The 144,179-nt window shown below is 41.3% G+C and overlaps 1 protein-coding gene, 1 long non-coding RNA gene and 1 other non-coding gene across 4 annotated transcripts; all 3 read right to left on the bottom strand.

Moving 5' to 3' along the window:
- Positions 1-50,735: 50,735 nt before the first annotated feature.
- Positions 50,736-50,839, bottom strand: LOC120367274 (small nucleolar RNA U13). The gene has a single exon (XR_005581690.1). It is a non-coding gene; the product is annotated as a small nucleolar RNA U13 (small nucleolar RNA).
- Positions 50,840-65,126: 14,287 nt separating this feature from the next.
- On the bottom strand, positions 65,127-141,202 carry PPP4R2 (protein phosphatase 4 regulatory subunit 2). Of its 2 annotated transcripts, XM_003939452.4 has the most exons (9): positions 141,079-141,202; positions 139,997-140,078; positions 89,405-89,575; positions 75,438-75,531; positions 73,813-73,850; positions 70,592-70,666; positions 70,192-70,335; positions 69,232-69,521; positions 65,127-68,975 (listed from the first exon to the last, which is right to left on the bottom strand). In XM_003939452.4, exons 1-9 carry the CDS (start codon positions 141,110-141,112, stop codon positions 68,650-68,652), a joined length of 1,254 nt encoding a protein of 417 aa, XP_003939501.1. In that variant the 5' UTR covers positions 141,113-141,202; the 3' UTR covers positions 65,127-68,649. The 2 variants fall into 2 exon arrangements, with proteins under 2 accessions (XP_003939501.1, XP_074260657.1); XM_074404556.1 differs by lacking the exon at positions 89,405-89,575 and having other exon boundaries at positions 141,079-141,200.
- LOC141585392 (uncharacterized) lies at positions 87,542-89,395 on the bottom strand. The gene is made up of 2 exons (XR_012518826.1): positions 88,386-89,395; positions 87,542-87,677 (listed from the first exon to the last, which is right to left on the bottom strand). It is a non-coding gene; the product is annotated as an uncharacterized LOC141585392 (long non-coding RNA).
- Positions 141,203-144,179: the final 2,977 nt, after the last annotated feature.

The following is a 144,179-nucleotide window of genomic DNA, read 5'->3' as shown; positions in this document are numbered from 1 at the left end:
AGATCAATAGACCCTGTGGCTTGTGATGTCGCCTTCCCCCACTGCAGGTTCAGTGGGATGGGGACAGAACTGGGTCTGCCACCCAGGGGTCTCAGGCTTTTTCTTCCCCTTCATCTACAAAAAGAATAAAAGCACAGGGATTCCGAGTTGCACAAGGATACTCAGCCACGGGCAGGCAGCTGCATGTGACAGGCCGTGGAAGGGTGCTCTAGTTGGAGACAGAAGTCTACCTGATACAGAGCTACTCAAAGTGTGGTCCCCAGACTGGCAGCACCAGCATCACATGGAAGCCTCTTACAAATGCAGAGTCTCAGGCCCCGCCCCAGACCTACTGAGTTGGAATCTGCCTTTTTTTTTTTTTTAATTGCATTTTGGGTTTTGGGGTACATGTGATGAACATGCAAGATTGTTGCATAGGTACACACATGGCAGTGTGGTTTTCTGCCTTCCGTCCCCTCACCTGTATCTGTCATTTCTCCCCATGCTATCTCTTCCCACCTCCCCACCCCCCGCCCCTCCCCCATTTCCCCCCAACGGACCCCAGTGTGTAGTGCTCCCCTCCCTGTGTCCATGTGTTCTCATTGTTCAACACCCGCCTATGAGCGAGAATATATGGTGTTTGATTTTCTGCTCTTGTGTCAGTTTGCTGAGAATGATGGTTTCCAGGTTCATCCATGTCCCTACAAGAACAAAGCAGGAGGTATCACACTACCAGACTTCAAACTATACTACAAGGCTACAGTAATCAAAACAGCATGGTACTGGTACCAAAACAGAGATATAGACCAATGGAACAGAACAGAGGCCTCAGAGGAAATACAACATACCCACAACCATCTGATCTTCGACAAACCTGACAAAAACAAGCAATGGGGAAAGGACTCCCTGTTTAATAAATGGTGTTGGGAAAACTGGCTAGCCATGTGCAGAAAGCAGAAACAGGACCCCTTCCTGACACCTTACACCAAAATTAACTCCAGATGGATTAAAGACTTAAACATCAGACCTAACACCATAAAAACCTTAGAAGAAAATCTAGGCAAAACCATTCAGGACATAGGTGTAGGCAAGGACTTCATGACCAAAACGCCAAAAGCAATGGCAACAAAAGCCAAAATAGACAAATGGGACCTAATCAAACTCCACAGCTTCTGCACGGCAAAAGAAACAGTCAGTAGAGTGAATCGGCAACCAACAGAATGGGAAAAAATTTTTGCAGTCTACCCATCTGACAAGGGGCTGATATCCAGAATTTACAAAGGAATCTGCCTTTTAACAAGATTCTCCAGGGGATTCAGAAGCACAGTGAAGTTTGAGAAATATTATGCTAGAGATCTACCAAACAGAAAAGGTATAAGCAGAAACAAGTTCTGTAGTTAGGAAATCGCTATTGATCTGGTTTGGAAGGTGCCCTTGATTAAAATAACCGGAAAGCTAAGTTTCTAACTAGCTGGCTTAACACAGTAAAACAGACAAAACCCTTGAGCGGGACGTTAGCAACATGTTGGTGTGCGCGTGGTGATGATCACTGTGGAGCAGGTATTAAAATTCTAATTCACTGATTCGATGGGCTGTGGCAAGGCCCAGGAACCTGTATGGGTGGATCAGCTCCCCAGGTGATTCTGAGGCAGAGAGTCCCAAAACACACTATAATAAACACCACACAGTTTATCAATTACAGTATGAAATCAAAGGGAAATGATGCTTATGTTAGAAGTGCTGCTCACAATCACTGGAGGGAGAGACCTGAGGACTACCAAGGTGAAGCTGGGCGAGAAGTAAACCTTGTATTCTCCTAAATATATTACATGTATGCACACATACACACACACACACACACACACACACACACACACACACACGTGTTGGTTGTACAGCAAGGGGCCAGGAACATGTGATTCCCAGACGGTGGTGGGGTGTTTATAAGCGACTTACTTGGAATAGACCTATTTCTAATGAGAACAGGAGGGTGTCTGAACCACAGCTGGCACAGTTAATTGGTGGGAATGTTTTGGGCTCTGTGGTTCATGAGCTGGGGAGTTCTGTTTAGTCTAAGACAAATGACAACACTTATTCCATTGTAGATTCCATCTAAAGGTAAGTAATCAATTCGACATTAACTCCTAGTGGTCCAGGAGAGGCAGGTTCTCATAAAGATTGACATAACTTCTATTTAGGGTTGGCCAAGATTTCAGAAAGCCTCTTGTTCTCACTGGCCTCTGGGCCATGGCACACCTGCACCAGAATTCCCTGGACGACTTGTTAATAATGTGCTTTCCTAGACCCCATTGTCAGGATGACTGCAGCACTTCCAGGAGCAGGACCCTGGAATTTATGGTTTTTAGAAAGCCCCCTCCCTGAATTTCTATCCAGTGCCCAGTTAGCCATGCCGAAAACCACCTCTGCCCCTGGGGCTGGCCTTGGGGAAAGGAAGCAGAAGCATCAGTTTGAGGGGACTTTGTGCCAAACGTGAGCCAATCCCCCTCCACCACTGTGTCTTTTCTTTGGTAGCTACTTAAAATGTAGCATGTTACATAATCCCATGTCTCCAGCCTAACCCCAGAGCATGGCTCCAAACCAGCTCCAAATCTCGTGGAAGGAGCTGATGTTTGTGCACATCTGTTTGGGATTATGCAGTGTTTAGTATGAAAGGAAAAGAGATAAAATTGACATAGGCATTATCACATTCCCTTCCTAAATTCTGTCCTAGAAAGGAAACACAAACATCTGTTTAAAAACATTAAAAATCAGTGTATGTAGCCTGCTTTCATTTGTGTTAAAAGAATAGTTCTATATACATACCTCTATCTGCTGTCATTTACATAAAATCCCTTCTAAATTATACAACAAACAAGAGCCCTGGGATAAGAGAGGGCTTTTTACCATACTTTCTTTTATACTTCTAAAGTTTCAAACTATGAGATTGAATTGCTGATCTAAATCATTAAATTCACTCCTACTTTTGTTTTCAAGAAAGGATTGCATTAAACTTGCCAAGTTTGCAGTTGACCTGCCACATCTGCCCATTCTTAGTCCAGTGGGGCCCTGTGACTCCGCAGGATCAGGCCAACACTCCCATTTGTCTCCTCTGCTGGTTCCAAAGGCTGGGCTGGTTCACAGGGTGTGATCTCCCCACTGGCACGGGGATGAAACACTTCCATCCCAAGCACACCTCTAACCCTATTCGCTATTCACCAGCTTAAAATGCACAGGATTTCGTTTTTCTAAACAATGCCACAATTATGGCCAAATAAGTAATCTGCATAGTAAGAAGAGGGTCTGACTGGAACATAGCAAGCTGCCCACTTAACACCACTTACATCCAGACGCTAGCCGGCAGCCACCAAGTAAATCCCGAAAGCCTCCAGCAGAACGAACAGAGAGAACTCTTGAGGTCCCAAGAGGAGGTCTCGAATGGGAACCAAATAAAAAACTCCTGGGTGTGTCACTGCTGAATTCCTCTTCCAGGTGAAACTGCTTACCTACCTCCATTACAAAAAAATTTAAAAAAAGAATGTATCGTTTTGAGCAGATTCTCAAAAGGCTTTCTGACCCCTGGACGTTCAAGTGTATGGCTTTGGAGCAGTTTCTCCATGCGTGGTCCTGCAGCTTCCCATGCAGAACCACGTGGAGCACTTTTCTCAAATGCGTATCCCTATGCCTACAAGGAAGAGGAAGCTGATCCTTGCCCTGCATCTGGAGGCCTAGGAATCTACCTGTACAATAAGCCATTCTCCTGCTCACTTCATCAACGATTGAAAGTCCTTTTGAAGAAGCATTCAGAAGCTACAATGTGAACTCAGTGAGTAGCGTGTAAGTTGCCAGAATCAAAATGAGATGACTGAAGTTAAGAAAACTCTGACAAACATAATCAGGGCAGGCCATGGAGAGAAGGTTCGCACGCTTGTATGTCTGATAACGAAAAAGATTCCTCGAAAACCACAACCTTGCACAAAGGCCATAACAACCTTATACAAAAAATACTTTGCGAGAACATCTGCCTGTTTACCCTCAGATTGATGTCACCCTTGCTATTGATCACTGAAGGCAAGAATAATGATTTCAAAGCACTGATGTAATCCTCATTTTTTTCTTTAAAAACCTTAGTCTTCCTTTACCTCTCTGAATACACACATTGTCTACCAGGCACAGCATTCTCATTGCAATGCTCTATTCCCAAATACACATCTTTTCCTTTAGAGAGCCTCTCTCTGTCTGTTATTTAGGTTGACAGCAGTATATATCCTTTTTTGAAAACTCGTGGGGATGGGGAATGAAACAAAAACTCTCCGAAAAAGAAAGAAATAACGTGCTCTGTGTTTGAACTTCCCTTGGAATTGCTTTTCCCTTAAAAATCAGTGTGTTACAGTCAAATGCAGATTATGCCACAATTCTAATAGCTTTTCCAATGCCATCTTTAAGTGGCTGGGTGTGTAACTTTTAAATCCATCTTCAAAAACTCATGCCTGACTTCTATTTAAAGATTAAAAGAAAGTCTCACTTGTTTATTGGTCATTCACTTCATTACCAGGTATAACAGTTTACATTCTTAATATGATTAATGACATAAACTTAATATTAACTCATGCTCAACGTGATACCATATAGATAGCCTTATACAGGAAACTTCAAACATGTTACACTATGTTTACAGCCTTCTGGGACTTAATTCTATCCTCTCTCTTGATGGAAAACTTCCTCATCTGATCCAGAGAGTTTTCTCCCCACGTTTTCTTATTGTGAGTCAAGATCTGTCCATGTAAAATCCTTTTTATGTTGGTATTTTAATTGAACACTAAAAAATAATAGTTCATGGAATACAAGATTTAGTGTAGCACATAAAAAAAATAAAATGACAATAATAAAAAAAAATCTAGCTCACTCACATAAATTAAGGCAAAGCCCTAAAAATTCAACCCTGTGAAGATCATATATTCTGCAGTTGATTTTCCATTTTCACCCTCAAAATGCAATAAATTACAAAGTATTAGCATGTAGCATTGCAACATGGGTATGGATCAGACACATAATTCTCCCTTAAAACATCGAAGCCATTTCTTAGATTTGTCTTTCCAAATCTTTATTAACTCCACCAAAAGAGCTTATTGAAGGCCTACCTTCACTTTGACCTCAGGGGCTTTCGGCCAGTTAAAAACAACAAAAACAAAACAAATTAGAACTCTGATATTCACATACATATGGGGGAAAATCAATAGTTTTAATTTTCACATTGAGGCCCACAATTTTCAACTGATAGCCTCAGCGGGCTTTAATGGACACAAACAATTTACTTTTACTGTTTTAATTGTTTTTAGTCAATCACTTTTTATTGCCCCTCTACATCTGACTAAACAAATTAATCGAGCTATATTCATAAATGATGACTTGGTAAAACGGCCAGTTATGTGTATTTTACTATTTGAGTCTCAATTACAGGCAGCATTAGGAACGAGCTGGCCCAAAAGGTAACATTGGTCGTTAAAGCAGAAAGCAGAACAAGTCGGGAGGAAAATGACCAAGCCGTGGCCCTCTGTGGATTAGGGCATCTGAGGGCAGCTCCCAGCAGTTCCCCTTCTCCTATCTGAATACAAACGGCCCTCAAGTTGTTTCCTACGGAGAAGTGGAGGGTCCTGGGTTTCGGCGATGGCAGAGGCCTTGGAAGCCGGAGGGCAGGGCAGAGCTCTTTGTGTCTAGTTAATTGGAAGACTATTACAGCCAGACCAGCCTGTAGTCAGACATGCAGACTGTTGTGTACACAATTCACTTTCTTTGCAATCATATAAACCCTGTTCACTTTCCAAAAGCCTATGATATCCCGGAGCTGCAAGCTCTCACCTCTTAATAGGTCATTTGGGGATGCTTTACAAACATCAGGAAAACCCCCTTCTCACCAAAAAAGCTTAAACACAATTTTTCCTAGCTTAAAAATAATGTTCCTAAGAGTTGATCTGTAAGAGCCTTGCCAAAGATAAATATGCCAACACAATGTTACATTTTAACTCCTAGAATCTGTGTTGATCATATGATCCAGCCCTGGGCTTGATTTGAATCATTAGTGAAAGTTAATCAATTCCAGTTGTCATCACGGTTTATAGGACACATTTTCCAGACCTGCCACCAAAGTGCTTTTTAACTTTGAAAAGTCGTGGTGGTTTCTTGGTATCTCACTAGAGAGAAGCTATATCATGTGAGTTTGACTTTTGCAAATTCAGTTACATGCACTGACCAAAAAAATAAGTAGGGGAGAGTGAAAAGGGAACTAATTCAAATAGTGCAAGTGATTGTGCCAGCCATCCACTTGAACACGTGTCCCGGAGACAGCACGAGATTGAAAATATGGTTCAGGTGTCCCTAGTGCAGCTCTAAGCTCTGAACCAACTCACGTCTGCTGCTCAGCTGAAGAAACTACAGTGAGTTCTAATTCATGAGAAGTTAACTGTGTTGGACTGACTAAGAAACAGATCCTTGGTTTCCAAAAGCAGTATCTTCCTAAGAGAATTTCAAGGATAATTTGGCTCCCCTAATTGTGCTCCCAAACACCATCTTTTGCACTAACTCCTCTGGGCATCCCAATCTGAAAGTTCTGTACCTAAAACCAAAATCCAGGAAGACTCCTCCCAAGCTTGATTTATTTACATGTTCCGGTAGGCAAACCCTCAAAATCCATGACTTGACCCAAAGGGCAAATAATTATTCCTTTTAATTGTGATAAATCACTCTAGAGTAGGCAAATATTTGATTCTCAATTAATTCCCCCAGCACTCCCAGCAGTTACGGTGCAGCTGCTCCACAACTCCCCTCACTTCCCCATTCGGACTGAGTGTGGGTCTGATTCAAGGGACAGGTGGGTGACAGTGACTTATTGGGGACACGCTGTGCTCTGAGAGTATATGGCAAAAGCAAAAATTATGAGGAAATTAATATGCAGCTCTGAATTGGCACTCAGATGTAGCAGATAAATCAGAGGCCATAGTCTGATTTGGCTAAATTGCTGAACAAGATAAAATGCTGACTACAGCTAGCATGCATCTCTAGTGCCTAAAGAAGCAGTGATTTCTTTGAAAATTCAGTTATCTGTTGCAACCTCCTCTCTAAAGACAGGGGTTCTTTTTTTTTTTTTTTAAAGACGGACTCTCACTCTGTCTCCCAGGCTGGAGTGCAATGGCGTTATTTTGGGCGCAGTGACGCTATCTTGGCTCACTGCAATCTCCACCTCCTGTGTTCAAGGGATTCTCCTACTTCAGTCTCCTGAGTAGCTGGGATTATAGGCGCGCACCACCAAGCCCAGCTAATTTTTTTTAATTTTTAGTAGAGACCGGGTTTTGCCATGTCAGCCTGGATGATCTCAAACTCGTGACCACAGGTGATCTGCCCACTTTGGCCTCCCAAAGTGCTGGGATTACAGGTGTGAGCCACTGTGCCCAGTCAAGACTGGGGCTCTATAGAATAGCAGAGAATTAGAGCATTTTTCCAGGTTCCACTCCTTACTAGCTATGAGACTGTATTCAAGTTACATAAATTCTTTGTGCCTGTTTCCTCATCTTTAAAGTGGAAATAGGCATAATACCTCCTACTCCTTAGGCTGGTTACTAGACTCTAATAAGTTCATACACATATTTGTTACATGAATGAATAAATGTTAGTTGCTATTATTACTACTCATAACAATATCATCTTCCTTACTATGAAAGTTTAAAAATATACAGAATAAAACAATAATGTAAGAAATGAATGCACGGCAAAATTTCCTCCCACTACATTCCCTTTCCACAGCCACAGACACTCAGTCATTGTGTATTAGGAGGCTGTACCTCAATTCTCTCTTCTGCCTTCTTTCTTTTTAAGCGATGGGGTCTCACTATGCTGTCCAGGCTCAAGTGATTCTCCTGCTTCAGCCTCCCAAGTAGCTGAGACTATAGGCATGTACCACCACGCCTACCTCTCTTCTGTCTTCTTTCTATGCAGTTGGCTGAAGAGCTGTAAAATCCAAGTCTTGAATACTGGGGAGATTAAATACAGTAAAGTCTAGTAAATCTTCTTTGGTCCAGGTTCAGATGACCTAAGAGAGCTAGGGAATTCCACGTGTACCAGTCTAGCTTACTAGACTCCTCTGCATGAGGGCTCGAGGTCTGTGGTGGTCATCCTAACAGAAAGTCCAGGGGTTACTTGCATCTTACTCAACCACATTACATAGTAAAAATGAAAACGTAAATCTGGATCACAATTACTGCCAGGTCATTGAAGTAGAGCTAGATGGGATGTCTTGCTCCAAGTCTAGGCTTAAGGAACCCCAGCAAGAGACCCATTGTGAAGAAAACTCAAGCTACATCATGCTGACTATGCATCTGACAGGAGAAGATGGAGGTCGCAACTCAGTGCTATTCAATCCAACACATTTTGCTGAATTGCCTCCCCTGGACACTAGGACTGCAGTAACTAACTGGGGGACGTGGTCTTAGCCCCCATGAGACTTATAACCCACAAACGGATTACCTTTTTACCTAATGATGGGATACAAAACTATACCATCCAGACTCTTTGCTTATAAGCAAGAGAGATGGACTCTAAGAAAGAAAAGCGGACTTCACTAGAACTAGGACACCGTGGTAGTTTATAAAGATAGCCCTAATTTCTCACCCCTCCCAATCTCCACACCCTTTGCCATGTAACTTTGCAGTACCCACCCACCATGGCTGGGCTGAGTTGTTCCTCCATGGACACTAGGCTTACCTGTGTCACTTGTTTTGGCCACTGGGATATTAGCAGGCATGACATGAGCGGGGGCTAAAAAATGGACTTGGGGTTAGCAAGGTGGCATAGACTCAGTTTTCCTACTCCTCACCTCTAAATACAACCAAATACCCTGGAAATAATTCAACAGATGATGACAAAAGGTGAAGAGAGAAACTGACCTGCCTAGGGACCTCAGGACGTGAAGAATGAAACCACAGTAAATTTCCTGAGTTTTCATTCTATCTCCCATATATCCCAGACTGGGTACCAGAGAGCCTGCAACCCAGAACCACCAACAGGCATAGACCAAAACAAAAAGAGAAAAGTTAATAAAGAAACAGAAAAGTCCCACTCTGGCCAAAGTTCCCATCAGGGATTTCAAAAGGAGATCCATTCCCAGTGAGACTGGCAGCCTGATATACTCTCAGCATCAGCATCAGCTCCAGAAAACAACCCATCCTAATCTACCCACAGCATCAGCAACAAAGAAACGCGGGCAAGGGAATCACCCCCCATCCCACACCCCACCCCAGGCTGCACAGCAGACCCAGCATCTCCCAGCCCTCCGCCCAAAAGGTAACCCAGATAGGGCATTCCCAGCCCTCCACTCAGTAGCAAAAGGTAAACGTGCCCAGGGCCTCCTGATTCCCCACCCAGCAGCAGGGAACCACAGACCTTGTAGCTCTTAGCTTTCTACCCAGCTACATAGAAGGTGGCCTTTGTGGGCACATTTTTTCCCCCAGGAGCACCAACAGAGATAGAGTGAGAAGCTCAACTGTACCAGGTGGCAAAAGAAAAGGCCAGGAGAAACATTCCCTGTCCTCCAGGTCTAACTTAGCAACACCAGATAGTATAGGAAAGCACTTTTGCCCTCTCCTATTCTCAAATTATACTCCACATTCCTGGGCAGCACTAGGAAGGACCCAGCAGAGGCTCAAGGGAGCCAGGAAGACAAAGCAAAGCCAAATAACATTGCAGGAACTTAAAAAACTGAATTGTCAATGGAACACAAGCCTATTAAGGTAGGCCAGAACCTACACAATATACCTAAGCAGGGAGTTTTCCTGCTAAAATAAAGATAATTTAAATAGGATCAAGAACCAGGAAAATCTCAGCTTTAATAAGAAAAGACAATCAACTGGGACCAATACTGAGATGAGTCAGATATTGTAACTGTCTGACAAAAATTTTAAAGCAGCTGTCATAAAATTGCTTCAATGGGTAATTATGAATTCCCTTGAACTACTTAAATTATATAAAACTTCAACAAATCAATAAAACATTTTAAAAATAAAAATTATAGAACTAAAAAATACAGTAACTGAAATTAAAAATTCAACAGATAGGCTCAAGAGTAGAGTGGAAATGACATAATATGGAATCAGAAAATTTGAAGGCAGATCAATAGAATTTGCTCAATCTGAACAAAAAAAAAAGGAATTAACTGAAAAAAAAATGAACAGGGTCTCAGAGACCTATAACAAATACTTGTATCTTTGGGGTTATGAGGAAAAGGAGAAAGAATGTGAAGCTCAAAAAAATATGTGAAGAAATAATAAGCAAAACTTCCTAAATTTGCTAAAATACCTTCCCAAATTTGATTTAAAACCTCTAGATTTAAGAAGCTTGTGGAATCCCAAGTAAGACAGATCCAAAGAAACCCATGTTTCCAGAAGTAAGTAAACTCCTGAAAACTAAAGACAAAGAAAAACCTTAAAAGCAACCAGAGAGAAATGATGCATTATTATAAGAGAACATCAAATTAACAGATTTCTCATATGAAAACGCAGAGACCAGAAGGAAAAGGCACAATATTTTTCAAGTGCTGAAAGAAAATAACTGTCAGCTATGTGCCGGATCTGGTAAATCATTGTTCAAAAATAAAGGGGAAATAAAAACATTTCCAGGTGAAAAAAAAAACTATGAGAATTTCTCACTGGTAGACCTATCCTTAAAGAATGGCTAAAGGAGTCTCTTCAAGCACAATGAGAATGAGAAAAGAGAAGGATTAGAATTTCATAAAGAAAAGAAGATGCTATAAACTGAATATTTGTCGCCTCAAAATTCACATATTGAAATCCTAATCCACAATGTGGTGGTATTAGGAAGCGGAAGACTTTGAGAGGTACTTAGGTCATGAGGACGGAGACCTCATGAATGGAATTTATGCAGATAGATATATAGATAGATAGACAGACAGATAGATGGATGGAGGGAGAGATAGATAGATAGGTAGGTAGGTAGGTAGGTAGATAGATAGATAGATAGATAGATAGATAGATAGATAGATAGAGTCCAGGGAGATTCCTTACCCTTTCTACTATTTGAGGACACAGGAAAAAGACAGCCATCTATGAACCAGGAAGTGAGCCATCACCAGACAGTGTCCCTGTCAGCACCTTGATCTTAGACATTCCAGACTCCAGAACTGCAAATAAATTTCTGTTGTTTATAAGCCACCCAGTTTATGCCACTTTGTTATGGCAATCCAAACACCCTAAGACAGACTACATGAAATAGATAAAAAATAAGAATTAAAATTATAGACTATTGGCTGGATGTGGTGGCTCATGCCTTTAATCCCAACACTTTGGGAGGCCAAGGTGGGTAGATCACAAGGTCAGGAGTTCAAGATTAGCCTGGCCAACCTGGTGAAACTCTATCTCTACTAAATCAAAATACAAAAAGCAGTTGGCAAGGTGATGTGCACCTGTAATCCCAGCTATTTGGGATACTGAGGCAGAAGAATCACTCGAACCCAGGAGATGAAGGTTGCAATAAACTGAGATGGCACCACTGCACTCCAGTCTGGGTAACAGAGCGAGACTCCATATAAAAAAAAATAGACTATTCTTACCTTCCTGAGTTTTAAAAATCATATTTTATGGTTGAAGTAAAAGGTATAACATCAATCAACCTGGCACTTAATGTATGTAGAGGAAATACTTGAGACAATTGTATTTAAAAAGTATGAGGTTATAGAGACCTACATAGAAGTAAGACTTCAGTGCTTCATAGGATGTGATAAAACACTGATAAAAGTAGGCTGTGAAAAAGTATGCGCATATATTGTAACATCTAGAGCAACCATGAAAAAATATATGAATATTATATAAAAAAATAAATATACTCAATATAAGCATAAATAAAATAATCCCTAAAAAACGTTCAAGTAATCCATAGGAAAGCAAGAAAAGAGAAACAGAGAAATGAGAAACAGGAACAAACAAAAAATTAAAATATGTAGCCTGAAGCCTAACATATTGATAGTTATAAATGTCAGTGATCTACACGTACCAATTAAAAAACAGGGATTGACAGAGTGGATAAAGATATATAGTCCAACAGTACAGACACATGCTGTACAGGTTTGTAGCTTAGGAGCAATGGGCTACCCCATCTAGCATGGGTGTGTAGGAAGATATACCATTGAGGTTTGTGTAAGTACACTCCGTGATGTTCCCACAACAATAAAATTGTGTAACAACACATTTCACAGAACATATCCCTGCTGTTAAGCGATGCATGACAGGCATGACTGTATTAAAACTTAACACGTGATAACTAAATTAAAAACACAAAACCATTCACTATCACACCAAAGAAAATGAAATGCCTAGATACAAGTGTAATAGCATACATACAGGATCTGTGTGCTGAAAGTCACAAAACTCTTAGTAAAGAAATCAAATAAGACCTAAATACATGGAGAGTTACATGCCATGTTCATGAATTGACAGACTCAACGTATGAAAAATACCAACTGTCCCCAAACTGATCTATAAGTTTAATGCCATTCCTATCAAAGCGTCCAAACAAGGTTTTCTGTAGACATAGACAAACTTATTCTGAAATTTACATAGATGGCATAAGCCCTACAACAGCCAAAGCAATCTTGAAAAAAATGAATGAAGCAGGAGGATTCACTCTACCTGGTATGAAGGCTTATTGTATAGCTACATAAAACAATGTGGTATTGGTGGAGGGAGATATACAGAGAACAACGGAACAGAGTAAAGAATTCAGAAATAGACCTACACAAATGTGGCCAACTGAAGGAACGGAGGAAGAATGACCCCCAACAAATGGTGCCGGAGCACACGGACATCTGTAGGCTAAAAATAAACTTTGACTAAATTTTACACATTATATGAAAAGCAACTCACAATGGGTCCTGGACATAAATGTAAAATGCAAAACTGGAAAACATTCAAAACACACATAGGAGAAAATCTTTGGGATCGAAGGCTAGGCAAAGACTTCTTAGACTTAACACTGAAAGTATAATCCATAAAAGGAAAAATTGGTAAACAGGACACCATCAAAATTAAAAACATCTCTTCTGAAGACCCTGTTTAGAGGATGGAGAGACAACTCATAGACTAGGAGTCAATACATCTGACAAAAGATATACAGAACATTTAAAGAACTCTCAAAACTCAACAGTGTAAAAGCAAACAATCCAATACAAAAATAGGCAAAAATATGAACATTGTTTCATGAAGAAAGTACATAGATGGCACATAATGACATCAAAATTTTTGTCCCCCATTTGGATTTTTAAATTTTATTTTTATTTTTATTTTTATTTTTAAAGATGGGGTTTCACCATGTTGGTCAGGCTGGTCTTGAATTCCCTACCTCAGGTGATCTGCCTGCCTTGGCCTCCAAAGTGCTTGGATTACAGGCGTGAGCCACCACACCTGGCCCTGGATTTTTTTAATTTAAAAAGACATTAAAATATTTTCAACTTCACCAGCCATTAAGAAAAATGCAAATTGAAACTGAAATGAGATAATACTGCACACCTATCATAATGGCTAAATTTTTTTTTAAAATAGTGGCAACCAAATGCTGGCAAGGATAGAGAAACTAGACTATTCATACATTGCTAGTGGGAATGCGGAATGGCTCAGCCACTCTGAATTTGACAGTTTTTTTTAATAAGAAGCAAACATGCAGCTGCTATACAATCCAGTAATTGTACTCTTAGGCATTTATCCCAGAGTACAATTTATATTTACACAAAAACCTATACCCAACAAGAAAACACCTGTTCATAGCAGCTTTATTTGTAACAGCTAAAAACAAGAAATAATCCAGATATTATTCAATTGGTGAATTGTTAAACAAACTACAGGACATCCACACCATGGAATATGACTCAGCAAGAAAGAGGAACAAACTACAAATGCACTTAGCAACTTGGATGATCATCCAGAGAATGATACTGTAAACAAAAGCCAATCTCAAAAGGTTATATACTGTTTGATTTTATTTATATAACATTCTTGAAAAAAATTATAAAATTAGGCCAGGCATGGTAGCTCACACCTGTAATCCCAGCACTTTGGGAGGCCGAGGTGGGCAGATCACCTGAGGTCAGGAGGGCGATGCCAGCCTGGCAACGTGGCAAACTCCATCTTGAAAAATGCAAAAATTAGTAGGGCATGGTTGTGCATGCCTATAATCCCAGCTACTTGGGAGGCTGAGGCACAATAATCACTTGAACCTGAAAGGCAGAGGTTGCAGTAAGCCAAAATGGCAGCACTGGACTCCAGCCTGGAAGACACAGTGAGACTCCTGTCAAAAAAAAAAAAAATTATAAAATTAAATACACACTCAAACATTCTTGAAATAAAATTATAGAATTAAGTACACATTCATATACTCGCACACACATACATAAATGTGTACAAGTTAGCTGGGAAGACCTGAATAAGATCATTGTACCAATGTCAATAACCTGGTTGTGACATTGTACTATAGTTTTGCAAGCTATCATCATTGAGGGAAATTGGATAAAGGATATATGGGATCTCACTATATTTCTTACAACTTCATGTGAATCTGTAATCATCTCAAATAAGTTTTTTTAGAAAAGGGAAAAAACAGAATTTCATTTTTTGTTTAAATGGGTTTGTGTATCAGAGCCTTGTCTTTTTTGCCTCTGCCATTGCCATGAAAACATGCCTGGATTAGTCTGCTTGGCGGATAAAAAATATGTGGACCATAGCCCATCATCCCAGGTGCCCCAGCTGAGGCCACCTTAGATCTATCAACAGCCAACCCATCCCCAGTATTATGGAAGCCCATGCAAAATCAGCAGAGCCAAGCACCAGCTGATCCCTGACACACAAGCAACTAATATTTACTGCTGAATGCCATGAAGGTTTTGTGACTGTTTGTTATACACCATTATCATCGCAATAGATAACTGATACAACAGCCCAGTCTCAGAAAATACACAGCCAAGTTACCTCCATGGATGCTGAATGTAGCCAGGCCAGCATCACTGGGGTTTCCATATAGGGATACAGCAGCTCCCACCATTATTTGTACTTGAGTCTTGTGGCTCAAGTGCAAAAAATTCAAAATCTCAAGGACTGTCTGCTTGGCTTAGCTCAGATTCTGTCCTCAATGCATATGGGACCCCTTAAGGAAAACTGGAATACAATAAAAGAAGGGATAATAGCCCCTAGCCAGGCAAAAATGAAAGACGTCCTCTGCCAAGAACAACAGATAGTATTTACTTGTGCCAGAGCGATGGATTTGCTTCTAAAATAGATTTTAGAATTCACAATTGCCATTTTAAAAATCATTTTAGGGGAGAACAGCTTTGGGAAAGTAAATCACACTGAGAGTCAGTGCAACAAAATAATTAATAATAAATATTTTGACCCTAAAAGTAGATTGTGTGGGTTTGAACTCAGCTTGTTTGCAAAATTACAAACTTCTTGAGTTGAGCAATTGACTAACTTGAAAAATGACATTAGAGAACTTTTTAATATCTGTGACCACATTTAAAACTCCAAAAGTCCTGAAATGCAGAAACCTGTATATGTGGGATTAACCCAGTATATCACTCATGTTAGCACAACAGAATTGTTTAAGGGCAGGCTCAATTTGTATCATGACTCTGTGTAACCTTGGATAAATCACTTAACCTTTCTGTGCCTCAGCGAACTCAAATATAAAATGGAGATAATAATTGTACCTATCTCACAGGGTGCAGACTTAGTTATTCTATGTGTAAAGCATTTAGAACAATGTCTGAAGCATAACAATTTCCAGTACATGCTGCCTATTATTAATTCTTTAATCCTTTGCTTACATAAAGAAGATCTTTGCTTTATCATTCCTCCTGGTGGAAGAAGACAGAATTTATAACATTTGACCTGTGAGTTTTAACAACAGGAAAGGCCATATGTCAAATTTCATCCCTTGGCAGTTAGGAGGGAATAACTAAGGAGCATCATAAATCCCTAAATCCTGATTTTAACGGCTACAGCAACTGATCCTTTGATACCCAACATCCCATTTCACGATTGTAAATGTCCAATTCCTTTCAAGATTTCAAAAGGATGCTTTATGGCCATTCCTCCATTGATCACATGGCTTACTGACACACCACAGCTGAGCCAACCAAGTCTTTCAGTGTGTACAGAGCAGCTCTCCTCTCTGTTTGTGGGTATTGGATTAATAGTCAATGGTTGCCATGGCTGGGTGATCATCTCACATTGGGCCACACAGGATTAGATCAAGGGGAGCCTCCTGATAGACTGGGCTAAATAAGTAATTTTTCATCTCTGAAGACCTAAGTTCAAACCTCACTGATGCCAAAAGAGAAAACAGGTTTTATGGCCTCAGTCTGTCCCACAATTTGTCAAAACCCAGCAGAAATGAAATTTTTCTTGAAGGCCATTAATCAAAGAACACAAAGTCATTATAGCCAAGGATTGATGGGATACAGGGAATCTAAGAGGCTACAGTGGGTATCGTCAGCCTAATTAGAAATGGCTTCTTTTTATTAAGAACTTCTCCAGGACACAGGCTCAGAAGTAGATAAAGGTACAGACAATAATACTACCAGTCCCCATCCCCTCTTCCCAACCCCTGGCAGATAGTCACCTATTTTCTGCCTCTTGAGAGTTGCCTATTCTGGACATTTCACATAAACGGAAGTAGACAATATAGAGTCTTCTGTGCCTAGCTTCTTTCACTTAGCATGTTCTTAAAATACATTCATGTCATAGCATGTACCATTCCTTTTTATGACTACATAATATTTCAATGTATAGATACAGCATTCCTTTTTATGACCACATTCCTTTTTATCACTACATAATATTCCAATGTGTAGATATAGCACATTTTACTTATCTGCTCATTGGTTGACAGACATACATTTTGTTTCTACATTTTGGCTACTATGAATAGTGCTGCATGCTTTATTTTTTGTTTCTACATTTTAGCTAATATGAACAATGCTGCATAAAAGTTTTCATACACAAGCATGAAAACTCATGCACAAGCTTTTGTGTGCATGAATGTTTTGAATTCTCTTCAGTACATATATCTAGAAGTGCAATTGCAGGATCATATATATCTCTGGGCTTAACTTTTTGAGAAACTGACAGTTTTCCAGTGTGTAACATTTTACATTCCCAACAGCAGAGTATGAAAGTTCCAATTTCTCTGCATCTTCACCAACACTCGTAACTGTCTTTCTTTTTTATTACAGTCATCCTTATGAAGTGGTAGCTTATAATGGTTTTGATTCATTAAATATATTTTTGTGTGCTTATTGGCCATATTATATATATATATATATATATATATATATATATATATATACACACACACACACACACACACATATATAATCTTTACAGAAATATCTATTCAAATCTTTTGTACATTTTTAAACTGGGTTATTTGTCTTCTATTGTTGAGTTGTAAGATTTCTTTATATTTTCCAGATACTAGTTTCTTATCAGATATATGATTTGAAAATATTTCCTTCCATTTTATGAATTGTCTTTTCACTTTCTTGATGGTATCCTTTGAACCAACATTTTTTAAAAATGAAGTTCAATTTATCTAATTTTTCTTTTGGTGTTTGTACTTTTGGTTGGGGATTCTTTTTAAGTGGCAAAGCCATAAAGAAGACAGGAAATTTTGAATCACTCACAAATTCTATTAAGGCTGCCTAATTGATTTTATGAATAGTCACAAACCCTTCAACCCGCAGTCTGGGGTGTGTATATCTTTTAGTTGGCCCACAAAGTGGCTTTGTTTTAATGAAGCTGAGGTAGAAGGTGGGACTTGACTCCAGAGGCAGGCTCAGACACAAAAGAACCAAACTGAAGACTAAACCAGAGATGGGGGTGGAAGCAGCTTCCCATAAGACACACCTACCAGTGGGCTATGTCAGTTTAATATTGCCATGGCAACACCCAGATGCCACCACCCTTTTCCATGGCAACAACCCACAACCTGGAAATTAGCACACTTTTCCTAGAATTTTTTTGCATAATCTACCTCTTACTTTGCATATAATTAAAAGTAGGTATAAACATGTCTATAAAACTGCCTCTGAGCTGCTACTCTGGGCACACTGCCTGCAGGGTAGCGCAGCTCCACAAGCAGCAGCACCTCTGCTGCTGTGCACTTCCACTTCAGTAAAAGTCGCTGTTTAACACCACTGGCTCAACCCTGAATTCTTTCCTGGGCAAGCCAAGAACCCTCCTAGGCTAAGCCTCAGTTCTGGGGCTTGCCTATCCTGCATCAGAACCAAGGTTTAAAAATCTGGAATTTCAACCTCTACAGAAATATTTGAAGAACTGGCCGTATAAGGCCATCTATTCCCATGCTCTTACAGGAACCAAGCAATGGCTATGGCTTTAGCTGGGCCCTAGATAGTATTTACTATTCCCATTATCATCAGCAGCTGCCTCAGAGCTTCAGAGGCCCAGTTCCTCTCTCTTTATCTTTACAATGTCTTCTCCTTGTAGTAAATTGAATGTATTACTTATAACCTACATACTCCCAATAAAATACATGGGAATATTTTATTTTGGTAGGCAGACCATTAAAGAGATTAACACGAAAGGAAGAGAAACAGCCCTCTTCGTCTTTACTCTGGTATTTCCCACTGGAGCAGTACTCTCTGCCTCCCCTTCCCGGCCTACCCTAGGCAGGTGCAGATGAAGTTTTTGAGGATGGCTAGAAGGAGAAGGCAGAGCTGGGCCACTGCCCTGCCTCAACATTTATATTAAATCTGAGAGTCTTATTTTTAAAATGGAAACATCAGCTCCCTAGGTATTCTATTAGTCAGCATTCTCTTGGTTACAGATGGCAAAAACCTTGCTCAAAGCAGCTCAGGAGAAAGGGGGAATTTACTGGCTCACATTCCCAAATCAGGGGGTCAGTAGTGGTGGGTATGGGCCCAGGATTGACTAAAGCCATGAAATGGAGCTCTCTCAACTTCCCACCCATCTCTTGTCTTTGCATTTCTCTGTGCACCTCTGTAGTCTCTCTTCCCACAGAACTGTCTGTCAAATGCCAGAGGTCACAGAGGCCTGACATACAACAACTCTCAGACTCTCATCCCTATATCCTTGGCCAGAGAAAACAGGGGCTTTTTCTTCCCAGTCCAATTTGAGAAAGTCCATGGAAAAACTCTGATTGAACCAGTTTGCGTGACCAATCACGTTCACTTATGAACCAATCACAGCAGCCAGGGAATGGGATATTCTGATTGGCTCACCTGGGTAAGAGACTAACCCTTCCAACCATGACTCTGGTCCGAGAGTTATGGTCCTGTTATTCAGATCAACTGGCCAGGCCAGGTGCAGTAGCTTACACCTGTAATCCCAGCTCTTCAGGAGGCCAAAGCAGGTGGATCACTTGAGGTCAGGAGTTCCAACTGCCTGGTCAACATGAAGAAACCCCATCTCTACTAAAAACACAAAAATTAGTGGTGCACACCTGTAACCCCAGCTACTCAGGAGTCTAAGACATGAGAATCACTTGAACCCAGAGGGTGGAGGTTGCAGTGAGCTGAGATAGCACCATTGCACTCCTGCAGTCCAGCCTGGGTGACAGAGCCAGACTGTGTCCCCAACCAAAAAAAAAGAGCTAAAGTCTGGCAGGAGGAGGAGAGGAAGAGACCAGCATGAGCTGATCACCGAAAGTGTGTAGACATCCCTGTGATTTGTTTCTTAATATATAAGAAATATTAGGAATGAATTTTTTAAATGATGGTCAAAGAAAGAATGTGTATCTGGCATATGCATTTTTTCAAATAGCATGCCATTTGCTTTTTAATGTTTCTATGGTTTTGTAGGGTATTCTTTTCCCTACTTTGCAAACAAGAAAATTAAGTCCAAGGCAGATTAGGTAACTTATCCAAAGTTCCCAAATGGACAAGTGGCTTTGCTCCCACTCAGGATAATGCTAAATTTGTGCCACCATTTCATGCTGTTTTGTTTTGTTTTCCCCCTGGGAAGACAAAGGTTTAGAAACAGCAGAAGAATTCATCAAGGCCTCTGCTAAGCCCCTCCACCCAGACGCTCGACCCTTCATGTAGAGGAGATCTCTATAGACCTGGAGAGCAAACAGTTATCTTGCTAGTCAGCTCTGACTAATTTAAATTGGCCTGAAACAATAAAGAAAGAAGATGCATGAAGTTGCCTCTGGGTTGAAAGATTTTTTTAAAAAGATGCTGTGATAAATTGACAATGTCTGCATGGGCAGAGGAGAGATAATTTAATTTTACCCCCAAATTACTAGTCTAGAGAGAATCACCCTGATTATTTTGACCTCTAGATGATTTTTTATTTTCTATCACCATCCAACTTTCCTTTCAAGATACTTTGGAATAACATTACTTTCTTTCTTAGCATCCTTCTTCCTGAACCCCCGAGTTGCTGAAATGCTGCCATGGTTAAAACATCATTTATTAATATCCCCTGTTACTATACTTTGCTCTTCAGTCTCAGGGCCTCATGGCCACTCTGTTTCTCTTATCCAGGCTGGGGTCTTACATTATTCTGTGCACATCCAGCTCCTGCATAGCTCAAAGCATGGATCTGCAGCCTGCAGCCTCTTTCTTATTTATCAAGGCTTTCCAGGAAGAGCAGGGTCTTCACCACCTTCACCAGCACAGCTTTCTCATAACCCATGCAATATATATAATCATACATAAGTAATGCATATATAAAGAGATTCTTTTGCCATTGAAAAATGCACAACTGTGCAGATGCTAGATGCACACACACACACACACACAAACACACACGGCATGATTCTCTCTTCTTAAACCCTACAAAGAAGTGATATAAACTCCAACTTTTTTTAGGATATATATGTTTATGGAGAGAAAGATTCCAAATTTATACATTCTACTCCAGCCCATCAGTGAGAAATGGTGGGATAACACATAGCCACAGTCATTAAACAAAGCAAGTAGTGGATCTACAAGTCCCCGTATGGAAAAGTCTCCACCATAGGTCATTAAGCAAGCAAAGCAAATCAGCCTGTGGAATACTGTCAAAACGTAACAAGGGTGTTCAAAGATAATGGGCAATCACAGATACCAATATCCACCAACAGGGAGCAAAGCAAAGATGTATGAAGTGTCTCATTTCTGATAAGACAGTAATACGTTAGCGTGAACCTTACAAATAAATCTGAAGGCCGGGTGTGGTGGCTCACACCTGTTATCCCAGCACTTTGGGATGCCAAGGCAAGTGGATGAGTTTGAGCTCAAGAGTTCAAGACCAGCTTGAGTAACATAGTGAAACCCTGTCTCTACAAACAAAATAAATAATAATAATTATTTAATGATTAGCTGGGCATGGTGGTGCACACCTATAGTCCCAGCTACTCAGGAGACTGGGGTTGGAGGATTCTTGAGCCCAGGAAGCAGAGGTTGCAATGAGCCAAGATTGCACCTGCGTGACAGAGTAAGATCCTGTCTCAAAAAAATAAATAAATAAAAATGTGAAAGACTATACACCACCATAAAAAGTCATAATCCATGGGAAGTGAGATCAAGAGAGGCGTTTACTTTTGAGGTTATACATTTCTATAATGATTGAATTTTTATTAACAGAAATGGGTTAAGATATTTTAAAATCTACTTTGTAGAAATATAGGTGTCATTTAGATTTAAAATTCCATCTGAGGCCTCCCTCAGAAAGAAAGGAGGGAAGAGGGGAAAGAAGAGAGGAAAAGAGGGAAGAAGGGGAAGGGAGAGAGGGAGGAAAAAGAGACGGACTAAACTCAGTTCCTCCTTCCGTGTAGAATCGTAGCCACTTTGAGCTCTAGGCTCATTTTCAACTACCTGCATAAACCAAAACTATCGAAGGCTAACTTTTTAAAGTTGGAGATGAAATGCGGCAATGTCCTAAAATATAAATGGCCCTTTATCCAGATGCAGCCTCTCTCCCTAAGTGCCTTGGGGGAATTGAATGCCTCCTCCAACCTCTCCTTCCCACCTCTCTGAGCTTTCTGAGCTCCACCCGTGTGTGTCACAATATACTTTCCAGGGTCCTGGTGGTGGCCTGGCAGAGCTCACAGGGCTTCAGTATTTCCATTCCTGGGGATGACAGTGAATTCTCTCCCCACACCTCTGATATTGCCAACTGTTCCATCTTGAAAGAGATACTCAGACTATTTGGTCCAACCATCATGGCTCCATGAAAATGGGCTTCTTTGACATCTTTTCTCTCCAGATTACTTCTCATCTGATCGCTCCTCATGTCACTGGATCCCTTCAGCCCTTGGACGACAGTCAGGCCTCACCTTGAGCCACTCAGTGAGCCATCCCATGCAACCTCCCCATGGCCATTTCTCACATTTTCAGACATGGTAGGAAGTCGTTCTTCCATCAAGCGGACTATTCATTCCCCTCCAGAAATTAACTCTCCGCTCCTCTCATCCAGGTCCCCGCTGTGTTATTGCTGTGACATGCTCCATCCTTCCAGTTGAGGGGACTTTTCATGGTTTTCCTAGAAACCTTGGTTTGCTATCGTGTATGCCTTGATTAAAAATGTGCTGTCGGGTGAAACATACTATTCAGGGGAGGGTTATTTGTTCATTAGTAAAACAAATCAGGTCAAATGTTTCTCATAAAGATTTTGCACATCTGCAATTCTGAAATGGCTTACATTTAGCTTCTTAAGTGATTTTTTTAAATAAAGAATAAAGACAAAAGGAAATCTACTTTTTTTTAGGCAAGTACTAGAAGTGGTGACGACAGGGACCTTATTTGTTCCTGTATCAATAATTTTTCTCACAATCATGCATCAAAGAAATTATTATTTTTAAACTATGATAATTTTGATGTCAATGGCTTTTGTTTGAATTTAAAAGTAGGAGCAGCTGGGTGTAGTCGCTCATGTCTGTAATCCTAACACTTTGGGAGGCTGAGACGGGCAGATCACTTGAGGTCAGGAGTTCAAGAGCAGCCTGGACAACATGTTGAAACCCCTTCCTGACTAAAAATACAAACATTTGCTAGGTATGACTCCGAGATTGAGGCATAAGAATTGCTTGAACCCAGGAGGCAGAAGTTGCAGTGAGATGAGATAGCACCACTGCACTCCAGCCTGGGTGACAGAGCAGGACTCTGTCTCCAAAAAAAAAAAAAAGTAGGGGCTACCAAGGTGAGAAAGGTCATTTGACCCATCCTATTATTTGGGAAGGCTTTTTTCTTTGGACCATCCACACAATAATTCATAAAATTCAGATGCTTTTTGGATAAAAGTTCTTCAAACACAGGGTTTACTCCATTTATACAATACCTCTTAACCTGTTCCTAAAATTATATGGGCAAGTTGCTTACCTCTCTATGGGCCCTGGATGAGAGCAGGGGCCTCCTGGTTTTATTTGCTGTAGCTCTCTTAGCATGGTGCCTGGCAGGTAGGAGCGGCTCAGTAAATGTGTGTTGCCTTAGTGAACTGCCATGTGTTATGTTCTATTTTTATTATTTTGTTATTTCTTATTTTTAGAGACAGAGTCTCACTCTGTCACCCAGGCTGGAGTGTTGCGATGCAATCACGGCTCACAGCAAACTCGACTTCCTGGGCTCAAATGATTCTCCTGCCTCAGCCTCCTGAGTAGCTAGGACTACAGGGGTGTGCTACCATACCTAGCTCATTTTTTCCGTTTTTGTAGACACAGGGTTCCACTGTGTTGCCAAGGCTGGTCTTGAACCCCTGGGCTCAAGTGATCCTCCCTCCTTAACCTCCCAAAGTACTGGGATTACAGGTATGAGCCACCTCACCCAGCCATATCTTTGTTCTTGATTGGTCTTCAATCAGGCCATGGCTCCCCAGCCTTAAAGAACTGGAGGGGACAGACTGTGTCTCACTTATCTTTTCACTCCTAGAAATTGGCACAGAAGCCCTTAACACTTTAAAATTTTTTTCAGCTTTCAGCTATATGCTAGGCATTGTGGAAGATACAAAGAGAAGAAAGATAGGATTACTGCCTGTGATAACTTGCCTTTTATTTATAGCAACAGTGATAAAAATTACTAAAGTGTGAATGTTTAATATGGAACTGTGTTCATGCCATACATACATTACATACATTACTTCATTTCATTCTCCCAGCAGCCCCTTGTTAGAGGGTTTCTTCCCCCACCCCTCCCCACCACAATTGTACAATCAAGGAGACTGCAGCTCTGAGCAATTAAGGAATTTGCCTTGATTGTAACTTGCTCACAGCTAGAGACTGGAAGAGCAAGGATGCCCACCCGGAAGAATCAGGAATATTGAGCAAGACCAGGCAGTGTGTGGTTTCATGCCCAGGATAATGTGAGGCCAAGGACACACCATAATCACACAGCAGTGAGGGCCACTGTTTCTACAAAACTGCTGGGGTTGCAAGTGACAGAGATGAAAATCCAACTCAATGTGGCTTTAAGAAGAGAGAAAGGAAATTCACTGGCTCAGTGCATGGAAAAGCCCAGGCATTTGAATATGGCTGGATCCCAGATGCTCAAACTATGTCAGGAAGGCTCATCTCTAAGCCTGGGTCCTGCTTTCCTCTGGGTTCCTTGCCAGGCAGGCGTCTGCTCTGATGATGGCACAGATGTCACCAGCTCCAAGAGCACATCTTGCAGCTTGGCATCCCCGGCCAAAAAAGAAGGCATCGTTCCCAGGAACTCCAGCAAAGTCCTGAGCCTAACTCTTATCCCTAAGCAGACTACTGTGTGTCTGACTGGCCTGGGTCATTTTCCCACCCCACTCGGTGAGAATGAAGTTGTGGATCAATCTTCCCAGGCAGACACGGACCTCAAGAAGAAAGGATTAACTCCAAGGCACCGGCCAGCAACAGGCGAAGACAGCAGGCTTCAACTCTAGCCACCATATTTGTTTAGCTTCTTTCCCAGCCTGATCCAATAAAATAACATTTTAAAATTAAATATTAAGCTAGTAAAAAAAAATTGTTATAAATTAAATAGTTAAAAACTAAATTATTTCCATTTAAAATACATAAAGAATAAAAGGGAAAATTTTAAATAAATACATGAATGAAATGATTTTTTGAAACTATGAGCAGCTTTATGGTAGTGTGGCTGTGAGCTGCAGACTAGAAAGGGAGAGAAAATTACTTGTCAATTTTTCTTTGTCCACAAAAATAAAGGCAGAGGTCTCAGGGAACACCAGCAAATGCTACAGAGGCACTTCTTATTCCAATGGCTGGGAAGTGGTGAATTAATCAAGAATCTGTCCAGATGAGGTACAAAAACAAACAAACAAAAAATGTATACATAATATTTTTGAAAATAAACACTTTATTGTAGAATGATTTTAGATTTACAGAAAAGTTTCAGTGATAGGACAGAGAGTCTCCTTAAACCCCTCACTTGGTTTCCCCTAATTTTCTTTTTTTTTTTAACTTGAAACAGGATCTCACTCTGTCGTCCAGGCTGGAGTACAGTGGTGCGGTCATAGCTCACCGCATCTTCAACCTCCTGGGCTCAGATGATCCTCCTACCTCAGCCTTCTGAGTAACTGGGACTACAGGTACACACCACCATGCCAGGTTAATTTTTTGGGATCTTCCTACAGAGATGGGATTTCGTCATGTTGCCCAGGGTGGTCTCCAACTCTTGAGCTTAAGTGAGCCACTCACCCCTGCCTACCAAAGTGCCAGGATTGCAAGTGTGAGCCACTGCACCAGGCCAGTTTCCCCTGTTATTAACATCTTATCATGATGGTCAAAACAAAACTGACATTGGTACATTTCACCAATTTTTTTTTCATTCGCATCATTTTTTGGTTCCAGGACCCAATTTAGGCTGCCACATTGCATTTGGTCTGTCATGTCCCCAGTCTCCCATGTACTCTGAAAGTTTCTCAGACTTCCTTCATTTTTTATGACCCTGACAATCTTAACAAGTGCTGGCCCGGTATCCTGCAGAATAACTCCCACAGTGGGTTTGACAGATGCTCTTCTCATCTCATACTGAGATTACACACATAACATTTTGTTTTAACTTCAAACATACAGATGATCATCACTAGCCAATATTTTGATTAATGATGAATAACTTTGAAGATGGGTCCCCTAATTAGAAATGCACATCTTCCCTGCATAAACCAGAGCCATAGGTACCATCTATGAATTCTGGATCAAAAATCATAATTTTTAAACTATGATAATTTTGATGCCAATGGCTTTTGGTTGAAAAACAGGCCAGGCGCGATGGCTTACGCCTGTAATCCCAGCACTTTGGGAGGCCGAGGCAGGTGGATCACAAGGTCAAAAGATTGAGACCATCCTGGTCAACATGCTGAAACCCCGTCTCTACTAAAAATACAAAAAAAAATCAGCCGGGCATGGTGGCGCTTGCCTGTAATCCCAGCTACTCAGGAGGCTGAGGCAGGAGAATTGCCTGAACCCAGGAGGCGGAGGTTGCAGTGAGCCGAGATCACGCCATTGCACTCCAGCCTGAGTAACAAGAGCGAAACTCCGTCTCAAAAAAAAAAAGAAAAACAAAAACAAAAACAAAAACTTGACTCCCACCTAGCTTCCTTCCCGATTAGCTGCTGATGTTGAGACCTTCTCTGAAGAGGCTGTATCAATTAGGAATGCTTTAGGTTGTAATTAAGAATGGCTCAAGCAATGCAGATATTTAATAATTTTATGTATCAAATAGTCTCTCTCTTTTTTTTTTTTTTTTTTTTTGAGAGAAAGTCTTGCTCTGTTACCCAGGCTGGAGCACAGTGGCGTGATCTCAGCTCACTGCAACCTCTGCCTCCCAGGTTCAAACAATTCTCCTGCCCCAACCTCCCAAGTAGCTGAGATTACAGGCATACACCATGATGCCTGGCTAATTTTTTTCTATTTTTAGTAGAGACAGGATTTCACCAGGATGGTCTTGAACTCCTGACCCCAAGTGATCTGCCCTCCTCAGCCTCCCAAAGTGTTGGGATTATAGGCATGAGCCACTACAGCAGTCCCAAGAAACATCTTTGGGGGAGTTAAGAAGTGAGAAGAGGAAAGAAGGAGCCCCTCTAGACTGCGTTATCAGGCCAGCTACCACTGCAGGCACCTGGAGCTTAACCCTGCTGGGCAGCTCTGGGAAGCAGTACAGAGTACACCCAGAGCCTTCCCACCAAGGGCAAGGTGCTGGGGGGCTTATCCACTAGGTCCTCCCAGTGGCTTTTGAGTCCAAAAGCCCTCAGGCAAAGAGATCCCAGTGCTGGTCGTTGCAATCAGGCCTGTGTGCACCGCAACACGAGGCAGAGAGGATGTGGTCTGGGGCTGGACAGTGTCCACTGTAATCTCTTTACCTGGATAGTCTGTTCCATCCAGCACTCAGCACTTCTTTCTCCCCAGGCTCCTGAATTATTCGGGCCCCTCTCAGCTTACTCCATATCCCTGATCAGCAGGTAGTGCTGTTAGGACAGCGTAAATCTCACTTCTTACTTATATTTCTCACAGAGCCTAGCACAGTGCTTTGATGGGTAGAAGCTATCTCAGTCGGCCCCTGCCTAGCTTACTTCCCCAATTAGCTGCTGATGTAGAGACCCTCAGTAAAGCCCCTACCTGAGGCCCCTCACTCACCCAGGGCACAGGCACCCCCTACACTTTCCTGTGGCTGATGTGTTGCTCCCCTTGCATGTCCTGCATTTGCGCTTAAACCTGCTTATGTCAGCTGTGATATAATTTAGAATAAATCAAGTAAATTAAGAGCATTGAATAATAAATGAATTAAATTGAACATCATGTCATCTAATTAGACACAAGTGCAAACATGGTCATTTTTAAGAAAACTAAGATAAATGCTTTGGAAAGATAATTTGCTAACGAAATTTGCGGTTGAATTAGACATGGGCATGACAATTGTAAAATATTGAAAAGTTTTGGTAAAATGTAGAAGAATTCTGCATTCGGATGGCTTTGAAATGCTTTTTTTTTTTCTCCTTTGGCAGACACTGTTGACTGGGCAACTCCACACGTTTTTCCCACCTTTGTCTTCCTGATCTGCTTCTGCTACAGAGGCTGGAAAGCTAAGTGCATGACTTCCCTGCTGTCTCAGGAGCCGGATATGTCTATGACCCATTTCTGACTAAACAGTAGCTAAAAATCTGATGGGGAAGGGGGCAGTTCTGAGAAAAATTACCTTCCTAATACAGTGGACAGACATACTTCAGCTTTTTCCTGCCTTGAATACAGATGTAATACCCAGAGATGCAGCAACCATTTTGTCATCATGAGGCTGCAAGCCAACACTGAAGACTAATAGAATGGAAAGCAAGACAGTGGTGGGGTCTTTTGTGGAATCCCAGAGCCAGACATCCTTGATGTTGGAATGCCTCCCTTTAGACTACTTGATGCCTCGGCCGGGCACAGTGGCTCACACCTGAAGTGTTCCTAATTCCCATAAAGAGATTTCTTGAGGCCATGTGCAGTGGCTCACGCCTGTAATCCCAACACTTTGGGAGGCTGAGGGCAGATCACTTGGAGTCAGGTGTTCAAGACTATTCTGGCCAACAAGGCAAAACTCCATCTCTACTAAAACTACAAAAATTAGCTTGGTGTTGTGGAGGGCACCTGTAATCCCAGCTATGTGGGAGACTGAGGCAGGAGAATCACTGGATACCAGAAGGCAGACGTTGCAGTGAGCTAAGATCGTGCCTCTGCACTCCAGCCTGCATGACAGGGGAAGATTCCACCTAAAAAAAAAAAAAAAAAAAAAAAAATCTTCTTGGGATTACCCCCCAAATAAGCTATTTAGAGGCAAGTCTGCATCATAGGATCTATTGATGGAAAATACTAAATTAAGACAAAGGATATTAACAAGAGTCACATTGATTGAGGCTTTAAATATGGGCCTGGTGTTGTGCCGGGAGGCTCACATGCACTATCTCACTCGCCTTCACAACAATTCCACAAGGGAGCAGCTATGTTATTACCGTCAGATAAAACTTGAAGTTGGCTGCGCCCAGTGGCTCATGTCTGTAATCCCAGCATTTTGAGAGGACGAGGCAGATGGATCACCTGAGCTCAGGAGTTTGAGACCAGCCTGGGCAACATAGCATAAACCTGTCTCTACAAAAAAGTACAAAAAGTAGCCAAAAGTAGGTGGCATATGCCTGTGGTCCCAGCTACTCGGAAGGCTGAAACGGGAGGATCACTTGAACCTGGGAAGGAGAGGTTATAATGAGCCACGATCACGCCACTGCACTTCACCCTGGGTAACAGAGCAAGACCGTCTCAAAGAAAAAAAAAATTGAGGGTCAGAGAGGTTACATAATGTGTTCAACTACACACAGCTAAAAACTGGCAGACATCATAGATGAATGGATAAACAAATTGTTCATACACACACACACACACACACACACACACACGAATATTATTAAAGTCATAAAAAGGAATGAACTCCTGATACATGCTACAAAATGAATGAACCTCAACAACATCATGTTAAGCAAAAAACACAAAAGGCCACATATTGCATAATTACATTTATATGAAATGTCCAGACAGATGAATCAATGGAAACAGAACTGAAATAGGCAGTTGCCAGGGGCTGGGGGAGGACGGGAATGGGGAGAACCCGCCTGATGGATGAGTTCTCTTTGGGGTGACGGAAATGTTTTGGAACAGAGTAGAGATGGTTCTTATAAACCATTGTGAGTGCACTAAACGCCACTGAATTGTTCACGTTAGAACAGTTAAGTGTATGATATGTGAACTTCCTGCTCAATAATTTTTTTTTTTTTTTTTTTTTTTGGCAGAGCTGGGCGTTTAAGCCCAGTGACTCTAACAAGAAACTCTGATGTCGGTGACCCTCAAAGTGCAATCCTGGACAAGCGGCACAGCATCACCTGGGAAGCTGCTAGAAATTCTCATTCTTAGGCCTCACCTCCAATCTACAGAATCAGAAATTCTGGAGGTGGGGCTCAGCCATGAGTGTTTCCACAGACCCTCCAGGCGACTCAGAGGAGCTGAAGCGGGAGGAGCACTGCCCAGAAATCAACACCAGGCTTATCTTCCGTCACACTCAGCCAATCTCAACCCATACGGTTCACATGAAAATGAAGTATTTGTGGGTTCCTTGAAATTAGGACTTCAAAGGCTCGTGAGGGTGTGAGTTTGTATAGGTTGAACTCATCACACGCACCCAAGTTTAGCAGCCAAGGTGGGATCAGAATGCCATTTCTTTCAAAGTGTGTGGACGCCCCCCAAAGCACAGTGCAGAGAGCTGGGCTGCACCACGCTGGCAGAAGAGAGGCCTGGGCATCCATCTTCACCCGACTGTCAGGGGCCTGGGTGGGGCGGGGCGCCTGTTCACCAGACCAGCTGAGCCCAAACCGGCAAATGTTTCCCCACGATAAAACAGGAGGAGATTCAGGGACTGTGCCAAAAATAAATCTCCTAAACATCCCCAGACTCCTCTGTCTTCCAAATCTGTCCCTTTCCCAGTACCCAGTGAATTTGCTAACAAAAGCAGTTAGGTAGAGAATTGAAATTATGTTCATTTTTAAATTATGTTCATTTTTTACACTGGGTTTAGAGCTTTAGTTCCAATGACAGGGGCAAAACTCTTGAAAGTAGCAGTTCATTTTACAAACAAATTCCAGTGAAACAGCCAAAATACCCCAACCTAATGCACAGGCTTCCCTTTTCAGTGTTCCATGGAGGATTACTTCCTGAAGATATTCCTAGGAATGGCTGAGAAAAGGGTGTAGTGGACAATTGGACTGGAGAAATGGTGTTTCCTCTACCCACCTTTTGGAGAGTCACAGTGCACATTCACATATTAAAGGCTCTGAGGTCCTGCAGGACAAAACCCTGCTTCCACGTGTCCAACTCGGGCTGTCCCAGACTCCAAAGTTATTTAAGAGGCGGCAGAGCCCAGCAGTTAAATGCAAGCTCTGGAACCAGCATCTGGGTTCATATCCTGACTCAGCCTCTGGCTGTGTAACCACAGGGAAGTTAGTCACTCTCTCTGTGCTTCAGTTTCCTCATTAATAGAGGAAGATGAAAACTGACCAAGTTCAAAGAGACCTTATGAGGACCAGCTGAGTTAACACAGATACAGCAAACAAAAGGCTCACACCACTCAGCACATATTCAATCCATGTTAGATATGTGTTATATTTTTTTAAATTACTTAATCAGGGTGGGGTACGGTGCCTCACACTTGTAATCTCAGCACTTTGGGAGGCCGAGGCAGGCAGATCACTTGAGGTCAGGTGTTCAAGACCAGCCTGGTCAACATGGCAAACCCCATTTCTACTAAAAATACAAAAATTAGTTGGGTGTGGTACATGTAATCCCAGCTATTTGGGAAGCTGAGGCAGGAAAATTGCTTAAACCCAGGAGGCAGAGGTTGCAGTGAGCTGAGATCACACAACTGCACTCCAGCCTGGGCCACAGAGCGAGACTCTGTCTCCAAAAATAAAATAAAATAGGCCAGGCATGGTGGCTCACATTTGTAATCCCAGCACTTTGGGAGGCCAAGGCAGGCGGATCACCTGAGGTCAGGAGTTCAAGACCAGCCGGGGCAGCATGGTGAAACCCCATCTCTACTAAAAATACAAAACAAAATAGCTGGGCATAGTGGCAGGGCCTGTAATCCCAGCTACTCAGGAGGCTGAGGAAGAAGAATTGCTTGAACCCAGGAGGCAGAGGTTGCAGTGAGCCAAGATGGTGTCATTGCACTCCAGTCTGGGTCACAGAGCAGGACCCTGTCTCAAAAAAAATAATTAATTGATTAAATAAACAGGAGAAAAGACATGATAGTGATTTTTCCCAATTCTGCCACCTAAGAAAAATGAGTACTGCTGAGTAGGATCTTATGAGATTCACCAGTGTCTTCACATGTATTCAAAACATACTTATTGAACTTTTATTATGTGCTAGGCATCATCCTAGGACTGAGATCATGGTAGGGAACAAAGCAAATGATGCCCCTGCTTACATGGAACCATCAGATAATTGACTTTGGGCTCTGTATTAGCCAGAGAGAGACAGGCGGTTGTTATGTGAATATTCATTATTAAATGCCTATTATGCACTGGTCTTGCGTTAGCACTTTATGTGTATTATCTTATTGAGTCTTCACAATAAACCTAAGCATGGAGATAGGCATGACTATCTCCACCTAATAGATATGAATTGAGACTCGGAAAGTTAAAGCCTTTTGTCCAAAGTCACCCAGCTGGTGGAGAGCAGTGCTGGACCAGGATTGACTTTAGATAGTTTGACTCTAAAGCCCACATTCAACCACACCACAGCCTTCAAGAAAAAGAAGATACGGAAACGTCTTGCCTTCACTTCTTTCCTTTTTCTGCCTTAGTGTCCTGATTCAAAACAATGATATAAGAGGGATATTTGGCTGGACACTGTGCTTATGCCTGTAATCCCAACAATTTGGAAGGCCAAGGCGGGAGGAATACCTGAGGTCAGGAGTTCAAGATCAGCCTGGCCAACATGGTAAAACCCCATCTCTACTAAAAACAAAAAATTATCTGGCTGTGGTGGAGTGCTCCTGTAATCCAAGCTACTTGAGAGGCTGAGGCAAGAGAATCACTTGAGCCCAGGAGGCAGAGGTTGCAGTGAGCCGAGATTGCACCACGCCACTCCAGCCTGGGTGACAGAGTGAGACTCTGTCTAAAAAAAAAAAAAGACATAATAGGGATAATTTAACATCCTCCAGATTATTTACATTCTTGCAATAATCATGCCTTACCAGAAAAAAATATTTTTTTTTCCTCAGAGGAGGGATAAATGCTAGTTATTAAAATGCAAGCCAAGCCAGGTGCAGCGGCTCATGCCTGTAATCCCAGCACTTTGTCGGGTGGGTCACTTGAGGTCAGGAGTTCAGGACCAGCCTGGCCAACATGGTGAAACCAAACGCTACTATAATTACAAACATTAGCCAGGCATGGTGGTAGACACCTGTAATCCCAGCTACTCGGGAGGCTGGAGTGGGAGGATCACTTGAGCTTGGGGAGGCAGAGGCTGCAGTGAGCCGAGATCGTACTATTGCACTCCTGCCTGGGCGACAGAGTGAGACTCCATATCACACACACACACAAATGCAGGCTGGGCATCTAGAAAGGTATTCATGTCATTCATTCAGCAAAACTCTGGGCTGCTGTTCGGCAGTACACACAGCAGATAAAGAGGAGGGAGGCTGGCACCGTCCCTGCGTTCTTGGAACTGAGAATCAGGCAGGGGAGAAGGTCATTTTGTCTCATTAGGGTTAGGAACCTCCCGGAGAGACTGGGAGAGCCTGGCCTGGGGGAGTCAGAGCAGCCTTCACTTCTTAAGACTCACTCTAAAGAAGTGAAGACCGAGCTGATAAAAGAAGGAGAGGCAGCAAAGGGAAAGTAGGCTGCCAGGGAAGAGGATTCGCAGTGGAGAAAGGCCTGTGCAAAGGTTGTGAGACTGCCAGGGCTGAGGCCAGAGGAAGGGAGAGACGGCCTGTGGGTGCCGACAGAGCGAGAGCAGCTCAGGTTGGCAAGGCAGGCACAGGTCAGACAACGGGAAGCCTCATAAGCATGTCTTGTATGGTCCACGAGGCTTCATCCTTAGAACCATGGGCCCCACTGAAGAGTCACGAGCAAGAGAATGAATCTCTTAGAATCACCCAAATGCCACCTCCCAGAATGATAACTGTACGCGCCTTGCTGTCTGTCCTCTGCAAGTTGGGTCCAGGCACTCACATTCACGAGCATCGCGCTATTGTCTTTTCAAACACAGACCCGCACAACACAGTCTTTTTTGTTTTCCCAGGCTGCTTTTTCCCCTTAGCCGTACACGGTGGACATCACTTGAGGTCAATGCATGTGGCTCTGTGTCATTATTTTCATAGCTGCTTATCGTTCCACGACATTAAGAGATCGAAATTTGGCTCTCCAGCCTCTGTCAATGGACACCGAGGCTGTCTTGTTCTCCCTCCCCTGGTGGACGCCACAGCAGTCCCAACCTCACACATTCACCACTGCGATTTTCCTTCAACCTCAACATGCCTGAATTCCCTTTTCCTCAACAACGTGGTCATCCCAAGGCCTGGGCTGCCCTTGATCTGAAGGTTTGGCGTCTGAGTGCCAGTGGGGCTAAACAAGACGTATGGCTTTATTTGGCAGGGGTGAAGATGGCAGTTTCTACCCTGGTCCAAAGCAGATGGAGGGACCCGGAGAGAGATTAGAATAAAGAGGGAATTGGCAGCTGGGTTTTCCTTTGGGAGAGAGGGAGGCCAGCAAGGATGAATTAAATGTTTAAAAAAAAAAAAAAAAAAAAAAAAAGGTGAAGTGAGCTGGAATCCAGCCATGGGCTCGTCTTGTATCTGACAGCAGCACATATGTCCAAGGAAGCTGGACTCTGTCGCGTACACTTTTCAGGGGAGCCCACGGTGGAGTGGAGAGGGGCACAGAGTTCGTGAGGCCCAGCACATCTCACCCATGCTCATCCGCCATGCTCCAGCCTCAGCAGCTCTTACCCTGCCTTGCCCAGCCTGCTCCACCTCAGGTGGGGATAGGGCCCTCCATGTGGAATGCTCTTTCCACATCTTCCCATGGATGGAGACTTCTCTTTTCAGATCTCATTCATCTGTCTCATCTCTGTGACGCCTTCACCAAACATTCTATTTAAAGTAGTCCTTCTGGCCAGGCATGGTGGCTCATGCCTGTAATCCCAACACTTTGAGAAGCTGAGGCAGGCAGATCATTTGAGGTTGGACGTTCAAGACCAACCTGGCCAACATGCTGAAACCCTGTTTCTACAAAAAAATACAGAAATTAGCCGGATGTAGTGGAGGGTGCCTATAATCCTAGCTACTTGGGAAGCTGAGATGCAAGATTTGGTTGAACCCTCAAGGCGGAGGTTGCAGTGAGCCAAGATGGCTCCACTATACTCCAGCCTCGGAGACAGAGCGAGACTACATCTCAAAAAAAAAAAAAAAAAAAGCAGTCCTTCTTCCGGGCAGCACCCCCACACTGTCTGTCAAATCTCCCTCTTTACTCTCCCAACAGTATCCATCAAAAGCACCCTGGTTTTTTTTGTTTGTCTCTGTCACCAGGCTAGAGTACAGTGAAGCAATCTCAGCTCACTGCAATCTCCACCTCCCAGGTTCAAGCAATTCCCCTGTCTCAGCCTCCTGAGTAGCTGGGACTACAGGTGCATACCACCAAGATAGGCTTATTGTTTGTATTTTAGTACAGATGGGGTTTCACCATGGTGGCCAGGATGCTCTCGATCTCCTGACCTCATGATCTGCCCACCTCAGCCTCCTAAATTGCTGGGATTACAGGTGTTAGCCACTGTGCCCAGCCAAACACATCTTGGTTTTTACTTTACCTGCTCTGAGTCCACTATCCGTTCCTAGAATGAAGGCTCTGTGAGGACTGGGGTCTTGTCTTTCTTATTCCTTACTCCCCATTGCCTAACACACTGCCTGGAACAAGGAGCCCAGAGTCTATGTCCAATGAATGAAGGAATGAAAGAGTGGAGTCAAAGAGACTTGGATTCCCAGTCCAGCTCTGCCATTATATGACCTTGGGTAAATATTTAATGACTTTAAGCTAGCTCCTTATTTTTAAAATGAGCATGATCAAAGCTCCCACCTCACTAAAGGTCATGAAGATTAAGGAAGATGACGCCTGTCCTACCCCAATCCCAGTGCCAGCCGCAGGAAGTGTTCTGTGCAGAATCACAGGGAACGGAGGTCTTTCCCGAGGAAACCTGGCTCTTTCGTGAACCAGTGCCACATTCGGGTCTTCCTTGGGCTTCCAAATCCATAGTTCTACCCGGAACAGATACGGCACAGGTCTCTTTATGGCCACTGTATACAGTTGAAGATAATTAACAAAGAGGTTCTGGGGACCAAAGTATTATTAATTGTCACTTCTTTACAACCCTGCTCAAAGATCAGTTTTTAACAATTAACATGGCCTCTGAGGCAGGTTCTGACTTATTCATTAAGGCAGGAAACACACCTCTCTCCATCGTCCGCTTAGAGCGTTAAATGCCGATGATTACAGTTACCTAGGGCCACACCCATGCAGGAGCTAACCAGCAGGATTAATTTTTTACAGAATTTAACCTTTGCGTTGTTGGATGTGCCTATCCTTGAATTCTCAAACTCCCAGCAAGAAACCTTTTGATTTCTTTCATTAGCTGCTGCACATGCAGAGAGGACAACTCCTCCACCGGGTTGGTAGCAAACAGGCTTTCCTCTTCCAAACAGCCAGGAGCCAGTCGTTCTCAAAGCGTCGTGCCCCCTCTGCTGGACATTGCCTAAACTGCAACGCCGGTATCCACATCACCCCGCTCCTGAGTGCCTGCTGCTAAGAACAATGGGGACTCACGACGACCGCATGAAAGATAATCCCTTACCACATGCGACTTTTATTAAGTTATACATGGGAAGTGGGCGTGCAGACTCTTAAGATAGTGGGAATTAAGGCTTTTGCCAAAATGAGGCCACACCTCGAAATCCTTTGCTGTGGATTTCAAAGCAAACCGGCACCTCGAGGGGAAGGGGCGGTGGGGGAGTGTTTGGGCTTGTTTACGCTGCGCAAGAAAGGGCTTCCTGTTGCTAAGAAGGCCGGATCTGAAGCTCCCAGAGCCTCTGCGGGCTGCCAGCATTTCTTACGCAACCCCCTTTGATGACCTTGGCGCAAATTAATGAAACTGCGCAGAGGTGATTTCCCTGGAAATCCACCGGGCTGAGAATGGAGGGAGGTCGAGGCTTGCGGCAGAAAGCTGGGGCTGGGCTGCCGCCAAGCAAGCCTTGGACAGAGGGCTGCAGAGGCTGGTCCTCGCTCACTCGAATACAGGGGTGGGACGGTGGGCCACTGAGGCTGAAAATGAACTGGCGAGACCCCATCAAGCCCGTGCCTTTCAACCGCACCTTTAGTTGTAGACACTTCCTACTAGAAACAGTGTCTTCCCTTCATTCTTCATAGAAGTGGATTTTCTGCTGCTCAATTTGAAAAGTCCCCAACTTTCCTTCTTGTTCTCTTCTGAACAGGTAACTCTTTCCAACTCCCCTCCCTGCTTCCCTGTGGAAATTACCCCTTGTTCACCCTAAATGGCCAAAACCCAAGACACAAGGCTGAAGCCCGTCCACAGGAGGACAGGTGAGAGGTGGGTGGTATTTCACACCGCGGAGCGGGCTCACAGTGGCAAAGAATGTCAGCCTCGACCCCGGCCCTGGAGGGATGGCCGTGTATACTAAGACGAAAACACACAAAAAAGTTGTACCGTTCCATTCCAGACACCCTGTAAGTGGGCAGCAAGGTTTGTAATTTATCTTTATGAACAAGAGGACACACCCCAAATAGTCAGTATTTGCTACTTCAAGGGAGCCAGGATGTTTGAGGGGACGGGAGACTGGCATTTCCTTTCTGCACCTGGGTGTCATCAGTCTGGTCAGAAGAGGACTCAGCTCTTGCCAGGTGGCTCCCAGATGTGCCTCGGTGAAGCCCTTCCCTCCCTCCACCTTGATTTCCCCATTGAGCTGTGTTGGCAGCTTTAACTAGAACGTGGCTCGTGGCTCGTAGCATATTTTAGCATTCACACATCAGTCTTAGTTGCCCTAGGTTTTGAACTTTGTAAGGCACAGACCTGTCTTTGTAGCTTACATATCTAGGCCAGCCTAGCATAAAATACGTGCTCAATGTGCTCAATAAATTCTTTCAAACTCTCTGGACTGAGAAGAAACATTTAGTAAATGTTTCCTAACAACTGGGAGAAATGAATGACTTACAAGCACACCACAAATGGAACTCCAACGGAATTAAAGAACTACACAGAGAGAACCAAATATTCAGTGCATCGCTATAGTTCTTAAGTTTCAGCAGGCAGCAGCATCACAGGAAGGGCCTGTTAGTTTGACTGAGGAGGTCTGTGGTGGGATCTGAGGTTTGCTCTTCCCAGTAGCTTCCCAGGTGATGCTCATGTTCCTGGGCCAGGGACCCTGAGCTGAGAACCACTGTCCTATGGTCTTAGGGCAAATGACTCCATTTCAAGCAAAGAAAGAAATTACAAACAGAAAAGTGAGATTGGACAGACGGTTCCAGGACTTGGTTGTCCATCAAAATTAGGCCCACCCAGCGTGTTGAAATGTAGATTCCAAGGAGGTCACCCTCCAAAGCTGAGGGTGGAGGCCAGGAGTCTGCGTTTTTAAAACAAATTCCCCCAAATGAGTCTAAGGCACAGCCAGGTTTGGGAACTGCTGATTCGCCTACACATATTTCAAACTTCAGAGAATGGAAACCACCAGCAGAACGGAATATAGAGAAAAACAAGGGTGGATTTGCAAGCAATAGAGAAGGCCGACCGGCTCACTCCTTCACTTCCATCCGACTCTGCTCAAATGTCACCCTCCGAGAGGCCTTCCCAGTCGCCTCATATCTGATTGCAGCCTGGCCACTTGTCTTCCGTCTCCTGCTAGCATGAAGATGACAGGAGGCAGAGAACTTGATCTCTCTGGCTCTTTGCTAACCCTTGGGTGCCTGGACCATACCAAGCCTCAAGATCGATTTGGGGAATGACAGAACGACCTATAATATCAGTAGTTTGGGGTTCACTGAGACTCGTTTTATGGCTTGGTAATGGTCTGGTTTTATAACTGTTTCCTGAATATCGATGAGGATGTGTCTTTGCTAACTGTTGAGTACAGAATCCATAAATGTCCCTTCAGTCCAGTTTATGGCTGATGTTATTGAAACTTTCTATGTTCCTACTACATTTTTGCCTACTTGTTTGTGGCAAAATCGCCCACTGTGACAGTAGACATTGTGTGCCTTATAGCAGACAAATGTGTGACAATCAGGCACATTACATGTATTATCTCTCTTGATTATCATAGTAATCATTCCAGTTGCTATCATTATGCAGTAAATGACCCCAAATTTCATGGCCAAATGAATCCCAACATTTTCTTATGCTCACAGATTCTATGGGTCGGGAAGTCTTGTCCAGCAGAGCAGGGACAGCTCATCTCTGTTCCACAGTGCCTGGGAGTTCAGCCTGGCAATGCCATGGCTAGGGCAACTGAGGGCTAGGGACCAGGATCGCCTACAGGTGTCTTTATTCACAGGTGTGATGTTGATGCTGGTTGTCAGCTGGGAACTGCAGTGGGGCTGTCACTCCCTGAGGTCTCTCGACACATGTTGGCTTGGGCTTCCTCATAACGTGGCAGCTGGGGTCCAGGAGTGGGCATCCCAGGAGAAAGCACATGGCCTTTTTATGATCTAGCCTCAGAAGTCACTCAGCATCACTCTGCCATACCACAACCAAGGCCACATGCAAGAGGAGGGGACATGGACCCCACCTCTTTATGACAGGGCTGTTAAGGTCACATTATATGAAGGACATGTAGGAGGGGGGATAGTACTGCAGCCATCATTGGGAAATACAATCTGCCCCAGCAGCCCCCTGAAATTGATTTTATTTTTCTCAATTTTAAATTTTTGAGAACTAAGACTCAGAAAAGTTAAGCAACTTGTCCAAGACCACTTGGCTAGTTAGTGGCAAGGGGAAGACTTAATGGTAGTTCTGTCTGACTCTAAATCACATGACTGATTGATTTATTGATAATCTATGTATGTGTGTGTGTGTGTGTGTGTGTGTGTGTGTGTATATATATATATATATATATATATATATATATAAAATTCATTTACACTCAAGCTTTTTTTTTTTTTTTTTTTCTTTTTGAGACGGAGTTTCGCTCTTATTACCCAGGCTGGAGTGCAATGGCACAATCTCGGCTCACCGCAACCTCCGCCTCCTGGGTTCAGGCGATTCTCCTGCCTCAGCCTCCTGAGTAGCTGGGACTACAGGCACGCACAACCATGCCCAGCTAATGTTTTGTATTTTTAGTAGAGACGGGATTTCACCATGTTGACCAGGATGGTCTCGATCTCTTGACCTCGTGATCCACCCGCCTCAGCCTCCCAAAGTGTTGGATTACAGGCGTGAGCCACCATGCCCAGGCCCTCAAGCTTATTTTTAAAAATAATTTAAGGGCCAGGCGCGGTGGCTCACACCTGTAATCCCAACACTTTGGGAGGCCGAGGCGGGTGGATCATGAGGTCAAGAGATGGAGACCATCCTGGTCAAGGTGGTGAAACCCCGTCTCTACTAAAAATACAAAAAATTAGCTGGGCATGGTGGTGCGTGCCTGTAATCCCAGCTACTTAGGAGGCTGAGGCAGGAGAATCGCCTGAACCCAGGAGGTGGAGGTTGCGGTGAGCCGAGATCGCACCATTGCACTCCAGCCTGGGTAACAAGAGCGAAACATCTTAAAAAAAAAAAAAAAAAAAAAATTTAAAGTGGCTAAATGCAAAAATCATGAAGTTTCATATTTGAAAGTAATTTCCATAACTTATTCATCCACTACTAGTATTTTGGGGTTCTCAGTAAGGTACATTCTTATGTTACGTTTCCCAAGCATGAGGCTGGTTTTTATTTCTGCTTAATGCAATTATGAAAAAGAAGATGAACTAACAAGCGAGAATAATCAACTTTCCAGGACCTGGGGCTCCCCCTTATTGGACAGACAGCCCTGCGAGGACACACAGCTCCCCTCTGCTGCCTGCCCAGTCGAAAGAGCTTCTCTCAGACTTTGGGCATGGAGACGACCCAGGAAGGCCAGATGAGTCCGCCTTTCTCCTTCTCTTCCCCTCCACCAGAAGAGCAGAAATAATTACCCTTCCCCTTTCCCACGTCACAGGAACACGTCAACCACGTGAGACCCACGTCACTGGAGTCCAAGCACAGAGCGTTTTCAAGACTTTCCTGAATTGCTGGATCGAAAAGTGAATGGGACCCTAGAGACCTTGGGCTATTGTGGGCATCAGAATCCTGGGAACCCTTCCTTAAGATACAAATTCCCGGTACCCCCAGCCACAGCTTCAGAATCCCCAGGCTAGGGCCCGGCACATGTTAAAAGCTCCCCACATGAGTCTGTTGACCACCCTGGATGTAAACCAATGCTTCAGTCTGACGCCCATTATGCAGCTGGTAAACTGAGACCCACCGGTGTAAATGACCCCCACTAACTGACCCAGAAGGTCAGGGCCAGGCTGGGACCCAACCCAAGCAGCCTTCAAAGATTTCCTTAAAGTACATTTTCTCTGCTCCAACATCGTGTCCCATGAGCCTGTTGGTTTATCAGGCTGAGCTGTTTAAAATAAATGAATGGCAACAACAGATTTCCAGACCAGAGTCACAAAGGCCCCCAGACCTTGGTGCAGGACAAGCTGTTCCAATCACACACGTTGCCTATGTTCATCCTCGCTACAGGCCAAGAGGCAAAGTTACAGTCATGCCCATTTCACAGATTGGGACACAGAGACCTTGAGAAGACATCTGTTTTAGCTGGGCTCAAATAGAATGAAGTCATCACATCACTGCTGCCTCCGGTTCCCTAATAGGTAAGCCCACCTCCCAGGCACCGGTGTAAGCCCTTTATAAAACCTGAGGTGCTTGGGTGAGATCTATGTCGCACTAAAGAGACTCTTATTATTCCTATTTAACTGATGAGCCACGGACGCGAACATATATTGAGCCCTATTATGCAGCAGGTGTTTTGTCAGGTGCGATTCATTCTTCGCAGCATTTAATCATTTCAACAGAAGGCCCACTGCTCTACCCATTTTAGAGATCAAGAAACTAAGGTTTGGAGAACTAAGTAATTTGACTAAATTCGCACAGCTGCTAAATGGCCCAGGCGCCCGTGCTTTGATGCTCTCGTCAAAGTATATGAACAGGATGGCCACAGTGGCTCACACCTGTGATCCCAGCACTTTGGGAGGCTGAGGTGGGCAGATCACTTGAGGCCAGAAGTTTCAGACCAGTTTGGCCAACATGGTAAAACCCCATCTCTAGTAAAATGTAAAAAAAAAATAATAATAATTAGCTGGGAGTGGTGATACATGCCTGTAATCCCAGCTACCTGAGAGGCTAAGGCACGAGAATCAGTTGAACCCGAGAGGCAGAGGTTACCATGAACCAAGATCACAGGCTCCAGCCTGGGTGACAGAGTCAGAAAAGAAAAAAAGAAAAAAAAAAAAAAGTATATGGACAATGTACTGCTTTCATCTAGAGGATGTAAGCTCCCTGTGGGAAACACATTCCGTATGTAACTTATGTACTAATATATGACTTATAAATTACTTATAACAAGTAACATATAACAAGTAACTTATATACTAATACAACCATTTTCCCTCAATGCCAGGCACTGCACAGTGGCAGGCACGCTGCAGGCCTTCCAATAACCCAGTTCAATGCAATTAAATCCAACTCCACATGACAAAGACTGAAACGTTCGGCCTCTCCTGGAAACAAATAGTACCTGTGTCCACACATCGTAGCTCCGCCCGGCACCCAGCAGGGACTCAGAAGACAGCCTGAATGCGAATATGGCTTCTGAGAGGAGCTGTTTCCTCATGAGCTTCCTCGCAGAGGCTCTACAAAGAGGCCTTTTTTATTCGCAGCTGCGCAGCAAGCCCCGGGCAGGCCTTTGGGGAAAGCTGAGCAGAAAGCAGGCAGGTGGTTGTGCAACGGTGGAGGTGGGGGCTTCTCCCCCTAAATCACCCTCCAGCACTACCGGTTCCCTCTCCGGAGCCAGCAACCCAGGGGCATCCAGCAGCCCCTCACTCCTGCCAAGCTAGGCAGGAAGCATGGCCTCTGCTTACTCCCAGTCCAGTCCCCCGAAGGGACTTGGTCTAAACCAGCGAGGTGTTTTCCACCGAAACCCTTCAGTCAGCTATTGTCTTTCCGGCTTTACCTTTGGAAAGGTTTTGTTTTGCTTCTTGGGGAGCCCCACGCTGGTCCTGAGATAGTGAGTGCAACGTGGCATTTCCCAGGGTGTACTCTGCAGCTGGGAGCTGCAGGTTTCAGGTCTCTGCTCCCACACGTGGAGCTGGGTAAGCTCACTGAGTGTTGTCAACTCTCTGGTCGTCAGTTTTGAAAGAGGCAAATGACTCCAGCTCTGTCACCCAACGTGAAGTGCAGTGGCATGATCATGACTCACTGCAGCCTCCACCTCCTGGACCCAAATGATCCTTCCACCTTGGCCTCCTGGGTAGCTAGGACCACAGGACTACAGGCTTGCACTACCATATCCACTTAATTAAAAACAAAAATTAGCCGGGCGCGGTGGCTCAAGCCTGTAATCCCAGCACTTTGGGAGGCCGAGGCGGGTGGATCACAAGGTCGAGAGATCGAGACCATCCTGGTCAACATGGTGAAACCCCGTCTCTACTAAAAACACAAAAAATTAGCTGGGCATGGTGGCACGTGCCTGTAATCCCAGCTACTCAGGAGGCTGAGGCAGGAGAATTGCCTGAACCCAGGAGGCGGAGGTTGCGGTGAGCCGAGATTGCGCCATTGCACTCCAGCCTGGGTAACAAGAGCGAAACTCCTTCTCAAAAAAAAAAAAAAAAAAAAAATTGTAGAGATGGGGGTCTCTTGCTGTGTTGCCCAGGCTGGTCTTAAGCTCCTGACGTCAAGCAATCCTCCCTCTTCGACCTGCCAAAGTGCTGGGATTACAGTCGTGAGCCAGCACACCTGGCCTCAAAGACATTTTCTTCCATGTTTTTCATTTTATGATAATATTCTGGGATGTGTCCAATTCACCTAGAAAATGGCTCCCAAAAAAAAACTGTTAATAGCTCATGTATTGTCTATTTTGTGAAGAAAGTAAGCGTGAATATCGCTCCTGGTATAAACCTTTGGAAACATAAGTTTCATGATCCTACAGGCCCTTTAAATTATAATCCTGTGTTCAAGGCCTGTCTTCTCCAAAAGCAGATGGAGGTTGGCCATGACTTGCAATCATCATTGAAATCATGAACCTAAATCTTAAACACTCTCCACACTCCTTATGCCCCTTCCAAACGTCCTGCAAGAGATCTCAGCTCCTACTTCAGGAAGAAGGGAGGGAAGGAGGAACAACCGAGAGAGGGAGAGAGTGATGTGGGGAATGGGAGAAAGAAGCACTTTAGGTCACTTCGAAAGCGGGGCCGGGTGTGGTGGCTCATGCCTGTAATCCAAGCACTTCGGGAGGCCAAGGTCGGCAGATCACCTGAGATCAGGAGTTTGAGTCCGGCCTGGCCAACATAGTGAAACCCTGTTTCTACTAAAAATACAAAAATTAGCTGGGCATAGTGGCAGTCGCCTATAATCTCAGCTACTTGGGAGACTGAGGCAAGAGAATCACTTGAACCCAGGAGACAGAGGTTGCGGTGAGCTGAGCTTGCACTGTTACACTCCAACCTGGGTGACAAGAGTGAAATTGCATCTCAAAAATAAATAAATAAAAATAAATTTAAAAAGCAGGTAGCATGCTTACTTCAGCAGCACCACTAAAATTGGAACATTATAGACACCTGTGTTTAAAAATAAATTTAAAAAAAAAAAAAAAGCAAGTAACATATACTCATTGAACCAGGATTCCCGCTTCTAGGAACTTATCTTACATTCACACTTGTCCACTTGTGAAACGATACATATACAATATTAAAAGACTCTTTGTATTAGCAAAAATAAAAATTGACAAGAACCTAAAATTTCACCTGGGGATAAATTAAATATGGATTAAATGTATACTATAAGGAGTTACACGGGTACAATGGAATACACTGCAGCTATAAGAAAGAATAAAGAGTGTCTGTATTAACTCTTGGGTAATCGTCTTCAAAACACACTGTTAGAAGTAACGGAGAAAAAAGGGGTCCAGATGCAGCGGCTCACACCTGTAATCTCAGCACTTTGGGAGGCCAAGGCGAGACCAGCCTGGCCAACCTGGTGAAACCCCGTCTCTACTGAAAATACAAAACTTAGCAGAGCATGATGATGCATGCCTATAATCCCAGCTATTCGAGAGGCAAGAGAATCTCTTGAACCTGGGAGGTGGAGGTTGCAATGAACCGAGATCATGCCACTCCACTCCAGCCTGAGTCGTAGAGTGAGACTCCGTCTCAAAAAAATAAATGAATAAAAAGACACAGCTCAGAACAATTCTAATGGATGCTTCCCTGTGTAAACAAGAATGAGATAAGATGGATGTCCAGGTATTTGATTACATTTGCATACAGTGTATCTAGAAGGACCTGTATCAGCTGGAAACACTGGACACCCTCACAGAGGGGAACAGCGTGGCCAAGGGATGGGATCTTTTTGGTGTCTTTAACATTTTGAATCATGCGATTGCATTGGCCTTTCAGGATAAATATTAAGGTCAATTTTTTAAATTGAGTGGGCGAAAGAAATCTAGGATCATTCTGTGTCTGGGATTGGCCAGTATTTTCCCAAGGGAACAGAGAGTATCTATTTAGGCTTTTCAGGCTAGTAAAAGCTCAGTCACCACCAACCTCAGCAATGTCTTCAAAATTCAAAAGCAGCCACGGACAGTAAGTAAAGGAGTGGGTGTGGCCATGTGCCCTCAAAACTTTATTGAGGATGCTGAAAACTTTAATTTCATTTAAGTTTCATGTGTCATGAAGCATTCTTTACTTCAGTTTTCCTCCAGTTGTTTAAAAACGTAAACCCATTCTTAGCTTACAGGGCTGTAATTGGCCAACTCCGGCTCTGTGGTGATGGCTTCTTCATTTCCGCAGTGATCTCACTGTAGCTCAGGGGTGTGTCCAGCTCGGGGCACCCCTGTTAAGAGGAATGTTAACCTGCAAACTGGGATGCCATTGGTCTGGTGCCAGGACAGGAGGAATGTTGAAACACTTGGGCCCGTAGATCCTAAGGAAAGAAAATTTGGGATTAGGGGGCAAGAGCAAAGTGGAATGAAAGCTGCCATCGAGTAGGTGACGGTCTCAGATACAGCGTGGCCAGGTAGGACAAGGCAGCTTTGAGGCTCACCCAGAGGAGAAATACTGACCATGCCTAGAGTTTCTGTGGAGAAGGAAGCCCTGGAACAGCGCCTGAGCTGCACTTAGGGCACCAGTGGATCAGTGGCTGGGATGCCCTCGGTGTCCCCACCCCATCCCTGTTCTCACTACCTCAGGGCACACTCACCCTCCACAGCCAGAACCTGCAATTTTTTTTTTTTTTTTTTTTTTTTTTTTTTTTTTGAGATACTCTCACTCTGTCACCCAGGCTGGAGTACAGTGGCTCAATCTTGGCTCACTACAACCTCCACTTCCCAGGTTCAAGAGATTCTCCTGCTTCAGCCTCCCAAGTACCTGGGATGACAGGCACCCACCACCACTATTTTTAGGAAAGACAGGGTTTCACCATGCTGGCCAGGCTGGTCTTGAACTCCTGACTTCAGGTGATATGTCCGCCTCAGCCTCCCAAAGTGCTCAGATAAAAAAAAAAAAAAAAAAAAAAAAAATAGTGGCCGGGCGCGGTGGCTCAAGCCTGTAATCCCAGCACTTTGGGAGGCCGAGGCGGGTGGATCACAAGGTCAAGAGATCGAGACCATCCTGGTCAACATGGTGAAACCCCGTCTCTACTAAAAATACAAAAAAAAGTAGCTGGGCATGGTGGCGCGTGCCTGTAATCCCAGCTACTCAGGAGGCTGAGGCAGGAGAATTGCCTGAACCCAGGAGGCGGAGGTTGCGGTGAGCTGAGATCGCGCCATTGCACTCCAGCCTGGGTAACAAGAGCGAAACTCCGTCTCAAAAAAAAAAAAAAAAAAAAAAAAAAAAAACTATATAGGCTCGCAATCAAGCGCATAATAATTATTTTTTCTTTTCTTTGCATTTGTGAGTGAAAATTCGTCTTTCAATCCTGACTCCTTGATGCCACCTGAAAGAAGATTTAACCTCATCTCATTCCGATTCCCTCCATGATTTCCAGGGATTTCCCATCTCTCTGCATTGAGTCCAGTGATTCAGATGGTTTCCCTCATCCTCCTCCTCCCTCCCTGGGGTTCCTCGGGGTCTCCGTCCAGACTGCCACATCCACTTTCTCTTCTCTCAGTCCCTTCCGAGCCGGTGATCACCTGTTGTGTGTGTTTCCACGTCTTCCCTTGGACCCCGATGCAATCTTGTGCTTACAAGTTTAGAACTTTACTCCCTCTGTTTTATGTTTTATGTATGCATAAAAGTTAAAATTAGCTGGGTGCGTCTGTAGTCCTAGGTACTTGGGAGGCTGAGTCTGTAGTCCCAGGTAGAGGCTGAGGCAGGAGGACTGCTTGAGCCCAGGAGTTCATGACTAGCTAAACAACACAGACTCTGCCTCAATTTCAAAAATAAAAACAAAAACAAAAACCTGTAATCCTGGCACGTTGTGAGGCCAAGGTGGGTGGATCATTTGAGGTCAGGAGTTCGAGACCAGCCTGACCAACATGGCGAAACCCCATCTCTACTAAAAATGGCCAGGCAAGGTGAAACTGCACCACTGCATTCCAGCCTGGGCAACAGAGAGCAATCCTGTATTAAAAATAATAATAATAATAATTCTGTAAATAGTTTATTTTAATGTAGCCATAATTTAACCACTTCTTTCACTGATAGCTTCTCTCTTCTCTTCTTCTCCATTGCTCTTAATTTCTATCTATTGCCATCTCAGGACATTGTTTGATTTTCTCCCCAGTGCATTTTGCTTTCTGAAAGTATCTTGTTTGTTCAATTCCTTGCGTGTGGATTTTCTGTCTCCCTTCCTCTAAAATGTAAGCTCCCTGAAGACAGGGACGCTGCGTGGTTCACACCTGCCTAGACGAATACAAGTGAAGGCATTGCAGAACGTGCCTTCTTCAAACATGAGCAATAACGGCTTCCGGCACCAGAAAATTGAAATTCTTTTTTGCCTTCTCTTTAATGCTCTGCCTCCATTTCTAAGCTGGGTTTCTTCTGGATCTCGGTTCCGATTCTCACACACCTGAGTGTGCCTTACCCTGCTTCCCTTGCTGATCTCATTGTTCGTCCTTCAAAATGTTTTTGGCACATTTCATGGTAAGGCTCTGAGACGGCGCTCCAAAATGTGTCTACATATCTTCTGTTGTGGTTACTTTGAAGTTTGTTGAATTATATTGTTTTGACAGAGCTGTCACATCTCAAAACGTGTTGCTGACTAAAAACATATGCAAGACCTTTTTTCATTCTTTTTTTCTTTCTTCCCTTTTTGTTTTAAAGAAAAACTCTACCGTCATCTTGCAACTAAATGTATGGCCACAAGAGGGCACCATGAGGCCACACTTCTGCTCTATGCAAAGCGGGTGGAACTTTGAGAAACCTAGTGGGAACAGTGCAAAACTTGAGACCTTTATTCTTAATCTTTTTCTTCATTCCAAAGTCTACCGCCCAGTGGTAACACACCCTTTGGGGAGCAGGCTGAGAAAACCAAATACTGGTACAACATTAACAAATAATAATAAATAATAAGCTGTGAATGTCTTCCAGTTGGTAGAAACTGTAAAAGCACATTTACTCGGATATACTTTGTTCTAAGTTATTTTTATCAAGGTTGAGTAAAAGTGTATGCATCCACAGGATTGCGATGCAAACCCCGGCTGTGTATGCAAGTGTCTGTGTTCTGCTATCATGCTCCATGTTCAGCACAGTGCAATATGAGAGTCCCTAGTCACACGTGCGTATATTTAAATTTTAAATTAAGTTAATTAAAATTAAATAAAATTGGGCTGGGCGGGGTGGCTCACGCCTGTAATCCCAGCACTTTCGGAGGCTGAAGAGGGTGGATCACCTGAGGTCAGGAATTCAAGACCAGCCTGATTAACATGGTAAAACCCCATCTCTACTAAATACAAAAAATTAGCCACGTTTGGTGGCGGATGCCTGTAAGCCCAGCTACTTGGAAAGCTGAGGCAGGAGGATCGCTGGAACCCAGGAAGCAGATGCTGCAATGAGCCAAGATTGTGCCATTGCACTCCCAGTTTCAAGCGAGTCTCTTGCCTCAGCCTCCCAAGTAGCTGGGACTACAGGCATGTGCCACCACACCCAGATAATTTTTGTATTTTAAATAGAGATGGGGTTTCACCAGGTTGCCCAGGAACTCCTGGCCTCAAGTGATCTGGCCTCCTAAACTGCTGGGATTACAGCCGTGAGCCACCATGCCCAGCCTCTCCATCAGTTTTATCAATGACAACCTCAAAGAGAAATTTTGACCTTCAGTAATATCGTAAATGAGATGGTTTGATGGATTTGGAAGAAGTGGGGAGAGGAGAATACAAAAAGCCTTTCAAGTCCAGGCACAGTGGCTGACGCCTATAATCCCAGCACTTTGGGAGGCCGAGGCAGGTGGATCACCTGAGGTCAGGAGTTAAGAGACCAGCCTGGCCAAGATGTTGAAAACTCATCTCTACTAAAAATACAAAAAAATTAGCCAGGCATGGTGGCAGCTGCCTGTAATCTCAGCTACTTGGGAGGCTGAGGCAGGAAAATTGCTTGAACCTGGGAGGCAGAGGTTGCAGTGAACCAAGATTGCACCATTACACTCCAGCCTGGGCAAAAGAATGAGACTCTGTCTCAAAAAAAGGAAAAAAGAAAAGAAAGAAAAGAAAAAGGCTTTAAATATGCACATATTGACAGTTTTCACATAAAAGGGGATGAAAAACAGAAAGTTAAATAAATAAATACGTTGCACATAAACTTTGTAAATTGCCTGAGACTTTGGCATCAGAGAATCCTACTCAACTGTTAACTGGCTGTGTGTCATTAGAGAGATTAATTTCCCTCTCTGAGCTATCATCTTGTTTATCTCTACAATGGAGATAATAACAGTCCCTACTTCTGGGAATGTGAGGATGAGGAAATTAAATCTTTTTTTTTTTTTTTTTCAGACAGAGTTTCACTCTGTCACCCAGGCTGGAGTGCATTGGTGCCATCTCGGCTCACTGCAGCCTCTGCCTCCTGGGTTCAAACGATTCTCTTGCTTTTGCTGCCCGAGAAGCTGGAATTACAGGTGCCTGCCACCACGCCTAGATAAATTTTGTATTTTTAGTAGAGACAGGGTTTCACCATGTTGGCCAGGCTGGTCTCAAACTCCTGACCTTAAGTGATCCGCCTGCCTCGGCCTTCCAAAGTGCTGGGATTACAGGCATGAGCCACTGTGGCAGGCCAGGAAATTAAATCTAAATAACGTGGTGCGTAAAATGCCAAAATGCCTACACTAATGACCATTTATTTCACATATCCTGGCTGTATGACTTAAGAAATGCTACTCTCTGGTGTCAATTTTAAAAGAAATGTCTCTATGTTATTAAGGATTATAAATTGGGTCTCCTCTGAAGTTCTTCAAGAGATGTGAGAAAAGCTTTCAATCGCTTTTAACTCTAATCAATTGATAAAAATGATTGTAACACCTCCATCATTGCCATTTGCTCTAGACAGTGCTGCCATAGGACCTGCTTTTAGACTTTGTTGACATCAATGTCAGAGCAATAGCTGAAATAAAAGCATCTTCAAAATACTTCACAAAGCATCTCAATGACATGGGTTGCACGGAACAGCCAAGCCTGCTTGGAGTCCCATGTCTGGGCAAGGAGAGGGTGGAAGAGGGAAACTCAAGCCCCACTGACTGCTTTCAAATAGCCTTTCTCCATAAAGAATACAGGAGTTTCCAAAAGATAACAGATACCTCAAGCATTCACTGAAAGAATCACATCCACAAATTATAATTTCAGGTCTGTATCAACCACAAGAGTCTGTGTCCAACAGGTGTAAAAGGCTTTTTGGCAAGTTTATCACTTTACATACCAGTTTACTTTTGGACACCTTTTTCATTCTATTTTTCTTTTTTCACATCAATTGGGGAATGTGCCAACATCGTAACGAAGTCTGAGGGAGGCACATCTCACACATAGGCGTGAAAACCCAATCATCACTCTTATGAACTACAAAAGTATCCTGGATTTTATTAATGGGCACATTTCTGGGTTTTGTTTTGCCAAGCTTCATCCTTTCATCCTCAGGCTGGTCTCCTCAGAGACAGAAAGCAGCTGTTCACTTCAAGACCAGAGTCTGAGTTCGATGTAGGAAGAAGAGGTCAGGGAAGGGAAAAATGTTAAGGGGCCAAGGACACAGAACTTTCTCCCAGCAAGAAAATACCACTCCGGACTTCCGCTTTCATCTTGCTGGCCAGGACTGTGTCACAGGGCTATTCCTAGGAAGCTGGGTGGCCAGCAGGTCACCTTTCCACCCTTTATAGAAAAGATAGGCAATGGCCGGGTGCGGTGACTCATGCCTGTGATCCCAGCACTTAAGGAGGCTGAAGCAGGCAGATTACTGGAGGCCAAGAGTTCGAGAGCAGCCCAACCAACATGATGAAATTCTGTCTCTACCAAAAATACAAAAATTAGCCAGGCATGGCGGTGCATGTCTGTAACCCCAGCTACTCAGGAGGCTAGGGCGAGAGAATCACTTGAGCCCAGGAGGTGGAGGTTGCATGAATGGAGATCATGCCACTGCACTCCAGCCTGGGCAACAGAGAGAGACCCTGTCTCAAAAAATAAAAATAAAAAAGGAGGAAAAGTGAAGAGTGACAAATAATGGCTTTGGGATATCAATCAATGGTCTATCAAGGGACCCAGCCAAGAGTTTTCAGTGTTTTCTTTTACCAATTAAAGACACTAAAACACCACCACCAACTATCACCTACTACCCCTATCATAATAGAAAGAGTATTTTAACACTGCCAAGGCCAGGCACAGACGCCTATAATCGCAGTACTTCAGGAGGCTGAGGCAGGCGTATCTCTTGAGGACAGGCATTCAAGACCAGCCTGGCCAACAGAGCAAAACCCCATCTCTACTAAAAATTTTTAAAAATATATTAGCCAAACGTGGTGGTGAGCGTCCACCATCCCAGCTACTCAGGAGGCTGAGGTAGGAGGATCACTTGAACCTGGGAGGTGAAGGATGCAGTGAGCCAAGATCACGCTGCCACACACCCCAGCCTGGCCAACAGAAGGACCTTGTCTCAAAAAAACAAAAAACAAAAAACAACGAAAAAAACAACAAAAGAGGAAAGGCAATCTCAGAATAATATCTGCCTACACACTGCACCATCAGTTTCGTTTTCTGCAAAATTTCCCCCATTGCTCTTAGTTTCTGAGATGTTTTCAGTGAAATGTCAGTCCTGGGCATGGTGCTGACAGACGGTGGCCCTACATTCGCAGTGAGACGCGCAAACCACACCACCGACGGGCCTATGGCTTTCGGAGACGGAACCTGGAAGAACAGTGTTCTCGGATTTGTTCATACAAATGACCATGGAAGTTAACTCTTATTACAAACGTAACATGAGTTTTCATATATAGAGATGTACATTCTTGGACCAAACTAATGCCCCTATTTCTGTTCCAGATCATGATGAATATTCCATTAACCCAGCAGGGATCTGAGAGTCCAACTCCTGAATGAGAAATGCCTTCAGAAAGGACACATGAGGGGCAGCTGTCAGCCACAGAAAGGCCCTCACAAAGGCAGCAGCAGGTTGGGCAGGTCTTGACAGAAAGTGCAGGCAGCTGGCCCTCCCAGGACGGGATCCGCTGACTCCACTCAAGGTATCTGGTTCATGTAAAGTCCGATGGTTCTGCCTTCACGGGGTCTCAGCTAACTACACAACCGTGGTGAGATGGCAGCTTCAAGGGGGTGTGCTGTCATTTCTCGTCAGCGAGTAGGTCACGTGGCTAGGGAGTATGAATCTTTCCTTCTCTCCAAAGAAGATTTTTGTACCTCTCTCTCTCTCTCTCTCACATACACACACACACACACACACACACACACACACACACACAAATCCCATTTAAAGACAACGCAAATGTTAACTGGAAAAGCAGATTTGAAATCTGTCGCTAATGGTATTATAGATTATTTTCCCCACTGAGAAAATTCTAGGCATTTCAGTTATTGGCAGTAGCCCTTTAAGACTGTTTTTCTGCTAATTTTCCCTCAACCTCTTCAGTTGCATTCCAAATTTTCAAAAGTAGGACCAAGCTAGTTATGAGTGACTGTAAATTTGGAGGGCGGAAGTACACATTAAAATAACCACTACTGGCTGGGCGCGGTGGCTCACACCTGTAATCCCAGCACTTTAGGGGGCCGAGGCAGGCGGATCATGAGGTCAGGAGATCAAAACTATCCTGGCCAACATGGTGAAACCCTGTCTCTACTAAAAATACAAAAAAATTAGCTGGGCATGGTGGTGCATGCCTGTAATCCCAGCTACTCAGAAGGCTGAGACAGGAGAATTGCTTGAACCCAGGAGTCGGAGGTTGCAGTGAGCCAAGATCGGGCCACTTCACTCCAGCCTGGCAACAGAGTGAGACTCCATCTCAAAAGGCATACATTTATACATACATAACCACTACTTAGGTCACCAGGTGCAGTGGTTCGTGCCTGTAATCCCAGCACTTTGGGAGGATCCCTTAAGCCCAGGAGTTCGCGACTAGCCAGGCCAAACCTTGTCTCAACTAAAAATACAAAAAATTAGCCAGGTGTGGTGGTACATGCCTGTAGTCCCAGCTACTTGGGAGGCTGAGGTAGGAGGATGGCTTGAGCCCAGGAGTGGGAGGTTGCAGTGAGCTCAGATCATATCACTAGGCAGCAGAGACACCATCTCAAAAAATAAAAATAAAAAATAAAAAAAGAACAAAGGCCAGTAAACGTTTTCATCAAGGCACAAATAGTAAATATTTCAAGCTCCATTCGCTACGTGACAGCTCTACTGCAGTCTTAGCAAGAAGGAGCCACAGACCATACATGAAGAAATGGGTGTGGCTGCGTCCAGTAAGACTTCGTTATGGATACTGACATTTCAATTTCAGGTAATTTTACACAAGTCACAAAACGCTATTTTTCTTTTTGTTTCTTCCAATCATTAAAATATAAAAACTATTCTTACTTCACAGGCCGTAAGAAAACAGGTAGTGGTCCCATGTGCTGTATAGTTTGCTGATAATCCCTGAATCAGAAGATAAACTAGATAAAGCACTCAGAAACAAATTTAACAAGAAACATTCAAACCTCCATAAGGACATTTAAAAGCTTCTGAAGTCACAAAGCTTAATAGAAAGATATCCCATGTTTTTAGTTAGAAAGATTCAACATCAAGAAGATGCAAATTCTTCCACAATCAATTTTAAAATGTATTACGAGGCTGGGCACTGTGCCTCATGCCTGTAATCCCAGCACTCTGAAAGGCTAAGGCAGGTGGATCACCTGAGGTCAGGAGTTTGAGACCAGCCTGGCCAACATGGTGAATCCCCATCTCTACTAAAAATACAAAAAATGTGCCAGGTGTGCTGGCAGGTGCCTGTAATCCCAGCTACTCGGGAGGTTGAGGCAGAATTGCTGGAACCCTGGAGGTGGAGGTTGCAGTGAGCTAGGATCGAACCACTGCATCCCAGCATGAGTGGCAGAGCGACTCTGTCTCAAATAAATAAATAAATAAAATGCATTATGATCCAAATTAAAGATTATGATCCAAATTAAAGATTATTTTTTTTCTGGAATCACACAGCTGACTCTAAAGTCGATATGAAAAGATAAGCAAGATTAGGTCTGGAAAACTCAGAAAAAGAAGAACAAAAAGGAAGTAACTGTACTAGAATGTAAAACACCATACCCATCAGCAACTAGCCAGTGTGGCATCAGCACACAAGTGGACAGAGAGAACACATCCAGAAATATTAATACACCCAAATGAACCCAGGACTTACTGTATGATGAAGGCAGTATACCAAATCAGGGTACTAAAGGCGAAGTTTTTAATAAATGGTGTTGAGCCATAAAGACAAACAGATCCAAACCTCATACGCATCAGGAAACAAAGCACTCCAAGGAAATCAAATATTAAATGTAAGAAATAAAACCATATAACTTGAAATGGGGGAAGCCAGGCGGTCCACAGTGGCCCATGCCTGCAATCCCAGCACTTTGGGAGGCTTGAGGTGGGAGAATCACTTGAGCTCCAGAGGTCAAGGCTACAGTGAGCTGTGATCACATCATTGCCCTCCAGGCTGGGTGACAGAATAAGATCCTATCTCAAAGTAAAATAAAATAGGGAAAGACATTGTACAAATAATTTAAAATCCAGAACTGTTAAAAAAAAAAAAACTCATGAATTCAAATGCATAACAATAATTTGCTTATAATTTTTTTTGTTATGCAAAGATCAAAAGAAAAAGATGAACTGGAAAAACATGATTGTAACACATCACAAAGATTAATTTCCATAATCTATAAAAGAAATTCTAAAGAAAATTCTAAAGTGTTCTAGAAATTCTAAAGGAAAAGACCAACAACCCAATGTGGAAAATGGGCAAAGGACATGAACTGAGAGGTCACAGAAAAATACTAATAGCCCTTCAACCTGCGGAAAGACCCGCACTGTTGGTGAGGCATGGGAACAGGCACCCCCATACACAGCTGGTTAGAGAACAGAACAGCATAAACCCTGAGGAAGCGGAATTTGATGGGAACTACCCAAATTACTGAAGCAGTTACCCTTGACAGGACGCACTTCTGGGAATCCCAACTGGAAACAAGTGGAGTGTACATCCACTCTAGAGACTACAGGAAAGAAAGAACAACAGTGGTCTCTACATAGAGTATGGTGTGAGCCACAGGATATATTAAGTGAAGAAAGGCCCAGCACAATGGCTCAGGCCTGTAATCCCAGCACTATGGGAGGCCGAGGTGAGTGGATCACCTGAGGTCAGGAGTTCAAGACCAGCCTGGCCAACATGGTGAAACCCTGTCTCTACTAAAAATAAAAACATTTAAAAATTTAAAAAAAAAAAAAATGAGCCAGGCTTGGTGGTGCACACCTGTAATCCCAGCTACTTGGGAGGCTGAGGCGCAGAATCACTTGAACCAAGGAGGCAGAGGTTGCAGTGAGCTGAGATGGCTCCACTGCACTCTAGCTTAGGTGACAGAGTGAGACAATGTCTCAAAAAAAAAAAAAAAAAAAAGTGAAAAAAGCAAGCTGTATGCTGCTTTTGTGTAAGAAAGAGAAGACGACAGATAGAGAGTCTATCTATAGGACAGGATACAGATAGAAGACAGAGATATAGAGAGAGATACAGTAGGTAGATAGAGATATAGATAGAAGATAGATTAGATAGATAGATAAGATAGATGATGGATAGACAGATAGATAGGTATTTTCTTTTTACTGCATGTTTTTGAGACCAGGGTTTCTGCTGTGTCTCCCAGGCTGGAGTGCAGTGGCTATTCGCAGGCAAGATTGTCGCATATCACAGCTTCCAACTCCTGGGCTCCAGCAACCCTCCCACCTCAGCTTCTTAAGTAGCTGGGACTACAGGTGCATGCCACCATGCCCAGCTAGTTTTTATTTTTTGTAGAGATGGGGGTCTTGCTATATTTCCCATGCTGGCCCTCAAGTGATCCTCTGCCCCAGCCTCCCAAAGTGCTAGGATTATAGGTATGAGCCACCAAACTCAGCTCTAAGATTATGTTTTAATTCTTTTTTTGAGACAGGGTCTTGCTCAGTCACCCAGTGGCACGATCACGGCTCACTGCAACCTCAATTTCCTGGGATCAAGAGGTCCTCCCACCTTAGCCTCCCAAAGTGCTGGAATACAGGCATGAGCTACAGCACCCAGCCACTATATATTTTAATTTGCTTGTATTTGCATCAGGAAGCACTAAAAGGAAAAGCAAGAAACTAATAAAAATGGTTACCTACAGATTGGGAGTGAGGGGGATAAGAACAAGGGTGAGAAGGAGAATTTTGTGTCATTTTAACCATTTAAAATTCTCTTATTTTAATGACATCACTTATTTAACAAACTTTAATTGAGCAATGCCCCAGGCATTCATGAATACTCGGGTGGGGATGAGGAGAGGAGGCAGCTAGAGAATATGACAGTAGGCCAGGCACCATGGCTCACCCCTATAATCCCAGCACTTTGGAAGGCGGAGGTGGGTGGATCATCTGAGGTCAGGAGTTTGAAACCAGCCTGGCCAACATGGTGAAACCTTGTCTCTACTGAAAATACAAAAACAAGTTAGCCGGGCATGGTGGTGAGTACCTGTAACCCCAACTACTCAGGAGGCTGAGGCAGGACAATTGCTGGAGCCCGGAGGCAGAGGTGGCATGAGCAGAGATCTCGCCATTGCACTCCAGCCTGGGTGACAAAGCAAGACTCCATGTCCAAAAATAAAATAAAATAAATGTGACTATATGCTCATAAACATGTACACTTGTACATATTAAAAATATATCTCTGAATATCTGCTTTGGTGCAATGGAAAATAATTCAGTTACATGATTAAGAAGCCAAATCTAGTTAGTAATGGAAAGTGCATCAGTATGAGAGAGATCCCATTGGAGAATCAAGTGTGTTCTCAGAGATGGCAGTGATTGCCTTCAAGAGAACTGAGCCCCTCTGGGGGACAACCACTACACTCAACATAAAATGTCATTTCAGAGACACCTTGTTTGAAATAGAGCTACCCTCCCCCACACTCCTTCCTCTCTTGCTTTATTTAGGATCATTGCTGTTATCACCATCTTACATATATTTTTACTTACCCTGTTTGTCTGTCTTCACTAACTACCCCAGGTCCAGACTTGTAAGTAGTCCCTTAATAAATATCTGTGGATGAACAAATGAGCAGATTGCTGCCTGGATTGCTTGATGGCTGTTTCTGAGATGTTTGACTCCAGACACTGGTTTTATTGTCTCAGAAATCTCAACCCGTGTCTCCATCCCTGTGGCTGTTACCATTGCAAGGACGTAGGCAAAGTTGGTCATCGCTGTCGATCCAATCGAGGGTATGTGCGTTGCTGGCATAGGTACATATTGAAATTAACCACCACTGAAAATGTCTTTAGAAGGACTATGTTGACTCCACAGTGAGATAAAAAGTTAGCAAGTCCTTCCAAAAGTCAAGGAAACAGAGTAGCAAGGAGTAACTTTGACATTAGGAGAGCATGTATTTGTCATTGTGGGGATGACAGAAATTCTGCATTTTCTTGCCAAGCCAAAACCAAGAGCTTTGCAGAGCTTAGGAAAGGAAAATACCCACAAAATCCTCAGAAGAAATGAAAATGTCAAGCCAGGAGAGACTGTTATGAGCAGTCCATGCATTGTGCAGGCATGTGTCCTGTTTCAGTGGGTGGCTTATTTCCTTACTTTACATAAAATAATGCTGCATGTTACCATCTTAGATGGCTGGGAATATAGCGTGGTTTGCCTGCCATATAAGGTTCCGTTCTCACCTCCAACCACATTCTTAGGTGCAAGGATGTCTATTTCACATTGCCTAACAATTCAATAATGAATACTTGTAGTTTAATGACTTGTTCAGCTGTTTTTCTCTTTTGAGAGGGTGCTGATTTTAAATGCCTCCATCTCAAACTGCTTGAACCGAGCCAATAATAGTCACAAGTCAAAATACTATGAGATCACTTGGAGGGAGACTGGTTAAATACATTATGATTCATCTATACAAAACACTATGAAGCTGTTAAGGTGACTAGGGCAGCTTCCTAGATACTAATTTGGAGCATCACAAAACTCTAGTAAATAGGGAAGAACAAAAAAGACCAGGTGCATCTACCTCAATGGGTTCAGTGTGCACTCACTATGAAAAGGGGTATAACATAGGCCAGGCACAGTGGTTTCCCAAAATCCCAATACTTTGGGAAGCCAAGGCAGGCGGAAAGTCAGTAGTTTAAGGCCAGCCTGACCAATGTGGTGCAACCCCAACTCTCCTAAAAATACAAAAATTAGCTAACTGTGGAGGCAGACACCTATAATCCCAGCTACTCAGGAGGCTGAGCCAGAAGAATCACTTGGACCCGAGAGGCGGAGTTTGCAGTGAGCAGAGATTGCGCCACTGCACTCCATCCTGGCAACAGAGCGAGACTCAGTCTAAAAAAAATTAAAAAGGCTGAGCGCAGTGGCTCATGCCTGTAATCTCAGCACTTTGGGAGGCCGAGGTGGGTGGATCACCTGAGATCAGAAGTTGGAGACTAGCCTGATCAACATGGGAGAAACCCCGTGCTAAAAATACAAAATTAGCCAGGCATGATGGCACATGCCTGTAACCCCAGCTACTCAGGATGCTGAGGTAAGAGAATTGCTTGAACCCGGGAGGTGGAGATTGTGGTGAGCCAATATTGTGTCACTGCACTCCAGCCTGGGAAACAGAAGTGAAACTCCATCTCAAAAAAAGAAAAAGGAAGGCCGGGCACGGTGGCTCAAGCCTGTAATCCCAGCACTTTGGGAGGCCGAGGCGGGTGGATCACGAGGTCGAGAGATCGAGACCATCCTGGTCAACATGGTGAAACCCCGTCTCTACTCAAAATACAAAAAAACTAGCTGGGCGTGGTGGCGCGTGCCTGTAATCCCAGCTACTCAGGAGGCTGAGGCAGGAGAATTGCCTGAACCCAGGAGGCGGAGATTGCGGTGAGCCGAGATCGCGCCATTGCACTCCAGCCTGGGTAACAAGGGTGAACCTCCGTCTCAAAAAAAAAAAAAAAAAAAAAAGAAAAGAAAAAGAAAAGGGGAGTAGTGGAGAAAGGGGGAGTGATGACCGCCATGTGCTTGCCAGGGTAGGTATCTAGTTATCTCTGGAAAGACATAGGACTTTTTTTTTTTTTTTAAAAAAGAAGGAGTCTCGCTCTGTCACCCAGGCTGGAGGATACAGAACATTTCTGCAAAATACTTTTTTCTTTTCTTTTTTTTTTTTCTGAGACAGGGTCTCACTCTGTCACCCAGGCTGAAGTGCAGTGGCATGATCTCAGCTCACTGCAATCTCTGCCTCCTAGGTTCAAGCGATTCTTTTTCCTCAGCCTCCCAAGTAGCTGGGATTACAGGTGCACACCACTGTGCCCAGCTCATTTTTTTGTATTTTTAGTGTTTCACCATGTTGGCTAGGCTGGTCTTGAACTTGTCCTCAAATGATCCATGCACCTTGGCCTCCCAAAGTCCTGGGATTACAGGCATGAGCCACTGTGCCCAGCCTGCAAAATGCTGCTTTTTGAACTCATTTGTAGATAGGGCTTACTATCTACCAGTTAGTAATTGAAAGTGAATACTTTTTTTTTTTTTTCTAGTAGTTAATGGTTAATCTTTTTCTAATGGTTAATCCTCTTAACAGCCCTATGAGGTCCTGGCCTCATACCCCTTATTCTAGAGATGCAAGGACACCACACAGCCAGAAGATGGCAAAGCTGGGATTAAAATTGAGGAATCTGGCTCTTTATCTTGCTGCACTCTGCCCCACTGATAAGACTGGCCTGGGGCAGAGGGGAGAGGGGTATAACCAAGAAATCTGGAAGCCAAGGGTAGGAGGACAGAAATTCAGTATATACTATTTTGTTCTACTTGAATTTTTGCCAGGTGCAAACATCATCTATATTTTAAAATAATTTTAAAATTTATTTTTTAAAATAGATAATGCATTTAAAATGTCTCACTGGAAACACATGGGCAATCCATTTAGAAGGATCAGGTGAAGCCAAAAGCCTGAGTTTGCTGTGAATAACGAGCAAGCTTTTTTGATGTTCTTCATATGGGCAAGTGGAAGTGGCTCCGAGAATCTTCAGCTACCAGGAATGGCTTCCTCTCTGCTGCCCCCTACTCAGGGTCACCCTCCCCCTAATTCTACGAGTCCTCCAAGACTAGCCAGCACCTAAGCATAATGGATAACAACCATTGGGCTTTGGAGTCAGAACAACTGATTCTCATTCTGACCCTCCACTTTCAGAGTCCCTGGGCAAGCTGCCTTTCTTCACCTCAAATAATCTCATCCATAAAATGGGCATAATATTAAGCACCTTACAGTGTTGATAGTATGGTTAAATTAGGTAATACATGATATGTGCTAGGGGTAATGTCATGCATAAAAGTGTTCAATTAGTGCTTGCTATTATTATTCTAGCATTGACCAGGATTGAAGCCTCAACTTGGATTCCAATAAAACTGTTGTCTTTCCCAGGGACAGCCAGTATCTTCCCCTCCTCCCTTCATTCTTCTCCTTTCTCCCTTAAAAGAAACACCAGGTGCTGGACCAGGTCTAGTTTATACCAAGTCATTTAATGTTCCAACAATCCTACCAGGTAGATTTAATTATACCCATTTTCCAGATGAGAAAACTAAGGCTCAAAGAAATATTGTAACTTACACAAGATGCCTCAGTTGGGGATCATGAAGTTGTGACTTAATCCTTAATACTGCAACTCCCATGCCACTCTCCTCTGCCCATTACACCACGCTGCGGGATGGTCCTGCTCACTTCAAGTCAAGCCTCAGCTTGAGAAGCCTTTCCAGACTTCGATAGCTGCACTAATACGGCTCTCCTGTGCAGCTAGGCAAGTCACACATCAATTTTAGTTAAAATCTTGCATTGCTTATTTTCTTCAGGGTGACTGAATTCCTCAAACATAAAATTGGGCTGGGTGTGGTGGCTCACACCTGTAATCCCAGCACTTTGGGAGGCCGAGGTGGGTGGATCACAAGGTCAGGAGTTCAAGACCAGCCTGACCAACATGGAGAAAAAAATACTAAAAATAAAAAAATTTGCTGGGTGTGGTGACGCAGACCTGTAATCCCAGCTACTTAGGAGGCTGAGGCAGGAGAATCACTTGAACCCAGGAAGCGGAGGTTGCAGTGAGCTGAGATCGCACCACTGCACTCCAGCCTGGGCAACACAGTGAGACTCTGTCTCAAAAAAAAAAAAAAAAGAAATTGGACTAAATCTACTGTTTTTATCCCCCCCGAATACAAAACAACTCATAAAAGCTGCTACCTAACAAGAGACATGCTTTTCTGCATCTGTTTGTGGTGTGCACCTCTTACTTCCCTTTGTTGGGATAAGTGAAATTTGATAGCTATCGTTTCATGAAAGTCCAGCTGAATACTTAAACACATTGATTGAATTCTTTCTGTGCTCTGTTGTTTTTAAGAGGAAACTTATGAAACATACTGGAAAATTTTCCCTACCTCCTATATCTGGATATACTTTTTTTTTTTTTTGAACCTAGTTTTAGCTGATATCTGGATAGACTTCTAATATTCAATACAAAACCATCATAATGACCACAAGACGCTGCAAATTCTATTGCATTTGAATCACCAAATATTGATATACATTTAGTAATTTGTGCTAAATCCCTGACTTCAAAAGAACTGACATATTTGGCAAGCTGCTGGATCCTAACACACTTCCACCTGCAGTCTTTACTTGCACTGCCAGAGCTGTGGGGCAGGCATTTTTGACAAACCCACAATGAAAACTGACCCACGTATTTCAATAGAAATGTTACAATTGCTACGTTTAACCACAGTACGACACTCACATTAAGGACTAAACAGCTTACTGTATAATAGCCTGAAAGTTAGCCACATTTTAAATAATTCATATGAGAAACTCTATACTGAATTCCAACCTGTTTTCAGGTTTAAAGTGGGAAATTGCATGCCTTCCTAAGTCCACATGGGAATTAAGTCACCAACTAAGCTTACCCTTCCATTCTGCAGCATTGCATGCAATGCAAACAAAAACAGTACGATCCAAAATGAAGACAGAATACTAAACCCCGTATTTCTCTCTCAAATTCTAAGCGATTACAGGCTACATCAAAAGCCTCACAACTCACTGCAAAAACTACTAAATATCAAGTTCCATTATACTTCTCTAAAGCAGGACTTGGGTGATGTAATGATACAATGTCCCCCTTGTGGCAGCACCCGTCCACTTCACGTGTGTTGTGTGATGTGGGTGTGTTGTACTTTCTATACATAAGAGGTAGCTGGTCTCATTAACGGAAATCCCTTGTTAGGATACTCACTTTCTGGTAATACTGTCTAACTGCCCACTGATTTCATGGCAAGGGAATGTAACTAATGTACTGTTAACAATCCCACAAATCTAGTAGCAAAGAAAAGTTTCAGGGGTGACCTTAGCATCCTTGAAGTGGGCAAAGTAAACACAGGATCAGTAAAACATAGAATCCAAACTGGGCTGTGGACCAACCAACTGCTTTCAGTTTTGTTATCACTTGTCAAGCACGGGACTAGCCTGTGAGGTTACAAAGATGAGTGAAACAGTGGACTTGGCAGACTAGTATACAGGGAATTCCTCGGATTTTTAAAGTATTTATTACTTTTAGTTAAGGGAAGAAAAACTCTGAAAATGTACAAATAAAACCTAAAGACCACAAACTCTACTGCTAAATTTTAAACTAAAAACATTCTGAATAATAAAAGGGAATTGTACTCTTCATTTTAGATAGAGTTCACACAGTTTACTCCTCGCCAGTGGAAAAATCAGTCTTCCCATTATTAGCCGTTAACTATGTACTAGCTATACTATTTAGCAAATAAAATTTAGTGGGTAAGAGATCAAACATAAATGAGAAGCTGAAAACTAAAAAATACGGTTAACTACTCTTGAGTGCAGAGCCACAGACCTTACCCTCTGCTGTAGCTACGGTGCAATACGCCTAAGACGGTTGAGCATGGTGCTCACGCCTGTAATCCCATCACTGCGGGAGACTGAGGCAGACAGATCACCTGAGGGCAGTTCAAGACCAGCCTGGCCAACATGGTGAAACCCCATCTCTACTGGGGGAAAAAAAAAAAACAAAAACAACCCCCCCCACACACACACACAAATGAGCCAGGCATGGTGGTGCACGCCGGCATTTCTAGGTACTTTGGAGGCTGAGGCAGCAGAATTGTTTGAACCCAGGAGGCGGAGGTTCCAGTGAGGCAAGACCAAGATCGTGCCACTGCACTCCAGCCTGGGCAACAGGGCAAGTTTTTTTCTTTTTTTTTTTTTTTTTTTTTTTTTTTGAGACGGAGTTTCGCTCTTGTTACCCAGGCTGGAGTGCAATGGCGCGATCTCGGCTCACCGCAACCTCCGCCTCCTGGGTTCAGGAAACTCTCCTGCCTCAGCCTCCTGAGTAGCTGGGATTATAGGCACGCGCCACCATGCCCAGCTAATTTTTTTGTATTTTTAGTAGAGACGGGGTTTCACCACGTTGACCAGGTTGGTCTCGATCTCTCGACCTTGTGATCCACCCGCCTCGGCCTCCCAAAGTGCTGGGATTACAGGTTTGAGCCACCGCGCCCGGCCTCAGAGCAAGTTTTCATCTCAAAAAAACAAAAACGAAAACAAAACAAAAACAATGCATAGGAAAGGAGAACCCAGAGTTGAAAACAGAACCCTCCTCTCCAGGTTATTCTACACTTCTCGCCATGTAGTTGCCTGAAGATGGTTTTTGTTTCTTTTTTTTTTGAGACGGAGTTTTTCGCTCGTTACCCAGTCTGGAGTGCAATGGCGCGACCTCCACTCACTGCAACCTCCGCCTCCTGGGTTCAGGAAATTCTCCTGCCTCAGCCTCCTGAGTAGCTAGGATTACAGGCACGCGCCACCATGCCCCGCTAATTTTTTTGTATTTTTAGTAGAGACGGGGTTTCACCATGTTAACCAGGATGATTCCCATCTCTTGACCTGGTGATCCACCCGCCTCGGCCTCCCAAAGTGCTGGGATTACAGGCGTGAGCCACCGCGCCCGGCCTGGAATTTATTAAAAAAAAAAAAAAAAAAAAATTTTTTTTGTCTTGCTCTGTCACTCAGACTGGAGTGCCATGGTGCGATCTTTGCAACCGCTGCCTCCCAAGTTCAAACGATTCTCCTGCCTGTCTCCCAAGTAACTGGGATTGCAGGTGCCCGCCACCACACCCAGCTGGCTTTTGTGTTTTTAGTAGAGACAGTGTTTCACCATGCTGGCCAGGCTGGTCTCAAATTTCTGGCCTCAAGAGATCTACCCATCTCAGCCTCCCAAAGTGCTGGGATTACAGGTGTGAGCCACCACACCCAGTCTTTAAAATGCTTCTTAACACAAATATTGTAAATATATACAAGTAAGCTAATATACCAATGGAGAAACTTTTAGGTCTGTATTCTGTTGACAATCAGCATGACTTGCCTGGCAAAAAACTGTCAAGTCAAATGCGCCTTCTGTTTGAACACCCTGTCACCACATAAGAAACAGGGCCATAACAAAGTCATGCATTACATGCATTACGTTTCCTCAGTTGAGGATCTGAGGTGTATGGTGGTGTGGGGTGCTGTGGGGTGGGAGAGTGGGGGTGGCAGCAGGATAAATACACCATTATGGCACATGAAATAATTACACACATAAAAATATTCTAATTTATATTTTATTGCATTATGAAAATACATTTATTTGGCAAAGTAATCTAGGCTCCAAGTTGAAATAAAAGAAAATTCTGAAGAGAGTGTACTGATTTGTAAAATGTGAAATAGATCTATTCTAACCAATACATACTAGCATTCTTATTAGGCCAAAACCCAATAAACCTAATTTTTATAATTCCGTATGAAATTACAAGGTGTTTTGCATTCATCCATTTTATGATTAGCACAAATCTTGAGAGAACTGCCCCTCACTTTATCAAAATCAATGTTAAATTCCTGTTCAGAAGACAATTTGAAACACTACCGAATATTTTTATTTCCTTTGGTTTTATAAGTTGCATTTTCATCCTTACGTTACAATTTTTTCATAATCAAACACTGTAGCAGCTTTAGATTCTGCCCATGTACCCTTTAAGTAAACTAGTATACTACATTTACATTATTTGAAAAATTGCTGATTTTACAAATGCAAAAATGCATAAATACATGCCTATCTACACCTGCAAAAACAAAATACTCTGAGTCTCAATGCTTTTAACAGGCCACACCTCCTGACCGAGGATTTCTGGGATGCCTTTCCAAGCCACAGGGCTTGACTGGCTATTCCACTGCTTCAAAACACATTTCTGAAAGGTGTAGTTACAATAAACCCTAAGCAGATTAAATTTAACTAATAATCAACATTTAAAATATGACATTTTCGCTACTTCTGTTCTACATTTTTCAGAACTGAAAATACATATTTTTCAAAAATGTACAAAGATTTCACTTTTTAAAAGGGAAAAGTGCTAAAAACATAATACACATATATATATACACACACACACACACACACACACATATATATATATAATTTTTTTCTCGCTTTCCTCAGCATCTTCAAATTCTTTTTACATGATGGGTTATAGTCTGGAGAACAGGTAAGCAATCTGCTCAAGGTCAAAAACAAAATATCTTTAATCACTGAGGTCTCGATTCTTCACTCAGATCTTTCAATAGGACTTTGCTTGATGTTTGTTAAGAAATATGCCTAAAATCAGCCTTTCAAAAATTCATATATGAATCAGTTACTATTAGAACTGACATTTTTATTAAGCAAAGTCTGTTAAGTGCACCTATGCATACTTGTGGAAATTTACTTCCAAATGGCCGTCAGTATCTAAAACCAGCTTAACAAGGATTTCCCAATTTAACTACAGAAGTATTCCACCTACCCTAAAGAAGATATTCCATGAGCATTCTACAATTATCTGTATAAACAGCAACAAGTTTGATCTATGATCAACATGGGTATCTAATAAATATTAAAACTATTAAACTACAGATTAAAATGCAGATCTCTCATAGAGTTAATTGATGTCACTTTGGTACATTCACCATTATTGTACTTTATTTAATAAAGAAATACATTTGCTCTTGCAAATATAGCAATTGCAAGTTTACAAATAAAACCACAGACCTCAAAGTCGTAATGCTAAATCTTCAACTTATAACCAACAAAAGTACATCAATCTGTTTACAAATGGTCCATGGCACTACAATTAAAATAAAAAATATCAAAGGTCACAGGATCTTAGGTAGGTTTACTGACAATTTCATAAATATTCTAAAGAAACTTTCAAAATTTCTAAACTTAAATTTGTTTCATTTTAACATTTTTGAAAATGTTTTTTTAAATTTACAATGTTTAATTTTTTCCCCCTCTTGGGTACAGTAAATCCATGTTAAGATTTTATTCCAACTATTCGACATAGTCATAAATATATCTAGCTGCTGTGAATCTGACAGTCAAGTCAGTCAGTAGTATATTATCCTACAAACATAAATAGATCCAAATCGTCTTCGTATTTATAGTCATGACAATTTAAGTAGTCAAAACACAAAACTCGTGGTTGCCCCCCAAATCACCCAAAAGCATATGATACAGTGTCAGAAACTGTTTGCATCACTTTTAGAAGCTCATCTGTGTAGTTCAGGTATCTGAAACTAAAAAAAAAGGGATTCTTTCATATTTTGATAAAAATGTACTCAAATATTTCATAACATTAATATTTATTGCTTTATATGAATACTGTATTGAAAGCCCAAGCATTCAGTTTACACACAGAAATTATACAATTATATACCGCTTCACAAAGGCAGTGAACACATTACATTCTACAAAATCTACTTTACAGAAATTTAAAAACCCTAAATATCAAAAGGTACAGCTGAAGAAACAGGTATAAATTTGGCAGCCAGTAATTTTGACAGGGAAGTTGCAGCTTGCATGACTTTAAATATGTAAATTTGAAAATATTGAATTTAGAGTAATCATTGTGCTTTGTGTTGATCTGAAAAATATAACACTGGCTGTCGAAGAAGCATGTTCAAAAATATTTAATTCACTTCAAAATGTCATACAAATTATGGTGGTCTCTATGCACCCCTAAAGCTTCAGTCATTCAGCTCAGGTACATAACTAAAGTAATATATTAATTCTTCCAGTACAGTGGTGTTTCATACCATTGACATTTGCATACTCTAGAATAATTTAGAAAGACGTGTAATATTCACAATGTTCCGAAAAGCAAGCAAAAGGTCAAGGAACCTGCTTGGTTCTTCTGAGATGGTCTCATATCAGCTTCATAAGCATTCATTCTACAAAATAGTAAGCTAACATTTGAACACAATTTCCAAGATAAAGCATATTTTCTCATAAATAATGAAGTCTTTTTCTCAGGCACCTCACAAGTATACAAAAGAATTTGAGTTTGAACAGATCTCTTGGAATGTGTTTAGCCTGGTATTTCAACAGACTTAAGATTTCCAGGGTTTCATAAGGGCCAGATTTTATTTCAATTACTCAGAAGAGAAAGAAAATGTCTTCTTCAAGAGGTGAACTCAATCATTACCAATAGAAAAAGTATCCACTGTATTCATCTCTTATAGAAACAGAAAAATATAACATTTCCCCCCTTAGAATTATATATATATATATATATTTATGTATATATGACTTAAAGTTCCATTGTACATAGCCAAATAATAAAATCTGGAAACCAGGTTGAAACCCTATAATTCACATGTTAATATGTTGAAACTATGACCAAAATATGAAAACTGCTATAGCTATCAGAGACAAGAAGCTTCTTGCATATGCATAAACTAAATGTGATACTCTCAAAAAACTTTTCAAAATTATAATTATTACCTTCCAGTTTAAAAACTTTAATTCCAAATTAAAAAAAAAAAAAAATCTATACACAAACCACTGATTTGCCCATACCAAAGAAAGAAAAAGAGGAAAAAAAAAAAAAAAAAGTCAGCGGTAAGGTAAGCAGGACCCAGAGGAGCTGATATTCACAGTTCTTACATATACAACTCTTTCAGGAATTATCCATAAAGTACTTTATTTTACAACCTGCTTCTCTTGTAAAACTAAAGGTCCACTTTATTACATAAAAGTTTTATACAGTGTTAAAACCAGAACTGTATGTAAAATACTGCATCTAAATGTTTCTAAATAGTTAGTCTTGTTCCATTGGTTCATCGGTGACTTCTGTGGCTTCATCATAATTTCCCATGGATGATTCTGAAAGAATCTCTCCAGTTTTACTGGAATTGAATCCTACTAATTCTTCTGTTTCAAGGCAGTCAGAAGAACCACTACTTACAGGGCCTTCGTTTTCACTACCTCCAGAATGCAGTAAATCTTTCTCAGCTTGAGACACTTCAGATTCCTCCATTTGATTATTTTCCTCAGAAGTCTCTTCACTCACAGTTAAGGCATCATCAGATTCTTTTTCTTGATTTTTTCTTTCTGGGATCATTTCTCTTGATGTCATAAAAGACTCTAAAAATAAGCAAATGTTGTTGTAGTTAAATTTTATTTTCAAAATACCTCCACAGTTAAGTTTCATGAATTCTGATATTCTATAGTTCAAATCATATCCCCTGAAATTCAGCAGCAACTACATACAGGTGGGAGAAAAGCCCAACATCAGCATTATAAGGAGTTCCGTTATGTAAAATTCTTTCACGAAAAAAAATGAAGTACAAGAATTTGAGGATCTCCTTACTCCACCCTTTTACAGATGGTCTCTAAATACCTTCTTCTTCCTCTTCCTCCTCTTCTTCATCCTCTTCTGTACAGTGCTGCCGGGTACAATGACTTTCTTTGTCTTTATCCTGAGATGAAGATGATGCTTCTGTTTCTTCTACCACAACTGAAGAAGTTTCACTGGAAGTCGTCTGACTGGCTGTTTCTCTGACTTCACCTTCTTTGTCAAACCTGAGTCTTTTTACCTCATGCTCCTCAGCTTCCACAGCATCTTCATCTGGATGTTTATTTTTCATAGGGCTCACTGAGGAAACTTCTGATTCAGATGTCGAAGAGTCACTGTAAATTTTTTTTTATAGTGTCATTAATAAAATTATTTTCCCCATCTTCTACATCCCCATTTTTAGGGTCAGTGTTTTAAAATGCATTTTAGTGTCAAAGTTAAATTATAACAACGGAGCAAAGAAAAACAAGAGACTAATTTCAAGGCAACCTAAACTGTTTGATGAATAATTCTCAGTAGGATTTAGAAAAGCTTTATGACTTTTCTGTGCAATTCTCCAGTAAATTTAATATTCTCCTAAAATAAAACCATGAGTATTCCATACAGAAATACTAAGTTCTCTCCCTCATTTAGTCTTCCTTCCCTTAGTGTGATATAGAAAATTTGAAGATATAAATAAAAGGTCTCCTTTTATGAACTACAATGAGAAACTATTCACAAAACCAACTTATTTATAAAGATCTTTTCTCTTTTCAAGTAACTTTCAGAAATAACAAATGAAATGTATCAAGACTACTTTACTTTTAGACCCTAAAGTCTCCCCAAATTAGCAGTTTTAAGTCTTGTCTATGTCCACCTTCAACATTTGCTACAGATGCAAAGAGAAGCCTTGCTCCTATAAACCACATGAAAACCTTTTTCTGTCACTCAGAACTTATAAACAGTTAAGTGATAAGTACTGATTGTTAATAATAAAAAGTTTTTAAATATAAAACATATACAAACCTGTGATTTTTCTCTTCATTTTGCTGCAAATTTGCCTCCTTGCTGTCTGTGCTCTCAGGCAACCCATTTGTTGTCATGGGGGCTGACAAAGAAACCTTTGGTCGATTAAGTGGCCTGGGTGTTCCAGGCCCATTTATATTAGACCTATAATAAGATAAACAAACATCATTTCCTATTTTTATAAAAAGTCATCCCTCCTACAGTATGTTTATGTGAATATATCACCTAAGTAATTGCCTCAACTTGTGTTTTCAGGCTCATGGCTTATCAAATTAACTAATTCTATGTAGTTTATCTTACAGTGTCCACAAAATGCCCAATTTTTAAAAAGTACACTAAGCATGCTACTCAAAATCAGGACAACACAAACTCCATAGGTACTAAAAATCAATAATCTCACCTCTCAGTATAGCTTGGTGAATTTCCAGGAAACATAACACCATTCATTCGATTTAAGCTATTGGAATTGTTTTTCCTACAAGAAAAGAAAATATATTTATGGATGACTTAATTTTTTTTATTTTTTGAGATGGAGTCTGGCTCTCTCACCCAAGTTGGAGTGCAGTGGCGCAATCTTGGTTTACTGCAACCTACACCTCCCAAGTAGCTGGGATTACAGATGTGCGCCACCATGCCAAGCTATTTTTTGTATTTTTAGTAGAGACGGGGTTTTGCCATGTTGGCCAGGCTGGTTTTGAACTCATGACCTCAAGTGATCTGCTCACCTTGACCTACCAAAGTGCTAGGATTACAGGCATGAGCCACCACACCCAGCCCTTTGTGTGTGTGTGTGTGTATGTGTGTGTGTGTGTGTGTGTGTGTGTGTGTGTGTGAGAGAGAAAGAGAGAGAGGGAGAGAGAGAGAGAGGGAGAGGGGGGGAGAGAGAGAGAGAGAGAGAGAGAGAGCGCGCGCGAGAGCATGGATCCATGATTCCACCAATGCTCCCCTTTGAGATCTTACATGTGGATGTTATTTGAAGCAACGGGAGTGTGACGACTAATCCTGGTATAACACCAGGAGCTTTAAAACCTGAAAATGTGGGGTTGCTCCTCTTGGCCCTGTAGTTTGCTACTGTTGCAAAGTTTGGGAACATTCATGGTGAGGCAAAGTAAACTACCAAACTCAAAATACTTCCCCAGTGCCTTTTTAACTGTTGTTTTTTTTTTTCCTCCTCAAAGACTGAGATCTCAGACACAATGGCAGGTAGAGCAGTGGAGCCATCCATGCACTGATCTAGAAACATTCTCACAGCGTAACAGGTTGTCACCTGTGCTTTCTTGGCAACTAGCTTGACTTGACCAAGTAGCTTGCATTCAGGGAATTCAAATTCTCCAAACAGAAATGTGAATATTAATTCTTCAACCCATGGTCTTGAGCTGATCCAACTTACGGCTGATCCTGCATTGTAGCTGATCATCAGATCAGTACTCTCACCATGTGAAAGTTTTCCAATAGATGCCATCATTGCCTTTAATTGTCTCTGAACCTGGAGGCTGCTGGTTCCAATCTTAACACTAGATCCGGCCACAATGCCTATCAAAAGGCCACAGCAGTGGCAGAGAACTAATGACTTCTCAAGGGCAATAAAATTAGGCATATCTTTAAAACTGCTAGCATAAGGAGTACCCATTTCCTTGTTCTCGTTCGCAATCACAATTAGACCTCTTGCTCACACCAACACTTAGTAATGCCTTGTGTTAAACCCATCAAATATAAAACACAAGAATACTAAACTTGGGGTCACAGGGTGGAAATGAGATTTATTTGCTGGGTCTAGAACAGACTTGGCTGCTTTTTTAATGTCCTTAACATCCCCAATGCTGGGTGTGGGTTCCAATACATCCAGTGAATACTGTCTGCTTTTCCTGGACAGCTCAAATCTTCCTCGAAGGTCCAGGAGGCCGTTAGTGTCCACTGCATCATCTGGAGAGCTGCTGGTCTGCAAGTCCTTTCTTAGATGAGACATTGTGGGAGATTGATTCCCATTTAATTCTTTAATTTTGTTAAGAATCGTGGGTCTAAAAGATCTTTTTTAAGATCTGTCACAGACCCAAACAAAAAGACTTTGTGAGAATTAGCATAAGCATACAATTTAAGAATCCGTTATTAGTCACTATGTCTTGATGCACTTCTTTACCATTTTTCCAAAATACCTCACATTAATTAGCAAAACAAAACATACTTTGGTTCATAAAGGCAAGAAATTTTTACATATTTTAATAGTTTTTCTGTCAAGAAACATAGTATGGAATTATTTTAGTCTCAAAAATAACAACATAAGTATATTCTTGAGAACATTCTAAAAACAAATTCACTGGCTGGGTGTGGTGGTTCACACCTGTAATGTCAGCATTTTGGGAGGCCAAGGTGGGAGGATCACTTAAGCCCCCTGGCAATTTAACGTTGCAGTAAGTATGCTATGATCACTCATCACTGCACTCCAGCCTGGGTAACAGAGTAGTCTATGAAAGCGAGCCAGATTAACCTTAAACCAATGGTTCTCAGCAGGGACAACCTCCCCTCCCTGTACTTCACATCCCCAGAGAACATCTGGCAATGTCTAAAGACATTTGTCAAGAGGGGAACACTACTGGTATAAATGGGTAGGGGTCTAGGACACTGCAAAATCTCTTATAATTCCCAGGACACCCACTCACAATAGAATTATCTGGTACAAAATGTCCATGGTTCCAAGGTTGAGAAACTGTGCCCGAAATTTTAATTCTTACTTTGATATACATAAATCTTGACAACTACAAACACTTTTCCATCATAAAGAGAAAAGCCATCAAGCAGTTATTCCAAACATGGGAATTATGCCCTTGAGATACCATGGAAAGACATCTAGGATGGCGTTTCAGGGAAATGAGTGCCATGACAGTATGCAAAATCCAACAATATTTAAATTACAGTAAATGATTAATCTCTTTTTATTTTTAATTTTTTAAATTAAAAAAAATTTTTTAAGACGGGGTTTCACCGTGTCGGTCAGGCTGGTCTTGAACTCCCGACCTCAGGTGATCCGGCCGCCTTGGCCTCCAAAGTGCTTGGATTACAGGCATGAGCCACCGCGCCCTACCGATGACTAACCTCGTTAATCCACATCTCTTTACTGGAAAAAACATTCAGATAATGTTATCAGTAATAGTCTACTTTGGAGACCGAATGGTAGGTTCACAAGTATCTTATCACACTTAATTACATATAAAACAAATCCGGTATATTTTAAGAACAACATATTGGAAGCAATAAAATAATTTTTTTTTCTTTTTTTTTTGAGATGGAGTTTCACTCTTGTTACCCAGGCTGGAGTGCAATGGCACGATCTTGGCTCACCACAACCTCCGCCTCCTGGGTTCAAGCAATTCTCCTGCCTCAGCCTCCTGAGTAACTGGGATTACAGGCACACATCACCATGCCCAGCTAATTTTTTGTATTTTTAGTAGAGACGGGGTTTCACCATGTTGACCAGGATGGTCTCGATCTCTTGACCTTGTGATCCACCCGCCTCGGCCTCTCAAAGTGCTGGGATTACAGGCTTGAGCCACCGCGCCCAGCCGCAATAAAATAATTTAAAACAGTAATTAAATAATATACCAGAAATAGAAAAAATATACTTACTCTGAAGAAGGATAAACGCAGCTAACAACCATCACATTCTGCAGTAACAAAAATCAGTGATTTAGTATGAGGAAAAGTATTACAATATAAAGTTTAATCATTTGTTTTTAACTTGTTTCTAAAACCATGGTGGTGAGTTAAATTCCATTGATTCTAATTTTGCTAATAATGAAAAATAAATGGTTAAAAATGAAAACTGGTAAAACAACAAAAACTAAAACAAACGACCAAAGCAGTGTCCTACTCAGCTACTGACTTTTTTTCCCTAGACTTTTTTACCCTAATCTAGTTATTCTAGACCCGTGACATCATATACTATATGCAGTAGTGGAATTAAGCTCTCTTATTTCAGATGGAATCATCCAAAGATGTCGAGAGACTGAAGTACTTAGGACACACGTAACTGATTTTCATTACAAAGCAACACCCAATCCACAGCTTGTTGTGTTGCATCATACATCCCATGCAAAGTGACTCAAACCTTTTTTGTAATATATTCAATCTTCCTGGTAAAAATAACTTTACTAATAACAGTCAGTGTTCACTAAAAATTGATTATAAGCCATAGTGTTTTACATTTAATCCCCCTCACAGCCCTATTATTGACCACATTTTACTGAGAAGAAAACTAACCGGCCCAAGGTTACACAACTGTGAAGCACGGTAACCCCGATTTAAAGGCAGGGCACCTGGTATGACTACTGCAACATATTGCTTCTTTACCCAAAGATCTCCGAAATCTAATTATTAAAACTCCTGGAGCTGAAAAAATAAGTACTGATGAACCATCTTAGTTTCCTGGCCTTTGGGGATATTATTCAATTGAGTGTACAGAGGATCAACAAAACATATTAACACAGTAATGCCTCAAGAACTACTGCAAATCACTATGTAATGGTTTACGATTCCGGTTTCCAGGGTAAAATAAAGTGAATTTGAATCAGATCCTTAAAATGAACACTGGAGTGTTCGAGGACCAATCATCAACTGAAAACTGGAACCCATTAGCCCAATCTTGGTTTTCACAGGGCTCCTTCATCTTTCACTCAAGTCAATTTCTTTTCACTCTCTTAAATACCTTGAATCTTTGTTCTTCACACTATTTCTTTTATTCAGAATACCCTTCCTCTTATTCTAACATTCACTCAACTCCCTCCACACACACAAACACTAATGTTTATCCCTCAATCTCACCTGCATCTTTCTACTCAATACCTCATTTACATGCTTTGTATCAGTAAGTTTCCAAAGTTATGTACCTCTGAACTCCAGAATTGAGAAAATGAATTCCATGCATAAGTAAGCTTATAAAACACTCTGTAAAGTTAAAATAGCAATTATAACTTCTTAGAACCCTTAATAAGTTGATGTACACTATGATTTTCCAAGAAATTATAAGCTGCTTTTCCCAAACTTCAATGATCAACATGCAAACTCTCCCCTACCCACTCCTATTAAATCTCTCCGTAAAACATAAAATGCAATTTGGAAAACAACTTGGGAAACTCAAGGTAGGCTGGAAAACATATTTCAAGAACAGGTACCTGAAACAGATCTTACTCAATGATCTTTTCTAAAATAAAAGTTGTTAAACCACAGCATAATTCCGATAATAAAATAAGTACCTTTTCTACTCCTCTGAGAAATTTGTCTGTTCCTGTATAGTTTCTCCTTGGATCTGTTAACAATTCACATAGTCGCTGAATAGTAAAAGGGATACTGCAAAAGAATGTAATTTTACAGTATGAAGTCACTGATTATCAAGCGAATTAGGAACATTATTTCTTTTGCTAGGTAAATCTGTGTCTAGTCACTCATGTGTTAAGCTACAGAAGAAAATGCTGTAATAGGGAAATGGATGAGTCACTTAAAGTAGACAAGAAAATAAGCGTATCTTTCTATTTAACAAAAAAACGAACTCTCCCTTCCTTGATTCAAAAAGCAATGAAGTCTGGTGTGTGGGGGGGGGGGGTGGGGGCAGGGGGATTGGTTAATGGGTAAGAAAATAGAGTGAATAAGATCTAGTATTTGAAAAGACAACAGGTTGACTACACCAATAATTTATTGTACACTTTAAAATAAGAGTGTAAGTGGACTGCCTGTAACAGAAAGCATAAATGCCTGAGGGAATAGATAACCCAATTACCCTGATGTGATTATTATGAATTGTATACCTATATCAAAAGCATCTCATGTACCCCATAAATATATAAACCTACTATTTACCCACATAAATTCTTGTTTTTTACAAAAAGCAATCTAGAAAGAACACCCAAAATTAAGAAAGCTTAAAAACTGAGGAAAAAAATTTTATATAATATTCTAAATCCTGATAATTTGATTACATTTACAAAAGAGGTAATAAAAATAATCAAGTTGGGGTTTATTTAACATAGAAACTTTTTCTCAAGTATTCTTCTGCACCCAAAGGTTTCTTTAAAATGTTCAAACAAAACTACAAATAAAGTATTTTAAATATGGTTCTGCACCATTATTACAATTTCATATACAACCTACATGTTTAATCCAACTTAAAATACACACAGCAATAATGATTTTAACTTTACCAAATACTTTCACTATACTTCAGTTTTCACTAGATCATAGTAAATACAAAATTAATATAGCCTGGAACTAAAATCATTTTATAACTATTTTTTAAAGTTTTGAGCTCATGTAGCTATTAGCATTCGTAAGAATTACAAACCAGAAAGAGAACAGCAGAATTATGAGTATGAGGTACGCTAAACGCAGCTAAAAAGTACAAACATAAAATCTTCAGACTCCAGTGTCTGCCATACCAATCTATCTATTCTCTTTAATGAAAAGAATTACAAAGCCTCAAATTAATACTCAACATTCAAAAAGTTCTTCTTTTTTTTTTTTTTAGACAGAGTCTCGTACTGTCGCCCAGGCTGGAGTGCAATGGCGTGATCTCAGCTCACTGCAATCTCCGCCTCCTGGGTTCAAGCAATTCTACTGCCTCAGCCTCCTGAGTAGCTGGGATTACAGGCGTGCGCCATCACACTCAGCTAATTTTTTTGTATTTTTAGTAGAGACAGGGTTTCACCGTGTTGGCCAGGATGGTCACAATCTCCTGACCTCGTGATCCTCCCGCCTTGGCCCCCCCGAAGCGCTGGGATTACAGGCATGAGCCACTGTGCCTGGACAGTTCTTTCATTTTTTTTACAGGCAGTTTTACACAGTATTTTCTTCCCCCACAACGTACAGCAGCTAGTGAGTTATAATGCCAGGACTTAAACCCAATCTCTCTAATTCAAATTCCATGTCCTTTCCACTGTACCACACGTACTTTACAAAACTGTAGTTGTTTATTTTCTAACTGGATAAACTACATTTGGTTCTCATATTCATTCCATCAATATTATTCTTATGTTCAAAGTATAAGATGTCCAAAAAATTCTGAAAATGCTTAAAATACATGTTATTCATATGAAAACAAATGTTTTTAGATAAATTTTAGAGTCCAAGAATCAATCTTTTGTCTCAAATCTAAAGTCTCATCCAAACCTAAAAGTGAGAAAACTCTTCTGCCAAAAGACAAGGCACTGAATAAAAGATTAAATGTTTGCCTGATATCCCAAACGTTCAGAAGCAACTAGAAATTCCTCTGGGCTTCTGAGGAAGAATACTCTTTCTTGCTTTAGAAAATCTACTCAGAAAGGCCGAGTGCAGTGGCTCAAGCCTGTAATCCCAGCACTTTGGGAGGCCGAGGCAGGTGGATCACGAGGTCAAGAGATGGAGACCATCCTGGTCAACATGGTGAAACCCCGTCTCTACTAAAAATGCAAAAATTAGCTGGGCATGGTGGCGCGTGTCTATAATCCCAGCTACTCAGGAGGCTGAGGCAGGAGAACTGCCTGAACCCAGGAGGCGGAGGTTGCGGTGAGCCGAGATCGCGCCATTGCACTCCAGCCTGGGTAACAAGAGTGAAACTCCGTCTCAAAAGAAAAAAAAAAATCTACTCAAGAGTGAATTACAGCATCAAAACGAAGAATCCTTTTAAATGGGGAAGTATAAAGCGCACCAACAGCATTACTAATTATGAAACAAGCTTACACATCTTGTTTCATTCCTATAAAGACAATATATAATTAGAAATCTATAGCTAACACGCAAAACTCCACTTTTAGTTTAAGCATTTTCCAAGTTGCATGTAAAACAAACAGTATCAATTTCTCACTTGTCAATCAAAATTTTCTCATCCTTGACTGAAGGTTTTTTTTTTTTTCTTCGGAGATGGAGTTTCACTCGTTACCCAGACTGGAGTGTAATGACGCTATCTCGGCTCACCGCAACCTCCGCCTCCTGGGTTCAGGCAATTCTCCTGCCTCAGCCTCCTGAGTAGCTGGAATTATAGACACGCGCCACCATGCCCAGCTAATTTTTGCATTTTTAGTAGAGACGGGGTTTCACCATGTTGACCAGGATGGTCTTGATCTCTTGACCTCGTGATTCACCTGCCTCGGCCTCCCAAAGTGCTGGGATTACAGGCTTGAGCCACCGTGCCCGGCCGACTGAAGGTTTCTTAAGGGCAGGAGCTCTTCACATACATTATGTTCAACATATAATTATTTGTGTATGTGTACATATATATACACACATATACATGAAATCCAGTATCATCGTGGATTTCAGAATATTAGTGGTACAACTCACCTTAGCTCCTCTTCTAGTTCACTGCTCCTCAAACCTTACACACACACCATACCTATTTCCCCATTAATCACCCCACAGTGATACTATCATTAGAAGTTTATTATTCAAAACATATAAAATAGCACCAACAGTCTGAGTATTCAAAAAGAGTATGGGTATTCAAACAGTACTTAACTGAAATATACTGTGTAGTATATTATATAAAATACACTATGTTTTCTCACTAAGCACAATTAGTTTTAACAGATGAGCATTTTTTTTTCCTTCCCAGAGACAGGGTCTTGCTATGTTGCCCAGGCTGGAGTGCAGTGGCTATTCACAGGCACGATCCCACTACTGATCAGCATGGGAGTTTTGAACTGCTCCGTTTCCAACCTGGGCCGGTTCACCCCTCCTTAGGCAACCTGGTGGTCCCCCACTGCCGGGAGGTCACCATATTGATGCTGAACTTAGTGCGGACACCCAATCGGCACGCAGTACTGCCCAGAACTCCTGGACTCAAGATCCTCCAGCCTCAGCCTCCCAAATAGCTGGGACTACAAACATGCACCACTGTGCCCGGCCAGATGAGCAGTTTAAAACTTCTTGTTTAACATTTACACTGAGTATCTTGGCTTTCTTTAGAAACTTAAGTTAAACTGTAGCCAATTACTAATATTTTTTCTGTTGGTTTAATACTAATACTGCTGCTTTGGGAGGGGAGTATGTGTTTACACAACAATGCCAGCCACAACAGCCTATGATAAAATGAGTTTAAGTTCTTAAACAATTTCAGAAGCTTTTTTCCAAAAGATCCTTATTTCAAAACACAAAAGCGTTTAAAAGCCATTTTACCGAGTATCCAATAGATGGCACTAAAATGTCACACAACACTCCCTTTTCTCATACCACAGGCTAAAACACAATCAAACACTTCCTACAAATCAATGTATCCACTGTAAATATTAGTATGATAACTGACTGTAACAACAGCATTGAAAGGTCTTTTTCATATAGATTGTACTTTTAAACTTATTCCATAAATATAAGAGCCTATTATAAATTAGAAATACTAACCTTGCTCAACAGCACAGTTGACATGAAAATAATTACAATTACAGTAATAAATGCTAACAAAATTGTTTAAAAAGTACTATGGAGATAGAATAAACTGTATGCCGGGCTTAGTAAGCACGATGCTGGAAAAACTTAATTTGAAGTAGACCTCTAAAAGGAGGCAAAGAATAAACCAGGTAAGCCAGTATAGAATGAATATATTTGGTACAAGTATAAGAAAACTGTTCTCTGGCCAGGCATGGTGGCTCATACTTGTAATCCCAGCACTTTGGGAGGCCAAGGCAGGCAGATCACCTGAAATCAAAAGTTCAAGACCAGCCTGACCAACAGAGCAAAATCCTGTCTCTACTATAAATACAAAAACTTAGCTGGGCATGGTGGTGGGCGCCTGTAATCCCAGCTACTCAGGAGGCTGAGGCAAGAAAATCACTTGAATCCGGGAGGGAGAGGCTGCAGTCAGCCGAGATCGTGTTATTGCACTCCAGCCTGGGCAGCAAGAGTGAAACTCTGTCTCAAAAACAAAACAAAACAAAACAAAAAGCTCTGCTCTGACAGTCGTCATCCATTAGACATAGCATACAAAATAGTTTATTCTAACTCCTGAAAATATTAAGGCTTTTCCCACACATACTAAGAAAAGCAAATATAAGAAGAGGAGTGTTAAACGTAACATACATGCCACTCATTCTCAATAAAAAGTCTCAACTGAAGTCCTTCAATCTGGTAGGGAGTGGTGACAAGATGCTCCTTAGTAAAGGTGTACTACAAAACAAACTTTGGGCCAGGTGCAGTGGCTCATGCCTGTAATCCCACCACTTTGGGAGGCTGAGGCAGGCGGATCACCTGAGGTCAGGAGTTCGAGACCAGCCTGGCCAACATGGTGAAAATCCATCTCTACTAAAAATACAAAAATTAGCCAGGCATGGTAGCAGGTATCTGTAACCATCTATACCAAAAAAAAAAAAAAAACAAAAAAAAAAACACACACATAAAACAAAACAAACCATCTTGTAGAAAAATATTTGGGGTTACTTAAAATACATCTGGCCAAAAATCAGCCAGGCGTGGTGGTGCACACCTGTTATCCCAGCTACTTGGGAGGCTGAGGCAGGAGAACTGCTTGAACCTGGAGGTGGCAGTTGCAGTGAGCCAAGATCAGGCTCTGCACTGAGTGACAGAGCAAGACTCTGTCTCAAAAAAGAAAAGAAAAGAAAAAGTATTTGGCTTAATCTGTAATGCTATATCATCTGATTTATTCATACTGCAAAATGGAAAACTAAAGATTATAAAAAAAAAAAAAGACACGACTAGCTAGCATTTCAAATTTTTAAAAACTTTGTCTACAAAATCCAGTAACATTTTTTTAAAAACCCCACACATTAAGGATCGACTTTTGATTAAAATATATGGTTAAAAATGATATATTTTGTGTATATATAAAATATATTTTTTATTTTTATTATCTATTTAATAAAATATATATATTTATATAATAACGTATATTATAAAATATATTGATCTATTTTAACCATATGTGTATAATACATCACACACACACACACACACACACACACACACACACACCCACCCACCCACTAGGAGACCTTACTCAAACTGAATTTACCTAAGACTTCCTGGTCTTGTCTGAAAACAGGGATTCTGTAAGTATACTTCAAAGATTATCATGATGTCTAAATATGACATAATGTATATGGTATATTAAATCACCTAAAAGTGCCAAAAATACCTTAGGAAGTTCAATAAATCTTCGTTCTTATTATCATCATTCCATCTACTATTTGATAGAGACTGCAGGAAAGCACAAACGGTTCCAAGACCAACAAAACCAAAAGTAAAGCTGTTTTTAAAAATACTCCCTTTGAAAACAACTACAGTAACCCTAATTAACAGGACCACATATTTTACGTTACTATCTTAATCAGGACACAAGCTGTCCCTATTTACCATTTTTTAAAATCAGAAGTCTTGTAGATCTAAAGCTATGGAAGTTCAAATACCAAGAAAGTTGCTAAATATAAGGGAAAGACATCTCAACATAAAGTAGCAATTCAATGCTATTTTTTTAAAGATAAATTCTCAGTAATAAGGCTAAAACCTAAAGAAATAATTTCCTAAGCTTCTATTGTAACATAAATATCTATAAAAGCACACAGTTGGAAAGAAGGCACTCAAAAATTAAGCACATACTTCATCCAGACTCTGAGAAAATCAGTTAACTACCCTAATTTTGTATTACAAAAGCAACTTTTCCACATGAAAAAAGCAATGTAACATGTAGCACAGAGGTTATTAGAGTAAAAAGTTAAAGAAATGACCAAAAATCTGACATCCTACTAAAAAAACAAACAAACAAACAAACAAACAAACCAACAAAAAACAGTCACTTTTGTTTTATGCATATGTATGTGTGTGGATTTTACTGTCTTTTCTGATTAAATGACCACATTAGTGGTGTCTTAGTTAACAGAAATACTGATTTAAAATGTTTATATGGAAATTAACAATCTCTCTGCTACCAAAGGCTGAACAAGCTCAAATTTTGTTTACACTTACGAAGCATTACGAAAGTCAGAAATACCGTTACAATCCTGTGATATTAGCTTTACCGGAAGCAACATGCTCTTTCTGTACTCAGACTTTAACACTAACATAAACATATACATACATAAATATTTATATGACGCCGGATACGGCAGCTCAGACCTGTAATCCCAGCACTTTGGGAGGCCGAGACAGGTGGATCAACTGAGGTTAGAAGTTTGAGACCAGCCTGGCCAACATGGTGAAACCCCATCTCTACTAAAAAATACAAAAATTAGCTGGGCATAGTTGGTTATGCCTGTAATTCGAGCTACTCAGGTGACTGAGGCAGAACTGCTTAAACCCAGAAAGGGGGTGTTTCGGTGATCTGTGATCACGCCACTGCACTCCAGCCCAGTCAATAGAAGAACCAAACCGGACCAAACCAAAACAAAACAAAAACACCAATTGATACACATATAGTATGATTTTACACCTCAAATCAAATGACAGCCTTTGAGTCTTTTAATAATAAGGAACCCCAAAATTAATCTATAGCAATTGTCAAAGCTTTTAATAAAGTTAAGCATCTCGTGGAGTTCCTATAGTCTGAAGTGTTATTTTATTTGCATCAATAACTAGCAAGAAAAAGTTAATTCACTGTTATTTTCCATTTTTAAGAAGTCTATTAGAGAGAGTATCAAATCAAACCATATTACCACTAGACAAGACCAAATAGGGAATAGTAAAGAGGGATAGTTACTAAATAATGCCAATTCTTGAGTAATTAAGAGAAAGGAAAGGGTAAAGAAAAAACAAATAAGGGTGGTGAATGTGTGTGTAATCTGCCACAAGTACTTTTTAACTGATATACTCAACAAACACTGATACAAATAATTAACAGTACAAAAACCCATTTCCCCGAGCCAACTGAGAAGCAAAAAATCAGGAAGCAATAAAGTAGGTTAACAGAGTCAGAGAACAAAGTAAGAAAAGGGTAAGGACCCAGTCTCTCGGTCCCTGAATCATCTAGAGCTAACTGTAAAGCAAACAACACACCAACTAAATACCAAACTGGGGTTATGTTTTACTCTACAATCCAGATTTTGGAGTATAAAAGTGTCATATATAACTTTAAAAGATCATGAGCAGTACTCTCAGCTGTGACTGACTGTACCTGTCTTACAGATAATATAAAGATTATTAGGTATCAAATCGTTTTCCACTTTTTCCAGACCTCATCATAAATAAAGAACAATGCCATTTTAATCTACTATTCACAGAGTGAGGAGGCTTACTGCCTATTTTAGAGAGGACTTAGATCTAACAGCATTGATAAGAGAGGGGCAACACTTCAAGGATTAATTTACTTTTATATTCATTATTCTTTCATTTTGAAAAATTCAGAGAACATAAAATGGTTTTTCTTTTTTTGGAGACAGAGTCTCACTCTGTCACCAGGCACCAGGCTGGAGTGCAGTGGCACAATCTCGGCTCACTGCAACCTCCACCTCCTGGGTTCAAGCAATTCTCCTGCCTCAGCTTCCTGAGTAGCTGGGACTATAGGCACACACCACCACATCCAACTAATTTTTGTATTTTTAGTAGAGACAGGGTTTCACCATGTTGGCCCGGATTATCTCGATCTCTTGACCTCATGATCCGCCTGCCTCGTCCTCCCAAAGTGCTGGGATTACAGGCTTGAGCCCCTGTGCCTGGCCAAAATGGTGTGTTTTAAAACTGCCAGGAATGTAACTTACATGCTCTCTATCCCTCAAAATGCCTCTGTGTATATCATTATAGGAATGAACTATTACCTATTAGCAATTTCTAAATTATATTCATGGTCTCTATAATAAATGGTCCTGGTTTGAGTAAATCTAATGCCAATCAGAAGGCATAAAATGGTCTTTTAATTGACCATTTCGTTAAAAATTTTAGTTTTTGTTCATTTTAATTTTTGCTGTTTGTCACTTGAGAAACTGTAACTTCAGTTTTGGAGTAGCTATAATCCATCGTCTACAAAATTTTAAAGTTCCAAAGTAATTTTAAAAGACAAGAAAATGATAAAAAAAAAAAAAATTAAGCAATCCACTGTGATTCTTCTATGCGTCATTAGACAAAATACAGAAAAAAACACACTTTTATTCTTTTTTTCTAGTTCCCAGTTATTCAATATTTTTTCTTTTCTTTACTCATTCATCCATCCATCTAATCATTCCATAACTGTCTGAAAACCTACTCTATTCAGGCACTCACTCTTCTAGGCCTTGTTTGAAAAAGACTGTTAACCTCAGCTCTCCAGAAGCTTACAGTTCAGGAAATCAAGTAAATTAAGTGCATGGACAATTTCCACTTCAAAGAGGGAAAAATTTATACTCTGTTAATATACCAAAATAACTTTAGAAAACATAATCTTTCTTATGGCAAATTACTGGAAAGCATTTAATATAAAACTTTTACAAATTAAAAGCAAAAACAAACAAAAACTTACCAATAAGAAAGTTAGCAAAAGAAAGCCAAGAGAGGATATAAAGGGCAATTCACAGAAACACTGTAGTACATAAAAAAGGATGTTCCATTTCACTTGCAATCAAAGAAACACAAATACAGACACATATATGGTACAGAAGAATTACAGTATCTGCACTTCTTACCAACAAAAGCATCAACAACCACATTCTGCTAGGTTGATTTTGCAGTACTGATAAACTGAAAATTAAGTGTTCATAAGCCAACCTACCAATTACACTTCTACAAATTAAAAAAAAAAAAGCAACAATTTATACATATATTCAAAACATGATATTCGTCAAAAGATATGTGGAAGGATGCTCACTCCAAGCATTGCTCATTAACAGCCAAAAAAATAAACGCCTACCACCAGTCAGGACAGGCAAAAAAAAACTTACAATCCATTCACGTAAGAGAAAACAATGCAGCCATTTCACATAAATAAAAACATAGCTTTAAATGTAATAATATAGACATGTCAAAGCTTCTCTAAAAGGAAAATACGACTAGAACATAGCATGATTCCATTTTCTTTCTTTTTTTTTTTGAGACTGAGTTTCACTCTTGTTACCCAGGCTGGAGTGCAATGGCGCGATCTCGGCTCACAGCAACCTCCACCTCCTGAGTTCAGGCAATTCTCCTGCCTCAGCCTCCTGAGTAGCTGGGATTACAGGCACGCGCCACCATGCCCAGCTAATTTTTTTTTTTTTTTTGAGACGGAGTTTCGCTCTTGTTACCCAGGCTGGAGTGCAATGGCACGATCTCGGCTCACCGCAACCTCTGCCTCCTGGGCTCAGGCAATTCTCCTGCCTCAGCCTCCTAAGTAGCTGGGATTACAGGCACGCGCCCCACGCCCAGCTAGTTTTTTGTATTTTTAGTAGAGACGGGGTTTCACCATGTTGACCAGGATGGTCTCAATCTCTCGACCTCGTGATCCACCCGCCTCGGCCTCCCAAAGTGCTGGGATTACAGGCTTGAGCCACCGCACCCGGCAATTTTTTGTATTTTTAGTAGAGACGGGGTTTCACCATGTTGACCAGGATGGTCTTGATCTCTTGACCTCGTGATCCACCCGCCCCGGCCTCCCAAGCTGGGATTACAGGCTTGAGCCACCGCACCCAGCCCATGATTCCATTTTCATTCTTTATGTACTTCTCTAACAGTGGGAATATTTTAAAAAGCATTAATATTCACCATTTTTGTAATTTAAAGATAATCTATTACAAACGGAGCGAGGAATGTACTAGGATGGACAAAACCTCAAAGTGGTAGAAAACCAACAAAATGTTACTTCTTAGTAAACATTTTTTTAAAAAGTTTTAATTATATGTAAAACACAGGCCAGGAACCATGGCTCCTATCTGTAATCCCAGCACTTTGCCAGGCCGAGGTGGGCAGATCACCTGAGGTGGGGATTTCAAGACCAGCCTGATCAACATGAAGAAACCCCACCTCTACTAAAACTACAACAACTTAGCCAGGTGTGGTAGTGCATGCCTGTAATAATCCCAGCTACTTGGGAGGCTGGGGCAGGAAAACTGCTTGAACCTGGGAGGTGAAGGTTGTGGTGAGCCAAGACTGCACCATTACACTCCAGCCTGGGCAACAAAACTGAAAGGCCATCTAAAAAGAAAAAACAACCCAAACACAAAGATCAAATTGAAAAATTTTATAAACATGTTTCAACATACCAATATATTAAAATACAGACAAAAAAAGAATACATTAAATGCAGAAAAAAACTTGATGTATCACTGATATAAGTAAGACTTAAATTCTGCCTGTTCAGAGAAAGTGATTCATAAACTGCCATTCTGAAAAATCAAATTTAAAATCTAAGATCGGGCCAGGTTCCATGGCTCATGCCTGTAATCCCATCATTCTGGGAGGCCGAGACAGGCGGATCACTCGAGGTCAAAGTTCCAGACCAGCCTCGCCAACGCCAACGTGGTGAAACCCCATCTCTACTAAAAATAGAAAAAAAAAAAAACATAGCTGCGTGTGGTGGCAAACACCTGTAATCACAGCTACTTGAGAGGCTGAGGCAGGACAATCGCTTGAACTTGGGAGGCAGAAGCTGCAGTGAGCCGAGATGGCACCACTGCCCTCCAGCCTGGGTGACAGAGAGAGACTCCATCTCAAAATAAACAAACACAAGTAAATAACAAATAAATAAAAGTTCAAAATACTTATGGTTCAAAAATAAAGCTTTTTTGTATTTGCAGCCCCAGCTGTTGCACAAAAATAAAATTTTAAAAGAAAAATGCTCAACCACTTAATGACTGTTCAAATCATTTTCTGAAGTAGGTGAATGACCTCTTACAGATTAAGAAATTACAAATGTTTATATTTATGTCATAAATATACATAACATACAATTATACATTTATAATGTATGCATGATGCATGTATTTGTTTCTAGCCAAGCCGAATTTGAAAGCAATCACAAGTAAATTCGCTTAAAGCAGTTGTACAATTTGACCTGTTTCACCTTAATTTTTATTTCTGAATGATGGCCCTAACTTATTAAAATAAATGATGAGTCACTATAATGTCTAAGTACTATTTATACATATGTACAATTTATAAATAACCCTCAGAAGTATTCTTATCTTGAATGTATTTAGTTCAATAGTAAATCTTAAGCAACATGCTTCTAAAATATTATGTGGCTGCTGCTTGGATAACTGTGTTCAAAAATATTTTTTTTCTGAAAATTTTAAAAATTAATATTGATAAGGAAACATACACATATGGTTAAATAATTTAAACAGTCCAACAAGGTGCACAGTGAAAACAGGTCTCCTTCCCATCACAGGCCTTCAGCGGTAATTACCATAACTGATGAACCTCAAAAACAAAAGGCTGTGATTTCTCCCCCAAATATTTTTGTTAACGGACCCAAAAATCAAGGCATAAGGCATTTGATATTTTAAGCAAAATTCTTTTTTTTTTTTTTTTTTTTTTTTTTTTTTTTTTTTGAGACGGAGTTTTGCTCTTGTTACCCAGGCTGGAGTGCAATGGCCCGATCTCGGCTCACCGCAACCTCCGCCTCCTAGGTTCAGGCAATTCTCCTGCCTCAGCCTCCCAAGTAGCTGGGATTACAGGCACGCGCCACCATGCCCAGCTAATTTTTTGTATTTTTTTTAGTAGAGACGGGGTTTCACCATGTTGACCAGGATGGTCTCGATCTCTTGACCTAGTGATCCACCCCCCTCAGCCTCCCAAAGTGCTGGGATTACAGGCTTGAGCCACTGCGCCCGGTTTAAGCAAAATTCTTAAAGCAAAAAACAGAAGAATATGATATACAGCAAACTGTTAATGGGATTATACTATATTTCAAAATCCTATGCAATTAAATATCCAAAGAATCAGGCCATTTAAGCTATATAAAAATACAATCTGAAACACCTTCAAAAATCATCTCTAACTCTATGAATTCACTGGTTAGAAAACTCACAATCTATTATATTTGGTATCACTGTTAACAGCCCAAGTTAATGTCAAACTAAATTGAACAATTGAACTTCACAAACACTTCTTCCCTTCAATAAAGGAAACCATGAAAATACAAAAATCCTGGCTGTGCAAGGTGTGGCTCATGTCTGAAGTAATCTCAGCACTTTGGGAGGCCAAGGTGGGAGGATCACAATGTCAGGAGTTCGAGGCCAGCCTGGTGAAACCCTGTCTCTATTAAAAATACAAAAAAATTAGCTGGGCATTGTGGCACGCGCCTGTGGCCCTAGCTACTTGGGAGGCTGAGGCAGGAGAATTGCTTGAACCTGGCAGGCGGAGGTTGTAGTGAGCCAAGATCACACCAGTACACTCCAGCCTGAGTGACAGAGTAAGAATCCTTTAAAAAAAAGTCCTTAAAAAATAAAATTTAAAATAAGAGAATATGAGACACAGTAACATTTCTTTAAAAATGTGTTTTACTTTTGTACAGAGTATCTTTCTGGTGTTTTTCACGTTTTACAAAGGGCCAAAAATGGTTACGTGTAACTAATATAAGCATTTACTTGAGGGAAAAGTAAAGACTCCACCAAAAAAAAAAAAAAAAAAAAGCCTAAACAAAAACTCACTAAAATTAACTTTCATAAACTCCTGTTTCATTTTAAAAGAAATGTGATTTCTCAATGATATAAAGGTTCTATATAAAGTATGAAGACATAACACCAAACATAAAAGAGAAAAGAAAAACCATTAAAATGTTTCTTGATGAATGAATGTTACATGGCCAGACTCTCTCTCAAAAAAAAAGTCCTAAAAGGATATAATTTAAAATGACAGAATATGCAACACAGTAACATTTCTTTAAAAATGAGTTTTACTTTTGCACAGAGTACCTTTTTGGTGTTTTTTTTATGTTTTACAAAGGGCCAAAAAATGGTTACCTCTAACTAACAAGTGGTTGAGGGAAAAATGGGGACTCCAAAAAAAAAAAAAACTAACAAAAACTCACTAAACTACTTTCATAAATTAGTATTTCGTTTCAAAAGAAATGTGATTTCTCAGTGATATAAAGGTTCTATATGAAGTATGAAGACACAGAACAGGAAAGAAAAACCATTAAAATGTCTCCTGATAAATGTATGTTTTCAACGATACCTTTAAAAAGGTGGTTCAAGTTTAAGAGGATGTAAATATTTTAAATAGTAAAAGTCATCCAGCACTACATGTCACTAGAAACAAAGAATCTATTCTAATGGATATTTCATTACCAACCAGATATCAAAACTAAAAGAAAAATTTACGATGTTCTGCTAAAAATTAAATTTTAAAAACAGTTTTAAGTGCATACCCATTAAATCCAGTGACAATTTTCAGTATTCTTTCCTTCATTTCATCAAAGGGAATATATTCGACATTAGGGTTGGGAGGACCTCTTGGCTCAGGAGCTGAAGTTCTGAAATCATCCATCACTTTCTCCAGTTTGAAAATAAAATAGCCTTTAAATTGGGACCACTGAATCCTATAAGCAAAAAATTAAAAAATATATAATACCATGTAGCTTTACAATTCTTGAACACAAAGCACAAATGTAGAATATACAACACTAATGCTAACAAAATTAGGAGATGAATAATTAGTAATGAGAATGCTGTCATTCAGGAGCATGTATCATGCCTCATTTACCTCACAAACTCCATCCTGATGCTATACAGCTCCCAAACCAAACAAAACCCAGATGTCTGACTTTAATCTTTTAAATGAACTACCTCTGCCTGAAAGTCTATGGTGTGTTAGGTCCTATTCTTACCATATTTAAAGCAGCATTTTGACTATCCGTCATAACAAACCTAACCAGGGAGGTGTTAGTTACTAACCTATTAAGTCAGAATGAATCCATAACTTCATCATCCAAGTTACAATGCTTACAGGGACTAGTAAAATTTGTCTGTTATCTGCTAAATAACAAAATAAACTACTTTCTCCTTTTTCTTTCCCTTTCAGTTAACATCTTCAGGCTCTTTTGTCACTTAAAAGACAAAAGTTATGTATCTATTCATTTATCAAATTAACATAAACACCTTTTTAATCCCTCTTTCCTCACATTTTACCACTAATATAAAGGGAATTTTTTGAGGATACATGCCTGAATAGTGTAAATTCCAGGTGACACAGGAGTCAGGAATGCTAACCATTTCCTCAGGCAGACAGTACTACCATTAGTGACAGTAGTTCAATCTCCTTACACAGGTTGACCACTCAACAAATTTACACAAATTAACAAGAGTGAATCTGCAATCACCTTCCATCCCATCCGGCAACCCTACAAACTAAGGCAGCAGTTTCAAATTGTGATCCAAAGCTACTGTCAAAACAGTAACGGCTGACTAGTTCACTGTTAATATTTGCACTCATGGTATAAAAGCAATGGTGGATAAAACATATACATTTAGCAAGAGTCAAGGCAGTAGCACCAAACTGTACACACAAACTGTATCATTACGAGCAATAGAAGCCATCATTTTCAATACCACAAACTCATAATTTAGAAAGTCTGTTTCACTTAAAGTAGAGAAGATATAAAAATTACTAATTTCATTAAATTCCAACCCTTGAATACACCTTAATATTCTGTGTAACAAAATGAGAAATATACATTAAAAATTATGCTGCGTATCAAAGAGGTACGCAGCTCTCAACGAACAATACCTTTATTTAGAGCTGAACTAGCTGCTATTTTTCATAGAACAGCATTTTTACCTGAAAGGACTGCCACACAAACTCATTTAGATTAGTAGACTGGGTGTGATGACTCACTCCTGTAATCCTAGCAGGTGATCACTTGAGGTCAGAAGTTCGAGATCAGCCTGGCCAACATGGTGAAACCCTGTCTCTACTAAATACATAAACATCAGCTAGGTGTGGTGGTACATGCCTGTCATCCCGGCTACACAAGAAGATGAGGCAAGGAGAATCACTTGAAGTCAGGAGGCAGAGGCTGTAGTGAGCCAAGATGGCACCACTGCACTCCAGCCTGGGCAACACAGCCAGACTCCATTCCCTACCCCCTCCAAAAAAAAAAAAAAAAAGTCTGGAAAATTTTTATTCTCCACTGTGAAAGTTTCCTGATATATTCCCAAGATATTCTGAAGGCAACCAGTGTTGACATAAAAATATTATGTGGGGCCAGATGTGGTGGCTCATGCCTGTAATCCCAGCACTTTGGGAAGCTGAGACATTAAGATCGCTAGGGCCCAGGAGTTGGAAGCCAGCCTGCGCAAACATCAATATCCCGTCTCTACAAAATAATCAATTATTAATTGATTTAAATTAGGCATGGTGGCATGCACCTGTATTCCCAGCTACTCAGGAGGCTGAGGCAAGAGGACTGTCTGAGCCCAGGACGTAGAGGCTGCAGTAAGGCAAGATCACACACCATTGCAATCCAGCCTGAGTGACAGAGCAAGACCCTGTCTCTTAATAAATATATGTGTGACACCAAAAGCACAAGTAACAGATAAATTGAGTTGTATCAAAATTAAAAATTTTGTGCATCAAAGGGATTATCAACAGAGTAAAGTCAAATTATGAAATGGGAGAAAATACTTGCAAATTCTTATATCTAACAAAGGGTTAATACCCAGAATACAGAAAGAACTCCTACAACTCAACAAAAAAGTCAACCCAATTTAAAAATGGTCAAAGTACTTAACTAGGCACGACTCCAAAGAAGATATACAAATGGTCAACAAACACACAAGAAGATGCTCAACACCATTATTCTTGGGGAAATGTAAACCCAAATCACAATGAGATACCACTTCATACACATCAGGGTTGGCTATTATCCAAAAAATAAGTGAACATGTATTGGCTGGCCAAGGATGGAGAGAAACTGAAACTCTTGTGCACTGTTGGTAGGAACAATGCAGTCACTGTGGAAAACAGTATGAATCCTAAAAAAAAAAAAAAAAGCAAATATAAAACCACTCTATGATTGAGCAATTCCATTTCTTGGTAGATCCCCAAAAGGTGAAAACAACCCAAATGTGCAAAAGCATATGAATGGATAAACAAAATGTGATACACACACACACACACACACACACAGAGGAATATTAGTCTTTAATCTGAAAGAAATTCTGACATGCTCCAACATGAATTACACCTGATAGCATTATGCAAAGTGAAATAAACCAGATACAAAAAAAACAAGTATTACATGATTCCACTTATATGAGGTATCAAGAATAGTCAAATCTTGAGACAGGAGTCTGGCACTGTGGGAAGAAAGCTGTGGGGACTTACTGTTTAATGTGTACAATGTTTCCGTTTGGGTAGACAAAAAGTTCTGCAGATGAATGATAGTGATGGCAGCACAACATTGTCAATGTACTTAATGCCTAATAAATTGTATGCTTAAAATAGTTAAAATGATATGGTTTACATTATGTATATTTCAACAGGTATTTCCCCACAAAGAATATACACAAATGGTCCATAAGCATATGAAAGTATGTTCAGCATTATTATCTATTAGAGAAATGCATATCGAAACCACAAGGAGTCACCCATTTCAACACCCACTAGGTGGCTGCAATAAAAAAGAGGAATAATAAGCAAGTGCTGCTGGGTTGCTGTGGGGAAACTGATAATGTCACACATTACTTGTGGGAATGTAAAACAGGGTAGCTGCTTTGGAAAATACTTAGGCAGTTCCTCAGAAAGGTAAATGGAGCCATGTAATCCAACAATTCCGTACTATTAAATGAGTGAATTCTGTATTTTACCATTAATACTTTTAAAACTGGTGAGGATGATTAAAAGCTATTTGCATGATTACTTTTTTCCTCCTTTCTCTACCCTATTTTAGAAAGGGGAATTTGAGGTTTAACAAGCAGATTTGCAGATCACAGAATTTTTGATATGTCTAATATTAATCCTGGTTAATACACAATTGCTTTTGGTTCCTAAAATTTATCTTTAAATTTTACTACTCCCCACATGCACTTTATACTTAAACATACCAGGGAAAGTTATACTGAAATAGAATGCTTATACTTTTCATTTCTTAATTATTTTTTGTAGCTTTAGCAGTAACCCACTTATTTGTAGTAGTTTGAGTTCAGATTTCCACATGCATCCGGTTTTGTGATGTGTTTTAATCTCATTTTTCCATTAACCATCTGACATGACATCTTTGAGGTCCAAAAAAAGCATACATTAATGGGAACAGCCAGACAAGAGGTATGGAGCCCCAGGTAATGGAAATTCTATGGGGCTTCAAAGACTTTATGGCACTAACTCCTGAAACAGAAATTAAACCCCATAAATTGACATGAATTATGTACACACTGTAGTCTAATTTTCAAATAAATCAAGCAGTTACTCTAAATAAGACCAATTCGATGCAATTCAAGTGATACTATGCCACAGATAGATGGGGGAGGGGTCTTTATAAAATGTGAGACGGCTTTTTGTTGGAGCACAACTATTTGATAAAAACAAAACCAGAAAATGCTTCCCTAAAAGTTACATAATTCAGTGGACAGACATGATGGCTCATACCTGTAATCCCAGCATTCTGGGAGACTGAGAAGGGTGGATCACGTGAGGTCATGAGTTTGGGACTAGCCTGGCCAACATGGTGAAACCCCATCTCTACTAAAAATACGAAAATTAGTTGGCGTGGTGATGCATGGCTGTAGTCCCAGCTACTTGGGAGACTGAAGCAGGAGAATTGCTTGAACCAGGCAGGTGGAGGTTGAAGTGAGCTGAGATCGCACCACTACACTCCAGTCTGGCAACAGAGCGAGACTCCGTCTCATTATTTAAAAAAAAAAAAAAGTTATATAATTCAGGCACAAAAACAAGCCATGAGCAAATCAACTAAAAATTTGGCAACAAAAACAATTTTCTTAGGAATGTACACTCACTGGATGAGTAGGAATGAGAACAACAAAAAACCCTTCCTTTTCAATATGAAAATCAAATTATTCTAAACAGATGCTCATGAAACATAAACAAATTTTCAACCTCAGAAAAAATTTCTCCACATAAAATCCCCTCCAATAAAATACATACTCAAAATTTAAATTACTTTGCCAAAATTAACTCAAGAATTTACTGAAAGTCATCACTCATTAACTTTTTTAAGTAGCATCACCTCCCTTCAATTGCTTTTTCTTATTCCCTTCCACTGAACTTTTTTCTTCATAAGAACTCACAAGTCCATAATCCAAGTATATTTCTCTCACAACTCTCTGAAGTCTAAAGGTATTTTTTAGAGGCCTGAGGACAGAAAGATCATCTTTTCTTTTCCCAAGTGGTACTACAATTTTGTGGCCAATGGCCACCACCCTTAACTTACTGCTTCCTACCATTCCCAATTCTATTAAGAGTACTCTCTTCAGCCTAACTGCATTCCACACAAAATGTGAGGAAGACTTATAACACAAGCAAGCATAGGAGAGTCCTACTACTACTATTAGCTACTGCAAAGGATAGCAAATACTGCACAATAATAAACACCAAATGGGAATTTGAGAACAATGAATAAATAAATCTACTGGATCTGATTACTCATTAAAGGTGACAGGCTTAACATACACTTAATGTTTAAAAGGCAAGTATTTTAATCACAAGACTTAAAATATCAGATAATTCTGTCTTAATTATACGATCGAGGCAAACAAAACAAGTACAGTTAATCTGAACACTAAAATAAGTGAAAGATTTGCAAAAGTAAGAACACACTGTGAGTTGCTTACACAAAATTGTAACATTTAAGGAGTAATTCTGAAATACAAATTACTACCTCTGTAAGTGAGGCACAAGAGAAGGTTTCTTTTACATTGTCAGTCCACATCATATTACATCTTGTTGATTAACTAAATATTAAAACAGATCAGTGGAAAAGAAAAGTACAGAGATGCAGACCCACCCATATATGAAAATGTGATATATGATAAAGGACAGACTAGTCAGTAAATTGAAAAATATTGAGACTACTCCAAAATGTTAATATTATTTAAAAACAGTATGTCTGGTTTTTTTTTCTGATAACATCAATAGTATGGTCACTGTAAAAAAATTGTAATACAGAAAGATATATAAGTAGAATGTATCCATAATCTGCACAGTCAATCATTAACACTAAAGTATATTTTAATACATTTTTCAAATTTGACATTCTGGTTTAATATTCCTTTTCCCCCCTCCATATTCACTATGGGTATTTGCATAGATCAAAGTTTTTGAAAAGCAAGATTTTTAACTGCACCACACATTTGTACCATAATTTATTTATTAATCACAGTTTACAAAAAGATTTAGGGCCAGGCACAGTGGCTCATGCCTATAACCCCAGCACTTTGGCAGGCTGAGGCAGTCGGATCATCTGAGGTTGGGAGTTCGAGACTAGCCTGGCCAACATGGTAAAATCCCATCTCTACTAAAAATACAAAAATTAGCCAGGTGTGTTGGGGAGCGCCAGTTACTTGGGACGCTGAGGCAAGTGAATCGCTTGAACCCCGGAGGTGGAGGCTGCAGCAAGCCAAGATCGCGCCACTGTTCTCCAGCCTGGGTGACAGAGCAAGACTCTTGTGTCCAAAAAAAAAAAAAAAAAGAATAAAGAATAAAGCGGGAGGCATCACACTACTGGACTTCAAACTATACTACAAGGCTACAGTAAGCAAAACAGCATGGTACTGGTACCAAAACAGAGTATAGACAAATGGAACAGAACAGAGGCCTCGGAGGAAACACAACATATCTACAACCATCCGATCTTTGACAAACCTGACAAAAACAAGCAATGGGGAAAGGAGTCCCTGTTTAATAAATGGTGTTGGGAAAACTGGCTAGCCATGTGCAGAAAGCAGAAACTGGACCCCTTCCTGACACCTTACACTAAAATTAACTTCAGATGGATTAAAGACTTAAACATAAGACCTAACACCATAAAAACCCTGGAAGAAAATCTAGGCAAAACCCATTCGGGACATAGGCTTAGGCAAGGACTTCATGACCAAAACACCAAAAGCACTGACAACAAAAGCCAAAATAGACAAATGGGACCTAATCAAACTCCACAACTTCTGCACAGCAAAAGAAACAAACAGTCATTAGAGTGAATGGGTAACCAACAGAATGGGAAAAAATTTTTGCAGTTTACCCATCTGACAAAGGGCTGATATTCAGAATTTACAAAGAACTATAAGAGAAATACAAGAAAAAAACAAGCCCATTCAAAAGTGGCCAAAGGATATGAACAGACACTTTACAAAAGAAGACATATATGAGGCCAACAAACGTATGAAAAAATGCTCATCATCACTGGTCATTAGAGAAATGCAAATCAAAACTACACTGAGATACCATCTTACACCAGTCAGAATGGTGATCATGAAAAAATCTGGAGACAACAGATGCTGGAGAGGATGTGGAGAAATAGGAACACTTTTACACTGTTGGTGGGAGTGTAAATTAGTTCAACCATTGTGGAAGACAGTGTGGCGATTCCTCAAGGGCCTAGAAATAGAAATTCCATTTGACCCAGCAATCCCATTACTGGGTATATATCCAAAGGATTATAAATCGTTCTACTATAAGGACACATGCACATGAATGTTCACTGCAGCACAGTTTACAATAGCAAAGACCTGGAACCATCCCAAATGTGCATCGATGATAAACTGGACAGGGAAAATGTGGCACATACACACAATGGAATATAGTATGCAGCCGTCAAAAATGATGAGTTCGTGTCCTTTGTAGGGACATGGATGAACCTGGAAACCATCATTCTCAGCAAACTGCCACAAGAAGAGAAAATCAAACACCACATGTTCTCACTCATAGGCGGATGCTGAACAATGAGAACACATGGACACAGGAAGGGGAGCACCACACACTGGAGTCTGTTGGGGGGAAATAGGGGAGGGACAGCAGGGGGTGTGGAGTTGGGGAGAGATAGCATGGGGAGAAATGCCAGATATAGGTAAAGGGGAGGAAGGCAACAAATCACACTGCCATGTGTGTACCTATGCAAGAATCTTGCATGTTCTTCACATGTACCTCAAAACCTAAAATGCAATAAAAAAATACCAAAAAAAAAAAAAGATTTAGGGCACATCTACCTCATTACAATTAAAAATAATTATGTAATTATGTGATTAACAGCCCAATAATGAACTTTGTCAGCATCTATTTATCACCTTAGAATATATTTAAGTGGAATTATTGAGTCCAAAATATGAAGTATATATATATCAACACTTTTGATTTGACCTTCAAAAACTCTCCAGACATGATGTACCACACTTTATAGTGTCATCAGTAATATAAAGCAACATGTTTCATTTGAATACTATAATTTTTCAAAAATTCTGTCAATATACTAGTAGAAAAAGTTTAATTTGCATTTCCTTCATTGCTAGTGAAACTTGAGTATTTTTACCTTTTTTGGCCCACAAGACATTTGTTTTGTGTGTTAATAGGTTCTTTGCAATCCAAGGTTTCTTCAGTGTTGGCACTAGTGTTCTTTTCTTTTCTTCTGTGAGACAGAGTTTCACTCTTGTTGCCCCGGTTGGATTACAATGACTCGATCATGGCTCACTGCAACCTCCACCTCCCAGGTTCAAGCAATTTTCTTGCCTCAGCCTCCTGAGTAACTGGGATTACAGGCACCCACCACCATGCCTGGATAATTTTTGTATTTTTGGTAGAGACGGGGTTTTGCCATGTTGGCCAGGCTGGTCTCAAACTCTTGACCTCAGGTGATCCACACATGTCAGCCTCCCAAAGTGCTAGGATTATAGGCATGAGCCACAGGGCCCAGCCACTATTCACATTTTCTAGTTGGATATAATTCTTTGACATAGAAGGATGTCCTTTGTATTGTACAATGCAGAACTATATCCCTGGCCTCTACCCACCGGAAGCCTGTAGCACACCATCCACATTAGTTGTGACAATCATAAATGTCTCCAAACATTATCAAATATGTTCCCTGGGAGACAAAAACTGTCTCCAGTTAAGAACCATAGGCCTCTTCCCCACCTCTCTAAAATTATTTGTCTTTGCTTATTTTTGTGTTATTATGGAAAAAGTAAATTATGTGATACAAGTATGAACATAATTTTGGATTCTCATTTTGTACTGACTGCTTTAATGAAAAAAAGCACTGTTTTTGGCTGGGCGTGGTGGCTCACACCTGTAATCCCTGCACTTTGGGGGGCCCAGGCAGGTGGATCACCTGAGGATGTTCGAGTCTAGCCTGGCCAACATGATGAAACCCCATTTCCACTAAAAATACAAACAATTAGCTGGGCATGATGGCGTGCATCTGTAATCCCAGCTACTCAGGAGGCTGAGGCAGGAGAATTGCTTGAACCCAGGAGGCAGACATTGCAGTAAGCCGAGATGGCGCCACTGCACTCCAGCCTAGGCAACAAAGAGCAAAACATTGTCTCCAAAAAAAAAAAAAAAGTAATTTTTTAATATAAATGATGGAATGACACTAAAATACCTCATTTTTCTTATTGTAAAATTACCTTGAAGTGTTACATATTTTCTTGCTCAGAATCTTGTATCTGAAGATGCCATGGTAGCTGCTTTGAAGCAATAAAGTTTTGACATAAATTCTGAAGGGAAAGTATCTGCCACTGAAAGTGAATTTTTCAAATTAGAGTGCTAAACGGTTGTACATATAAGGGATCCAATGAGGTGAAAAAAAGCTTCAGAAGATAACACAAACTTTCAGACAATAGCTCAGTGTAAACTTGGGTTTCTTTCTTGGCAACTTACGTACTCATTATAAGGAGTCTAAAAATGCCTAAAGATTAAAATTATTATCTACTCAACCACCTCACCCTACCAATTAAAACAGAAAGTCCAACCAATAGTATGTTCTGGTTAACCTGACTTGTGCTTAATTTTCAGCCTTTGTGCCTTTATGAAAATGTCCCTCGCTGGGCGGATCACGAGGTCAGGAGTTTGAGACCAACCTGGCCAGCATGATGAACCCGTCTCTACTAAAAATACAAAAATTCACTGGGCATGGTAGTGCATGCCTGTAATCCCAGCTACTTGGGAGGCTGAAGCAGGAAAACTGTTTGAACCCAGGAGGCAGAGGTTGCAGTGAGCCGCTATCATGCCACTGCACTCCAGCCTGGGTGACAGAGTGAGACTCTGTCTCAAAAAAAAAAAAAGAAAGAAAGAAAATGTCCCTAAAATCTATTACTATACCAACATGGACTCTTCCCTTCTATACAAGTGCTATACCAAAGATGACTCTTAACGGCATGGCTCAGAATGACCACAGCCAACAAGAAATGCCGTTTTTTTAAAACTTGTACTAGCTTAACGGCTGAAGTGGATCTACCTTCCTCCATGCAACTAGGGAGTCACTTTTCACTCCACTTTTGCTACTGCTTTTTACCACCTCCTCTACAATCTAGTTGATAGCAATTCCAACCTGCCATCAACAGGGACTGATCTATCCCTTCACCCCTACATGTACCAGATAGGACTAGGTAGGTAGAACCTGGGCCCTTCTTTTCATTCTACCAACTCAGCTCTAACACCAAGGTCAATCAACAGCAGTTAACAAGTTCTGAAGAAATATAAGACAATCCTTGACTAACAAAATTACTTTTTCCTGCCAGCAGGTGTGCTTAAAATAATAAAAAAACAAAATTCGTTCGGAAAACCAGACTTACAGATATTAAACAAACAGAAAATAACACAGCATAAGCACTTAACTGCAGAGATTTCAGTGATGGTAGAGGAGAATCTAAAGATCACAATGCAGGTTTAGAACTCATCAAGGAAAGGCCTCAGGACAAAGTTGGAACTTTAAGCTGAACCTTATAGAAAAAGGAATTGGAAATATATTGACTTAAGTAAAGCAGGGAGCAAGTGCTTAATATAAACAATAAATGAGTGTCTCAAACTCAGCACTACGGACATCTTGAGCCAAAGAGTTTTAGGTTGTAATGAGCTGATGTCTGTGTACACTGTAAGATATTTGCATCCCTGACCTCTATCCAGTAGCAATCCTCACTCCAAGTGGTAACAAAACGTCTCTAGCCACTGCCAAATGAACCATGGGAGGCAAGTGGTGCCTGGTGGAGAACCACTGCAATACACAATCCCTTTTGTTAACATCTTACTGCTTCCTTAAAATAATAAGGCTGGGGAAATCAGAACTGCCAAAATCAAGGTCACAAAATTTGAGAAATAATATTTGTGGCACTTGTATATACATCTTTTTAAAGAAAGAGGTAAAGAAATCTAAATAATCTAAATCTAATATACAGGTGATTCATTTAAAAAATAAATACTCAGCATTAAAATCTATCTCATGAATCATTTTCAGTTGTACAGGATGATGTACTATGAAAATCTAATCTAGACTTTTTTTTCTTAGGTATACTCATCTGTGTATTAAGCAGAGGGGAGAAAAACTCCCGTCCATCCAATTCAAAGACCAATGCATGTGGTATACAGCAAAGAAGACAATAATCCTTCCACCATTTTATAATTATGGAAACTGAAAGATATATAAATGATTAAAGCTTAAAATCTCTGTAAGTGAAATATAAAAATGAGTTGGCACAGCCATAAGTGGTGAGGGATTACTGTATATTTTATTTTATTTTTACTTTTTTTTTTTTGAGACGGAGTTTCACTCTTGTTACTGAGGCTAGAGTGCAATGGCGCGATCTCGACTCACAGCAACCTCCACCTCCTGGGTTCAGGTAATTCTCCTGCCTCAACCTCCTAATGAGCAGCTGGGATTACAGGCATGCACCACCATGCCCAGCTAATGTTTTGCATTTTTAGTAGAGAGGGGGTTTCACCATGTTGACCAGCATGGTCTCGATCTCTTGACCTTGTGATCCACCCGCCTCGGCCTCCCAAAGTGCTGGGATTACAGACTGGAGCCTTTAATATGCAAGTTTTATCCTGAAGAATCCTGAGTTTGAAAGTAAAGACAAGTATCTTAACAATGTCTGATATGCTGGCTTTTAATATTTTGATATTCTTCTATTTTGTGTAATTTTATATACAGATTACTTTCACTGCTATTTTATAGTATACCCCAGAGTTATGTGCTACTTTAAAATTACCGATCAAATAAGTAATAATTATCTGGAGTGCATTTTTCTAAATCTCATACTTTCAAAAGAAAAAAATCCTTAAAAGCAAAGTACCTATCACAAGAGAAATCTGTACTTTAGTTTAAGGACTGAATATGTGGAAAATGAACACATCGACACTATTAAATAAATTAACCCTTCCTGGGAATTTCCAACTACACATGACAAAACTAAAAAGATGAACTGAAAATATTTAATTGATACGTAATTATACGTATTTACAGGATATATGTGATACTTTGATACATGTATGCAATGTGTACTGGTCAAATCGGTATTTGGGATATCCATTTCAAACATTTATCATTTCTTTGTGTTGGAAACATTTCAAATCTTCTTTAGCTATTTTGAAATATACAATAAATTACTGACTATAGTCATCCTACTGTGCTATCAAATACTAAAACGTATTCCTTTTATCTGACTACTTTTGTGCCCATTAACCAACTTCTATTCATCCTTGGCGCCCCACCCTTCTCAGCCTCTGATAACCCTCATTTTACTTTCTACCTCCATTAAAATCAACTTTTTTAGCGCTGACATATTGCATGAAAGCATGTGATATTTGCCTTTCTATGCCTGGCTTATTTCACTTAACATAATGACCACAAATTCCATCCACATTGCTGCAAAGGGTAAGACTTAATTCATTCTTTTTATATCTGAGTTGGATTGTATTCCACTGTACATGTAGTGTGTGTGTGTGTGTCCATTATGGGTATTCAGGTTGATTCTCTATCTTGACTACTGTAAACAGTGCTGCAATAAATATCAAAGTGCAGGTATCAGACAGGCATCGTGGCTCACACCTGTAATACCAGCACTTTGGGAGGCCGAGACAGGCTGGAACACTTAGGTCAGTTCAAAACCAGCCGGGCCAACACAGTGAAACTTCGTCTCTACTAAAACTACAAAACTTAGCCAGGTGTGATGGTATATGCCTATAGTCCCAGCTACTCAGGAGGCTGAAGCAGGAGAATCACTTGAACTTACAAGGCGGAAGTTGCAGTGAGCCAAGACTGCACCACTGTACTCCAGCCTGGGCAACAGAGCGAGACTCCATCTCAAAAAAAAAAAAAAAAAAAAAAAAAAAAAAAAAAAAAAAAAAGAAAGAAAAAGAAAGGGCAGGTATCTCTTTGACACACTGATTTCTTTTCTTTTGGACATTTATCCAGCAATGGGGATTGCTAGATCAGATGGTAGACCTATTTTTAAGTTTCTGAGGAACCTCTACAATGTTTCCCATAGTGGCTGTACTAAACTACATTTCCACCAGCAGTGTACTAGCGTTTCCCTTTTTCCGCACCCTTGCCAGAAACTGCTATTTCTTTTTCTTTCCTTTTTTTAGACAGGGTTTCACTCTGTCGACCAAACTGGAGTGCAGTGGTGTACAATCTCACCTCACTGCAACCTATGCCTCCTGGGTTCAAAGTGATGTTTCCACCTCAGCTTCCTGAGTAGCTGGGACTACAGGTGCACGCCACCATGCCTGGCTTGTCTTTCTGCTGAAAGCCATTTAATTGGGGTGTAAAACAGCTCACTGCAGTTGTGATTTACATTTTCCTGATGATTAGTAATACAGAAAATATTTTCATATACCTGTACATCTTCTGAAAAATGTTCAGACAATTTGCCAATTTTAATTGGATTTGCTGGTTTTGCTTTTGAGTTCCTTACATATTCTACTTAACAATCCCTTGTCAGAAAGATAGTTTTCAAGTATTTTCTCCTATTCCACTTCCTTCACTCTGCTTCACCCTTCTTGTGAGGAAGCTTTTTAGCTTGATGTAATCCCTTTCACCTATTTTTGCTTTTGTTTTTTTGCTTTCAAAAGACCTGTGCTTTTGAGGTCTCACCTGCCTTTGCCCGGACCAATGATCTGAATTGCTGGAAATGTTTTTTAAGAACAGAACTAAGGCCAGGCATGGTGGTCCATGCTTATAACCCCAACACTTTGGAAGGCTGAGGCAGGAAGACTATTTGGGCCCAAGAGTTCGAGGCCAGCCTGGGCAACATAATGAGATCCCTTATCTACAAAAAACTTAAAACTTATCCAGGCATGGTGGCACATGCCTGTAATCCTAGCTGTCCAGGAAGCTGAGACACAAGAACTGCTTGAACCCCGAAGTTCAAGGCTGCAGTGAGCTGTGACCGTGCCACCACAGTGCAGCCTGGGCGAAAGACGAATAGACCGTGTCTAAAAAAACAAAACTAAACTAAACTAAACTATAGCTTGCTGCAGTCTCATCCCTCCAAAAGAAGTTATTTAAAAAGCACTACTCATTGTTACCAAACTGAGCTAGGATTTTTGAAGACTAAGAAATTGGAAGAAAATATGGGTCCACCAACTGGTAGGAATCTCCATATCCTGAGTAGTAATAGCAAATTTTCTGAGTTACTTGGCAAATTCTACACAAAAAAACTATAGATTCAGAGGGAGAGGAGGAGTTAAAACTACTGATTCAATGATGGCACCACTTAACACTCTTTTTAAAAGGTGCATTGTTTAAAAGACATTTATAAAAAGAAGGGAAGCAATCAGAAAATTTTAAGAGTGGTAGTCCAAAGTCTAAACGTCCAGCTTAAAAAGAAAAAAATTCATATACACACAGAAAATGGAGAAGAAACCAACAATTATTTTTAATCAAAAACATTTTCTAAAATGGAAAATAAGCATTGGTGAGGATACGGAGAAACTGGGACCATCAGGCAATGCTGATGGGAATCAAAAATGGTGCAGCCATTGTGGAAAATGGTTTCTCAATAATTAAATACAAAACTACCATATGAGCTGGGCGCGGTGGCTCCCGCCTGTAATCCCAGCATTATGGGAGGCCGAGGCGGGTGGATCACGAGGTCAAGAGATCGAGACCATCCTGGTCAACATGGCGAAACCCCATCTCTACTAAAAATAGAAAAATTAGCTGGGCATGGTGACACGTGCCTGTAATCCCAGCTACTCAGGAGGCTGAGGCAGGAGAATTGCCTGAACCCAGGAAGCGGAGGCTGCGGTGAGCCGAGATCGCGCCATTGCACTCCAGCCTGGGTAACGAGCGAAACTCCGTCTCAAAAAAAAAAAAAAAACTACCATATGATCCAGCAATCCTACTTCTGGGTGTATATTCAAAAGAAGTAAAAGCAGAGACTTAAGAAACTCGTACACCAATGTTCATTGCAGTGTTATTCACAATAGCCAAAAGGTAAAAACAACCCTGAACCCTGAAAGCATTATATGAAGTAAAATAAGCCAGACATGAAATATTTTATGTCACTTAAATGAGGTATCTGAAGTCCAGCAAATTCAAAAACACAAGAGCTAGACAGAAATTGGGAGGAAGGGAGAATGGTCATTACTGTTTAATGGGTATAGAATTTATATTTGCAACAATGAAAAGGTTCTGGAAATGAATAGTGATGATGGTTGCACAACACTGTGAATGTACTTAATGCCACTGAACTGTACACTTAGCAACAATTCAAAAGTGGTAAATTTCATTTTATGCATATTTCGCCTCAACCAACCAATCTGTAAATAATTCCCAGAATTAAAAAATACTAATTTTCAAATTAAGAGAACTCACAAGAGTTAATGTAGAGAGACCAACACAAGGGCTGATTAACAGACTCACAGAAAAGGACACTGTAGTAAAACTGCGTAATTCTGGCCGGGTGCGGTGGCTCAAGCCTGTAATCCCAGCACTTTGGGAGGCCGAGGCGGGTGGATCACGAGGTCAAGAGATTGAGACCATCCTGGTCAACATGGTGAAACCCCGTCTCTACTAAAAACACAAAAAACTAGCTGGGCATGGTGGCGCGTGCCTGTAATCCCAGCTACTCAGGAGGCTGAGGCAGGAGAATTGCCTGAACCCAGGAGGCGGAGGTTGCGGTGAGCCGAGATCGCGCCATTGCACTCCAGCCTGGGTAACAAGAGCGAAACTCCGTCTCAAAAAAAAAAAAAAAAAAAAACTGCGTAATTCTGGAATCAAAGAGAAGATTCTACAAAACTCCAGGGACATAAACCAGGTTACAAACAAAGAGGGCTCCAGACTTAACAGCTATCAAAGAAAGCAATGAAAAAAATTCATTCAAAATTCAAAATAATTCTCAATCTAGAATAACCAGACTATCAAATAAGTAAGTAGAATAAACATCTTTTCAGACACTGAAAGTATTAAAAAAAAAAAAAAAAAAAAAAAAAAAACTACTTACTGTGCCTTATCTCATTCCACCAAAAAGATGTAAACGAAGAAATATAATGACATGGTATCTAGAAAAGGTTAATTATTTTTTGTGTTGATAACAGGTTTTGAATGATAAAAAAGGGTCTCCCACCATAAGATGGTAGGATTTCCATCTTCATCATAATATGGTAGGATTAAAGCAGGTCTAGAGAGCAACCAGTCCGGAATGGAGTAGTTAAGAAGGCTTGACAAGAGATTTTTTAAAACATGAAATTGATATATAAACAACTAAAATTTGGGGTTCAATTAGTCCTAAGTATATAGAAAATTGAATTTAAAAGTAATATTCACAGAGACAATGTATATATTGAATGCTAATGTGACCAAAATTTCAACGTAATTATTTTGGAAAAAAATGAGCAATTAAAGTGGGAAGTATGTGTGTATGCATTGAGAAGGATCAAGTAAAAGAAACTAAATCTTAACTTTCATTATTAAGAAATCAGAAATTCCTAAACAAAATTAAGGGGAAATGTAACATTATAAGACTGTACCTTAGCAGGAAGGTAAACACCAAAAGAAACAAGGAAATGACTTTAGTTTTACTTGCAGCTCAAAAAATAAAAACAATTTAAAGTGGTTGTCTCTCAGAAGAAAGAAATTAAAGTATACAGTAGGAGGTTTTTTTTGTGTGGCCTTTGTTGTATTAATGCACTAAAATGTTGTGCATATAACTTTAATAAAAGTAAAAATTAAGTAATAAAAAAATCAAATTAAAAAGAGTCAGGTGGTGCTTTGGAGTCTGGAAACAAGATTCCAAGTCTGGCTGAAATCTTGGTTCAGCCACTTTCTCATTTGTAGGGCCTAAGGCAGATAACCCTAGCCTCTCTGTTTCGTGAAACAGGGATAACATCTACTTCTGTTGCTGTGAGGATTAACATCAGTGTAAACAAAGTGCTTAGCAAAGTGGCTGACACATAGTAAGCACCCAATGGTTGTAAAAAATTCAGGATAGGGAGAATGTCTGAGTAATACAGTGGATATATGCAGAGAGCTTTGGGGATAAGGATAGTGTCCTGAGATGACATTAGTAAGGATTCGAACAGTGAGAAAGACCTGTGTTACACCATAATAAGATGCTAGGGCTTATACTGGGATTCTCTTTGGCTTAGAAATACTTCTAGAGGCACTTTATATATCCTCTTTGAGAGAAAAGAAAATTTCTACCCAATGTTGCTTTTCCACTCATTCACAAAATTGCTTGTTTAAAAAAAAAGGAAAAGAAAAAGAAAGAGAAATATTCCTTTCCTTTCTTTTTTTTTTGGAGTGCCCTGGCACAATCTTGGCTCACTGCAACTTCCACCTCCACCTCACCTCACTGGTTCCAGCGTCTTGCCTCAGCCTCCTGAGTAGCTGGGATTACAGGGGCTGTCACCATGCCCAGCTTTTTTTTTTTTTTCTTTTTCTTTTTTTTTTTTTTTTGTATTATTAGCAGAGGGTTAATAATACAAAAAACATGTTTTTACCACGTTGGCCAGGCTGGTCTCCAACTCCTGGCCTCAGGTGATCCACCCGCCTTGGCCTTCCAAAGTGCTAAGATTACGGGTGTGAACCACTGTGCCCAGCTATAAAAATAAATGAAATATTTAAACTAAGAGATGTACAGAGAAGAGGAAATAAATCCTACATATTGCTTAGCTTTGTCAAACCTTAGCTAGTTACATTTTTATAGTTCTTGATAAGCTAAAAGACATATATGTTATACTTACTCCAAAAATTCTTTGACTCCACCAGATTTCCAATCCATTGATTCTATCACCTTTTTACTGTCCCTCACCTCTCTGACAACTCTCTCCCTTCATTATCCAACTTCAATTATAATAAGTATAATCAGGCTGGGCATGGTGGCTCACGCCTGTAATCCCATCACCCCCAACACCCAGATAGCGCCACTGCACTCCAGTGTAGGCAACAGAGGGAGACTCCATCTCAAAAAAAAAGATTTATAATCACTCCCTCGGATATAGTTTGTTCTCTAGTCCTTCTCTGGCTTCACTGCAATTTAAAAAAAAAAAAAAAATCAACATAATCCCTACCAAATCTGTGACTATACAAACACATGAAAGAAAGCAAAAACAAGAAGCACAACCATGCTGCCTGATTTGGGGTACACTATAAATGCTACCAGACATTATACTCCCCATACTATTTCATTCTCTTGACTCTTCCAGTAACTGTTTCACATCTTCTGTCTTCAACCCTACGCTGAGTTTTTCCTCCCTCTCATACTCAGTTACTTTGCATCTTGTTGCACTTATAAAACTCAAACAATAGGGAGGGAATTTCCAGAGTTCCACCAGTTACCTACTGTCACGTACATGTACACAACCTGAATTCCCACCTGTCATCATAGATGGAACTACCCATGCTCTGGTCTATTTATATACCAGATTTGCCATTTGATCACCTACTCAGGAGCATCACTTGAGCAATTCTCCCCTTTCTCTTATCATCTACATCAACTTTTTATCTGCTAATAATGGATCATTCTCACCAGCATACAAATATAAATACACTGATATTTCTCCCTTCTAAAATTTCTTTATTCCACTTAACCTCCCAGTTCCAACACCATTTTAAAATGTGCTATCCTTTGTAAAAGTCCTTAAAACAGGTGTCTCCCTCGCATTATCTCTCAAATCTACTCCAACCATGTTTTCCGTCCTGCCACTAAACCTAACCTGTATTTATCAAGATCACCAATGACCTCCAGTTGCTAAATCCAGTGGACAACTTTCTTAACTGGCCCACTAACAATACTTTATGCAGCTGATCACTTTAATTACTTCCCTGGGTTTTCCTTTATCTTTCGTATTCATTTTCCTTTTCTGGTTTCCCAAACTGCTTAATGCTGAAACACTCACAATTCAGTCTCTCTTTTCTATCTAGACTTGGTAATCTCATCCAGTCTGGAGTTTTTAATACTATCTGCATGCTAATTTTATCAGGATGATTCCTGATCTCCAGTCATCCATTTGGCCAACTAATATTTGGCATGTCCAAAACTGAACTTCTGATCTTTCCCACATATTGCTCCTCCTGTAGCCTTTCATCTCTCAGGTGTGATGAAATGCTACTTCTGCTCAGGCGAACTCCTGAGTCACTACTGACTCCTTACTTTTTCACATCACACTCTATCTTGCCTGGAAATCCTGTTGGTTGTACCTTCAAAATATACAGAATGTAAATAATTTTTAACATCTCCTACTACCACTTAATTCAAACCACTAACATCTCTTAGACTGATTTCAATACCCCTGCTTCTAGCTTACTTTACCTCAAACATATTTTCAGCACAGCCATTCACTGGACAATTCTTTTAACACTTAAGTCTGATAGTGTCACTTCTCTGCTCAAAACTGTAATCCTAGCTGAGCCCAGTGGCTCATGCCTGTAATCCCAGCACTTTGGGAGGACAAGGCAGGAGGATCACTTGCATCCAGGAGTTTGAGACCAGCCTGGGAAACAAGATCCTGTCTCTACAAAAAAATAAAAAATTAGCCAGGCATGGTGGCACAAGTCTGTAGTCTTAGCTACTCAGGATACTGAAAGAGGAGGACTGCTTGAGCCCAGGAGTTCGAGGCTGCAGTGAGCCATGATCACTCCAATGCACTCAGCTTACATGACAGAGTGAGACTGTCTCAAAACAATAACAAAATTGCAATGGCTCCGGATTTCACTCAAAGGCCAAAGCCCTTATGGTGGCGGTCCACGATGCCCTAAAGAATATTTCCCCCATCTCTTTACCTCCTCCTCTCCTGATTAGTCTACATCAGCCACACTGGCCTCCTTCTTAAGTCTGTGAAAAGGCACCAAGCGTGGTGGCTCATGCCTGTAATTTCACCAATTTAGGAGGCCAAGGCAGGCAGATCACAAGATCAGGAGATCAAGACCATCCTGGCCAACATGGTGAAGCACCATCTCTACTAAAAATATAAAAATTAGCTGATTGTGGTAGCATGTGCCTGTAGTCCCAGCTACTCTGGAGGCTGAGGCAGGATAATCACTTGAAAATGGGAGGCTAAGGTTGCAATGAGCTGAGATAGCACCACTGCATTCCAGTCTGGTGACAGAGCGAGCCTCCATCTCAAAAAAGCTAAAAAAAGATTCTTCTACTCAGATTTGTCTTCTATATGCTGCACAGCTGACTCTCTCACTTCTTGGGCCTTGATCAAATGTCACCTTCTAAATGAGACTTCCTTTTATTTATAATTCCACCATACCTGGCCAGGGATGGTAGCTCACACCTGTAAACCCAAAACTTTGGGAAGCTAAGGTGGGATGATTGCTTCAGCCCATGAGTTTGTAATCAGCCTGAGCAACATGGTAAGACTACCCTCTCTCTTTTCTTTTTTGAGATGGAGTCTTGCTCTGTCACCTATGTTGGAGTCCAGTGACTCAATCTCAGCTCACTGCAACCTCCGCATCCCAGGTTCAAGCTATTCTCCTGCCTCAGGTTCCTGAGTAGCTGGAATGACAGGTTCGCACCACACCTAGCTTATTTTTGTATTTTTAGTAGAGATGTAGTTTCACCATGTTGGCCAGGCTGGTCTCAAACTCCTGACCTCAGGTGATCCACCTGCCTCAGCCTCCCCAAGTGCTGGAATTACAGGCGTGAGCCACTGATGTCCGGCCCACATTGTCTCTCTCCCAAAAAAACAAACAAACAAACAAAAAAACACCCAACTACCTATTCACTCTGTTTAAAAAAAAAAAAAAAAATTACCATGCGAGTTAGGAGGGAGCTGGGGAGGAGGCTTTCTGGTAAAGACCTTCCAGAAAGTCTAAAAGAGCTCTAACATTCTCCACTCTTAACTTTCATTCCCCTTTCATTTTTCTTATTTTTGCATTGCCCTTACTCTTCAGTAACATAATAATTTACTTAATCACAAATATGTGAGCAAACAGTAGATGACTGAATAAATGAATATCCAGAAGCCCACTTTGCAGGAGTAATGTTTACAAACCATCTACAGTAGAAAAAGGAAATCAGGTAGAAAAATGACACCTTCCAAGCAGATCTGGGAATTATGTGTATAACTGTTTTGGCAATTAACAAGGGAATAGCCAGCTGTGGTGGCTATGCCTATAGTCCCACCTACTCCAGAGGCTGAGGCAGGGGAATAGCTTGAACCTAGGAGGAGGAGGTTACAGTTAGTCAAGATAGTGCCACTATACGACAGCCTGGCGACAGAGTGGGACTCCATCTCAAAAACCAAAAAAATTGAGGGATAGATTCATAATAAAACTTCAATGCACAGTAACAATAGCAAGCACACATACATAATCACAAATGCCAGGTACTGTCCTAAGCACTTTGGACATATCAGCTCAATTTTCAGAAGCATAGGAATGAGTTAGGTGGTTATTATTCTCCCCATCTTACTATCAGTAAGACAACTTCAAAACAGGCTAAATAACCTGCGCATAACTGCATAGCTGGTGAGTAACAGGGCTAGGATTTCAACCCAGGCATTATGGCTTCAGAATCCATACTCTAACTACATCACAACATCAAGTTACAGGAACAGTACAGGCCAGAGGTGTTCAATGTTTTGGCTTCCCCGGGTCACAGTGTAAAAGGAATTGTCTTGGGCTACACATAAAATACACTTACACTGATAATTTTTTTTAATCGCAAAAGTCTCATAATGTTTCAAGAAAGTTTATGCATTTGTGTTGGGTTGCATTCAAAGCTGTACAGGGCTGCATGCAGCCCGTGGGCTGTACCAACTGGGTACAGGCCAAAAAGAAGTTAATCCAAATTCGCATCCCTAAGCTACTACATGGTAAGAAAAGATACATGAAGAATTTAGTGTCCTCAGGGAGCTCACAACCTAAACAAAAAATAATGGCACAGCATATTTTATGATGACAGAAGTGGGCTGAGTTACGTCTAATTCAGAGTCAATGGAGGTTTTCTAGAAGAGATGACTCCCAGCATGTATCTTTTAAAATGAGCACAGAGGCAATAGAGGGAGAGGGAGAAAAAATGTGTGCACAAAGGAAAAGAAAGGTCTTTGTTCCAGCAAAGGGAACAATATGTACAAAGTCACTGGGATGAGAATTACCAGAGAACTAAGTAATTTAGGAGAGAAGAAAAACACAGGGAACAAACAGAAAAATACCAAATTAGGTAGAGCCACAATTATTTATGCCTTAAATTTCATAAGAACCTTAAGTTTTAACTTGAGCAAGGGAGAAAGTGCATAAAGATTTTAATCATGGGAATAACATATTTACATTGCAGCATGACTACTGTTATCAGTATGTATTAGGCAGACTAGAAAGGGCAAGGAAAACCAAATTAGGAAACCTATACAAAACCCAGGCAAGATGAGAATGCTGAACAGGTATTATCTACAGATTCATAACCCAATGTTGTCTATGAACTTTGATGTCCATTCCCACTAATGCTGCACTACTGCAAATTCTCATCCCCTCTAGCTTAAATACCATAATAGTCTCCTGAGTGATTTCCCTAACTCCTCTGAATTAGACTTAATTTCTCCAGAGCAAAGCTTTCTTTGATTCATCTTTTCTTTGCTCAAAAGCATTCATTAATTTCTAATGTCTTTGTAAAGCCAAACTTTCATGCATTAGCAAGACCCTTTTTAATCTATCCTAGTTCTACCTCCACAGCTCTGAACTTTTTCGTTATTATTTATTCCTTTGCTCACCATTCCCTCTGCCTAGACTAAGTTAAAATGCCTCCTTGCACCATGATGCATTGCTAATACTTCTCACCAGAAATCAACTTAAGTTACTGCTCCCAAAGCACTTTGTTTATAACTTCCTTAAAGCAACTATTATATTCTTCCCCAGACCATAATCACTAGTTCGATGTCTTTTTTCCCTTATAAGATCAGGTTCCGTGATACTAGGCTAACAGTCTCAAGAAATACAAGCATTTCAACAAGCATTTCAGTAAGAACAATAAACATCTCGAAACAATAGAACAAGGGTCAACGCTAAATTTATCTGGACCCTTAAAGGTCAGAAGCCAATTTCCACTGACACAGTAAGATGCTGTTAGAACCTTCACAACCGTTTTAAGACAACAATTTTAACACATTTTACTGGCTTATGCCTGCAATCCCAGCACTTTAGGAGGCTGAGTAGGGCCAACCACTTAGAGGTCAGGAGTTCAAGATCAGCCTGGCTGACATGGTGAAACCCCATCTCCACCAATAATACACAAATTAGCCAAGTGTGGTTGCAGGTGCCTCTAGATCCAGCTACTCAGGAAGCTGAGGCAGAAGAATTGCTTGAACCTAGGAAGCGGAGACTGCAATGAGCCAAGACTGTACTGCTGCACTCTTAACGTGAGCAACAGGGCGAGACTACCAAAAAAAAAAAAAAAAATTACATATATATATGGCATAAGCCAGTGTGCCTGGCCTGTTTCTTTTAATATGTTGCTTATTGCTTTTATCAGCATTGGCCTGTACCAAATACATTAGCTTCATTTTAAAAATTAGGCCTGGAGGAAATCTTTTATAAATGTAGCCTTACATATATATACGGGGGAGAGACAAATATAATACTGTTAAAATAATTTTTAAAATTACTACCAGATACTGTGATTTGTTCACCACAGCACCCCTAGTACCTAGTACAGTACTTGGAACAGAGTATGTACTCAATAAATATTTTTGACTTAAGTGGTATCTTAAACTTGAGAAGACATGTGACCAAACAATGTAAAATCAGGAATTACACAAATACTGTGAATAAACAGAGCTTCCCCTTTGAGAATATTCATACCAGTGTTTTGTTTTTTCCTAATTTATGTTGAACGTATCTCACCAGTCACATAGTATACATTTAATGAATTCCAGGCTGATCCTACTTTGAAGGCCGAGGTGGGAGGATGGTTTGAGCCCAGGAGTTTGAGACCAGCCTGGGCCATAGGGCAAAACCCCAACTCCACAAATAAAAATATATATATATATAAATTAGCTAGGCATGGTGGTGCAAATCTGTAGTTCCAGCTACTCAGGAGGCTGAGGTGGGAGGATCACCTAAGCCAGGGATGTTGAGGCTACAGTGAGTCGTAATCATGCCACTGCACCCCAGCCTGGGTGAAAAAGTAAGTAAGACCCTATTCCAAAAAAAAATTTTTTTGTATGAAGTAAAATGAATCCCAACCCCTTCTCCTTCCCACTCTTTTAAACTGAGCTATATGAGTACATTTAAAACATTTACTACACACAACGAAATTTTCAAAAACATCTATGCATAAAGCAACCTATACTTGAATTTAACCAGTAAACATTAAGCAACATATGCTAATTAAACAAACCTTTGGCAAATGTTCTATACTAAATATGTGAACTCACTTGCCCACCCGACAACAGTAAAATTCATGTGTTGAAACCCTAACCCCTAATGTGATAGTATTTGGAACCCAGGCCTTTTGGAAGAGCCCTCATAATCAGATTAGCACCCTTATCAGAAGAGACCTGAGAGAACTTACTCTCTCTCCACCGTGTGAGGACCTATCAATTATGCCAGAAACACCAGGCATGGTAGCTCACACTTAGAATCCCAGCACTTTAGGAGGCCAAGGCAGGAGGACTGCTTCAGCACAAGAGCTCAATACCAGTCTGGGAACATAGTAACACTCTGTTTTTTCACCTTTCTCTTTTTTTGTTTAAGGAGACAGGGTCTCACTCTGTGGCCCAGGCTGCAGTGTAGTGGGGCCATCTTGGCTCGATGCATCCCTGACCTCCTAGGCTCAAGTGATCCTCCCACCTCAGCCTTCTAAGTAGCTGGAACTACAGGCATGTACCACCATTTTTTACATTTTTTAATAGTGACAGGGTTTCAGCATGTTGTGCAGGCCAGTCTCGAACTCCTGGGCTCAAGCAATCCGCTTGACTCGGCCTCCCAAAGTGCTGGGATTACAGACATGAGCAACCCACCACACCTGGCCAAAAGAATTTTTTAAAAATATAAGCCAGGCATGGTGACATGTACTTGTAGTCTTAGCTACTCAAGAGGCTGAGGAGAGAAGGAATGCTTGAGCCCAGGACACAGAGACTACAGTGAGGAGAGCCAGGTGTGGTGACATGTACCTGTAGTCTTAGCTACTCAAGAGGCTGAGGAGAGGAGGAATGCTTGAGCCCAGGACACAGAGACTACAGTGAGCTATGTGCCCACCACTGTACTCCAACCTAGGTGACAGAACAAGACCCTGTCTCAAAAACAAACAAAACAAAATGAAGCAAAACAAAAAACAGGGCCAGGAAGAAAGCCTCACCACATAACCTGACTATGCTGGCACAGTTATCTTGGACTACCAGCCTCCAAAACAATGAGAAAATAAATTTGTTAAGTCATTCAGCCAATGGTATTTTATTATAGCATCCCAAGCTAAGACAGCAAATCAGTTCTTTGAAGAAATACATGTGAGGCAGAACAATAATAAAACAACCAAATTATGCCCTAAGAAGCCTAGCTTGGCAGAATAATATTTATAACAAAATACCTATAATAAATAGTAGAAAATGACAAGGCAAAGTTTTAAATGGCAAGGCTATTATTTTCTAGAAAAATCTGGGAAGCTCTTAGACAAGAGCTAAGTGAACAAAGAACAGACAGAATCTGGACATACAGAAATTAAGATGGAAGACAGAAAACAAGCATACTTCACTCAAAATACCCTTTCACTCAATCACACTCAAGACGCCAATCCCAGTATTCTCCAAAGTTAGAAATAATAGCACCTAGGGACCAGGCATGGTGGCTCACGCTTATAATCTCAGCACTTTGGGAGACCGAGGGGAGCAAATCACCTGAGGTCAGGGGTTTGAGACCAGCCTAGCCAATAAGGCAAAACCCCGTCTCTACTAAAAATACAAAAATTAGCTAGGTATGGTGGCACATGCCTGTAATCCCAACTACTACGGAGGTTGACGCAGGAAAATCGCTTGAATCCAAGAGGAGGAGGTTGCAATGAGCTAAGACTGCGCCACTGCACTCTAGCCTGGGCAAAGAGTGAGACCATCTCAAAAAAACAAAAAACAAAAATAAATAATAATTCCTTTGTAGATAAAGGTAAGGTTTTATTTTTCATCTACAGCCATATTATCTTTTAAGTATCTTTTAATGACGGGTATGTTTTGAGAAATGTGTCATCAGGAGATTCCAATGTGTGAACATCACAAGAGTATACTTACACAAACCCACATGGTACAGTCTACTACACACCTAGGCTATATGGTATATAGCTTATTGCTATCCTAGGCTACAAACATGTAATGGTAAGTATTTGCACAGTAAAAACACATTATAGGACCACTATCACATATGTGGTCCACCGATGACTAAAATGTCATTATATGGAACATACCTCTATTCGTTTATCTAACCCAGCTCTTACTGTGTGACACATTCTGAGCAAGGGAAGTTCAGCCCCCTTAAAACTTAAAGAACCACAAGTAGAAACAGACTAGTAAGCAAACAGCTGTAACACAAAATGCAACTGATGCATATAAGAAATACGGCAGTTTCTACTGAGAAAAAGGAGATCCAAGAAAACTTTTCAGTAAATAATATGTATTTGAATGGAGAAATCTGAGCAGCCTTGAAAGACAAGTTGAAGTTATCCCATGGGGAAGAACATGAGGCAATTAACAACAAGGTGCTATGAGAATTTAACACTAGCACAACAGAGCACTGCATATTCAGTGAACTTCAAGTAATGTGTAAAGTTACCAATGATGACAGAAGACTGGAAAGTTGAAAACAAAAAACAAAAACCCACGTGCAGAAAAAAATTTAAAGACCAAGACATTAAATGGGAGGTTGGGGTGGGAGAACTGCTTGAGCCTGGGAAGTTGAGGCTGCTGTGAGCCATGGTCACACCACTGCACTCCAGGCTGGGCAATAGAGCAAGACCCTATTTCAAAGTAAATAAAAAAAAAAAAATAAAGACTAAGACAGCACAGTCACCCTTCGGCATACTTTAGGAACTGGTTCCAAGACTCCCGTGTATACCAAAATCTGCACATATTTAAATCCTGCTGTCAACCCTGTACCCATGAATACAAAAAAAAAGCGGTCCATTGCGTAAGAGTTTCATACGTCCTACAAAATCTGTACTTTCAATCTACGTTTAAGCTGACCCCCACAGTTGAAACCTGTGTTAAGGGTCAAGTATATCTGCCTGGCTAAAAGTAAAAGAAAGGATAAAAATATAAGAAAGAAAAAAGACATTAACTAGCAATTATGTACGAAGGAGACATCAAAGGAAACAAAATAGAGTGACCACACCTCCTAGTTTCCCCAAAACCACCCTGGTCTGTATCTGCACAACCGGTGTCCCAGCCAGTTTACCATCTCTACAATACATTAACAAAATATTGTTAATAGTTGCATTAAAAGACCCTGGTATGAGCCTGGCCAACTTGGCAAAACTGTGTCTCTACTAAAAATACAAAAATTAGCTGGGAGTGGTGGCAGTCGCCTGTCATCCAGCTACTCAGGAGGCTGAGACAGGGAGAACTGCTAGAAGCCAGGAGGCAGAGATTACGGTGAACCAAGATCAGGCCACTGCACTCCAACATGGGCAACAGAGCAAGACACTATCTCAAAAAAAAAAAAAAAAAAAAGCTGGTATGTATTTAGTAGACTTCTCTATCTTATATTTGTAACTTCTTCCAAAGTTCTTCCAACTTTGTCAAGAGTTTCCCAAATGCATATATATGATGCATATGTAAGAAACAGAGTTCTCACTTTAACATGCACTTAATTCTGAAAGATGATAGAAATAACCCAATCTCTCTCACTCTTTCTAGATTCAACGTATCTAACTTTTCCCTTGCAAGGACAACATGCAGGGGAACCACCAGTTGCCAGGGCAGCTAGCTCCTTTGGGTGCTGACTGGGGGTGGCAGAAGTAGTCAGCAATGCTGTCACTGAAAACTGGTTAGTTTATCAGCAGTGGCCTGTGACCTGGTCTGTAAAATACACACAGCTGCCAGGCTAGCAATACACAGAGTTTACAGGAAATTAAGGGTTAGGTATACATGGTTACTGAAGCCATGAGCTACTAATCCATCAACAAAATGAGGAATTAAAGGCTCTCTCCCCACAGGTGTAAAGAATGACCAGGCCTGGTGCAGTGGCTGATGTCTGTAATCTTAGCACTTTGAGAGTCTGAGGTGGGTGGATAGCTTGTGCCCAAGAGTTCAAGACCAGCCTAGGCAACATAACAAAACCCTATCTCTACTAAAATCACAAAAATTAGCTAGGTGTGGTGGCACACGCCTATAATCCCAACTAGTGGCTGAGGCATGAAAATCTCTTGAATCCGGGAGGTGGAGGTTGTAGTGTCCCACTGCACTCCAGCCTGGGCAACAGAGTTAGACTTTGCATTTAAAAAAGAAAAAGAAACAATGAACCAATGAAGCCAGTTAACAGATGTCATATTTAATTAATCACAAAACGTATGGGACATTCATATTATTTATTTCTCAAATTTATACTTTTCTTAGTTTCTCTTTTTTTTTTTTCTTTTTTTTTTGAGACGGAGTTTCGCCCTTGTTACCCAGGCTGGAGTGCAATGGCGCGATCTCGGCTCACTGCAACCTCCGTCTCCTGGGTTCAGGCAATTCTCCTGCCTCAGCTTCCTGAGTAGCTGGGATTACAGGCACGTGCCACCATGCCCAGCTAATTTTTAGTATTTTTAGTAGAGACGGGGTTTCACCATGTTGACCAGGATGGTCTCGATCTCTCGACCTCGTGATCCACCCGCCTCGGCCTCCCAAAGTGCTGGGATTACAGGCTTGAGCCACCGCGCCCGGCTCTTAGTTTCTCAAATAGAATTCTGATAGGTAAAATTAAAGACTTGGTTAAAGACTTCAATTGATGGTCTTATCATATTTACCTTTTTTTTTTTAAATTTCAGAGGTCCAAGAAGAAAACTTTAAGATACTTTTAAAATCTTAAGGTATGCTTTTTCCTATAAGGCACAGTCTCTCAACCTTGACACTACTGACATTTTGGCCAGATAATCCTTCACTGTTGGGGAGTGTCCTGAGCAATACAGGATGTTTGGCAGCATCCCTGGCCCCTATCCCACTAGATGCCAGCAGCAGGCCCCCAAACTGTCAACCAAAAAGATCTCCAGACATTGTCAGCTCTGGCTGAGAACCATTGCTGTAAGCCATTGAAAAAAAAGTGAACAAGAATATTATAGAATTAAAAGAAAATGTGAAGAAAACCCCAACATCAGCTGGGCACAGTGGATCATGCCTATAATCCCAGAGCTTTGGGAGGCAGAGGTGGGCAGATCACGAGGTAAGGAGTTCGAGACCAGCCTGCCCAACATGATGAAATCCCATCTCTACTAAAAATACAAAAAATAGCCGTGCGTGGTGGCAGGCACCTATAATCTCAGCTAATCAGGAGGCTGAGGCAGGAGAATTGTTTGAACCTGCGAGGCAAAGGTTGCAGTGAGCCAAGAACCCACCACAGCACTCCAGCCTGGTAACAGAGACTCAGTCTCAAAAAAAAAAAAAAAAATTTTTTTTTTAAGGAAAAAGAAAAAAAAAAGAAAAACCCCACATCTCAAAAAAACCTGACATATCTTCAAATAATTTCGTATCTAATTGTCAAGAGTTATTATTAGCTTAATTAGACAGCACAGATCAAATTAAATATTTGATTTACACTTAAATAAATATATGTCATTGAGGTCGGGTGTGGCAGCTCATGTCTATAATACCCAGCACTTTGGGAGGCCGAGGCAGGTGAATTACCTGAGGTCGGGAATTCAAGACCAGCCTGATGAACATGGAGAAACCCCGTCTCTACTAAAAATTAGCCAGGTGTCGTGGCACATGCCTGTCCCAGCTACTCAGGAGGCTGAGACAGAATTGTCTGAACCTGGGAGACAGAGGAGTGAGCCAAGACGACAGCACTGCACTCTAGCCTGGGCAACAGGAGTGAAATTCTTTTTTTTGTTGTTGTTGTTATTGTTGAAGACATTTAAAACCATTTTCAAGATGGCAGACGCTGGGCATGGTGGCTCACACCTGTATTCCCAACACTTTGGGAGGCCAAGGCAGGTTGATCACCTGAAGTCAGGAGTTCGAGACCAGCCTGGCTAACAAGGTGAAACCCTGTCTCTATTGAAAAAAAAGGAGGGGGGCAGCTTTGGGAGGCCGAGGTGGGCAGATGACGAGGTCAAGAGATCGAGACCATCCTGGCCAACATGATGAAACCCCATCTCTACTAAACATACAAAAATTAGCAGGGCATAGTGGCATGCGTCTAGTCCCAGCTACTCAGGAGGCTGAGGCAAGAGAACTGCTTGAACCTCGGCGGTGAGCCGAGATCATGCCACTGCACTCCAGCCTGGCACCTGGCGACGGAGTGAGACTCTGTCTCAGTCCCAACTACTCGGAAAGCTGAGGTACAAGAATCACTTGAACCAGGGAGGCAGAGGCTGTAGTGAGCCGAGATCGTGCCACTGCACTTCAGCCTGGGCAACAGAGCAAGACTCTATCACAATCACAAAGATAAGATGGCCGGGTGCGGTGGCTCAAGCCTGTAATCCCAACACTTTGGGAGGCCGAGGCAGGTGGATCATGAGGTCGAGAGATCGAGACCATCCTGGTCAACATGGTGAAACCCCATCTCTACTAAAAATACAAAAAATTAGCTGGGCATGGTGGCGTGTGTCTGTAATCCCAGTTACTCGGGAGGCTGAGGCAGGAGAATTGCCTGAACCCGGGAGGCGGAGGTTGTGGCGAGCCAAGATCACACCATTGCACTCCAGCCTAGGTAACAAGACCGAAACTCCCTCTCAAAAAAAAAAAAAAAATAAGATAATCGGCCAGGAATGGTGGCTCACACCCATAATCCCAGCTTTGGAAGGCTGATGCGGGAACATCACTTGAGGCCAGGAATTTGAGATCAGTGTGGCCACCAACATGGTGAAACCCTGTCTCTATTAAAAATACAAAAATTAGCTGGGCATGGTGGCGTGTGCCTGTAATCCCAGCTACTCGGGAGGCTGAGTCAGAAGAACTGCTTGAACCCAGAGGGCAGAGGTTACAGTGAACTGAGATCAGGTCACTGCACTCCAGCCTGGGCAACAGAGACTGTCTCAAAAAGATAGTAGAGAGCAATCTTAAATCTTGTGGGTAATATTTTCATTCCATTTTACAATAGGACTGTATGACATCTCTGAGATCTCAGAGTGCTCTCAGTATTTATTTTCTTCCTACATCCTAAATGGCTTGCTATGGCATGTTTATAAACAAACAGGCCAAGATTATATTTCAAGAAATAGAAATTATGGCTAGGTGAGGTGGCTTATGTCTGTAATTGCAGCAGTTTGGGAGGCTGAGGCAGGTGGATCACCTGAGGCCAGGGGGTGGAGGCCAGCCTGGGCAACATAGCAAGACCCCCATCTCATTAAAATAAATAAATGAATAAATAAACAAGGATTCCAACTAATAAATCACAAAGCAATGCTAGATTTAGAATATTACAACTTTCAGACCTCCAATGAAAGAAAAGATACAGGCAATTGTTTTAGTCTAGCAAAATAATTTGAAAAAGGAATAAATATATTAATGAGGAAGATAGAAAATTACAAGTGTCAATAAAAAAATGGAAAGATGTTAGCACAAAATATAACAATGCAAATTAAAGCACTTTTCACCTACCAGATTTTCAGATTTAAAAGCCTAATAATGGGCTCTGCCCAATGGCTCAATGCTTGTAATCCCAGCACTTCAGGGGGCCAAGGCAGGAGAATTGCTTGAGTTCAGCAATTCTCAACTGGGACCAGCCTGGGCAACACAGCAAGACCTCATCGCTACAAAAAAATTAGTAAATTAGCTGTGTGTGGTGGTGCATACCTATGGTCCCAGCTGCTGTGGAAGTTAAGAGGGGAGGATCAATTGAGCCCAGAAATTTGAGGTTGCACTAAGCTATGAACATGCCACTGCACTCCAGCCTGGGCCACAGTGAGACCCTGTCTCAAAAATATATATGAAAACGAAAAACAATTTTTTAAAGCTGAATAATGCTTGGTGCTGACATGGATATAGAAATAACGTTCATTAAGAAGCACATACTGAACAAGTTGTCTGGAAGGTCAGCTGGTAGTATCTGTCAAACATAGTAATGTACATACATCATGAACCCTTAAGTCCCATTCTTACATCTGTGCCAAAGTAAATATGCTAACTTAAGCACTGTTTGAATTGGTTAGTAACTGGAAACAGCCCAAACAACCATCAAAGAGGACAGGTTAAATAAAGAACATCCAAAACAATGAAATACTATGCAGCCCGCGAAGACAATGACGTAAATTTTTGTGTTTTGGTAAAATAGCTAAACACAATTTACCGCTGAGTGCGGTACATTTTTGTGTTTTAGTAAAATATCTAAAAGCAAGGCGGCAGCTCATGCCTGTAATACCACACTTTGGGAGGCCGAGGCAGGTGGATCACCCAAGGTTAAGAGTTTGAGACCAGCCTGGCCAACATGGCAAAACCCCACTTCTACTAAAAATACCAAAAAAAAAATTAGGCCGGGCGCGGTGGCTCAAGCCTGTAATCCCAGCACTTTGGGAGGCCGAGGCGGGTGGATCACGAGGTCAAGAGATCGAGACCATCCTGGTCAACATTGTGAAACCCCGTCTCTATTAAAAATACAAAAAAGTAGCTGGGCATGGTGGCACGTGCCTGTAATCCGAGCTACTCAGGAGGCTGAGACAGGAGAATTGCCTGAACCCAGGAGGCGGAGGTTGCGGTGAGCCGAGATCGCGCCATTGCACTCCAGCCTGGGTAACAAGAGTGAAACTCCGTCTCAAAAAAAAAAAAAAAAAAAATTAGCTGAGGATGGTGGCACATGCCTGTAATCCCAGCTACTCAGGAAGCTGAGGCAGAAAAATTGCTTCAACCCCGGAAGCGGAGGTTGCAGTGAGCTAAGGCCATGTCACTACACTCCAGCCTAGGCAACAGACCAAGACCCTGTCTCAAAAAAAAAAAGTATCTAAATACAGAAAATAACAGAAGGCAAACTGCAGAAGTTTCAAGCCATTTTTCAATAAGAGCATTAACACACATATACGTATGTGTATAGAAACTTTTGTTAAGAATATACAAGAAAAGGCCGGGCGCGGTGGCTCAAGTCTGTAATCTCAGCACTTTGGGAGGCCGAGGCGGGTGGATCACGAGGTCAAGAGATCGAGACCATCCAGGTCAACATGGTGAAACCCCGTCTCTACTAAAAATACAAAAAATTAGCTGGGCATGATGGCACGTGCCTGTAATCCCAGCTACTCAGGAAGCTGAGGCAGGAGAATTGCCTGAACCCAGGAGGCGGAGGTTGCGGTGAGCCGAGATCGCGCCATTGCACTCCAGCCTGGGTAACGAGAGCGAAACTCCGTCTCAAAAAAAAAAAAAAAAAAAAAAGAATATACAAGAAACAGTATGCTTTGACATTTTTCTTGCATTTTTGTAAAATGAGAATCATCTAAAGCAGTATTAATTTTAATCATCTCTGCACATGAGTTTTCAACACATTAACAGTCACAAGAAGAATTATTTAATTCATATGATCCATTACATTCAAAATACAGTTATTCTCACCAAATTCCTCCTGAACCAAAATGAAGACGCAAATAGAAAAAGCATGTATCAAGATATTCTCCATATTTTTAATCAAAGTTTTTAAAATGTTACCACCTTTTCATCTAACCGTCTAACATTTTGGCAGAAATAATTTTTTAAAGTAACCACATGCTGGCTATGGCACTGATTTTACCTATATCCTACCTAGCGCAACATAGCAAAATGAAAGACCACACACAATATTTACCAGAAAACTAGATGACAATTTAAGAAAGTATCATCTCCAAAAACTCTCTATATGAACAAGCAGGGCATGACTAGGTAAGTATCAATATCTACACAAGAGGAACAGAAACACAACTTGTCTTGCAATGACCCTACAAACCTGAAACTCTCACATTCACCTGTAGTATTAACTGGTAAGCGTGGAAAAAAAGCAGCCTACATTCTACATTAAGATTGCTCCTTACAGCAAGAAACACTCAAGTATATAAAAGCCCTAGAAAAGGTGGAGGGACCACTCTTCAGTCAACAAATCACTCTGAGACAAAAATGGCTCCCGCCTCAAAAGCCAACCTGGAAGTCACCATAGACAACAGTATCCCTAATAAAACAAGCTCCAAAAGAAAATATTAAATTCCCTTCAGTTGCACAATTTTAAATAGAAATACATTCATGAATCCAACCAACCTCAGATTTAAAATATTTGAGAAAAAAGAAATTGTATTGAAATGTAGAGATATTTATCGTCATTACTCTCTAAACAATAAAGTATAAAAACCATTTACATATCATTTAAATTGTATTCGGTATTATAAGTAATCTGGAGAAGCACCAAGGATATGCATAGGTTATATGCAAATATTATGCCATTTTACATCAGGGACTGACCATCCACAGATTTTGATGTCCAAGGGAGGTCCTGGAGCAAATCCCCCCCGAGATGCCAAGGGACAACTATACTTTGCTGTTAGTTGACAGAAAACTACCTCACCCTCCCCATTCCTCCCAGATACACACAATAGTGCAAAAATTACAAATGTTCTTTAAGACCTCTCAATTTCCTCAAATTCCAAATACTTCTATAGCATATATTTTTCTCCAGTTTCACCACCTACAAATGGAAATATTAGCACCTACCTCCCAATATTGGTGTGGTAAGATTTTTAGTTAACTGAGAACCACAAATTCAAGATGCATATATTAAACAGAAAGCTTAGAGTCACTTCAAGCTAAAATACATGTATCAGTCTCATCACCTGTATGTTTCAAATTTATGCCTCTACAATATAACAATTTCTTAAAAGTTTTTTGTACTTGAGGTCACCGGAAAATAGTAAAAATTACAAATGTTAAGGGTACACCAGTCATCTATCTTATTGACCCTTCCACGTTCAACCTTGTCACAATTGCCCCAACATTCCCCCCAGTGCTTAAGTCCTATCATGGTGTAACACAAGGAAAGGAGGACTACACAAGTACATGCGGTCAAGCTTCAGTAAGCCACTTGAAAATATCAGAAATTATAGAAAACAACAATTATAAAATCCTACCAAAAGCAAAAAGCTCCTAATTCTTTTATTTATTTACCTATTTTTGAAGGCAGAGTCTCACCCTTTTGCACAGGCTAGACTGCTGTGTGACATGACCTCAGCTCACTGCAACCTCCACCTCCTGGATTCAAGTGATTCTCCCGCCTGCCTCAGCCTCGTGAGTAGCTGGGACTATAGGCACCTGCCACCATGCCCAGCTAATTTTTTGTATTTTTCGTAGAGGCAGGGATTCATCATGTTGGCCAGGCTGGTCTCGAACTCCCGACCTCAGATGATCCACCCACTTCAAGTTTCCAAAGTGCTGGGATTACAGGCGTAAGCCACCATGCCTGGCATAAAAGCTCCAAATTTAAACAGTGGTTTTGAAAAGATTCTGGCACTGTTACAGTAAAGAGGAGGATTTAAGACAACTGAAAAAAAGACAAGTGGTATGTATCAATAAAATGCATATTACAAGAGGATCTGGAGCTGGAATGCCTGAGTATAAAACCCAGTTTCATTACTCATCAGCTGTGCAACCCTGGACAAATTATTTAAGCCTTGTAAGCCTCAACAGCCTCATTTTTCATTTTTTTATTTTTTGAGACGGAGTTTCGCTCTTGTTACCCAGGCTGCAGTGCAATGGCGCGATCTCGGCTCACCGCAACCTCCACCTCCTGGGTTCAGGCAATTCTCCTGCCTCAGCCTTCTGAGTAGCTGGGATTACAGGCACGCGCCACCAAGCCCAGCTAATTTTTTGTATTTTTAGTAGAGACGGGGTTTCACCTTGTTGACCAGGATGGTCTCGATCTCTCGACCTCGTGATCCACCCGCCTCAGCCTCCCAAAGTGCTAGGATTACAAGCTTGAGCCACTGCGCCTGGCCAACAGCCTCATTTTTAAAAAGGACAAAGACCTACTTCAGATAGCAGTTGTAAAGACTACATCAGATTATGCATATGAAATATTTCATAATGTCTGACACAAAATAAATGATCATTAAATATTTGCCTTTTAGGAATATAAAGAAAGGCCTGGCATGGTGGCTCACACCTGTAATCCCAATATTTTGGGAAGCTGAGGTAGGTGTACCATCTGAGGTCAGGAGTTCCAGACAGGCCTGGCCAACATGGTGAAACCCCATCTCTACTAAAAATATAAAAATTACCTGGATGTTATTAGCTGGGCATGGTGGCGCGTGCCTGTAATCCCAGCTACTCGGGAGGCTGAGACAGGAGAATTGCTTGAACCCAGGAGGCGGAGGTTGCGGTGAGCCGAGATCGTGCCATTGCACTCCAGCCTGGGTAACAAGAGCGAAACTCCGTCTCAAAAAAAAAAAAAAAAAAAAAATTACCTGGATGTGGTGGCAGGCACCTGTAATCTCAGCTACTCAGGAGGGTGAGGCAGTAGAATTGCTGGAACCTGGGAGGCGGAGGTTGCAGTGAGCTGACACCATGCCACTGTACTCCAGCCGGGGTGACAACAGCAAAACTCTGTCTCAAAAAAAAATAAAACATCTACAAAAATTAGCTGGGCATGGTGGTAGACACCTGTAATCCCAGCTACTGGGGAGGCTGAGGAAGGAGAAACGCTTGAACCTGGGAGGCGGACGTTACAGTGAGCTGAGTTCGCACCACAGCACTCCAACCTGGGCAACAGAGCGAAACTCTGTCACAATTTAAAAAAAAAAAAAAAAAAAGGGGCCGGGCGCGATGGCTCAAGCCTGTAATCCCAGCACTTTGGGAGGCTGAGGCGGGTGGATCACGAGGTCAAAAGATCGAGACCATCCTTGGTCAATATGGTGAAACCCCATCTCTACTAAAAATACCAAAAAAATTAGCTGGGCATGGTGGCATGTGCCTGTAATCCCAGCTACTCAGGAGGCTGAGGCAGGAGAATTGCTGAACCCAGGAGGCGGAGTTTGCGGTGAGCCGAGATCGTGCCATTGCACTCCAGTCTGTGTAACAAGAGCGAAAACTCCGTCTTAAAAAAAAAATAAAAAGGGGGGGGGGGGGGGGGGGAATAAAAGGGAGTAATAATCCAAAGCAGGATTCCTGTGCAAAACCACCTGGTTCATTAAAGACAAAGGCCGGGCACAGTGGCTCACGCCTGTAATCCCACCATTTTGGGAGGCTGAAGCGGGCAGATCACTTAAGGTCAGGAGGTCGAGACCAGCCTGGACAACATAACATGGTGAAACCCCATCTCCACTGAGAATACAAAAATTAGCCAGGTGTGGTGGCGGGTAGTCTCCCAGCTACTCAGGAGGCTAGGGCAAGAGAACTGCTTGAACCCAGGCGGCAGAGGTTTCAGTGAGCCGAGACTGCATCACTGCACTCCAGCCTGGGTGATAGAGTAAGACTCCCATCTTTTTGAAAGAAGGTCCGGGCACAATGGCTCACCCCTGTAATCCCAGCACTTTGGGAGACCAAGGTGGGCGGATCATGAGAGCAAGAGACTGAGACCATCCTGGCCATGCTGAAACCCCACCTCTACTAAAATATAAAAAATTAGCCAGGTGTAGTGACAGGCGCCAGTAGTCCCAGCTACTCAAGGAGGCTAAGGCAGGGGAATTGCTTGAACCTGGGAGACAGAGGCTGTAGTGAGCTGAGATCTCGCCACTGCACTCCAGCCTGGTAACCGAAAAAAAAAGAGGAGACAGAGACAGAGACAAGTAAATTATAATGAAAGTAGAGTTTTAACCATGACTGTCCTTTAAGCAAGGGTCAAACAGATTATAGCATAAAGACAAGAGAGATACTCTGACATACACAGCTCCAAAAGGCTCTTAATTCTACAGAGCCTCTCAATAAAGCTTTTTATTTTCTAGCCGGGTATTGTGGCATATGCCTCTGGTCCCAGCTACTGGGGGCAGGGGCTGAGGCAGGAGGATCATTTAAGCCCAGGCGGTCAAGGCTGAAGTGGGCCATGACTGCACTGCTGCACTCCAGCCTGGGCGACACAAGACCTTGTCTCAAAAAACAAAAAAGATTCTTTTTTAACTTTTTTTTTTTTGCATTAAATGATAAGTGATAACAAAAAAGCCCTACTTCCCCTTCCACATATATGCCAAGTTTTTAAAAAACCACTAAGGACATTATGAGTATTACTTTTTATTATTACTAATTTAATATTTAAATTAGCTATTATTCACTTGATAATAGCTAATGATGTGAGTACTCAAAAGTATTTAATATTCTTTTTTTTTTTTTTTTTTTTTTTTTTGAGACGGAGTTTTGCTCTTGTTACCCAGGCTGGAGTGCAATGGCGCAATCTCGGCTCACCGCAACCTCCGCCTCCTGGGTTCAGGCAATTCTCCTGCCTCAGCCTCCTGAGTAGCTGAGATTACAGGCATGTGCCACCATGCCCAGCTATTTTTTTGTATTTTTAGTAGAGACGGGGTTTCACCAGGTTGACCAGGATGGTCTCGATCTCTTGACCTTGTGATCCACCCGCCTCGGCCTCCCAAAGTGCTGGGATTACAGGCTTGAGCCACCGCGCCCGGCAAGTATTTAATATTCTTAATAAACCTATCATTATATATCAGATACCCAAGGTATCTGATAGGTATGGAATATGCCAGTGGTTACAAGTAGATTCCACACATACATATTACAAGTAATGCAAAACCTGGGCAGCCTGATACATCAACAGGACTGCTATGGGTGAAACCAGAAAGAAGACAAGCAAAGGAACATTATCAGAGAACCGGTGAACATGAAGATCTAAAATACATTTCTCAACATAAAACGTTTTTCATAGGCACACGTAATTAAATAGTGAATACTCTCAATTGTTTACACTGTTCTGTTTCAGTTATCAATTCAGTTTTTTGCTACATATCCTGAATAATAAATTTCTACATTAAAAAGGGAAAAGATCTTCAGTCACAAGCAAAAGGAAGCACGGTGTTCTGGGGACTATAAATTCCTTATCTTCTTACTAATGAGACCTGAAGCTTACTAATGATGTTTTGAAGCAACATCAAGTTTCTGACAGGTGTCCAGTAATGTCACATCCAGTAATAGTTCATAAACATTATGAACACAGATTCACTGGCAGGCACAAAGTGGTCTGTAGATACAGATAAAACCACACATGTGCACACAGGTAACACTAACATAGGTATTTTGAGAACCTTTTTGTGACTGCAAGGAGTTTAGTAGTAGCACTGACTGGTCTTTCTCACCCCATATAGACAACTGATTCTGAACTTTTTAATGTCTCCAAACCATTCACCAACTATTAATTACTCCCTAACAGTTAACATTTTGCATTATTATCAGACATTTTAACACTAAGCACTATCACCATGCCCCATTCCTCACTGCTAGTTGCTACTGCTACACCACCACCTCCAGACACAGTGCTGCAACACAGATTCCTCTAAGCGTTCCAGCTGGACAGAACCTTGGAGATCAGCTATTGCAAGCCTCTCAATTAGTATCCGAGGAAACTGTGTCCAATAGTAATTTAAGTGATGAAAATCACTAAAAGTAGAATAATGAGTTACAGTTAACTCCCACTTAGGGGACACTCAGTATGTGCCAGGTGCTGCATTAAAAGCACCTTATAAATATAAACTCATTTAATCCCTTTAGACAGATCTAATTTATTACCTATATTTACACACCCGGAAATTAAGGGAGAGAAGTCAGCTTTGGTCACATAGTTAACTACATGATGGAATTTGGAATTCAAACCTAAGTCTGTTTTGTGCTCTTCTGACTGTCCAATCAGAGCTCATTCCACAAGATTAATACCTGGACTTGTTTCTTGGGCCATGTTCACTCTATCACTCTATTTAAGCCCAGCATACAGGTAATTTTTACTCTCCCCCAAATGTTTATATCTCTAGCTTTATACTTTATTATTCAAGTCCTTAAAACAGTTGAAACAACTAAAGGTATGAACCCCATTTTTTAAGTGAGAAAACAAGTTCATGGTTTGTCCAAAGTCTCACCAAGAAGTAGCAAAGCTAAGTTTGGAACTCAAGCAATGCTGTCTCCAAGACACAACACTACTCCACCATCACCACATGCTAACTTACATGTAATTAGGAAACTAGCCAACAACTAGTAAAAACTAAACTCAACACAAAAAACATGAGCTTATTTGGGGACCCAAAAGAATGAAGATTAGAATAATTAACTCTAGGTAGAAAATAAAGTTGGTGTGCCTAACTTCCAGTGCACCATTCAGGTTGACATGATGTGATGAAAAAGAAACTGTAATTTTATTCATGTTGATACCTTAAAAACTTCACCCATTGGAATATTTAGAAGCAAAAGGGCATCCATTCAACTAATATTTATTGAAAATCTATTGTGCTTCCTGTGTAACACTGTGATGACAGCACAAGAGGACTTTAGGTGGCACACGGATAATTCCTATTTTAGTAATTTCAGTATTTACAGATTGTAAAGTGACTCAGAAAAACCTAATTACTGCAACAAGCCAATGGCTTCAGATCTTATTTCCTACAACAAGATTAAGGGAAAAAAATTAACACAGTGGTTATGGGGGTGGGGGCCGGGGATTGAGGGCTTGACTTTTATCTATAATATTTTTTCCACTTAAAAAAATTTTGAGAGAAAAAACTCAGCTGACTTGAAGAAAAGCATTAAAGAAGTAATTGTGCAAATGTTACAAGACTGTAGAAAAATTCATACAGGTGGTATTTGGCTGACATTTTAGAAACAATTTTCAAAGTGTCAAGAAATATGTTAGACAAAACGAAACAAAATTCCCTCTTAAGAAACTCCACAGAGGCCATGCACAATAGCTCACATCTGTAATCCAAGCACATCAGGAAGCCGAGGCTGGAGGATCACTTGAAGAGTTTGAGACTAGCCTGGCCAACATGGTGAAACCAGCCTACTAAAAATACAAAAATTAACTGAGAGTGATGGTGTGCACCTGTAGTTCCAGCTACTTGGGGGGCTAAGGTACAATCGCTTGAACCCAGGAGGCAGAGGTTCAAATGAGCTGAGATCTTGCCACTGAACTCCAGCCTGGGTGACAGAATAAGACTCTGTTTCAAAATAACAAAAAAAAAAAAGAAAGAAAAAAGAAACCCCACAGAAGGATCTAATAGCCTCGTGGGCTTAAGGAGAATTTCTTTATAATAATTTATACAATTATTATAAAGGGGTCTCAGTTGTTAACTACTTTTAAATAACCTTTGATTTTCTCACTGTTATGTCAAAATACCTTAACACAAGGAACTTCAAACTGTAGGGAGAGGGAAAAAAAGAGTCAAAATATGCATTATCAACAACATGAAAACGAGTATTATTTATTGAGCATTTACTGTGCATACCAAGCACTGTGCCGAGTTTCCTATGTATTGCCTGCCCACACTTCCAGGTTGTATTATCCCATTTTATAAATAAGGGAAATGAGTTAAGAGGGATTTAAAAGTTTTCCTAAAAAGCAGAATCCTAAGAAGATGGCAATGGTGCTACAGTTTTTCATCTCTCTGAAACTTTATGGCCAAACTAGAGAGCAAAACCAAAAAGCAATGGCCCATATTTACAACAAAACTAGCTGACACAGTAGTCCCACAGATCCCAAAAAGTGGGTGAGGAAAAACTGACAGTCGCATGACCTGAACATTATGTGACAGAAAAAACACAGAGAAGTCAAGGTGTATCTCAAAGGCCCAGAAAAAGGAGAATCATAAAACAGCCAACAGGTATTCACTGGAAATCACTGCAGACAATTTGAGAACAGCAACTGAAACTGAGATGGGTTTTACCAACTCCAGCAGTGAGTGAAGAGACTGCTCTGAGTTCTAAAAGACAAATCAGATCTTGCTAACTTGAGCTCTTGAAGTGACCCAACAGTGCTCCAATCCAGAGGTAAGCCCCAGGATGAGGAGAAAGGGCCAAGAGAAATGAAGACAAGGTTCAAAAAAAAAGCAGGAGTGGCGAACACGGCCTGGAATTTCAGAATGCAAACTGCCATGTTCTTAAAATACTTCACAAAAACACTGAGTGCTCTATGTACTTAGAAAAGCTACTCTGAGCCACAATGCCTCTTGAAAGCTGAGGAAAACTAATTTCAAATAAAAATGATCAATAGCAATATATTGGGGTCAAATCGAATGACACTATTGTAAGAAAAAGAGAGTAAGGAGCAGATCAACATCCCTATAGACAACAAAATCCAGAGAGACTCATTCAAAACAGATCAAAACTGCATCACACTATTTCAAAATGACCTACAAGACACTGGGAAAACTGATACAAGACAACATAAGTCAAAATCAGAGAAACTTAGAAGCATGATGTAATTCAGGAAAAAATGAAAAATAAAAGAAACAAAATCACTTCTGAAATAAAGACTAAATGAGAAGATACACCAGAATAAATGAACACAACAGAAAATGTAATGCGTCTTTCAAAGGATTTCTAAAACATCAAAATAGATTTAAATTTTCTCTTCAAAAGACACTGGCAAGAGAATGAAGACACAAGGCACAAAGTGGTAGCAAATATTTGCATATCATGTCAGATAAAAACACTGAATCCAGAATATAGAAAGAACTCTCAAAACCACAAACAACCCAATTTTAAAATCAGTGACAATTTGAACAATCGCTTTACTGAAGACATACAGATGGCAAATGAACACATGAAAAGATGTTCAACATCATGTCATTAGAGAAACACAAATTAAGGCCAGGTGTGGTGGCTCACGCCTGTAATCCCGGCACTATGGGAGGCTGAGGCAGATCACCTGAGGCTAGGAGTTCTCCAACATGGAGAAACCCTGTCTCTACTAAAAATACGAAATTAGCCAGGCACAGTGGCATGCACCTATGGTCCCAGCTACTTGGGAGGCTGAGGCAGAAGAACAGCTTGAAACCTGGAGGCAGAAATTGCGGTGAGCCGAGACTAAGGCACTGCATTCCAGTCCAGGTGACAGAGGGAGACTCCACCTCAAAAAGAAAAAAAAAAAAAAAATGTGGCATATTCATACAGTGAATCTACTCAGGAAAAAAAAAAAAATGAAAACTATGTTGAATAGAAGCCAACGAATCATACTGATATGATTTCATTTACATAAAATTCTAGAACTCACAAATTAATCTACATTGACAAAAAGTTACTTGGAGGAAAGGGAGCACCTGCAGGGAGGGAAGATTACAATGCGGCATGAGGAAACTTCTGGAAATAATGAACGAATATGTTCACAATCTTTACTCTTGTGGTTTCCTGAGTGTAGATGTTAATTTAGCAACCTATACATTTTTAATAAATACAATGCATTGTGTATCAATTATACCACAATAACACTGCTTTTTAAAAAGTGACTCAAAAAAAGAATTTAAGACAAATGACAAGTACTGAAGATGTGCAAAGATGCAGCAATAGTCTCCCTCCCATCCCCCACAAAAACACCAGACAATAATTCCACACTGTCTTGAAATATTTAATACTTTTGAAAAATGTAAAATTTCATACTGAAAGACTATACTACCAGTGTGCAGATAGGTGGATTAAAAAAAAAAAAAGACCACACTATATATATACCTGAGTACAGTGACTTCAAAATATGCAACATGTATTTTCAAAATGTTTTTAAATATCTACTCTAAAAAAACCACTGTATTTTGGCTGGTCGCAGCGGCTTACACCTGTAACCACAGCACTTTGGGAGGCCAAGGCGGGCAGATGACAAGGTCAGAAGTTTGAGACCAGCCTGGTTGATATGGTGAAACCCCGTCCCTACTAAAAATACAAAACTTAGCTGGGCTTGGTGGCAGCTGCCTGTAATCCCAGCTACTCAGGAGGCTGAGGCAGGAGAATTGCTAGAACCTGAGAGGCGGAAGTTGCAGTGAGCCAAAGATCACGCCATTGTACTCCACCCTAGGTGGCAGAGCAAGACTCCGACTAAAAAAATAAAAAGAGGCCGGGCGCAGTGGCTCAAGCCTGTAATCACAGCACTTTGGGAGGCCAAGGCGGGTGGATCACGAGGTCGAGAGATCGAGACCATCCTGGTCAACATGGTGAAACCCCGTCTCTACGAAAAATACAGAAAGTTAGCTGGGCATGGTGACACATGCCTGTAATCCCAGCTACTCAGGAGGCTGAGGCAGGAGAATTGCCTCAACCCAGGAGGCGGAGGTTGCGGTGAGCCAAGATCGCGCCATTGCACTCCAGCCTGGGTAACAAGAGTGAAACTCCATCTCAAAAAAAAAAAAAGAAAGAAAGATAAAGAAAAACCACTGTATTTTAAAGAAAAAAAATCTTTTAGGAAGGTTAGGCAAAAAGAGTGGACAGTTAATAAAGTAAAAAATACTACCATCAGATGTTAACAGCTTGCCAGGCATGGTAACACCTCTGTAATCCCAGCAATTTAAGAGGCCTACAAAGTGGGAAGATAGCTTGAGCCCGGGAGTTCAAGCTCAGGAGACCAGCCTAAAAAGATGGTAAAAACATAGTGAAAACCCATCTCTACAGAAAACACAAAAATTAGCCAGTCCTGGCAGCACATGCCGGTAGTCCCAGCTACTTGGAAGGCTGAGGTGAGACTCTGTCTCAAAAATGAATAGATTTTAAGAGTTTTATTGAGGAAAACAATAGAATTAACAAACCTAAGATACTCAAGGATAGGAAATGTGAACCAAATATTTTATTTCCAGCCAAAGTGGCTGTCAAGGATAAAGGGCACATGCCAGGCACAGTGACTCATGCCTATGATCCCAGCTCTTAGGGAGACAGAGGTGGGAGGATAGCTTGAGCCCAGGAGTTTGAGGTCTGCCTGGGCAATACAGAGAGATCCCATTCTCCATAAAAAGGGCAGGGGGAGGGGGCAAAAAACAAACAAACAAAAAAATAAATAAAGCGCAGATAACATACAAGACATAAAATAAGAACTCCAGGCCAGGCACAGTGGCTCATGCCTGTAATCTCAGCACTTTGGGAGGCCGAGGCGGGCAGATCACTTGAAGTCAGGATTTCGAGACCAGCCTGGCCAACATGGCGAAACCTTGTTTCACCTAAAAATACAAAAGATTAGCGGGCATGGTGGCGTGCACCTGTAATTCCAGCTACTCAGGAGGCTGAGGCAGAAAAATCACTTGAACCGGGAGGGAGAGATTGCAGTGAGCCGAGATCACGCCACTGCACTTCAGCCTGGGCAACAGAGCAAGACTCTGTCTCAAAAAAACTAAACCAAAACAAAGAAAACACACACAAAAAATACTCCAGAAATACTGTTTCAATAAGCCCCTTCTCAATAATCTATTAGAGAATGAGCTTCATTCAGACAACCAAACTGAGCAGAGACAGAGACAATACAATGACAATGACATAAGGACTGACTGTAGGCATGAAATATCTAACTAGTGTAAAATTAAGATTGACAGATAAAAGGGAAAGTCGGCCGGGGCTGTGGCTCACGCCTGTAATCCCAGCGCTCTGGGAGGCAGAGGCAGAAGGATTATTTGAGGCCAGAAGTTGAAGAACAGCCTGGTCAACATGGTGAAAACCTCTACTAAACATCTCTACTAAAAACACAAAAATCAGCCAGGCAATGGTAGCACACACCAGTTATCTCAGCTACTCAGGAGGCTGAGGCACAAGAATCGCCTGAACCCAAGAGGCAGAGGTTGCAGTGAGCTATGATGGTGCCACTGCACACCAACCTGGGCAACAGAGAAAGATTCTATTTCAAAAAAACAAACGGGAAAGTTATGTAACAGCAATATGCTCAGACAATGTAGATAGAACAACTTTTTTTAAATGAGGGCTAGAAATTGGGAGAGCATATGTAAAAAAATTTTAACATTCCTAGTAATTATATCAGTGGCAGTAATATTTGTATTATTATTTCAGACTTTCTGATGTGTAATGTTGGTTATAGTCAGTAATTATAAGACATCCTGATTCTATCATTCCCTGCCTGTGTTCTTCAGAACCAGCATTTTTGGTATGCAGGAAGTTAATTAAAAACCCTGTGCACTTCCATGTTTATTGCAGCACTATTCACAACAGCCAAAATATGAAACCAGATCAGTGCAATGGCTCCATGCCTTGTAATCTTAGCACTTTGGGAGGATTGCTTGAGACCAGGAGTTGGAGATCAGCCTAGGCAACATAGCAAGACCTTGTTTCTACAAAAAAAAATTTACAAATTAGCCAGGCATGGTGGCATGTACCCTATGTGTAAGTCCTAGCTATTCAGGAGGCTGAGGGAAGAGGATCCCTCGAGCCTACGAGTTTGAGGTTACAGCGAGCTGTGACTGAGCTACTGCACTAAATCCTGGGTGACAGCAAGACCCTACCTCAAAAATGTATTTTTTTAAAACAGGAACCAACCTGAGTTCCCATCAACAGGTAAGAAAATGTGGCATATTATCCAGCCATAAAAAAAAAAAAAATTAGATCCTGTCATTTGCAGCAACATGGATGGAACTGCAGGCATTATGTTAAGTAAGTTAAGCACAGAAAGACAAACATGACATTTTCATATATGTGGGAGCAAAAAAAGTGGATCTCACAAAGAGTCTAAGACAGGAGATTACTAGAGACTGGGCAAGGGATGGGGGAGATAAACGGGGAAAAAAGAATACACACGTATTTAGTACCACCAAACTGTGTACTTAAAAATATGGTAAAGATGGTAAATTATGTAAGTGTGTGTGTGCATGTATATGTGTTTGAGACGGGGTCTTACTCTTGCCCAGGCTGGAGTGCAGTGGCACAATCACAGCTCACTGAGGCGTCAACCTCCCAGGCTCAGGTGATCCTCCCACCTCCTCCTCATCCCTAGGAATAGCTGAGACTATAGGCATATGCCACCACATTTGGCTAACTTCTTGCATTTTTTGTAGAGACGGGTTTTACCATGTGGCCCAGGCTGGTTCTCTATCACCTGGGCTCAAGCAACCCTGGGCAACCTGCCGCAGCCTCTCAAAGTTCTGGGATCAAAGGCATGAATCGCCGCATTTGGCCAGTAAATTATATGAGTATCTAAAAAAAATAGTAATTTTTTTCAACACAGTATTCCCGATTCTGGATTGCAAGTCTTAGTATTTTAACTAGCTGGGTAATAACAAACATCTCTGCCACCAGGATTGTAGTCCTGAAATACCATTTCCACTAAAAGGCAGGTTTCTTGAGAAATGTCTGGTTCACATTTGGGCAGAAAATGAGTGTGGAACACATCCTCATACCTGAGAGTAAGGATACTGTCAAACACTACTAAAGTCATGTCAAAAGGACTCTGGAGCCAACTGAAAAAGGCTACCACTGGCCAAATGGGAGACAATTTGACCATCAAAAAGGATAGCAACTGCAACTCAAGACCATCAAATACATTTAAACCCATGACTGAAACCCATGAAATGTTTAAATTCATAATTGAAACACAGCATATGCTCCTGTTTATTCAATGCATACTATATATTTAGCATGATGTCAGAAACTACGTTACCTTCAGAAGAGTGTTGCTTCAGAAAATGTCCCATTTTCAGGTGAAAGTAATCTTTCCAACATAAAAGCAACTTTTTGAAGTGGCCAGAAACAACTGATTAAGGGATTATTTTAGTTATATACCTATATAGTGTCCCTCTTGATATCAATTCAGTATGTCTTGGCGTTTTTTTCCTAACTTTCTACATCAGATGTTTACAGGTAATTTTAACAGACTAAGAAGTAAAATTGCTCAAATTTTTCCCACAACCTCCTCCACTGTAAAAGCTTATACTTACAATTCTAAAACCTCTCTAAAGCTAAAACAAGGCCAGGCGCGGTGGCTCATGCCTATAATCCCAGCACTTTGGGAGGCCGAGACAGGTGGAACACGAGGTCAAGAGATCGAGACCATCCTGGTCAACATGGTGAAACCCCGTCTTTACTAAAAATACAAAAATTAGCTGGGCATGGTGGCGCACACCTGTAGTCCCACCTACTTGGGAGGCTGAGGCAGGAGAATTGCTTGAACCCAGGAGACAGAGGTTGCGGTGAGCCAAGATCGCGCCATTGCACTCCAGCCTGGGTAACAAAAGCAAAACTCCATCTCAAAAAAAAAAAAAAACTAAAACAAAAAGTGTCAAATCAAATGGTTTTTTTGAAAAGAAAAAGAAATAGCCTAGGGGTCACTGATTTTGATCCATAAAGTTTCACATATTACTTCGGTTCATGCTTTCTTGTTATAATGCATCAGTGAAAATAAAACCAGAAATACGACTTTTTTTTTGAGACAGGGTCTCACTCTGACACTCAGGCTGCAGTACAGTGGCACCATCATGGCTCACTGTGGCCTCAACCTCCCAGGTTCCAGCAATTCTCCTGCCTGAACCTTGGAGTAGCTGGGACTAAAAGCATGTACCAACATGCCCAGATATTTTTAAATTTTTTTTCCTGAGCTCAAGTGATTCTGTTTCCCAAAGTGCTGAGATACAGGGGTGAGCCACCACATCCGGTGGAAATGCTTATCTTAAGCAATCCACCCATCCTAAAACACGACAAAGGTCTAAACTGCTATTCTTTAAATTTTCATTCTCGTTACACTCTCACATACTAGACAAAGCTTAATTTAGCCATAAATGGCTAATAGAAATTCTGCAAATTTCAGTATCAAAGGTATGCCATATTGATAAAAATAAAGCTTAAAGCAAAATGCATGAACACTGGTTGCTTACATAAAAAAATGTATTTTCCAAATTCCACTGAATATAAGTATCTAAGTACACCAATCATTTCAGTATAAAACATGCTTAGTGAATATATAAACACATAACACGGGGTGAGGGTAGAGTATTTTAAGTCCTATTCTACCATGATAAAATAACTGTCCAAAAAAAAAAAAAAATCAGGTATTTCCCCAGCCACTCGGTGTTCCATTAAGACAGGGTATTAAAAAGCTATCTTTTAGAAAGCTTTCAACTATTCATACATTTATAATTTATAGGCAATGTGTTTTATCAAAAAGGGAAAGGAGTGTGTACAAACCTGATAAACTGAATGAGGTTTTAAGTAGTCATCTCTAAACAGTTTAATACAACCTTGTTTATCAAAACACACCCAAAAGTAAAATGCTATTTGACTTGACATTGTTGACAAAGCTAAGTCCGTGCCAACTAGCAATTCAAGAGGAATACTGGCAGTCTAAGCATTTGTTTTAGGGATTAATTTATTTTTGAAAGATGGCATCTGGTCATTTTTAGGCTTATCTATGTAAGCACAAATTAACAGTTTTACATTAATTTGTTTTAAATCAAGATGGTCTATGAGAGACTATAATTTGAAAGTAAAAATGACTCCCCCTGCCCAGGAGGGTCTCATTTTTTAATGTAATAAATAGAAACATAAGATTGAACACATCACAATCACGTTCTCAAGATGACTGGTGTATTTTAACAGAAAACAAGAGATTCAGCTTGTAGACGTGACCATTAAATCAAGCGTGAAGGGAGCACAGGTTTTGTTTTGTTTTGTTTTTGTTTTTGTTTTTTTCTAAAATTAGGCTAGTTGTTAAAAGACTAGACTACAACCATGAGCAAATCTTGTGAGAAACGAACTTGCTAAAAATAAAGCCAGAGAAATTACACAATACTTGCTGAAAGCTACAATCACACTAGGCAGATAACCCACTTACTAACACTGAACCCAAAGAAACTTATCCCCTTTCCAGCTCCCTCAGCTCCCACCAAAAGACTACAAAAAGAAGTCATCAAAGATGCACTGTCCTCTACAAATAAACTTAGCCAGTGTGTGTCCTACCACACAAACTAAAAAACAATAACCTGGAATGTTTCTTTTGAACACACCCCTAACTTTTTAAGTTTCAGATTCAGAACATTTGGAAACAAGCTTAATAAAATGCTGAGCATATGTAACAAGTTAGCTATCCTAGGAAGTTTATAGGACAGTCAAAACTGCAGCATCTGTAATTTGTCAGATAATCAGTCCTCAACATGATAAACTGAAGTGACATTTCAAACACCCACATATGCAAATATGATTTAAGAAAAAAAAAAGGGCTGGACACAGAACAGTATTAGAAAATACCACCAAGACTCAAAATAGAATCAAAGTCACAAATTCTGGGAATAAGCCTATTTGCCAAATAAGCCAAAAAGGGTCATAATGGAATAGGCATTCTTCCTTTTTCTGGCTCTTTCAGACTGATACGTTCTCTAAGTATGCCAAAGCCTAGACTATAAAGAAAATTTTAACATACACACGTTTTTAAATTCCATTACAGAGCATGTATAGAGTAAATAAGGATACACGTTCTTTAAATGTAAATTTATACATAAATTAGTTAAATGACCAGGACTTCTACAATTTAGAATGATTATCCCAAAATACACTTTTATCCCTTTCATAAGCAATTCTGAATAATGCAGTGGTCTGTAACAACCAATGCATGTTTTCAACTCACATTGTTTCACCAGTCTTGGCTACATGACACAGAAACTGATCCAGGACAGGACAAACTTCCTTTTTCCCCCTCTTCTCAAAATCTAAATAAAGGAAGAAAAAAAAAATGTTAGTTTTCTCAAAAGCCCTGTTAAAACAAACTTCCCTCCCAGTCCTTTCCCTTATTAAGAAGCAATTACATAAAAAATAAAAATAAGGCCTCTCAACCAAATAATCACCTCAACCCTCCAAGTTCTACTTCCAACATGTCACCCTCTTTACAGATAACAAGAATCCTCCTAAAGGGGGCACTCAACTCAACAAACCATTTTTAACCCAGGGCTTCTCGAAGCGTGGTCCGGGAGAACACCAGCATCACATTAATCCGGGAACCCAGTGAAAATAAAAATCCCGAGGCCCGGACTCCCACCAGTTGTTCATCTAAGTCCATAAATCTGCCTTTTCAAGAAACAACTACCACCCCAAGTAGCCGTTCCCAAATGATTCTGCATGTCAAGGAGTAATTCTCAAAACGTTGAAATCTCTCTACTCGAAGTTTGAAATTCACTGTTCTCAAGCCTGTTGCGTTGAAGTCGTGCAATCAAGAACAGTGAAGGCAAACACCTTGAAATTAGGGCGCGGAAGGATGACTTCCAAAGCCCCGAAAAAGGCATCCTGAGACAACTTAAAAGTTGCGGTGCCACCACCCCCCGCCCCCGCAACCAACCTTTTACTTCTTCTCCCACAACGCCTGGCGTTCGAGTGGCCTGGCGGAGAAAAGAGGCTGCCTGGGAGGGAGGGGTCTGCGGGCCCCTGACTCGTTTCCCGAACCGATGGGAGAAGGACTGGGGCCCCGCAAGAGCTTCCCGGCTCCCCTCCCCCAGCCCAGACGCCGGCGGCCGACACAAAGCCGGAGCGGGGCGGGAGGGAGCTGCCCACAGGGCTCCCCGCCCCTGGGGAGGCGGAGGGGGATGGGAGCCCGGGAAGCGCGCTCCCCACACCGGGCCTGGCCCTGACCTGGCCCTCGGGGCCACCCGCCCTGAAAGGAAAGAAGAGAGGGCCGGAGAAGATGAGGAGGAATGGAGAGGGGGCAGCTACCCCCACCTTTCAGCGCCTCCTGGAGCCTCTCGACGTCCATGGCTTCCCGGAGTCCCTCACAGCCTCCGCCTCCCTCCGCAGGTCTCCTGGGGACCGGAACGCCTCCCCCCACCCCCCCGACGCCCTCCCCCTCCCTCGTACACACTCCGGCACGCAGGCGACCGGGGGGGGGAACGAAGGGAGCCGGGGGAAGCGTGCGAGACAGCGAGACCGACAGAGCGAGCACCTCCCCAAGTCGCTACCACCAACCCTCCAACATGGCGCCACGCACGTCACTGCGCGCACGCTCCTCGCCGCCGTCCTCGCTCCCGCCGCGCGCCCCCGCCCAGAGCCCGAGAACGCGTGCGCGGCGGAGGCGTGACGTAAAAGCCCGGCGCAGCCGCTTGGCGCGGCTGTGTGCCTGCTGGTGCTGCAGTGCCAGCTCCGGGCCACCCTCCGCGGAGCTGAAGACTGACAGTGAGGCAAGAGGGTTGCAGGCGGACTCCCAGGCTTTGAATCCCTGCAGTTTGCTCTCTGTGTGACCTTAAGCTATTTACTTCGCCTCTCTGGGCCTCATTTTCCCCATCTGTACAGTGAAGGCACTGGTACTGATGCCCTATGCAGTTGCTGTGGGAATTCAGTGTGTACACTTCGCGTTCAGAATGTGCCTAAAAAAACGTTCAGCGAGGCCAGGCGGGGGGCTCACGCCGGTGTTCCCAGTGCTTTGGGAGGGAGGCCTAGGCGAGAGGCCCGGAGTTCGAGACCGGCCTAGGCAAAAAAGTGAGACCGTCCCCGCACCTTTCTCTATATAGAAATAAAGGCCGGGCGCGGTGGCTCACGCCTGTAATCCAAGCACTTTGAAGGCCAAGGCGGGCGGATCACCTGAGGTCGGGAGTTCAAGACCAGCCTGACCACCATGTGAAACCCCGTCTTTTAAAAAAGGAAGAAAGAAATACAGGCCTGGTGCTGTGGCTCAAGCCTGTAATCCCAGCACTTTGGGAGGCTGAGGCGGGTAGATCACATGAGGTCAAGAGTTGAAGACTAGCCTGGCTAACATGGCGAAAACCTGTCTCTACTAAAAATACAAAATGTAGCCGGGCATGGTGGCGCGTGCCTGTAATCCCAGCTACTCGCAAGGCTGAGGCACAGAATCGCTTGAACCCAGGAGGCGGAGGTTGCAGTTAGCCAAAGATCGCGCCACTGCACTCCAGCCTGGGCGACAAAGCGAGACTGTTTCAAATAATAAAACTTAAAATGCATACATACCTACACTCAGCATTACTAGTAATCCTAACAAGAATATCTCCCTGCCTAACCCAAAGTGATTAAGAGCTCAAGGTTTGGAATCAATATTCAAATCCCAACTCAACTACTTACTCCCTGTGTGGCCCTGAAGTAGTTACCTAAACTCAGGCAGCTTCAGGGTTCTTACATATAAAATGGGGGGGGGGGGGGGAGGTTAAGATAGCCAAGAGGATTGAGTAAAATGGCAAATGTGAAACATTTAGCACAGTGCGTGGGGAAGACTCAATTAAGGTGGCTGCGGTTTTTATTACCGCCGTGATTATTAATACATTACATAATCACCCAGGAAGTAGGAGAGGGCGGGAACCTCAGAATTCCTCTTCAGCCCTGACATTTTACAAGAGGGAAAGCTGTGTCATAGACAGCAAGTCTGGCGAGACAGCGCTAGAACCCAGAACCTGAAACATCTAGCTCCCAGACAGTTTTTGGACATTTTTATACGCTTAATCTGTTGAGCTTTTAAAAGAAAAGGTACTGCCCGGACACGGCGGCTCAGACCTGTAATCCCAACACTTTGGGAGTCTAAGGTGGACAGATCACATGAGGTCAGGAGTTTAAGATCAGCCCGACCAACATGGCAAAACCCGTCTCTACTAAAACTACAAAAAAAAAAAATAAATAAAAAAAAAAAATTAGCCGGGCCTGATGGCAAGCACCTGTAATCCTAGCTACTCATGAGGCTGAGGCAGGAGAATCGCTTGAACCCGGGAGGCTGAGGTTGCAGTCAGACAAGATTGCGCCACTGTACTCCATCCTGGGAGTGACAGAGTGAAACTCCGTCAAAAAAGGAAAGAAAGGAAGAAGGGAGGGGAAGGGAAGAGAGGGGGGAGGGGGGAAGGGGAGGGGAGGGGGGAAGGGGAGGGGAGGGGGGAGGGGGGGAGGGGAGGGGAGGGGGAAGGGGAGGGGAGGGGGGAGGGGGAAGGGGAGGGGAGGGGGGGAAGGGGAGGGGAGGGGGGAGGGGAGGGAGGAAGGGGAGGGGGGAAGGGGAGGGGAGGGGAGGTGTTCCACCTCTTCCTAAAATCCAGCACAGCACAAAGTCATGGAAGGAAGGAGGGGAGAGAAGGACAGAGAGAGGAAGGAAGGGAGGGAGAAAGGAAGGAAGAAGGAGGGAGGGAGGGAGGGAGGGAAGAAGGTTATTGTTTGGTGTTAGAAGATAAAAGTTTGGACACAGCCGTTACACTACTGACCCTCTTAAAAGAGAGTGGGTTTGATCCTGATCCTAGGTGGTAGAGGTAGGCAAAAGACACACCCAAAATAGCTCTCTCAAATTGTGCCATCAGAGAACCAGTCCCCTGTGTCTGAGGTTGAAAGCTGGAGATCAGCCTGGCCAACATGATGAAACCCTATCTTTACTAAAAATACAAAAATTAGCTGGGCGTGGTGGGGAGCACTTGTAACCCCAGCTACTCGGGAGGCTGAGGCAGGAGAATTGCTTGAACCCAGGAGGAAGAGGTTGCAGTGAGCCAAGGTCATGCCACTGCACTCCAGTCTGGGCAACAAGAGCAAAACTCCGCCTCAAAAAGATATAAAGAAAAAAAAGGAAAACAGAAATATAAAGAGCTGAAATTGCTTGTACAAAATCACACAACTACATAGGCAGGTGACTGACCCATGAGTCAAACCTAGACTGGCTTCGGGGTCCCCAAACACTTTCTTGTCCTCAAGAAAGTTGCAAATACTAGGAAATACTAGGAAAGATAAGATGTGAGTGTAGTCCCTCATGCAAGGTAGAAAGCAAGGCTGTATATCAGACATTCAGAGGCCTGCAAAATTTCTTCCAGGCAGAGATGGAAGCTGCTTTTTAGAAAGGATCTCGCTTAAAG

This window comes from Saimiri boliviensis, chromosome 8, assembly GCF_048565385.1.
Source record: "Saimiri boliviensis isolate mSaiBol1 chromosome 8, mSaiBol1.pri, whole genome shotgun sequence".
NCBI classification, from domain to species: domain Eukaryota; kingdom Metazoa; phylum Chordata; class Mammalia; order Primates; family Cebidae; genus Saimiri; species Saimiri boliviensis.
The sequence above is the reverse complement of the archived record's forward strand: the minus strand, read 5'-3'. Positions and strand labels throughout refer to the sequence as shown.

Excerpts from the sequence above, each read along its gene's own strand:
- PPP4R2 (XM_003939452.4), bottom strand. The coding sequence starts at position 141,112 with ATGGACGTCGAGAGGCTCCAGGAGGCGCTGAAAG. Across the intron at positions 75,532-89,404 it reads ATTGTCACTGGATTTAATGG|TATCCCTTTTACTATTCAGC; the intron begins GTATGCACTTAA and ends ATTCTTTTGCAG. Across the intron at positions 73,851-75,437 it reads TTCTCAGAGGAGTAGAAAAG|AATGTGATGGTTGTTAGCTG; the intron begins GTACTTATTTTA and ends TTGTTACTGCAG.